Source organism: Corvus kubaryi, unplaced genomic scaffold, assembly GCF_017639235.1.
Source record: "Corvus kubaryi isolate FWS band 111438036 unplaced genomic scaffold, C.kubaryi_AGA036_p1.0 split1-37296, whole genome shotgun sequence".
Taxonomy (NCBI): Eukaryota; Metazoa; Chordata; class Aves; order Passeriformes; family Corvidae; genus Corvus; species Corvus kubaryi.
The window spans coordinates 10738851-10850365 of NW_024582075.1; the positions used below are offsets into that span (position 1 = coordinate 10738851).

The window sequence follows — 111515 nt, forward strand, 5'->3', positions numbered from 1 at the left end:
CAGGACCCCCAGGTCCTTCTCCACAGAGTTGCTTCCCAGCAGATCAGCCCCGAGCCTGTGCTGGTGCCTGGGGTTATTCCTTCCCCAGTGCAGGATCCTGCATTTGCCTTTGTTGGAGTTCAGACAGTTCTTCTCTGCCCATCTCTCTACCCTGTCGAGGCCCTTCTGAAGGGCTGCACGGCCCTCTGGGGTATTGGCCCCTGCTCCCAGCTCTGTGTCATCAATGAACTTGCTGAGGAGGCATCTGCCCCTTCGTCCAAGTCACTGATGGAGAAGTTCAACAATATTGCACCCAATATTGACTCTTGGTGGACAGTATTTAGTAGATAACTCTGTGAAATTAAAATTGCCTTACTAAAAAAGAGATGTGTAATATAACTATTCAGAAGAATTACTACCCCTGCTAAAAAGTGGACAGACTTTAAACAATGCTTAAAGAAGTTTAAGAGCCACTTATACTCGAGGAAAGGACACCAGTCTTGATTATGTTGATTACTTAATGAACTCATTGTTCTATTTTAGTATTACAAATCTTTATAATTGGTTCTGGTTTTGATCTTTCAAAACAATCTTTTTTTAAATCTTGCATCCTTGGTCTGTTAAAAAGCATTCTTTTAGACTGTATGGGAGTACTCATTATGTTCAACATTACCAGGCTGAAACCAAACCCAGTGCCATTCTACAAAACTTACGTTGTTGTGATACCTCACATTCTAAGTAATTGCTGCACTTACTGTGAGTCTCTCAAATAGCAAATACAGAGGTTTTCTTTAATTGTGCATAACGTGGTCTGCATTACTAATAACTAGTTCAGATAAAAACAACTGGATTTGTGTGAAATTAAAGAGCAAAATCTTGCAAAGTTTAATGTACACTACCTTAATATCCAAAGTTATTTAGATTCCCTTTATATGTCATGTACCTTGGTGGAGCTGTTATGATACCTAACATGATTCAAAGATATCTGTGTGCTTATTTTATATTAGCAAGGTGTAGTTTGAAATTATTATTTTAATGAAGTCAACATTATATCTTTAATGTGTTGAATGCTTGGTGAAAGACTAAAACAGAAAGAAAATAGAAATGCGTAGTAAAAGACTTTTTCTGGAACCCTGATCACTTAAAATTTCTTTTGAGATCAGCTGTGTGTGCCTTCAAGTATGTATTCCAGTATTCTTTTATCTTTCACAGAAAGCCCTGTTAAGGTGTGAGGTGTGGATAATTCTGCTCAGGCACTTTGGAAGTTGTAGGTTTTGAGCAGGTAATTCTGACATGTTCCCTGTATCAATCTGTGAAGAGCAGATCTTCAGATTTACCCTGTTTGATGTTGGAAATGAAACAGAACTGCCTCAGTGAGTTGATTGGATTTTTGGTATGCTTTTTAGCTCTGTTTCTATTAGGGAAGCTGTTTTGATTCATTCAGGAAATCTAATGAAAAGCAGCCCAGTCTCTTCAACTCATCTATTAAATGCTCATCCCACGGACAAAGCAGAAGACAGTGAGTCAATCATTGAGCATCTCTACAGAAAGCTTCCTGCCCAACATTTCTTTTAGCTTTCCACTCAGACTTGTGGCTTCTTTTTCTCACTGTGGAGACTGCAAGTCTCAGGTGTTCCCCAGCTGAAGTTGTGGCTTAGACTGAGATCAAGAGGGCAGCAGTGATTACGGCTCTCCTTACCCTCAAGCAACACGTGGGATTAGGAAGTTTGCAAACATCCCTCACCCCTTTTTGGTGTCATGGAATACAACAAGCAGCAGTTGGACTGTGAGTCAGTTAGTCCCCCACACAGCTGCAGCAGCATGCCCTTCCCTGGGGTGGGTGCAATACAAAGGAGGAGTGGGACAAAAATTGAGCTGGCAAATTACTACTTTCTTCTGGCTCAGCTGCTCTTTCCCCCCGACAAGGCAGTTCACAGGTATTCCAATACAGAAAAAGAGGAGATAGACAGAAGGAGGAAGAGGAGACATACCATTATAATTTATTAAAGTAGAGTACTGTTCAGTTTCTGATTCAGAAAATACCCTCATGGATAGAGAAAGGAGGTAGGGTACAGGAAACTGCCTGGAGCACAGAGGATTAAAGGACTTATGTTCCCAGAACTAAGCTGAAATTGGTAGAAAATTTAATACGTATTTCACCATGATAGAAAAATATTCCAAGCTTTAAAGAGTTACAGAAATTGCAATCAACCCCTGCCCCCAAATTCAGCAACAGCAGGCTATAGTTTGTCATTGAGATGAAGTCCTTAAAAATGCTTTTAGGTCAAAGACTTCTACTCTGGAAAAATGCAGTCTGTATAGAATAAGGCTCATAAACTGCAGCCCATTCTGTCTTCCCTGTTCTGAAATAATGGCAGCGCAGTGGTACTGGCAGTCTTTTGTGTAGTAAGTCTGCTTTTTAGTCGCTGGTTGTGTTCATCTGACTTTCCACAAAATTGTTTGAAGACTACCATTTATGAATTATTGCAACTTGTCTTTTATGGCAAAGCTGCTGGTACCAACTTGCTGCCTATAGCAACTTGCAGTTTTCTAAGCAGACCAGGGAATAAATTACTTCAATTTTTTTTTGTATGAAATCATGTTAATATTTCTAGCAACAAGAAATGTCATCCATGCTTGCCTTTGAAAATTACCTGTAATTTCTATGAACTATGACAGAACTATGAAAATAGTCCATGTAGAGGAACTGCTTTCTTTTGTCTTCAGAAACAATGGCAAGACTTTTAGTTCAGGTGTCCTTTTGTTGTTTCTGCTCCATGTCTAGAGATGGGACAGATCAGGATGTCCCTTGACTGTGTTTGAAGCCTCTGATTTAACTTTTAGAATAACTGAGATTTGTATGCTTTCTGATCTTCCCATACTTGGAGTCCTGAATCAAAATTCAACGTGCTTAATGTGAATTTTTTAAGCATCTGTCACTGAACAGAGCATGTATTCTGATTATATGCAGTGTTGGATATGTGCTAGGGTTCTGCTGTATCTCTTCCTACTCTTCCCTCATGGTTCCCTTTTTCCTGAAACTTTTTTTCAAGTTGCCATTTTACTTTTGTTCTTTTCTAAGGCTTTTGTGACTTCCATTGCACATCAGGACCTTTGGAGGAAGGGCCACTTAATAGCATCTTAAAAAAGCACTTAATGCACATACAGCTTCTAGAAGGATTGTGTAAATGTGTAACACAAAATGTACACAGTTTGTAATACCAGATAGAAGATACTGAAGTCTGTCTGATGCCACCAGTGTCCTTCTCCAGCTGAGGCTTTCTCAGAGCACTAGAGCACTGGTGATATCTCCCAAGATAAATTTGCCTTTTCTGTTTTTTCTCTTTCCATATTGGTACAGGGAACATTCAATTTCATTTTTTCACTGCAGTGGCAGAGAATTTTAATTGCTTGAAAGTTCTGGTGGAACACTTTAAATCTATCTGACCACACTTGTTCAAGGCAATGAAGTTTCTTTAAGAAATGAGCAGACCCCATAAGTAAGAGATCAAGTGTAGTTGGCTGCAGTAGATTCATACTTCCCCCTTTCTATAACTTGTGAAGAAAACGATAGTTTAGCTTCAGTGGAGACATTTGTGTTCAAAACTTACTACACTGTCTTCAGTACTCTCTAGGGCTCAGAAATGTGATTGTGTTTTTGATTTAGTTACCTTGTCTCAGCTGAATCATGATACTTGCCTATATGCCTGTCTATAGCCTGGGCCAATCATGACTTAACAGTGTCAATTAAGCCTTGTCAGGATTTCATGAAATTCATGCATTTTACCTTGTGTTATCAAGGGCTGATAGGAGCTTCTGTGATTCTCTAAATTACTGTAGCTCAACTGACGCTTGATTAATTCCATATGTGTCTGAGAACACAGAGAATGGTTAAAAATTATGTCATTTTAATTGACAGTGTTTATGTAGCCTTTGTTTTCAACTTAGTTAGTTTTGGTGCTAGATGTTTCTATGTGGTTATTTTCAACCCTCAGGAAGAACCTAAGAAAGTTCGGTTTGACTATGACTTATTCCTGCACCTTGAAGGCCACCCACCAGTAAATCACCTCCGCTGTGAAAAGCTCACATTCAACAACCCAACAGAGGAATTCAGAAGAAAGCTGCTGAAGGCAGGAGGGGTGAGTCTTGCACCCATGTCAAAAGCCATCACAATAAAGATGTTGCTGCTTGTTGCTGGTGCATGATTACTATATGAGAAAGATTGACCTAACTGTGAAACTACTTAAGTAAAGTGTTTTTGTGATTAACTTCATACAGGAGCTTGGTGTGTGTCTTTAAGGGGAACGGGTGAACAAATTATCATGTGCCTTCCTTAAATACATGATCCTGTGATGGAAGTAATGAGAAAATAGTCTCTTTCATTGAAAGAGAAATGGTTCTATATTAAGCAGAATAAATTCAATAGTTACAAGGTAGAACAAGTCAAAACTTTTAACTATAAACAAACCTGCCTAAATTTATGTAATATGTTACACAGTCTGAATCAGAAAAATGTACCAACTTCTTTATGTGTTGCCAGAATTAAGTGATGTGAAAAAGCCAAAGGAAGTTTTCCCATTTGGAGGGATGAGGGGGCCCAAAAGGCCAAACTTTTAGGTTTACGCTTTGTCTGTTAGTGGAAATTGTTCTGCTGTGTTTCACACAATGACAGCATCATTCATTCTGCCAGGGACTGTCAGAGGCTCAGCCATGGGGTCTGCTCAGGACTTCACCCCTCCTCACCAGGGTGTGAAACTCTCCCTGGATTTGGCTCCACTGCTGGGCCGTCTTCATGGGCCTGAGCCTCTCCTGTGTCAGGTTGGGCTGCTGCCTCTTGCCCTCCTTCCACACACCACTGTGAAGAGCCTATGCCTTCTGCATTCCCTCTGATCAGTGCCATGCTGATGGGAGGGAATGGAGGAGCTGTTGGATGCCCCTGAAGCCATCCCTCCTTTGACCTGAGCCAGCTCTAGTCCTGTAGCCACTTCTTGCAGCATGAAGTCTCCCTCCCCACAGTCTCAGTAACCTCCTCTCACCTCCCACCATTTTGTTGTTGGTGTTTGTGTTAGAGATCCAAACTGTAGGCAGTATGTAGATAGAGTCTGACAAAAACCAAGCAGAGGGTACAGTTCCGACCCTCCCCTGGCTCCCAGGGCTGTGACCACCTCACAAGAATAGCCATCGATAGCCATTGTTGCTGCCTGGGCCCTGGCTCAGCTCACAGCCCTCCCATGCCCAGGGCATGCTCCAGAGCTGTTTTCCAGCCCTAGCATGGCTGCAGGGCTCTGCCTTGCTGGGGCAGTACTTGGTATTTGGCATTTGTCCTCGTTGTATTTCATGAGGCTGCTGCTAATCCATTCATCCAGGTGTCCGGGTCCCTCATGCAAGCCCTGCTTGCTCTGAAGTGTCAAGTGCTTTGCTCCCCAGTTGATTGTTTTCTGCAGACCTCATGAGTGTGTTTTGCCTGCTTTACCAAGTCGCTGATAGAGATGCTAAGAAAGCCTTCATGCTGTGAAATTATAAGTGTTAGTGCCAGTGCCTATCTTTATTTTGAAACAGTCATCATAAAAGTGGGTAACCCTTTTTGGTATCTTTAGACAACAGTAGGTTCTGGGCTGAAGATAAGAGGGAGCTAGTGTGAGAATCTTCAGTCTGCTGAAGGGAATCTTTGAAAACAAAGCAAAACTAAGTAGCATGTATAGTCTGAAAGACCCTGTTGCCTGTCTATAGAAGAGAACTGTTAAAAAAAATCAAAATAGAAGCATCAGCAGTGTTTTGTGTTTGCATTTATTAGGAGCGAGAGGGTATCTGTGTCTCAACAATATATTGACTTTTTAGTGTGTTTGCAAATAAAACATCAAGATTGTATTCTGGAAAACTTTGTGAGCCACTGCTTTAATATTTGTTAACAAGAGACTGGATAAGATTAGTAAGCTTTAACCACAAGTGTAATAAATCTAAATAATGCCAGCAGGGACTTTGGGGTTGGGGAGTAAAGGTTTAAGAGGTTAGAATAGGAAGCTTCCTTTTTATTACTACTTTTCTGTTCCTTTTAATTTTAGTTTTCTTGAGTTTACAAAAGCAAAAATGTTGCCTAAGTGGGAACAATAAAATGTGGCATGTTTTGATCAAATTCTTTCCCTGAATATATCAGTGTGGTCATTCTTAAAATGCATTGCATCATTGCTTTTTGTCTTCTGAATGCTTCAGCCTGCACGGCTTTTACTTCTTCTCCGTTTCCCTGATTTCTGTCCAAGAAATTATTACCTTCTCCTGAAGTTATCAGTGCTTTCTGCACCCCTGTGTGGACTTTGTGACCTGGGAGTTTATCTGATCAGCTTGACAGAAATAATGTAATAGCATTCTATCTGTCTTGTCCCTAAAAGTTTCTGTGAAGGGCTTACATCTCCTGGTGCTGAGAAGCCCATTACACTTTATGAAATGCTGGAAACAGGCTTTTCTTTGACTCCTGTAGAAACCCTGAAAAGCTGACTTTCCCTTCCAAGTGTGTGAATTCAGTCTGTTGTCTGTTCTATACAGAGCATTAACTTATTTGTAACTTCTATGCTTTAGGCCAAGAAAAGCATTTACAGGATAATAAAGTATGAGATGGTGTTTGCACTTAAAAATAAGTCAAAACAATTAATACTTCTAGCTTATGGCTATCTTCAAGAAAAAATAACAGTAACAAGTTGCTGAATTTTGATAGGCAAGGAATCTGGCAAAATGAAGCTCATGTCCTTCAAAATGAATGAGATACTGTATTAATGTAAAGCACTGAGTGGTAGCATTGAGTGGTGGGCTTTAATGTGGTGGGCTTTTGCTTAGAAACTTTTAAATAATGGTCTAAATTGCATGATTTCTGTGCACCTCAAAACCCAGATCTGATTGGTTTTTCTCCACTTATCTCATGAACTGACTGGCGTGAACTACAAAACATGCTTATTTCTCATTTGCATAAGCATATGCATATTACAAATAGTATGTCCTTCTGGAGGGAGAAGTGCAGGCTCACCTGGTACCTGCATGCTGCCATATTCAGTATAGGCTTGCCACTGTGTTTGTCTTTTGCTGCAGATTCCTTGAATTATCTCTTGGATGCTCTCAATGCCCCTTTTCCCCCACACATATATGTCGTGGCAGCCCAAACATTAACTAGTTCTTCTGTCTTTCAGGATAAGAAAGTTTTGTTACCCTTCTCCGTCCTTTGTGTCCAGTAAGGGATACTGGCTATGCTGTAGCTCACTGAGAGTGTAACACTGGGACATCACAAGTAATTAGAAGGTCAGAACTCAGGTGTAGTACGCCTTTGCAGTGCCATTGTGGCCACTTCAGTTAAGGCAAACAGGACATTTAGGGTGGTACCAATCATGTAGATTAGCTCTGTGGAATATTTGTATTGTAGCATTTTATTTGATATCACCAGAATTGAAGCATAAATGTGCAGTCAGTCTTCATTATTAGGAGGTCACCAACTTGCTGATTTCTTTTCCAAGAGACTTTTACATTTTCAGCCCTTAGAAGAAGGATTTGATTTGGCTTCAGAGATTCTCTAATCAGGAAGGTAAATAGAAACTTTGGGTTCAGTCTTAAACTTTGCCAGTTGGATATAGCCTTCCACTTTCAGAAATATATTTTCTCCACTGAACTTCCCACAGCGCCTTGAAAAGGTTTAGTTATGCTCAAATCCATCTCTACCATTCACCTGTTTTCAGTTAGCCTATTCTTGTAATTAAAAAAGGAGATGTTTACAGAAGAAATAAAACATTTTCAAGAGTACACTAGACAAATTCAACCAAACCATGCATTGTTTATGTTCTATATCTTTATGTCTATATATATATACACACACATATTCTGAATGACATTCCTTTTACAAAGGTTTGCTGTGGAAATGCTGCCCCTGAGAGTTTTTTGCACCATTTACTCAGTGTAGTATCTCATCATCTGTATACCAGGTATACATGTATACTCATGTGAATTAACAATCTGTTGCTTGAAATCCCCGAGGATACCCTGGATACAGATGGTGACTTTTAGTTGATCTGTGTCTTACCAAAGCAAGTCATCAAGCTACTGGTAGTGACAGAACTGTATACATGCAGTCTCCTACACAGCTCATTGTCTAGGCACAGCACGAAATTATGCTTGAGTAAGTACAGTAGGAATGAAGTTTTGATCATGCAAACACCAGTAAGCATTGACCCTTATGTGGTCATTCCTACCTAGATTTTTCAGTTACGTTTTGTGATCAGTTTCAGCCTTAAAACATGAGAGAGACCCTGAGGAAAAAGAGACGGCACTCTGATTGCTGAATATGGATTTCAGAAGAGAGAGATGACACTGGGAAATTATAGTCATTAAGAGAAACCTTCAAATTTGAAGAAGTAGATTTTGAATGTTGATTCCCACAGAAAACACTTGCAAACAGGGTCTGATTCCATTTATGTATTTTATATTGTCAGTAGCACTGGTTCTATTGCTTTTTTGGCTTGCATGTTTTTCAATTGCAAGAAAAAATTGAAAATTACACCTACTCTGTTTAATGAGCTAGTAGAAATAAATTAATTTTGAAGATGCTGAATGACAGCTGCCTAATATCTTAGAATTAAATTTTGCCACTGGAAAAAAAGATTTGCTCAGGTGTCACTTGTTTGAATATGATATCACAAATAACCTAATTTCAATTCCTGCAGTAAAAAGTAGTGAAAATATTTTCAGTCTACATTAAGATAGCATGTTGATACTCTCATAGCTGCAAATACTTAAATAAAAATGTTTGTGTTGTTTTGGAAATTTAATTGGAAATTAAACATTTCCACCTTTTTGGCAGGAGGCTCAAAATTGGTTGTTTAATCCAGGAGTATACAGACAACATTTAATAGCTGAATTTTCTTTCCTAAAAGGAAAAACCTTTTCTCTACCTCTTAGAGAGCAGTTACCCCTGTGGGCAAAAATAGTAACATTCACTGCTTTATCACAAATGCAAATGGCTGTTAATGGCTTGAGGTTTCATGTTTAGAGGATGCAAGAAATAGGTCACTTTTGGAGTAGTAATGATTCTATTTCATGACAGATGTGTCCTTTACTATTGCTTTCTGTAAAATTCATTAGGAAATACAAGAGCACTGCTTCTGTAACAAGACAGCTCATTCCTTAAAGACAGTTAATCTGTTAATGAGTCAGAGAGACAAAGAATTATTCTGAGTGAAGTGCAATTTTAGAGAAAATTATCAAGGTAAAAATGTAGGTTTTTACCAAAACCCACTGCATTCTGCTGTTTGAGGGTTTTTTCTTATCTTTGTGGTTTTATTGCTTAATGGTTTGAGAAATGTCTTTTCAGTCAGTTGAGATGTCTGCATAGTGCCAGTTCTAAAACCTATGCTCATAATCCATGTAATGAAGGTGAAATCACGGGGATTTCCCTCTTTTCTCCATCCTCCCTCTTTCCTGGCAAATTCCTCTGTGTCAGTTGGAATAGTTGGCTTCTTCCCAGAACCAACCTTAGGTATAATGCTGCTCTAGGGAAGAGATTATCTTTAATGTTATGCTTTTCATATTTAAGTAATTGAATTTTCTTAAAGTACATATTACTTTACTTTCAAGCAAATAACTTAAAATTTTTTTATATTGGTTTAAATATAAATAATAGTTGTTCAGGATGACTGTATTTTTTAGGTAATGATTTATATTTTGGAACTTCAGCCTTAATGGAACTTGTATTACTGCTAGGTTTTTCTTAGCAGTGTGTTACCCACTGGAATTTTGAAACAAGGTCCACATACCCATGTTCAATAGCTCGCGCTGGGGTCCATGCTGATTTTTTATCATCATGGCTTAAGCTATTAGTGCTGCTGTGGTCATTTAAAATCATTACTACTTTCCCCCCATATTTCAAATGCACTCTTTAATGTTGAAAGAAGTGATGTGTAGGAACCTGTTCTTCACTGTAAAATGACACAGGGTGCAGCAGCCCTGAGCTACACAAAGAGGTCCAGTTGTCTGCTACTGGTGCACGATGAGTACCATTTGTGATGAGTGCTGCCGAAATGCCGTAGTAATGGTTCATTTTTCCCAGAATTTTAATATGTATCTTGTAGCTCTTACTGAAAGTGCTGTTGGAATTTTTCTGCAACACACTGTGGTAAAGCTCACTGCCTGTTCTGAATATGCTGTATGAGGGTGTTCTTTGATGAGCAGCTCAGTAAATGAAACTGCAACCGGTAGCTTGCTGTGGATCTGATTATTGCAGCTTATTGATGGCCTCCTTTCATTCAGGAAAATTAAAAACTGGGAGACAGGCAACAGATTTTTGATAGTGGCTCATTCACCTGTAGGAGCTCTAATTTGCATTAATAAGGCAATTGTGTTGGTCTGGACCTGTGACAGCTCACACAGTTCCTGACTGTGTAAATACGTGTGTGGGGTGGTAGATCTGTGACTCCTATGCATCAGGCTTGGCATGATCCCAGAGCAGTTTGGGTTGGAAGGAACCATTACAGGTTATCTAGTCCAACTCCCCTGCTGTGGCAGGGACATCTCCAACTAGATCATGCTGCTCAGAGCCCCACACACCTGACCTTTGGTGTTCCCAAGGGTGGGGCATCCACCACCTTTCTGCACAATGTGTTCCATGGTTCACCATTGTAAAAAAATTCATTGCTATAGATAGTCTAAATTTACCATATTGAAGTTAAAATGATTATCCCTTCTCCTATTGCAACAGTCCCTGCTAAAAAGTCATCCTCCAGTTCTCATGTAGCCCTCCATTAGGTACTGAAAGGCTACTATAAACTGTCCCCAAAGCTTCTCTTCTTCAGGCTAAACAGTCCCAACTCTTTCAGCCTGTACTTGGTAGGAAAGGTGCTCTATTCCTCTAATCATGTTGGCGGCCCTCCTCCATACTCTCTCCAATAGGTCCATGTCCTTCCTGTGCTGGGACCCCAGAGCTGGATGCAGCACTGCAGGTGGGGTCTCACCAGAGCAGAGCAGAGGGGCAGAATCCCCCTGGCCCTGCTGCCCACCCTGCTTTGGATGTGCAGCCCAGGACACGTTTGGCTTTCTGGGCTGTAAGTGCTCATTGCTGGGTTGTGTCCAACCTCTCCTCCACCAGCACTTCCAAGTCCTTCTCAGCAGGTCTGCTCTCCATCTGTTCATCCCACAGCCTAGATTGGTACCAGAGGTTGCCCTGGCCCTGGTGCAGCACCCTGCAGTTGTGTGCATTTGTAGAAACAGGCAATTAAAGAAGACCAGCTTTCATGGAACATTTTAAGATTGTTCCTCATTCTTCATGTTATAAGGACATGAAAAGCAAGATCTTGTTTTGAAAGTGAGTTGTTCTTGTTGGGTACATGGGTACTCCAAGTTGTCAAGCATATATTGGTAGATAAATGTTGTCTTCAAAATGTCCATTCTTTTTTTTTCTTTAAGGAGACTTCAGAATCAATTGTTAGTAGGTTTAGTACAAGCTACTACAATTCACAAGGTATTACAGTTTCATAATTTTCTCCAAATTGCTGGAATAGGAATAATGGAAGAGAGTTCCTTATTACATTATGGTTATTGGTAGTGCACAGTTGTTCTCTGATCCATTCAGAAGTGATGGAACTACATAAATTAAATGCATGGCAGTTTTTCTTTCCATAGCACTCACTTGTCTTGCAATTGGAATGCCCTTAGAAATACCCTGAGAGAAACTTATTACAAGGGCAGGTGTTGTTAGGATAAGGGAAAATGGCTTCAAACTGAGAGAGAGTAAGTTTAGATATCAGGAAGAAATTATTTACTGTGGTGGTGGGGAAGTGCTGGAACAAGTTGCCCAGAGAAGTTGTGGATGCCGTGTTGCTGGGAGTTTGGATGGCAGTTTGAGCAACCTGATGTAGTGAAATGCGTCCCTGCCCCACAGCTGGGGGATTGGAACAAGATGATCTTTAATGTCCCTTCCAACCCAAACCATTCTATGGTTCTAAGACGCCAGCAGCTCAAATGTTGTGGAGACTGGTCACTTCAGGTTGATTATTCCTAGCCAATAACGTGAATATCAGTGGCTCTCCTCTATGCACTGTTTTGGGGGGAAAAGTAGGTTTTCCTTTGCCCTTGCCCTGGAAGTTGTCTTTCATTTAAAGCAACTGGTAGACAAAGGTTTTAAATACAAGCTCAACAGCTGAAGATTGGTGAAATGAGTTTTTGGTGAGCTAGAGGGAAGATGCACTACCAGCAGAGCAGTTAAATTATGTGAGAGAGATCAGCAGCTCCCCCTCGAGGAAGTTGTAGGCTGCAGTGGAGTCATCCCTCAGCCTTATGTTCTGAACAAGTCAAGTGGTGTCAGCTGCCTTTCCAACACACTGGTTGCCCTCCTCTGGACACATTCTAGTAGTCTGATGATGTCCTTCTTGTACTGAGGTGCCACAGCTGCACGTAGGACTCAAGGTGAGGCTATGCCAGTGCAGAGTAGAGTGGGATAATCACCTCCCTTGACATGGTTCTCCATACAGCCTATTCTGCAGCTCCTGTATTATATGTACCCTGGTATTAAACTCTGAAACTAACTGTTCTCTTTTGGCCATCTTTCTAGTGCTTATCCAGTACCAGGTATCCTAATCCACACTTTATAAAAACACTTAAAATATTTGTGAACAAGCCCAGCTAATGCCCTACTTTTACACATTCTATTACAGTCATTGTTTGCCCCATGAAAGACAAGCTTTGCAGTTAGCTAGATCTCTGCTCTGCTAAATACAGTCAAGCAAAATCTTTGAGGGAACAGCAAAACTGTAACTAGAGCTTCATTTTTTTGCGTGTTTGTGAATTCAGAGCGTGGTTATATGGCTGTCTAAACTGACTTGTTTAAAGACTACTGTTGTCTCACCTTGCTTCATTGACACCAGTACTTAATGTCTTATTCCACTAGTCTGGCTGATCCCACTGACCTGTTGATTTCAGAAGGGACTGAGAAGAAGAATTAGTCATGTTCCAAAGGTTTTGTCACTGAAGTGATTCATTGCGGGTGCAGACAAGTACCAGCTGCAGGTGCCCCTGGCTGCCTGGCTCAAGTATGGGCTGCAGCCATGTCCCCCTTCTCTTGAGGTGTATCTCTAGGCAGCTGTAAGATAGCAGGAAACTTGCAATGCAGGAAGGAGGAAACAAGTAAAAAAAGTGCACGTAGGTTGTGCTGGAGAGTTATTGCTATGCGATCAGTGAGCTTTTTTTCTTGCTGCAGTAGTAGTGTCTTGCTGTGATATGCTCATTCCCACTTTTCCATCTTTGGTGTAGCCTTGGCTTAATAGAGGCACGTGCACAGACAGGCCCACAGTGAAGCAGCATGTGTTTCCAGTGTGGTAGAAGCAATGTGAAAGTAGGGACTTACTCTGAAAGCTGGTGGAAGTACATCTGCCAGCCTGTGATTCTGTGTTTGACTAATGGGGGAACAAAGGGCAGTTACCCACTGCAGAAATTGCTGTAATTCTGTCAGCAGACGTCTTCCCATAACCTTAAACTGGATATGTAGTTGTCACTTTCCTAAATTTAGCCGAAATGGAAATACATCTTAATTCAAAAAAGTGTTGGTAATATAGGAGCTTTTTACATAGATGATCTTGACAAAGAAAACAAACATATTGGATGTTAGTTAGTGTTAATATTAACTTCTTTCTTTGAGAGGTCAAAGTAATTTTTTTGTTATTGTTATATAGGGGACTTTGATGAGGAGCATATAATTTTTCTGTCAGAGATCTGTTTGAAAGAGAAGTGTGTGGTTTTTATCTAGGCACCAAAGAGTTAATTTTACATGAGACTTTTTGGTCTCCTGTCATCTTTTTGTCAGCTTTAAAGGTGGTATAGTCTGTAGTCTGAACTGAAGTCCATTCTTAACTGCATGCATTGTTAATCACATAAAAATTTGGAATTTACAGTAGTATTTTTTTATAGGGTGAAATTTGTAGGGTTCGTGGTTTGATATGTCCAGATTTTGTTTCCTAAAACCAGTGAAGGATTTATTTTCTCTTATGTGTAACTGGACTTACCAAATCAGACCTCACATGGTACTAACGCTGTTCATTCCATCCCTCTAAATCTTTCTGTAGACTGTGATCCTGTTTTGAAACAGTCTGTAATATGGAGACTATTAATGATCCAAATACTTGCCAGAAACTCAGATATCTTAGAAGTCCATGCACTTTAAAAAATAGTCAGCTTTCTAAGAATGCCTGTGTACAATCATGAATATGTGAATATTTCTAAACTACAATGCTTCTGAATTTTAAAAAGAAAATTTATGCAGTGGTTAAACCTCAGTGAGTTTATTTCAGTGAGTCAGACTTCTATGCTTCAGGGAGAAAATGGCAGCTTCCAACATTAGGAGAAAGAATTTTGGCAAAGTTTTTGTTTCTTTGGTTTTAATTTCAGGGTAGGGCAAACCCTGATTCTCGTGACTAAATTTGTCTTCCACATGGATATGCATCTTTTTTGTCATATGAATGTATGAACAAAACTACTTTGGGCAATAAAATTTCTGTGTAAACTCTGTAACTAATGGGTAACTTTGCTTTTTCTGAATGACTGTTTGGTATTATGCAAATGATATGTTCTTAAAAATTTGTGGCTTTAAAAAATACTGCAGAGTTTCACTTAAAGAACAATATTATTTAACACCCATTTGACGTGCTCTATGAGAGAAAATAATGATGGGGACATGCATTTTCTTTACCTGTTGTGCAGGTTTATGGTGTGCACATGTGGCTATAGATTTTCCTTCTGGGTGATTGTTCTTTGTGAGCTTGTGCCTTCTCTTTTATACAGCTGAGTTTAATGCAACCAAAGGCCTTGGTAAGTTGAGATTAAAAAGTATTTTTCCAGCAAAAGGATCACTTATTGTGATTCACAATACCTAATTGCAATCAACATTGCCATGATTACAAGAAGAACGTCGTTGCTCTTGGACAGGTGATTTTTCAGACTTTGGCTTTTGGCAGGCTCTGGTTTGGAACAGCTTAATTGTCTTCTTCTTCCGCCTTTGGAATCTAGCTACAGTGTTGAAAACAGGCTGATAAAAAGTAATTTTTGTTACCTAGATATGTCTCTTAATATTCCCCAGGTTACCATGTATCTTTTGAGCAAAGTGGTCTGCAACAAGATTCATTTGGAGTGGTGTTTAAATAATTTTTTTAGATTTTTTTTTAAAATTGAAATCCTGTTTTCAGGAAGCTGTAGGCAATAAAATATCATCCTGACTTGGAGAGGTAGCATTTGAATATACATATCTACATCCTTGATTTCCCAGTATTTTTAATGTAGTGTGCTTGAGGCATGCGATGGGTCAGCTCATTCCTGTCCCCTGAGTCGGAGGATGTTTTGGTCGTCTGAAGAGGCAAGGGTAACCACATATGGCATCCCCAAAACCAGCACCACTTTGAGCTTGTGGGAAGAGAGGGATGTTTCCTTGCAGGTGCAGAGCTCTGCATTTTCTTTCCAGCTTTGCAGGGCTTGTCAGACAGCAGGTAAAGCCGTCTTTGGCATTTAGAGCTTTGAAACAATAGATAAATGAATGGCTGTGGTAGGAATCATAAAATCCAGGCACAGCAACACTGGAGCAGAAGACAAGATGGTAGCTGGGTTTCCCACAGATGGAAGGATTAATCTTTACATGTCAGGTAACTGCTCAGTAATGGCTGATTTACGTGTGCTTTCTGGAAATGATCTGTTTGTACTTAAGTCTTTAAAATCAAGAAAGGGAGCTAGACCCTTTTAGTAGCAAACTGTCTGCTTGCTTACAAGCCACCCAGTTTATTGTACTCTAGATAACGCAGAAGCTTGAAGTTAAAAGCTGTAATTAGAGACGTACTGCTTTTACTTTAAAACCTCAGTCTGTTTTTACAGTGTATCTTTGTGGCGGGTTAACCTTGGCTAACCCTGGTAACTCACTCTGCCTCCTCAACAGGGCAGGGGGAGAGGATAGGGTGGGAAGGTTCATGGGTCAGGACACAGGCAGGGAGGTTGCTTACCGGTTAATATCATGGGCAAAACAGACTCTTGGGGAAAATTAATTAATTACCAGTGTGATTCCATTAAACTATCCCCTCTTGAGATGTGTTTGACATGGATATGTTGGACTTTTATTCTCCTACCAATGTGATTTGCTAGGCAGTTGAGACTCTGTTGTTGGTGGTAATGTTTTACTGACATGCTTTCCCTCTTATGACAGATGATGGTAATGTCAGATGGCACATCGTTTTCTTCAGGGCAGAGCCTTCATCTCCCCAGCCTTCCCAGTAACTCACTGTCTTTTTCTGAAGTGAAGAAGAAATCATCTCATGGGCCAAAGGTGAGACTTAATTTACTAGATGATAGTTGAACCAGTGGTGATTTTCCTGATAATTAAGTTAATTTAAAAAATTCTAGGTTTTTTTGCAATCTTTTAGTGTAGACCAATGATAGCAGGTCTTGATATTTCTTTGCTGTGTATGTACTGTTTGCCGTGTGAAAATACTGCAGTACAAGGATGGCTATGAGAACAAGTGCCGGTGAAGGTTCTCTGGTTTTCGTGCCTGTAAAATTGTTTTCCTCCTTTTCCAGAAGGAATTGTGATAGTCTCTTGTAGTATTAGAGGATTACAGTGATGGAAGTGTGATCCATGGAAATGTAAAGACTCTAGATAATACTATAATAATCATTTCATTTATTAAGCATTTTTAAGGATAACTGTGTAGAGTGAAACTTGAAGTTGTGTTCTTTAGGATTTTTTATTTTGTTTAAATTCCAGAAGTTAATTCTTTTCTAGATGTTTCAAAGACAGCAATGTGTCATTGGTCTCTAGGACATCAAATTGAATCCCCAACTTAAAATATGGTAAAAAGGTATAGTCCAAGGAACCTCTTGAGTAATACAGATGAATTTTCTGAAACAGCAGGTAATTTCTTGACATGAAATGAACCAATGCTATGGGAAAATAGCATTGTTGTTGTTTATTCAACAACATGTTGTTGTTTATTCAGATAAGAAGTGCAACGCAAGCCTTTTCTTTGTTCTGTTAAATTGTTTGGGTTTTTATTTTCTTTTGTAGCGTCTTGTCGATTTGAGTTATGGTACTTAATCTTGCAGTGCATGTACTGCAAGGAGCAATACCAGTTCTTATTAATAACTTTCATGTTCATTATTTATGCCAAATCTCATATCTTGCATGAATTGTCAGGTAATGAATTAAGGGTATGCCTATGAAAAGATAGTAGGGATACATAATAAACAAGGACAGGCAAAAAATGTTCTTTGACATGTTTCTGCCTGGTGTGTATTGTACATCAGTGCCTCACAATCTCTAATGCAGGTGGTCTTGCAACATTTAAAGAATATATGGAAGTGTGGTTATTTTCCTCATGAGAAGCAGAGGTATAATCTGAGGATTAAACTGAAGGTGCTTACTTTGGCATGCTAAAATGAGTGTTTAATGCCTCAGAGAAAAGCAGCTGGCTACACCAGATGCTGCAGCAAGGTGCTGCTGGTTAGACTAGGATGTACCTCCATCTACTTGGATACCAAACAAGAGTTGGTCTCACACTTTTCCATCTCTGATAGGGGTTCTTGTGATGTTGGTAGGTAGCTCTCCAGAGTTCATTTTCCAATCACTTCTAAAGAGTTGGCTGTAATGTTGTTTCACCCATGTCTTGCTTTGCATGCCAAAGGAGGTGTGCTGAGGCTTGGGTCAATAAGCAACCCAAACACCTCTAGAAGGACTTCAAAGAGGTACTGACATGATACTGAGTCCTGTACTAATGCTCTGCCTAGTAACCATACACCATGGTAAGTCCTGAATCTCTCAACGTTTTGTAAGCAAGTGTTAACCTGGGATGTTATTTTCCAAACCACATTTAGACAGTGAACTTCTGTCTGATGTGGAAAACTGGCAAGTGTGGAGTGTGATGGAGTGAAGCAGTGTGAAGCGTGTATTTGCTGCACTAGGCCATATAAACTAATGCTTGAAATCTGTCATTTCTTGCTGAAGCAACTCAAACATCTGCAGAGTTTGGCCCATAGCATGCAGTTAGGTGAGTCAAGCCTGAGGAGGTTAGACATGCATGACATCTCAGGATTCCATCCCTAGAATTTTTAATAGTGGGGAGAGATGTTTTTTCAGACACTAGTTTTGTCAGTCCAATATGTGGATATCCAATATGTGGCTATTTGATTTTTCCTGTTCAGCCTGTCCAACTTGGAACACACACTTAAGAGCAGTTGTTCTTTTATCTCATAAAGAAAGACTTGTAAATATCTGCCTTGCTGAGAATCATACGCTGTTCTTGAGAAATGGAAACACAAGATAACCTTGGGTTTAATGTAACAGTAAAGTTTGGGGGTTTTTAATAAGTTCTTGGAGCTGAAAAGCCTTGAATTTTGGTGTTTAGTATTTTTGTTCTGGTTGGAGTGTAGGAAAGTTCCAGCAACTGTACAAGTAGATTTTTGTTTTTGTCTTTTGGAGTAACCCCAGTGATGGAAAAACTTCAGTGTCCAAATTTCATTTAAATATACCTCTAGAATAAGAGTTGCAGGAAAGTCTTGATAATTCTTGGGAAAGTCTTGATAGTTCTTGGGCGTAAGTTGCTTGTACCAAAAGTGTACTCCAGATGTCTGCACTGGGGGAGTTTGGGATTTTTCTGCTGCAGCAATAACCCTTTGATGTGCTTGGCCTAGTTTTGGTTTGTTTTGTCTGTGAATACCACAGTTAACTTTGAGGTCAGTTTTAAACTTAAAGTATGGAAAAAACAGAACCTTATGCTTATCTGTTTGCCACTGCAAAGTACCACATAAACTTTATGGTTAGATAAGAATTTAAGTAACAACAGTAAAACCACTGTAACAAAGTGGTATTCTTGGTTTACCATTCACTTATGAAGAATACAATATGGTATGAAGTAAGAGACAACTGTCAGTTTCTGTCACATTCTCTTCTGAAACATATATTAAGTAGAGATGTTTGTATTTCTGAAGTGATTTTTTTCATCTAATTTAATGGGGATGGTATTAGTGAGCCCCAGTATTTTGATTCTAAACCAAGAGCTTTAATCTTGGAAGTACAGATATCCGGCAGACACGTATGAAAACTTTTACTTTATGCATTTTTTCAGAATATAAGAATAGCTGCAGGCTGACTGCAGATACTTGTGTTGATTTAAATCGGTGCTATTACTATGCCTGTTTGTATTATATAAATATTACATGCACAGAATAGAGAAGCAGCTTGGTTAGGTTTTTGGAGGGAATGATTATGGCTTTTGCAATGAATTGTAGTATCAGCTGTAATGAAATGAGATTTATTTTATAAACAAAGAAAACAAAAGCTCTTATTCCTGTGTGTGGCCAGATAAAACATAAGTTGTTTCATGCTCCCCCAGTTGGCCTTCACTGTTAAACCAGTGAGCTTTGCAATTCTCCATCTGCTTCTGATTCTTCTGATGTCTGATCATAACAGTTTGGTGGGCTGGGCTAAGTTGAAGTGTGGAAAGTTTTGTAAATTTTTGTGGGAAGCAGGTAAATTCACCTCCTACCCTACAGTATTTTTGGAGGTTCTCAAAATATTGTAGTTCACTTTCTTGGTTTTTTTGCCTCACACCCTCCCCCCCTCCCCCCAATCAGCTAATGTTGTTATTCAATAATAAACAAGTTTGTATTCAACAGAAATTTGAATTTGCTTTTACTTTTAGGAAAGGAAATACTTTTAGATATCTTTCTTCTCTTTTCCTCTTGAGAGCAATAGGCATATTTGAGACAAGTTCTAGTCCACTGGCTTAATGTGGACACATAATTTCAATAGGCATAAAATTTTAAAATTGAAAATGAAAACAATGCACTTTTTTATGATCACTAGTACTAAATTTGTAATCTGAACTCAGAGTACAGTACACTGACAAGGCCATGCCAATGTGCTCAATTTAATGACTTCATAAAATATAATGAACTGCTCCTGCCCCTCTTCTTCCTCCGCCCCTCCCAAATGCTCCATTTCTTAATTAGGTTCCTAATGCCTGTCAGCAATTGAGGTTTGCAATGGTATCCAGAAATTGCTGCTTATTCAAACTCACATTAAAACAAATTGGGAGTTACATTTTGTGGTGTGAAGTCAGAACCCAACTCTGTAACGTGTACAGTTCAGCAGCATTTTTTGCCCTGTAGTTACAGAATTGTTTTAATCTGCAAATGTGTTACCTATTGAGCAGCTATCACAGTCCATTTGTGTCTCTCAAATTTACAGGACAATGTGCTCTGTGATTTAAACTTAATTTCATGAGCCCGTTAAGAAATACGAAAACACAACAAACAGTGTTGGTTCCCTTTGCCCAGATTAGTCTATAAAGTGAATTCACCTCCCAAATCACGAAGTTTCTTAGTTTATGACATGTAACTCTTAATCCATGCACTTGGCATCCATAAAAAAATAAGGTTACCTAGCTGAGTGTGAGGGTGCTTATCCTTCCTCCTCTGTCACAATGTTGGCACACTGTTTCACAGTGGGCAATGTGAAAGCCTGAGCTTTCACTCAGTCCAGCTGGTAGTCAAAGGTGGGCTTTTCCTGATAAGCTGATGCTTTATGCCTTTCAGATTGGAGGTATGGTTTATGTAATTCCTGTAAGTTAGAACATGGTGATGAAACTGCCAAAGATGATGGCTGCAGGAGATAGCAATTTCCAGGTGAACATGGCAGCGTAATGGCCCTTTACCTTTTTTGGCCACCTGTCCTGCCTACAATATGCTCTGTGTGTTCCCAGAATCCATCTCAGGCCTTAGCATGAGCTGTGTTGGCCAAAAGCTGAGCAGGAATTGAGTACACCAGTCACAGTAGCACAGTGACTTCCTTTGCTGATAAAATCTTAGATTTTTATTGTGCTTTCTAAAATACATATTTTTAAAGATATGTTAGCCCCTTTCATATAGCAGTACTATGAATCTTGAGATACTGTATGTACATGATGTTACTTGGCTTAAGATGATATCTGCAGGTATTTTGACATGCCTGTGTTCCTGTATTATTCTTTTGCATGCTGTTTGTTATGCAACATACCAAAGGCTAACGTTGACTTGGGTTGCTTGCGTATTTGATGAATACACGAATGTAAGCTATGGTGTGCAGATATATTACCTGTCAAAACCCCATGATCCCAGTTTTTTGCATGAACTTGAGAAAAGACTGTTTTGTTTTACTTAATTTACTCTTATTTCTTGCAACACTTATTAAGGTGGGAAAGAAAGAAAGATTTCAACACACTGTCAGATTCTGATAAATAAGAAAATGGTTTGAAAGTGCATTCTGATTTTCATTAAGATCTATGCTTTACATGATATCAATATTCAGCCACTTTTCATCCCCACCAGCATCCTGTGTTCATCATTAGGTTTGATATAACTTACTGGTGAATATAATTTGACTTTTTTGTCACACAGATTTTATGTTCCTCTTGCTGTCTCCTCTGTGTTATTGTTGGCTTCTTTTTGGGTCATTGCAGAAATTAAGGAAATAAGAAAAGATACTCTTTTTACTTAGAAAATGAATGCAGATATAAAAGCAGTGGGTTGGCTGCCTTTAAGAAAGGGTGATTCTAAGAGAGCATGTAAGAGGGGTATATCTCATAAGTATGTCACTTATTTGTACTATGATTTCTATGAAAATATCAGCTTCCGTGTTGTAGGAAGAGGAAAAAAGTCTGCTTTTAAAATTGGAAAGATGACAGATCTCAAGTTTCTTTTGGTTTTAATAGTACTGTGCCCTAGAACCATTTTCACAGATCTCCTCTGTTGGAAAACCTCTAAAATGAGACTCTCCTTCTGAAATGTAAAATACATGTGCTATATGTAAAATAATGTGCCATAAGGAGAGCGGTAAGAGAGATGTTTTTTCTATCTAGTTTAATAATGACACATGTTTTATTCCTCCCCAGGGCAACACAGCTCTGGCATGATAGAACGTGATGTGACACTAGAAGCATTAATAATTAGTTCATAAGTCAACTTCTGGTGCTGGTCTTGCATCAAAGGAAATAGTCAACTTTTTTTTTTTTTCTGATCTTAAAGAAGGAAAGGTCTTATGACTCAAGTAAAACATCTCAAGGAGTGCTAAGTGCTTTTTTTTGTTGTTTTTTAATTGCTGGTGTGGGAAATGAGGAAGTGCTTTATGTTTAGACATTCAAATGTCATTATAGTATTGTTCATTGTTGATGCTTCTGGCCACTGTGAATGTTGATATATGTGTTATATAAACATATAGTTAGTTTACCAAATCTGACACAAAAATACATTTGCAGTACATATGCAAGAAGCATCTCATAAAAACATGGAATTGAATAATTTATGTAGCACTGTGTGGAAACTCAGTGTATCACTAAATAAGATAATGAGAAAGGAAGAGCATTTCTAAGTAATTTTTTTTACTTAATTATTTCTACCTATTGCTACCGAGGAGAAGGAAGATATGGCAGATTCTAGACATGTTTCACGTAGACCTTTCAGGTCCTAGAGTATTAAACACTGACTTAACACATCCTGATTGGACAAGTTATAAGTAGCTATATACGAACAAGGAAGCACATCAGTGGATGTAGTCTCAGTCTTCTTTTCTCCTCTAATTGACATGACTTCCATTAGCATGTTAATTCTGCTTCATTTTCTTGGATAGTTTTTTTTCAGAGCAGTTGTACTGTGTGCATTATTTTAAAATTAGTCAGCCCTTGTGGAGGATGAGGCGGGCTGTGTCCTGCTTTGGTCCTTTACTTTCTACTGCAGTTCTGCAGCTCTGTCTGTGTTGTGGGTAAAAGGGTGGTTAGGTAAGGTGGAAGACAAGCTGAATATGTTTTCCTCTCTACAGTTCTGTAAATCTGTGGCAGTTTTAGACAGCCAGATACACCACATCTACATACACATCCATTCTAGGTAAAGGAAAAGGGTGTATGCAATACACATTAATGTGTTTCTTTCTAAAAGTTTCTCACTTTCTGGGTAACATACAGATAGAAATGCTTATAATCAGCCTGGAAGAAAGTAAGCAGTGTAAACTTCTCGACCATAGGTTCCTGTAAATTGAAATGTCACTTTGCAGATTTGAAGTAGTATAAAAATGGACCTTGTCTTGTATAGAGTGGGACACGTATTTAGTGTTTATAACAGTGCAGTTAGTCTACTGGGTTTAGTGTTTATAACAGTGCAGTCTACTGGCTGTCTTTGAGATACTGAGAGCCCACTGCTGGCAGTTTCAGTGAAAGAGGGCAGTGCTGGAAATGTTCTTGTCTTTTAAAGATTGCCAGGTGTTAATTCTCAGAAGAAAGGATCCTGTATGACCCATTCTGGATGATTCCTTCTCGTTCTAGCTGCAGATGACCACTTTCCTTGCCACTTCAACTTTTCAAATTCAGCTGAGTGAGGAATGATACTGCTCTGCTGCTTCTGGTTTTATCTCTCTTATAGGTCCTCTGAGTCACCACATTCTGAGAAACACTTCTCACTTAAAACAGTTCTATTAAAAAAAAATACAATTAAAGGCTCAGTAGAGATTCCAGTATTTACAAAGAAGGAAGCTTTTTCAGCTTTAGGAGGTTTTCCATAAAAAGGCAGTGACTATTGTCTGTCCAATCAAATCTTCCATAACTGGGCTGGACCCAGAGTTGTTATTGTTTATGAGGAAAAAGATCTGGCAAAACCTGGAAGATCACAGTAGAGAAGTCAAACTTTGCCTGAAATGTCATTGTGTTTTCCTCTGATCCTGTAGTAATTCTGTTGACATCTTATGTTCATATCTTAATCTTTCTTTGTGTTTTTATTTTCCTCACAGGTAATGGTGATGATAAACATTTCCTAAACTGCCTTTATGTTAATCTTACAAGGTTTTTTAAAAGGACTGATATAATGCCTAGGATAAAAACTAACTTTTGTTGCAGATGTTGACAAGCAGTGATAACTGCTCATGTTCCACCAGTTTGTAACAGATATTTTGACCAAATGTAAGGGTTTCTATCTGTTCTTATATAGTTATTGCTATTCCTGGTTACTCACCTGCAGTTGCAAGTTTTTAATATGAATACTATGTCTGTATTGTGTCTACCTTTTGAGGATTTAAGGGTTCTTCCTTTTTTTTTTAAGTAAAATTTTGCATCTTCTCTTTGCAGGACCCAGCTAGGATCCTGAACATAAATAGCAGCAGCAGCAGTAACAGTTTTTCAAAGATCCAGAAGTTAACAAAGGAGCACAAAGAAAAACCTTCTAAAGACTCAAAAGAACAAAAAAGTGCCTTCAAAGAACCTTCCAGGGAACATAACAAATTTTCCAAAGAATCCTCTAAGAAACCCAAAGAAAACAAACCACTAAAAGATGAAAAAATGGTTCCTAAGATGGCCTTCAAGGAACCCAAACTGATATCCAAGGAGCCAAAATCTGAAAATACCCCCATCCTTACCATAACATGTGGGCAGCAGCAAGAAAAGAAGACTCTCACAAAAAGGCCCTCTATGCTGGACGCTGATGAATCTTCTGCAAGAAAAAGAAAAAAACCCAGCTCGGATTCATTATTTAAAAGTTTTCCTACTGCCCCACCACTGATTCTTACTTGTTCAGCTGACAAAAAACAGACAAAGGATAAATCTCAGCTCAAGGTGGGGAGAGTCAAAATTGAAAATGATGCACTGGAAAGGAAGACGCCTTCTCTGCCACCATTTGATGATATTGTAGATCCCAGTGATTCTGACATGGAGGAAAATGTGTCCTCCAAATCTGATGTAAGTGGTTGTTTGGTTTTGCTTAATACTTTACTCAGTACTTACTGAATATTCCCAGACTGCAGGACTGTGCACCAAGTTTGTGTTCATCCCTTTCTTCTTCCTGTCTACTGGCAGGTTGTCCAAACTGAGGGATGTTGATGGCCATGTTCAAACTTATGCTTGTTCTAGTTGAATTGTATTGCCTATTCAAATCTACTCAATTACTAAATGTCAACATTATGACAATGAGCATATGGGAGATATCTATAGACAATATTGCTCTTTTGATGTTCTTTATAAATTAGCATTTCTTTTGAGAGAAAAGGAAATGGACTTCAATGCTTGTATTTCACATTCTAAATCTTTGTTTTCAGGTGTTAGAGAGTTCAGTAAATCCAGGACATGGTTGCAGTTATATAAGAGAGTTACTTATTTTTTTGCTAAAAGAGGCAGTTCTGTCAATTATGCCAGTTTTGTGGAGGAGGAGGAGTTCCTAGAATCTCACTCTGATCAGGAGAATCTATCCCAAGTAGTAGGCTTACCGAGAAGAAAGGCATTCTAATGGAAATTTGCTTTCTTGAAAATATTTGTCTACTGTGCCTGCTCATATGTTTCAAGTGTGATTTGCTGTTTAGTTTTGTGATTAAGACTAGGATTTTAATCATTCGCCTAGCAAACTTTGGTTTTCAGAAGCATCTTTTATAGAGACATCTAGAGAAGGAAGGGCATGGTAGGAGAAGCCTTGTTTGGTGCCATTATTTGTGCTTATGGATAGAGCTGAAGTGTGCATGGTAGAGAGGAATTCTTCCCAGCCTTTCCTGTTAAATTCTCTCGTTTCTCTGTTTCCTGATTTGTGCCTCTGTTATTGCCATCAGATTCATAACCCTGCTTGCCCTCTCTGGAGCAGACAATAAATGCCCTGCTGCATGGGAGGTGTCAGCATTAGGTTTTTACTTTGTAGAAACTTCCCAAGAGGGAGAAGGTAATTTACTTCTGAAGTGACCTTTTAATGACTGGTCCCTCAGGGCATGCAAAGGCTGTAAAATTTAGAAGGTATACAATAGGACAGGCCCTGCTTTACAGCGTGACACTGGGGATACTCTGTGGTTGGAGTGGCATTCTCATTATAGCTTGGAACTTAACCAGTTTGTCTTTAAACCTGAAAATGTACACACTTGTCACTCTTGGTGTGAATTATTCTTCATGTTCTCAAAAAGCTCAATGTTCTATTTTAATTTGTCACTAGCCTTGAGACACGCTATTTATCCTCAGTATAGCTGGCTAGTTAAAATAGATTTTTGGATTTCCTGTTCATTCAAATAAATGCCATGTAGGGGCACATACACTTTTTTTTTCTCTATTTTTTTCAAAGACAGAGGAATTGAGACAAGAAAATCCAATGTAACTGGAATTTTACAAAAGGTTCTGCAGAGGTGTATGCTGTGTAGCAACTTGCAAATAACTGATATGTGGAAGATATCTGGACAGTGGTTGAAACTGATCCTTTTTAGTTGCTGATAGGTGTTTCCCTCTTTGTTGTCTTGCAATCTCTTGCCCACTACCAATGGTATAATGGGAGCACTTCTGTATTTTCCATAGGCTGACACAAATACACTTCCAAAAGTGCATCATCTGTCTGCCGTTGACCTGTAGGACCTAAGGAGTTCCTTAATTCTGTACTAAAGCTAAAAAGCAGATTCAGGGTTTTCTAGGTCTGTAAGCCATTGTTACTGAGAGGGCAAACTGCTGAAGTCCACGCCAAGAGAAGCAAATCCTGCTGGTTTGGGCTCTCATGTATTTTAACGTTGACATACTGGATCATGGTCTTCCGTGACCCAGGTCTTTCATAAGGGGGCCAGTGTGCTCCCCATCTGAATGAGTGAAAAGGATATCTGCCCCTTTTGGACTGTGGTCCTTAAATAAATCAGGTTGAGTATGGCTCCACTCAGTGATGGGATATTATTTAGAAAGTCAGTAATATCCTTAGTTAAAGAAAAACTATCCATGAAACATGGAATAATCCCCTGAGGTGCCTGAGTCACACACTTGGCAAGTGCTGTGGGAGAAAGAGCTGGGCAGCCTGGTTAGTGAATGTCTGCAGAATTTCACAAGGAGTTGTTCCTTCTACATTTTACCACTTTTAACCAGGGAATCTAATGAAAGGTGACCAAGCAGTGTAATAGAGATAATTTTCTGTATGTTGGAAGAAATAGTTTGGACTTTTTTGTATGTATTGGTAAGTTTCCAAGTGTTTCAGGAAACTTTACTGCTAAATCCATAAAGGGTATATCCTATAAACATAATCATATTAAAGGAAAGAAAAAGGTGAGAAGTTGCAATGTTACACAGAGAGCAATGGGAGTAAAAATACGACAATGCTTTTTCTATACAATACCAGTAATTTCAGATCTGTCAAGGCTTCATGATACTAACAAACATAGTTGCCTGAAGCTGGGAAGATGCTTCTTTAGTGTCATATCCTGGCATAATAATATGCTGTAAAATTAAGTGAAATGTTATTTCTTACTCTGATACAGTTACAATGGTGGATATCATAGCCCTGATGAACAAAGAATCTATCATTATTTGGGAGTATATTTGGTAGTATCCAGATTTATTCCTAAGAGTCTTCAAGAAAGCAAAACCACTATACCCAATTCAGCAAATTTAGGTTAGGTATAACAAATTATATTACAAATCAGTACCTAAAAGAAAATTGTTAGAATGCTGCAAAAATACTAACTTCGAGTCAGGTGCATTTTTTCTGTTCAAGTTTTATTTATGACATCGTGCAAACACAATAATACTGTATGAATGGAATGTTCATACATCGGATGTAATGAAATTGTGAATAACTTTGCTAAGAATTTTGAAGTTTCTTCACTACATGGAGTAAGAGATGGTCTCATTCTCAAACACATGTGTTTCAAAATGGTGACTGTTCTCTTTACTGGTATTGCATGTGCATATATTCATATGCATAACTTTACCTATAAAATATGATAAATTTGTAATAAGAGGTGCAATATAGAATGTAGACCTTCCTGCAGAAATAAGTTTCTTACTGTTGTTGGTCACATACAGGATGGTTTTCAGAATTAGAGGTAGTCCATTATCAGTTCTCAATTGTGAAGTTTGGATTTGGGATTTTAAAATAAGGATGACATTCTGAAAAGTCCCTGTGGTAAAGGAATCTTACAAGCATCATTAAACAGAGGTGTTGTTTCACTGGGAAGGTGCTACAGGATGGCAGTGCTGCTGCTCCCCTGACTTCTTTGGATACAGCCTGAGTTCAGTGAATTGGAGTGGAGTGTATCATATCAATCAATGGGTTTGAATTTCAGACAAAAAAGAAGAGCGTGCTCAACGCTTCACAGTACAGGCATCATACTCTACCTAGTTCTGGGCATGCAGACTTGAAACATGGCCTTTGCCTTCATGAGGTAGAGGATGTAGAGTTACAGCACCCCCTGAGAGAGGTGCATTCTTTTTCAGGTCGTTAAGTGTGTCTGCCAATGGTTGATCTTCCCTTGGAGCTGTCCCTTGAAAGTTGCCTTTCAGGCTCAAGACAGGTTAGCATGCTGTTGCCTCGAGGGTATTTCAGAAAGCCAGATACTGTCCTTTGGTGTCCTGTAGTCAGTCAGTCTTCTTTGAGCTTCAGATAGCTCTGTAAAATTCACGGGAAATACAGGGAATCACCCTTGCTTAGTGATAAACTCTCTGCCCTTGCTTAATAGTCTTTCTGTGTGTGACTTAGACCAAAACCATATATGATCATTCCTCTGTGGTCTGTTTGGCATACACTGTAGTGTGGCGCACTGCTGTATTTATTTTAATTTTGTTTTTCTGTTGACTTTGAGCTGTTTGCAAGTGAAACAAATGTCTGTGTTTCTCTTCATGTTGCTTTTTTAAGTGTCACTTTTCAAATACATCCATGAATTAAAGTTTTGGACTTCAGTGTTAGTGATCAACTAGGTATTCAAAGAGCGTGGGGTCTTTTTTGAGTTCGTTTAGAAATCACACATAAAGGCTGAAAAACTATTTTACTGGCTTTGGTATGAAACATACAAAATAAGGTACAGAGTAAAAGCATGCAGATTTATGGTTTTATTGAGGCATAGGCATGTTAACACAGTCCACTTCAAAACTCCAAAGATTTTGCTATTAAATTCAATTACAGGATGTTTTAGTTAATAAAAACTCCACCTGTTTGCTTCCTGTGTGGGACAGTGCAGCAACATGATAAAAAAAAAAGGATTTGACCTTGATTTTGCTGCCAGTCTGAAATATGATGGTGTTCTTGTAATATTTGTGTGAGCTGCAAGCTGGTGTATGAGATATATGAGAAATACAGAATTTTGGATGTGAGTGAGGCATTTTCCATGGTTGGAGCTGCCTCTTTTAAGCCGTGGAGCTATTTCAGAAGGGATGCTCAGATACTTCTTGTTTGGTTAGTGCTGGTTTTGCTTGGATGGGTAAGAAGAAAAAATGTTACCTGGTTGTTGGTGAAGTTGCTGCACCAGGAAGGCACAAAGGAGATAGGGCAGATCATACATACCTGCTCAGGTATTAAATATTCTCCATGTATCTCCAGTTGTAGAGAACTGAATAACAACTCTTTGAGTCTGCCATGCATGACAGTGGTTTGGTGGATTCTTTAGACAGTCCATGTGTCTCTGTTGGATGAATTTATTCTGGTGTGATTATTTTGCCTGTACATGTCACTGCATTAGTAATGGTAGCAGCCTTTTGCCTTGTCAAAACCTATGGAAATACAATCTGAGCAGAAATGCATGCTAGGAAAATGTGACAGCTCAGGGGTAAGTTTCAATAATTAAGAGTGGAGCACATTAGTGGATCTTTTGCCTTTAGGAAAAAATCCCATCTCCTTCTCAGGAAGGCCTTTACAGAATAATGAAAATACAGTAGAGATCACACAGACTATGCCTTTGTACTTAATTAACTGCTTGCATGTCCTAAAGCAGCCTTAGAGTATGAGTACATTTTTAAAGGAATCCATAAAATGCTGCTTTCAATCTGGCACATGGTGAAATAATTTGACTATTGCAAAAGTGGAAGAACATTTTGAAAACCCCCATGGTCTTGTAAAACCTCCAGACCCTTGTTAGCTGAAAAAGCCTACTTTCTGCCAGGGCTTAGAGCCAAAGTCAAAGCTTTTTCAGGTAGTATTTAAAGTCAGAAGGAACAGTAGTGAGATAGAGCTCCATGTGCCGTTTTCATGTAATTACCAAAGGTTAAAAAAAAAAAGGAGAAGATAGGTTTTATTTTATTTGTGAAACTGTGACTCTCAAGATGTTTAATGATGCAGAACAGGGTTAATACTGATCATGTCCTTCACTGCAGACCAGGCCCTGTGGGTTTGCAACTGTCATATCCTTACATTCTTTACTTTTTGCATGATAATTAAATGTCTTTTTTGTTTGTTTGTTTCTAGTCCAGGAATTAATGCTGCTCTTAAACCATGCCAGCCACTCATGTGGTATTGTTGGACATAGTACTCCTGTGTCGAGGAGGTAGTTCAGTTGTCACAAATAGGTAAATATTGTACAATGTGAGGTGTTGCCATCCAGACACATCCTCAGAGAGAAATAGTGGCCAGAGATAATCAGACCTCTTTAGAGATGTGGCAGTAGGCACAATTATGTTCTGTGGCCATTAGCATCTACTGTAGTATGGCCCCATTCAGTTGGTATACTTAGCCTGTGTTAATTAGGTGTTACTATGCTAAAATGCTATGAAAAATGCTTTGCCTTCACCCACAAAAGCCTAGGTGCATATTAGGCTGTTCTGTATATGGTGAGATGAACTATTGCTGAATGAGGAAGCAGCATGAGAGACAAGTAGAGATCCTCTGGGCAGCAAGCTCAAACATTAAAGCAAGATAGTTTTGTTAGCAGTGTGTTTGGAAATCACTGGCTTGCAGAAATGTTAAGAATTTAGAAATAAAGCAGTGGAGACAAACTCTTGTAGATACGATTATATGTTCAGGTTGCAAAAGTAATCTTATGAGAGCCATGACATTTTGTATTCTTGAGGCAAAGTCTGTTTGGGCTTTTTTTAGTTTTAGGCAATGTCACGTTTTGACCACAGAAGTAACATTAATCATTATTAAGCTACTAGTACAGGCTTCAGTATTTTAGTTCATTTGAAAGTGTTGACTACATCTGCTTCATTGTGACTACTCACATGAAACTCAAATTTTTGCATCAATGCAGTTTTGAATTGGGGCCATATTTTCTATGTTTTAGCACTGGAAATCCTGTTCACCTGCTATGCTGCAAAAGTAAGGGTTTTAATTGGTTATGTGCAGTGCCAATACTTTAATTGTTTGGGCGGGGGGGGGGAGGGGAAGTTTGTGGCATAAAAAGACTTTGTCTCATGTCCATTAAAGTAATGACAATTTCAAGAGGCCAAGGTGGATTGCAGTCAAAATAATAAAATATTAAAGACAGGATATTTTATTTTAATCATAATGAAGTGAGATCTTCTTGATTGGGATTTTATTGCTTCGAAGTTGCTTTATCTATCTACTTATATAAATTGTGTTGTGATCGGGAAGAATGGCTTCACATAGTTAAAATAAAATCCAACATCTGTTAGTTACCAGCTGGCATTTTACCTACAATAGCTAGATCTATTCAAGGCTTTTATGCTCTTTTATGTTTTATGTGGAACCAGTAAGTTTACAGTTCTTTTTTGGGGGGCAAAAATGGCATGGTTTACTCATGTATTTTTGAAAGTTTGCTGCCAAACTCTCCATGAAATTCATTAGATAATTTTGTTAACTCTTCCCATTCAGAGGCTTGTACTCTGGTGATGACTGACATGAAGTCTCCAGGAGACACCATAATTACACGATTTAATTTTTATATTTTAAGGACTCAATAATCTCCTGAAGTTTAAATGTTACTAACACAGGATAAAGGCTGCTTGAGCTTACTATTGCAGTGAGTGTGTACCCTGTCTCATGCCTGTGCAGAAGGAATGACAGTCTGTTGCCTACTGATGAGGGAGGGACTGCTGTTCACCTCCCTGTGCTGTGGAGCCCTGGGGTTGTGCTGGGTGTTTGGCACTGCAGAGGGATGCTGGGGGGCCCTCTTGGAATGGGCAAGGGGTGCTTCTGATAGACATCGTTTTCCTGGCCCAGACTCCGGGATGGTGTTGCCTGTGTGTCACTGTTCTTCCAGTATCGAAGTGTGCATGTGAGCCTGGTACAGGAAATAAATAAAAGCAGATGTAATCAAGCATTTTTCATTCTTGCCCTCTGTGTGGCAGCTGCCTTTCCCTCTTGACAACATTATCCACTCCTCTGCCAGGCAGCTATTGTTGTTTAAGGGAAGTGTCATACCTACAACCAGTTTTATTAATATTTTGAGTGTTCACTGAAGGCGGTTCTAGATCACCACATCGGCAATAGAAAACTTGTTTAAGAATGTTGGTGTGAATTTGTGTTAACTCACTGAGTCATTATTCATTAGTACTGTTTTGACTTAGTCAATTCCTCAGTACAGCTTACATTTTTTGTTAGAAAAAGATGACACTTTTTCCTACCAAAACCAAAAACCAACCAAACCAAACCCAAAAAACCCAAAACCCAAAAAAGCTTTGAGTGAAACATCCAGCTCTGTTAGTATTTAAACCTAACATTTTCTGTTGAAGGCTTCTAAGCAGGCTGTCATCTTCCCTTGAAAATAGAAATCTTTAGAAAATAAAAATGCGTACTTTGTGCTTCCTCTGGGATTGTGTATGTTGGTGGGGTCTCTAGTGCCCCTCTCTGAGCAGCAATATCTCGTGCCATTCATTCCCACTGGGGCTGAAAACAAGTAGATGCATGTAGCTTTGGTGATCAGATTCCTTTGTTGTAACACTGTGCAGTTGTGAAGGGACCAAGAAGTTTGGTAATTAATGTCTTTGTCATAATGAAAATGGCAGTCCTTGCACATGTGTAGCACAATAAGATAGGGCTGCCTGAGTCCAGAACATGTATGTAGGGTTTTTCAAACCTACATGTTACATGTTCTTGCTGTGGGTAACTTTCATGAAGGAATTGCTTACTGTGTACTTAATGTGTTGCAAGCCATCTGGCAAATGTAAGGAAGTGATGCTCTGAGTTGTAAGAATTAATGTTTCATGCAGCAGAGTTAGAAGATAAGGATAAATGGAGCTATTTACACTTCACAGAATCGGTTTACATATCTTCAGAACTGGTATCATCATCTCAGGGCGACATGAAAGGAGACTTTAAAGGCAACTGATAATAAGTACCCCATCAGCAGCAGAGCTGTGTTTTGTTGCTGACGTTAACAGGCAGGCAACTCCACCGGTGCCTGAGCTCCCCAAGGAAAGATGACTCGCACATCATGGGATGACAGGAACTGGGGCCAGCAGTAGCTGGATCAGTGCCTCAATACTGATTACCCCAATCAGAAAACCATTGCAAAATTTATGCTGTTTAATATCATACTTGGTGAACAGTTTTGATTAGGACAGAAGTAAACCAAGTGATTTTGCTGCTCTGGGTGAGGTCATGTTAGGTATTACCTAAATAGTGGGAGGAGATTACATACAGTAACCTGTTTGTGTTTCATTATACGAATTATCGGCTGCAAAAGTAATGTCTAAACTGTGGCAGGAAAAGAAGTAGATACAGGCTGTGACAATTTTAGTTTCTTTCAGTATATGAATGATATTTTTCCATTGCCCATGCTGCTTTAGTGGATTTTAGTTATTACAATGCAGCTTTATTCTGTTGATGAAAAGGATGCAGTTTCAAGATAGTGCTTATTGCATTGTGTCTTCTACAGGAAGAGTAAAATATCTTCAAGTAAAATGCCATGGTCTGAGTATTCTGGACAATAACAATTCAGTTGCAAAGTTACTTGGGTTCAATGCAGGAAAACGGCAGAGGAGGAAGCCATTCTTGTTGGTCTTGGTGGCTTAAATTTGCTTTGGGAGAGGACTAGTAAGAGTAAATAAAATTTTGCATGTTAAATGTTACAATTTTAGCTAAAGGAAGCAGTTGGTAGATGAGACGGTTCAACTTGATTTGTTTGTGCCATATACAATGGTTTTGATCCTTTGAACACTGTAAAACTCAAGATTGATGTGGGTTGTCCTACCTGAGATTTTATTTTAGCCAGTATTTCCAATAATGTAGTTATAGCCCAATATTTTTAGTAACTTCATTCAGTGGTTAAAGTACCTATTCAGATAACTGTCAATTACATTACAAATGCATTACACTACATTAATTATAATTTGAGATTTGAGTTAAATGTTATTTAAATATAAACAAATACCAGGTTTTCTTATTTTTGAAAGAGATTTTCTTTGTTGTGTGTTGCAATCTTATGTCTTATGAAACAGAAGCACAACTGTTAATATAAAGCTCAGATTGCACTATCAAAAACTTATTTTAAATCAGAGAAGCAGAGATAAGGAGTTTTAAATAAGAATCACTTTTTGTAGTATTCTTTTTGTAAAAGTACTTGTGTAGGCAAAGTTACAGCAAGCAGATGTGTCAGCTGTAAATGGTAGAGGACCGATAAGACAACAGAAATCTGCTCTGTGGGTTTTTTCTCAGAGAATCAGTGTTGCATGATCTGTGTGTTTATAATATGGGTGATCTTTTGTGAAAACACTAGACAAACACATGACATTATCGCAGAGTGAGTGCTTAGGAAACATCTTATCAGATGTCTCAGATCTTCTATAGAAAAAAATGTCTCTAGAGCATTTTGTTGCCAAACATGACATCTAAAAACCATTGTTCAGTTTACAGTATCACAAGATTGACTAAAAGTTACAACATTTTGAAAAATAGTTTGAGGAGTTGAGTTTTGTTTTGTTTTAGAGACTTGAGAATTTTTTAGGGGACAACATACATTTTTGTATTTTTCTCTCTACAGCTTTTCACTGGAACTGGAATGCACAATAAATAAAAGCTGAGGTTTTCAGATAATCATTTAAATCCCACAAGTTAAGTTTGATGGAAAAGTAAATACAATGAAGCTTACTGTAAAACTGACAGGGCCAGCAAAGATTTACACTTGATCTCTCTGTAGTTTATAGTTAAATTTTGAACAATTCGGTTTTCTGGGACGTGAGTTCAAGAGCCTGTGAGCCTGTGCAGCATGACTTCAGGAAAAAAAAGCTGTTCTTTTTCAAATGTTTAGGTCTGTATTTACTTGATTTTTATGACTTTGACAAGCTTTCCACATAGTAAAGTTTTAGTGTAGGGTCATGCTGGGAGTGTTCGACAGAGCTACATAAGAATAGAGGGGAATTGTGGTGAATTGGTAAAGTCTCTGAGTACCTGCTGAGAAGACCAAATTTCTAATGTGGAGAAGTGTACCATAGTACATAATTATACCCATAAAAGCAGTTTTACATGTAGATGGTTCTTCAGTTGCTCCTTTTGTTAATAGGAGTATGTGAATTCCTGACATTAAAACCTCATATCTCGGAGAATTTAGGTGAACCACCTTCCTGCTGCCCCAAAAGTGACAGCAAACTGTCTGTTTAATTTCCCAGACAGTGAACTGGGTATGCATCAGCATCTGTCCTTCTCAGTGCTGATACGTGACACAGGGCACAGTAGATAAAATAGAGCAAGGGAATCAGGAAGTCTTGGCTTCCAACACAGCAGCTGTAGGGGCTGGCCAGAACAACTACCACCTATCTTCTAACATTATTAATCCCGTTAGAGCAGAAGATGTAGATTAGTTGAATGAAACTCTCACCTTGGCTTTAATGCCTAGACTGAATTTTCTGGTTTGTATTTAGTACTAAAGTTGAAGTTAGACCTTCTTTCCAAAGCACATTTCCTTCATTGGCTTAAGATAGCTTTGTTTATAGAATATGTGGAAGTTCTCAAAGGGAAAGTTTAAAATGTTAGGTCAAACTCTCAGAAAATCGATATCAGATTATTGCTTGTCAGCTTAATTTGGCCTTTCCACAGTTAAAGAAGTACAGAGGGACAGTTGCCATCCTCTCATCACAGGGCTGTCATGCCACTGAGCTTATAAAATGAGCAATGTTCTTCAAACAAGTGATTTATTTAGCATATCTTCATCTTATATCATTTGGCCTCATTTTTTTTTTCCATATAATTCAGACTGTATGGAATACAAAACTGTTAAATTCCCCATGTTGTGCTGCTCATACTTTATCAATTCTTCACAAATATTGGTGTCTTTTTGGACATTTTTGGGAAAATGCGGTCTAAATAACACAGTGGTTAGTGCCAGTTTTCAAAAGCCTTCATATAACCCTGTCTTTGCCATCATTGCCTACATATTCAGGACAGTCTTTATCCTTCTTGGTTAGGCTTATCTGATGAGAACTTCCATCAGTTTGCCTCTCATGTTTAAGGACCGTGTTCATACTCATGTGACCATACCCATTCTTAGTTTATTTTATCCTTAGTTCACTCATTATCTTGTAGTCATGAAATCCATGGAAACTGTAGTATTCAGCTGTTCTACAAGACAAACCTTGATCTTCCCTCCTGTACTTTTTTGCTTGCTTTACTATGTGTCTGCCACTCTTTCCAGTAAGATATTTTCAGCAAAAATACCCTACAGGTTACAGAACAATCTTCACTAGTGCTTCATCTTTCAGTTTTATTGTACAGTGTTCTGCAAAAGAATTTTTTTATCTGCATTTTTTTAGCTCAGTCTCCTGTGCATGAATCTTCTCTAAGTGTTGAGTATTTGTGAGTTTTTATGTTAGCATTGTCTCAATTCTTTTTTTTTATCTATAAAGGTAAAATAAAATAGGTTCATAAAAATAGAAGGAAAAGGATTTTATTTCAAAATTAGATACATGTTTCAGTAGGACAGTCTCTAAGGAAATGCAAATCCCACTTCATCCAGTGCAGTTGTTCAGAGGAAAGAGTTGCTAATTTTCAATTAAGGTACTTTCTGGATGCTACATTTTAAGTGAAGGATATGTTTCAAATTCAAAGAATCACAGACTGGTTGATGTTGGAAGGTACCTCTGATTGTCATCTGGTCTACCTGCCCTCTTCAACCAGGGCCACTTTGAGCTGGGTGACCAGGACCCTCTCTAGATGGGTTTTTTTTTAATATCTCTTAAGGAGGGAGATGCCAAAATCACCCTGTTCCCATGAGTGGTTACCCTCACAGTGAAAAGCTGTTTTATGATGTTCAGTGGTGTCGCGGGTTCGGTTTGTAACCGGGCGGAAACACCAATTTAGTGTAGTGGTTTGGTCCAAAATACTCATTACTGTTTATCTGCTGTGAGATAAGAATTAGGAGAAATGCAAAACAGGCACCAAACTTGAAAGAATATAAAGAAGTTTATTAACAGACCTAAAAGAAGAAGGAAAAAAAAATTATACCACCTTCAGAACTCTCCTCCTCCCCCCACCTTCCTCCCTTCTCCCACTGACATTGTAAAAAAACAACCCTTAAGATGTTCAGTCTGTTTACCACTTCCATAATAACCTTGTTCAGTCCATTTAGAAAGAGAAGTCTCTTCTTGCTCATGCTATGAAAACATTATCACAACGAGACAGCCGCCCACTTCCAAATATTGTTCAGTCCATTTAGGAAGAGGAGTCTCTCTGCCTGCGTGTGAGTCCTTTCCCCCGACTTGCAGCTTTTCCCGCAACTGCTTTCGAGGGTCCACTCTTGAAGTTTTCTGGGGTACAATTTTAAGGTTGAGCCGTTCAGAAACAAAAACAGAGGCCCTTCTCCTTCCCTGGGAGCAAAGGGTTTTCATCATCTTCATCGTTAGGACTATCTCTGGGAGCATCTCTAGGAACTGAGGTTTTCTCCTTTCCCATTTGGAGCAAAAGTCCTCATCAGGTTCATCTCTAGGGACTGAGGTTTTCTCCTTTCCCATTTGGAACAAAAGTCCTCATCTGGTTCATCTCTACGGACTGAGGTTTTCTCCTTTCCCGTTTGGAGCAAAAGTCCTCATCTGGTTCATCTCTCCCTGTCCAAACTTCTCATGAAATTACAGCTGCGTCAGCATCTGCCTATCTCAGCGCAGGTGCTTTTGCTCACGAGTTGAACACTCCACCCCCCAGATCTTCATGAAATTACAACAGAATACTCTGATATATCATAGCTTCACAAGAGAATTTCAGCTTTAAGCATCTCCTCTCTCTCTTCCCTCAGGTTTTCAGCTCTTCACAGCAGTAAAAGGGTTAATCTCACCTCGGCCTTGCAGCTTTGCAGCTGGAATGTTGAATTTTTCTTATCGCAGTGGAGAGGGGGGAGAGCCGAGCCGCTCCGGCTGCTCGCGGCAAGGCAGTGGGGGGGGGGTTCCATGGCTGGAACAGGTCCATGGCTCCAGGATGGCCGTGGCCCGGCCCGGCCTGGCCCAAGCAGGGCCTGGCCGGGCCCGCTGGCCCCCACACGGGGCCCGCAGCCGCCTGTGCCAGCGCCGGAAACGAGAGAGAGCTTGGAGGGGGAGTTTGCCTATTCTTAAATGTGGATCACAGAGGTGATCACAACTTTAAGTGGCTTAGAGAATTGTCCATATTCAAACTGGCCAGCTGATAGGTTCTATCAGTTCCCAGAGGAAACTGTAAGCACCCCTTAGCAAGGACGTCCCTTCCGGGACTATGCTTGCTAACCTATGACAAGTGGGAACCTCTTGTGTGAGCTACAGATAGGTTGAATTATTCTACTAAAAGCTGAGCTCACTGATAGGGCGCTTAAGAGGCAGTAGAAGCTGTAAGTACAGGAGTCCTGTTAGGGAAGAGAAGAAGTATTGTCCTGCTGGGAGCATGTTCCTCCTCCCAGAAATTCTAAATTTGCACAAAGTGGAAGCAATGCTCAGCTATATAAGTAGTTTCAAGTGTATAGACTTCTCAGTGTGTATAGCACTGGGAAACTTACGTCTTTAGACTATCATGCATAAAAAAATAAGAAATATGTGGACTGATATGAAATGAGATATTGCTACACCACTTAATGTTTACTTCAAGAAACAATTTGTAAGCTTCCTTCAAGAATGGTTCAGGGAAAGGCAAGAAAAACCATTGTCAACAACATACATATAGATGTCTTCTATTTCTTGATGTAAGAATTAATAAGGGGCTTGAAATGATGGGGGTTATTTTTAGAGTCACAGAATCATAGAATATCCTTAGTTGGAGGAGACCCACAAGGATCATCTAAGTCCAGCTTCTGGCCCTGCACCAGACAGCCCCAAGAATTTGTACACATTGGAACAAACATGAAATATTACAGAAACAGATCTATTATATCCTTTATCATAAACAAGTGGGTTTGCCTGAAAGTTTTTTGCAGTTCAAGAGCGAGTTGTTGAATTACTTGTAAAAACAGACAAGAATTTGGAAATGGCAGAGAAGTTAAGTGATTTAGAAAAATCACTGGTAAAAAGGATACCTTTTCAGGGAAAACTTGGGCTAAAGAAAATTGCCTTCTTTTGCTGAACAGTTTCAAAGCACAGGATCCCTCAATCAAGCCTAATAAAGAAGTCACTGTCTCCTGTGCATCACTGTGAGAGCACTAAAACAAAGTAGATTGTCGAAGAATGTCAAAGATAAATCATATCGGGTCATTGCACTAATGAACAGTTTGGGCCCAAACTCTCGTTAGCGTGTCTGTAGAAAGAGAAAACTGGTAAAACAGGAAAAGGCCATAGGAGAAAAGCTCTTCCCTGATACTGTCTTAAACTTTTATTGTTGAAAGACATACTTTAGCTAATTTCAGACCCATTGAAAAATTAAGTATTTGGTGATTGGGAACCAGGGGATAAGAGTAGAAAGCCCAAGTGTGTAAAGCAATAAATAACGAAGTCCTTCGGATAAGAACCTGTAAAACTGTCAAAAAGCATTGCTTAAGTGACAAAAGACACCCTCTGTTAACTAGAGGCATGGGTGCTATTGGCACTAATCCACATTCATATATGGAAGGCATATTTTTAGTTTCTTCTGAAAAGGCAAGTCTTTTCTGTTAATAACATTCATTCTTAGCTTAAAAGCAACTGTTTCCTCTGGGTGCGCTCTCACCCAGATTTCTCAGTCAAAAAGTGAAGGTTTCATTTCCAATACTGAATAGTTTTAATATTTATGCTAATCCGTATTTCTTGAAATAAATTTTCAGATAGGGTTGTTCAAGGAAATAATGTAAATAGTTTTAAAAGTTATTAGGAACCCTTTTAAAATATGTATGGATGATGATATGTGTTTCATAAGGACTTTCTGTGGTTTAACTTCTCAAAGTGATCTTGCTAAAGCAGAGCAAAATTTTTACCAGGAAAACATATAACTTTATGTGTATTAATATTCATTTGTTCTTGTGATACTGACCAAGTTAGTTAATGCTGGGAGAAAATTTTGACATGGAGCAATTTCACTCATATTTTCAGCCCTTGTAATGAGACTAGGCCTTTTCCCCTTTTTTCATTTCAAGTAAACTGGTTAAAAAAGAAAGTAGTGAAGTTTTACTAGTGAAATAGTCTCTGCATCTATGTGATTTTTTGATTTTTAGAATGTTAGCATTTGAAAGCTGAATAGTATAGTCTTTTAGTGTTTTCTATTTTTTTAAGGGAATGGATCTTCAGTAAGTTGACATTCATGTTGAAGTTAATAAAGGAAAAATACAGTTAATGGAAATCTGCAGAAACCAGTTCTCAGCTTGTAATTTTGTTGCAAGAAGCAGAAATTGACAGATAAACCAGATGTATAAGAGTAGCCTGAAGCTAGAAGACTGAACTTAGTTTGGTTTGCTTAGTTTGCTGACGTCTTTAAAGTTTGCATTGACTCTTGTTCTTCATCACTGCGTCATCTGCTTTATATCATCCATGATTATTTTACAGCTAAAAATCTTGTAAGGTTTTACAGAAACTCAGGAAGGAAAAAAAAATTTTTTTGAAAAGTACATGATTTTTGGAGCAGTGTCAAGTGATGCTGCAGTGTGTTTCAAAAAGGTCTGATGCTGTAGACCATGTGAGAATCTCTCTCAGTACACTGAAGTGGGTTGTGTTGCTGGTTGGGTTTGGTTTTGTTGCACAGGGCTGATTCAGTTGCACATAAGTGGCATACACCCACACAGTCAGGTATGGAGTTTGTATTTTGACTCTGTGAGAACTGGAGCTGGTGTTAATTTAAGGAGAGCAGATGTTAATGGTTTTTTTCTCAAGCATTCTGTTGCCCAAATAGGCACCTCTCATCCTGAGAAAAGGCAACAAAAGGCAGTAAATCTGCCCCCTCTGTTATAAAGGGCAACAATAGATTGATTTATGGAGAAAAAGCAGCTGTTAGCCTTAGGTAGCCTGTGTGTGTGAAAACTGAGTTTTACAGACTGGATATTTCTGCTGTCATTTTTGAGAACAATTTAGTTCTGTCTGAATTATAAGGCAAGGAGAGTCAGAAAATGTTTGTTAGCCTGGATAACACATCACGGTAACGCAGTTGTATAAAATTTAAAGTGTAAGCTGGTTTTCTTTTCAATAGTAGATGTTTAGACCATTATTTCCTAATCTGATTTTCACTGTTCCTTCTGTATGGCCACTATGTTTTGTGTTCTCAGTTAGCATCCCCTCTGCCCACATACCAGATTCATACTTTGTCTCACGTACACAGATGAGTGTGCAAGTGTGTACCACTGAGTCTGGGAGTCAGCCAAAAAGTATACGGAAACATGCAACCTGGCAGCAGGAATGAAGACTCTCCAGTACTGCCCTCATAAGCCATAAACACTGAGCAAAATACACAGAATTTTTCCATGAAGTAATAGGACTTTCTCATGAATTTTAAAGATAACTTTACACATTTTAAACAAAAGTAGGGAAAAAAATGTGTAGAACTGTTTGTTAAATAATATACACTGATTTTAGTGACCCTGTTTAAAAATTTGGTTCTCTTTTTAGTTGGTAAAATCTAGATCATTTCTCTTTGTAACTAGGCATACCTTCTGGTCAATCACATTTACAATCTGCAGAGTTTTGATACATATGGAAACTGTTAGGATTAGCAGAAATTCAGTAACAGCATAAAAGTTTAATTTGAATCCCTATACTAAGACTTACTTTCTAAGGGACATGAAAGAAAACTGAGGGCATTTAGTGTGGTCTGCTCAGGTCTTTTGTTTTTCAATTCCACAATGTCATTGCTAACTTGAAAAATGTTGTGTCTGCCGTATGACAATGACAGAGATGCCTTAGGTTCATTATAAACTCATTTCAGCTCTCATGTTGTATAATCTTTCAAACAAGGCATTGGAAACTTCTTGTTAGGCTTTAGCAGTTAGACATGATGTAGTAGTGTGTATGTATGGTGAGTGCAATAGTAATTTCAACAATGTTTGCCTCACTGACACCTGAAATAAAGGTCTTTGAGTATTATTTGGCCCCACAGTTCTTTTTTCTTGACAGAACACTTTAGGCAGTAACTAACGTAAGAGGGGTTTTTTTTTGGCAAAAAAATGTTTCTTAAAATGTTATTTATTTTCTTTTTTTTTTCTTTTAAGTCTGAACAGCCCAGTCCTGCCAGTTCCAGCTCCAGTTCCAGTTCCAGTTTTACACCATCTCAAAACAACAGACAACAAGGTACCAATAAAGGAAAAGAAATTGAACGGAATGTGTGAAATGAAGGGGCCAATAGAAACAGAATCATGGCATCTCATTACCTCTTTTCTCCTGTGTTTCACTGCCTGAACTGGCCACAGTTTTGATTTAGAGACTTTTCTGCAGTTGTTTTCAGATGTGGCTGTAAGGGCAAAATAAAAGGAGAGAGAGAAACTGTGAATCTGAGAAAAGGGTGTGAATATTGGTTGTTTTGAAGGGCTAAATACTTGCCAGTCACTTAACAGATGCTAAAACCGAAAGAGCAGCTCTTTCGGAATTGTCCTTCTGCAGGGTTAGCTGGCATGGCACCTGGCTCTATCTGAAGCTCTGGAAGAGTGTGGTTTCCCATGGGCAGCCAACAGAATCCCACAGATGTGTTTATGTAGACCCTTTCAAAGGCTGTGATTGTCCCATACTACTGGGAAGTTTTAAGAGCATACAGTATTTACTTCAGATACATGGCAGGGAAGGATGATGGTTAGACTTAAAGTTTGCATTTTGGTTTTCTGGCTAATGATTTCAGTTTACTTGAAACTCAGTAAAGAATGCATTTTTTTTCCTGGGGGCTTTGCCAAGGCATGTTTTCTATAAAGAACTTGATATTCGTTCTCCATGATCTATTAAACTACTTAGTTCCTGGTTGGCTTCTTTCCCTGGTTTAGAAGATTGTACAACTGATACATTCTTAATGAGCTTTTGTTTTGTTCTTTGGATAGGGAACATTAAAAAAGCAGCCTTTGACTAAACAAATTTGTTTGTTTTAGCCATTTGTATTCTTCAGTGGTAGACTCTATTTAGGGTTATGGCAATACATTAGTACCTCAGACACACTGATTTTAAACAGATTGTCACATCATGCATATCTGTCCTTCTGCCTTTCTGCAGGTGGCTGGTACTGATTGTCTAATGTTTTCTGGCAGTGTTACTCCATGCAAAAGAAAGCAAGAGCTGAAGTGAAGTGTGGTAATGACTGGTTTCAGGCAGTTGATTTTTACCTAAGAGTAAACAGATACACTTCCTGCTGAACCCCCATTTTTGTTCTCATGAAAACCTCCTTAGTGGCGTCACCTGTCCATTATAAGCCAAGTGACTTGGATACCCACTTCTGCATCTGTTGTCTTTTGCTGGGGACAAACTTCTTGACTTAGTGGTTTCTTCTGAGCAGACGGTCCCATCCATCTCTTCAGGATCATATGTGACATATCACAGATTGTCTTTCAGTTCTTTATACGTTCTCTAGAATAGATGGGACATTTGTCCTCTGATGTGACCAGCTCTGAAGTGCAAATGGTATATATATGTCTTCTCTTTTTTGCCACAGTAAATAGTGGTTCCTGCTTCTTTCTGGGAGTTCCAGAAACCCCAATTAACTAAGCGTGTTCATTGCCCAGGCCATGAATTTGTATATCAGAGGTATAGAGCACCAGACATACCATGGCATGTTCACCCTGTATGTTGTGCTCTGGTCAGAAGCCATGCTTTTTCCCTTAACCGGAAGTTACTTGCCAGGTCTGTTGGCTCTTTTTTGGTTGCATTTAGATTCCAGTGCTTACTCAGGTGTCAAAAAACCACAGCATGAACTTCCTTCACCTCTTTTTGCATAAGCAGCGGGCTAACCTCAGGTTCCTCAAGTTCTTCTGTCCTTGGGGCTTACTTTGATATTTCTCTGTTTCCTTACAAAGAAAACTTGCTTATGGGCAACTCCTAATTTTCAGTTTCTCCTTAACTATTCTGATCTCTTAGGTGGTAGCAACTTTTCAATCCTTTAAAAAGATTGTTATGGAATTTTAAAGTAAGTGTTAGCAAGGAGCAGAAAATTGCTATCCATGCTAGAAAAAAAAAAAGACCTAAAAATTAATGCTTTGCTGATTGCTAGAAAAGTCTGCTGAAAAGTTAGCTAGCAACATGCTTTTCAGGCTCCCAGACATGCTCCTCCACTAAGGGAGAACTTGTTTGAATGACAGGTTGTTCAAGGCTTATGGGGCTGTCAGTGATGGATGTCTCTCAGGAGTCCAAGTTTCTTTTTATTACTGCTCCTATAAAAGCCCTTTCCCTCCTTCAAGGGTCAGATGATAACTTATTCAGCCAGACTACAAGTTGTCATATGCAAACAGCTGAGTTTTGTCTGCCTGAGATCCAAACAGGGACAGAAAATGGAGCACAGCTCAGCTGCTTCTACATATCAGCAGTGGGTGCATGGACAAGAAGCACTTTCGTGTTGTCACCTGTACAGATGTCTGGTAAACCAGGAATTTGCCCATCAGCACCATTTGGTTGGGTGTGAAACCAGAGAAAAGGTTCAGTGCTCTGAACCTGTCCAAACTGTGCCAATTTACAAAAGTTCTAGTGCAGCATTAGTGATAAATCAGCTTTGAAGTCACTTGCACAAAACTAGTCAAAATGCCTATGGCCTGAACATTTTTTACGTCTGGAATAGTCCGTAAAACTGTTCCTCCCATGAAGGGAACACTGTCCCTGTTATGAGTATGGCACTGACTGACAGATGTCTGCCTTCTCTGCTGGCAGTCACCAGGGAGGACACCCCTTGACTCAGTTTCCCCATTAGTAAATAGAGAGTTGAAAGTTTCATCTCAGGCTCACTTTGTTCATGTTTCTTACTTAATTCTTCGTACTTTGTTTCTTGGACTGAAGGAATTACACAACCATAATATTAATTGCTGTTCCTACAGCCATCACTGGTGCTTTCAATTACTGCTTCATGTCTCAGATGGTCTGTACTTCATAGTTAAATGTCCTGTGGCAACAGGACATTTTACTTTCTTCCCTCTTCTAATCTGCTTTTGCCCATTCTTATTTCAAGTAGCTGTAGTGTTACACTTTCCAGATCTATGAAACATACTCCTCTTGCTCTGTCTCTTAGAGCAAAAAGAGTAAAAATCAAAACCCAAACTGAGTTTAATGCAGTTTTGTGAGCAAGTCAAGCTTTGTAAATGCAGAAAAAGTGATAATACAGTGTTGGGTGGGATTGATTGTACTTAATCAACATTGGCAAAGTGCTTACTCAACTTGAAATTGACCCTGAAATAATGGGAACAGCTGAAGTTAAATATATAAAAACCAAGAAGACAAAATGACTGCCTTGTACAGTATAATTTAGTCAGAATGATTTGTTAGAACCAACTTCTCAATACATGGCTTAACCTAACAAATGTACTAGTACTGATCAACATGTCCCTGTAGATCTTTACTCACATATAATGCCCTTTGAGAAAGCAAAAAATACTAAACCCGAGCAATGCAAAAGAAGCATGCTTCTAGCAAGCATACATTTCATGTCAATTTCTCCTGTCATGGCAGTATTTTACTTACTTCAGCTATGATCTAGGTTGCAAATTGTTCTAACACTTGAACATGTGAGTCACTTCATTGTCATGAGTAAGTCTGTTGAAGCTGACTGAGTTGCTCCTGTGAGTAAAGATTCACAAATAAGTGGACAGGTCGCTGCAGTATAAGCCCCCAGTGCATCACTTAATTTGTTTAAGACTTTCCTCTCTCCACACTGTGTGGGGAAGGTAGTTTTCAAAGCTGGGTGAATTGCCCAAAACACGGGGAAGTAAACTTCATTGTACTTTATTGTCTCTGTTGTTTCAGGTCCATTGAGGACTATAATGAAAGATCTGCATTCAGATGATAATGAAGATGAATCAGATGAAGCAGATGAGAAGGACAATGATTCTGAGTTGGAGCAACCTGTAAATACACGAGGAGGAAGCAGGAGTCGCAGGTGAGTGTCTTGTGATTGCAAGTAGCCTGCTGACCAAGACGTGTAGTGCTTGTTAGTAACAAGGTGAGGTCTGATGTTCTCAGAGTGCTGCATAGCAAATGGGCAGAAAATTCACTCTTTCTAGAGGAAAAGAGCCCCTTTTAAAAACTAACAGAACTAGCCATTCCTGATACAAACTCTTCCTGTACTAATCAATACGGTTACGATGATCCTCATTTGTTTGACTTCACTTGATTTCATGCCTTTGTGACTTGAGAGGAGTTATAATTGCTCTCTGGCCCGAATTAGAGGAAATTGTCCTTCAGCTGTTGAATGAGCTATTTTATACATAGTCACAAGACCGCTCTGCTTACCTGTTTTAGATTAAGCTGTTAAATTGAATCTAAATCAATGAAATTTGAATTTCAAGTAAATTTTGTGCTGCATGCAGTAAATAATGAGTAAAAGTGCATCAGAAGGTAAAGCAAGCATCTGTCACAGGAATTTTTTTAATTTTTGATTTTTAAAAAAAGCTTCTGCATCCTTGCTGCAACCTTCAGAGGGCATTCCAAAATTCATCTGCTGTTCAGGCAGCTTGAAGCTCCATCTAAATGGTGTTCAAAGTTATGGAAAACCTGAAACTGTCTCTCTCAAACACATTTCATATTAGATTCTTTATGTAATTCAGAGGGTTTTACGTTAGTGCACAGCACCTGAGTGCCAGTGCCAGCTACTGCTTGAATGGGAAGGTAATAGGAGAACTTTAATGAATGTCAGCCTCTTCCCTGATGTACTTTAGCAGCTGGAATCAAGGAGAAAAAGACCAAGATGACTAGCAGTTTGAGAACTTGTTGGTGTCAGTGATTGTGTAAAGGATTGTTCCAAGCTCAACTTGTCTCCAAGTGTGGAGATTTTGTTTCAGTTTTTTAATAGAACTGTAAGGCTGTTATTTCTCTGTGTCTTTTTATCCCAAAAAACTAATGGGGTTTTTCCCAACAAAAAATATTCCCTGTTGTTTGTAAGTAAATGAAGGGTGAAACTAGTTAGGAACTGGGCTTTTTCATGTGACCTCTCCTGAGGTGCTAAGTTTTTGAATTTTAATCAGGAGAAAGTGTGTTACAATAAACAAGGAACTTTTCAGTAAAACACTTGTTCAGGTGGGAAGTACAGCTGTTTGGAAAGCTTTTAGAAGAGCAGAAAAGTATCCCTAAGGACCACTTTCTTTCTTTGACATAGATGTGAACCGAGATAGGGAGCAGCAGTTCAGTTTTGTAGGTGTTTACCATTTCTGTAACATTAGCTGCTGTTAGCTGGACGCTTCATCCCAGCCAAGTGCAGGCAGGCAGCCTCCTTCTTTGTGCTATGAAGAGTTTTTTCTGGAGTGCAGCCCTGCTCAGATGCCTCTCTTCCATGTGACCTTGATTAACAGTAGCTTGCTTAGCAAGGGATTGGTCATTGTAAGTCTCCACCTCAAAGTCCGAGGCTGGCTCACCAGCTTTGACAGCCCTTTGTCTGTAGGTGTAATGCTGTGGCTCTTTTTTTCTGCAGGGTTAGTCTGAGTGATGGCAGCGATAGTGACAGCAGCTCAGCTTCCTCACCGCTGCATCATGAGCCAGCACCACCTGTACTGAAAACCAGCAACAGCCAGGTAAAAAAAAATGCAGTTTGGCTTTGTATTAGCAGTAGATACAGTTAGCATCAAACTCAAGAGTTTATTGATTCATCTCTTCCCCTCCCCCCACCAATGTTTATCTAGAAAGTTACAGTATTTTTTTACTGCAGTAGAAGACACAATAGTTTTTACTTTGCATCAGAGTACTTGTCCCACATTTGTAAGAGCTAACATGGCTGTTATTTCTGAGGTAGCAACATAGAGGAGTTTGGCTTTTCAAAGAAAAGAAAGTAAATTACTTGGAGTTGCCAAATACTCCAGGGATAAATGAGAGTTAGCTTTTGGGAGGTACCTCACCCCCAGTTAGTAAGAGTCTCTAAATATAAAATTAAGTATAAGAACTTACATTCTTTACAAAATAAAATACCCCATTTGTCAGTTATTTTATGGAGTCATGATTCATTCCCAGTGTCAATTGTCATACACAAAGCTGTCAGGACACTTACTGGCAATAAATGGCTACTTACACTTATGATATAGTTAGAATAGTGTCTACGTGTACTAACACAAGTGCATGGTTTAGAGGGTGAGTTTCATGGGTGGGTGTTTTCTATCTCTCTTCTCTATAATTGCTTCAATTATCTGGCAGATATTATATACTTGCTCTTGTTTTTCTATTAACATTTCCAATGCAAGCTATAGTACAAACCTCAAATATTATTATACATGTTAGCTAAGTTCAAGTACACTGGGGGAAAAAAGCCTCACTAACTTTGGAAGTTACTTTGTGCACAGAGAGAAGGTGATTCCATGTCCAGAAAATACTCTTATTTTCTGCTGCTGTAGGCTCTTCTAAGTTGTCCATACAAAAGTTACAAGTTTTTAAGATATAGTCTTGAGGTATAAAAGCTGGCTAATAAGGATAAAGAATATTGCATTTACTAGACACATAAGCACAAGAAAAATAAAAAATCTGTCTATGGCTTGTTTAATGAGGATTCTAAAGAGCCCAAGTAATTCTTAAGTAATCATAAGTCTCAATATCAGCAGCCCACTCAGATACACCTTTTGTGTTCCTTTGCCTGTTGGTGATGTAGTAGAAGGTCTGCCTCCACATTTAGACACTCCAAACAATAGCTGTGTGCCAGCTAAAATTGAATGTCACAAACCTTCTTCTTTTTCTTTAATTGAGCTAAATTTTGTAATCGAGCTGCAAATTGGAGATTTCGGGAAGCATTGAGAGAATTCAAATTGTGTGAACTACAGCCACATTTGAAATCTCTTCTTGGTAGCGTAGTGCTGCTTTGCAGGATGATATCTTTTACTGATTGAAATCAGGTTTGTGTTGACTAAGTTCCTTTATAGAACTGAAGAGCTAAGACAGAGTTAGTATTTGTATAAGCTTCCTCAGATGTGATTAGTGCTGTATCTCATCTAAACAAGAGTGCTTAAGATCTTAAATTTTAACTACACATCAAGAGCACTGTAAGGAAGCAGCTTTTTCAAATAATACTGTGTTCTTGGTAAGGTTCTATTTGAAATCAAGAATTTTCTTCCTGTGAAAACAATAAAAGCATCTAAGAGGTTCTGAATCCATGACTAAAGGTCTGTTTTTTTGTAGGGTTGGGTGGGGGTTTTTTTCAACACAAAACTTTCCTTCTCCTGGCCTACACAGCAGTAACCCCAGAAGGTGTTGAACAAAAGGACTAGAATAATTCCTCAAAAATGTATGTTTTGATTCTGAACATGCACCACTCTTGGCTAAGTAAATCAAGTAAGGTTAACTCATATCTGCAGTCATTCTCTCTAGATAGGGAAATAGCTGTCTGCCAGGTGTATTCTTAAGATGCTGGTCAGCCTGGGGAGCATATATGCAGTTTAGTCATTTAAACCAAGGGAAGTAGAAATGAGAGAGGACTTGGGGAAAAATGTCAGCAAGGCTTCTAGAAGACTTGTTCTTACAGGCTTTATTTCCTTGTTTTAATTGCTGAGTTTTATCCTGTGTTGTGGCTGTTCAGTATGGTTTTGGAGTTAATCATGCTAGTGATGTTAGTCTCACTTACAGTGAAGGGTGAAACGTAATCTCCCATTATCTATGATTACTTAGTTTTCTTTGATGTTTTTCAGAAGAACTGGTTATATTCTAGGTTGGGAATGATATGGTGTTTTTCTTTTAACTTCAAAAAAGTGTTCTCTGTGGAAAAAACTGAAAGAACAATCAACAGTTCTTTTTCCCCCAAATATTTCTGCCTTCAGTCCTAAAAGTTTCAAATCAAGCATGGTGTCCTGTTGCTTGCTAATGTGCTCTTCTTGGATCTGTTTCAGTATCAGATGAAGCCATCTTGGTTTGTATGTGTGATAGTAAATAGATGTGAGTGGCCTTGAAGGAAGGGTACCATATAAGTGCAAAAGAAATTACTTTCAATCGCTTTGTTTTTCAGTTACAACTCATGCAGTCATTTCAAGGACTGTTTCAAAACCTCTGTTGTCAAAGAAAAGAGATAGCATTGGGGGGAAAAAAAGAACAGGAAAAGTACAGTGATAATGTGACATTTCAAAGGCACTGGAGAGACACTCAGCATCATCTTGTATCTGCCGAATCACTTCCTGTCCAACCAGCACGCGAAAGATAGGGGAAAAAAAGTGGTGGGAAGGCTTTAAATGACATGAAATTTCTTCTTTAAGGATTAATTATATCACTATCACCTCATTCCTGTACCTCAGCATTTTCTGCTGTAAGTTACTTTTTGTTCTAAAAAATATGAGTAGGTTACACAGATTAAAGAATGAAAAGCTCAGTTTTGAGTTTGTGTTATTAACAGCAGAATTTTCCATATATAATTGTATCCAGTGACACATTTAATTTTTACAGTATTTTCTTTCTTTTCCAGATATTAGAAGTGAAAAGTCCAATAAAGCAAAACAAAGCAGATAAACAAATGAAGAATGGGGATTGTGATAAGGTAAATAATGATGAGGTAGCAATAAAATACTCCAGAATACGATACTAATGTGCTTACCAAATGCCAATCTTTGTTACAGAATGAAAATCTTAGTACATCTTTGATTTGGATTCATTTAGGTGCAGATCTTTCTCTGTTTTCTTTCTGTGGTTCTTTTAACTTCTCTCCTATTTTGAATTTTTTTTCCGTCTTTTCAATCAGGTGATTTGGCAAATTTCACCAGCTGGGAATCTGCCATCTGTTTATTTTATCTGCTCTCCACCACGAGTTTGTATTGTGCTTCACAGAGGAATGAGATGTAGATGAGAATTCACAGATGCATTCCTAGCCAGGAAATCAATCAGTTAGGGAAACAAAAACCACATTTATTTTCCAGAATCCTTTCTGAAGGCTGTGCTTCGGGAAGTGGCAGTGTGGTTTAGCGTGTTAACTAAAATGACATGAAGCAACTGTTACCATTTAACACTGGGATAGCTTCATTTGTCTACTGGTTGTGGGCAAGAGCTCTCAATCCTTCCGTGAGTGAACATAGCACAATTGCCCACTATGGGCAAATTTCTCTGTAGGCTCTTGCTGGTATTAGTGTAGATTTTGTGATAACATGAGGCAAGAGATGCAAGTTGCAGTATCTAGATTTTTATCTGCGTACTCTGATCTTTTGGTTTGCTTTTTGGTTGCTTAGGCTGAGTGCCATATCTCTCTCTGCTTACAAGCCAAAAAAAAAAGGGTTTTGATGGCTCAGGCTGAAGGAGAAAGTTGATAACAGGGCGGAGAGGTGGGACATGTTTGTCGTCCCAGGGAAGAAGCACTGGAATTTACCTTTGGATTAATTTTGCTTAGTCTTTCTCTCTTTATATCTCTCTGTTGACACAAAAGAAATAACTACATACCTCTAGAGAAAAAGTTTGATTCGATTGTGAGACTTTGGGTTTGGTTCTTATGTGGAAAGGTGGGATATGTTTTCTAAAGATGGTGTTTTGGCATCCCCAGTCTTTTGATGCTTTTTGGCACAGTTGAGATACAGAGATTATCTTCGACAGCAAATGACCACCTAAGAAGATTTTTGTCAGCGTCAAGTATCTTAAAAAGCCACAAAAATTTATATTTGGGTTGTATTGAGCTAGGGAATGCCGACTATTAATAAAAAAATACACCTCAAAGAAGAGTTTGGTCTTACCTCGAGTCCTGTGTGCAGTTTTGGGTGACATACTCTTAAGAAGGATTTAAAACTATTAGAGAGCATCCAAAGAAGGGCTGCAAAGATGGGGGAAGGATCTAGAGAGGAGGTTTACAAAGAACAGCTGAGCTCACTTGGTCTGTTCAGCCTGGAGAAGAGAGACTGTGCGGGGAGACCTCATTGACTGAGAGGAGGAGGAGGGGTGGGCACTGGTCTCTTCTCCATGGTGACCAGTGACAGGACCCGAGGAAATGGCATGAAGCTGAGTCAGGGGAGGTTGGATATTATAAGAAGGTTTTTCACATAGAGAGTGGTCAAGCCCTGGAATGGGCTACCCAGGGAAGTGGTCACAGCACCAGCCTGATAGAGTTCAAGAAACTCAGACAATGGACAATGGTCTCGGACACGTGCTGTCACCCTTGGTGCCCTGTGCAGAGTCAGGAGTTGGACTCAATGATCCCTCTGTGTCTCTTCCAACTCAGGATATTATATGATTCCAAGATTTAAAATAAGATTTCTATTTGTACTGGTTTTGAAGTCATCTGAAGTTTATGAATTACATTGCTATGACTTAATTAACAAGTTGTTTGGGGGGGGGGGATTTGTTTCTAGGCATATCTTGATGAACTAGTAGAGCTCCACAGAAGATTAATGACATTGAGAGAGAGACATGTACTGCAGCAGGTGAGGAGCACTCTTATGTGCTTATTGAAATTGTGAAGTCACATCTCTTTTTTTGCCTTTATTTAAAACTCTGTAATCAGGTTTAATAAGCCTGTATAGTCCACAGAAGTCAATTACTTCTTACACTGCAGCTTGGGGAATTTTTTGCACTTACTTTAAACTGTGTTGTCTCTCTAAATGACAGATTTTAAAAAAAAATTAAAATTTAAATTTAAGTTTGTTGTTACGTTTCTTAACATACTATATCAATAATTATGAAAACAGGATGAGACAATGGATATAGCTGTGCACTGTCACTTGATAAAAAATCTTGTTGCCTCTTTCCTGAAAATGACCAGCCTTGTCTCAGAATCAATCAAAGTGGTTTTTTTTCTATGGCAAGCAGAAAACATGGAATTCAAAGCAAAGTCCACTTTGAAGAAAAATATAATATATTCGTTGAGTCTTCTGAAGTCGTAGAACGAGCAAAATATGGACGTGTACAACCAAAAAGGCTTCAAATTTATTGAAATGTTAAGCAACAGTAAGAGCAAAGAAAGTATTCTTGGTTTTCAGTGGGATTGGGATGCAAATTGTGAAGATTAAACAATAAGCACTGTCAGCAAAGCGGGTGCAATTGTAGCACAGATGGTTTTATCATGTTTAGCACAATTATGTCCCAGTTTCAGAGATGTTGTAAAGAGGAAAATTTTTACCACTTCTAAATGATTGCAATCACTTGTCAAATTTCTCGACTAAGTGTATTAACAATATTTTGCAAGCTCCAGCATTAACCACTTTGTTAGTTCAGGCTCAATATTGTGAGTAAAGATGTGGAAACTATTGAGAGGTCACTGAAAAGAAAAATCTTGGCTAAGGATATTCTTAATTAAAGATGAATTCTGATAGCTTTGTCAGATTTCATCTTATAACACACAATGATGCATATTGGTTACCCTTCATATTTAATGTATTTTTGCCTTCCAAGTTTCCTTTTACTACAAAGGCTTTAGTTCAAAGCATGCTTTCGGAGTGGTGGCAAAGCCAAATTTTTATCTACATTGGGAAATTATTTTGCAGGAAGCTAAAAGACAGGAATTGCAACGCCTTGTCCACTTCACATTACTCATTAATTCTCAAAGAGTTCACATGAAAATTGAATCCGGAAAAGCCTCTGTGTTGTAAATTCACACCCTATCTTTGCTTCCTGAGCACTTACTTCCCCAGTTATCCAAGGCATAGCTTCCAAATGGTATCGCTTCTGATACACATCTGTGGCCAGTACTGCTGTTATCAGCTGTCAGTGCTGAACTGAGCCACTGACCCAGCCTGGGCAGTCAGGCCATGAAACCAGCTTTCACTGGGGCTGTATAGACAGCCTCCAGACCAGACCGTAGGGCTTAGGTGGCTTCATGTGGAATTTTGAAAAAGAAAATCAACTTCAAAACATTTTATGCAAAGCAGATATAGCAACAAGCAAGAAACCTTCTTTTTTTCCCATTATGGTGGTCTAGAGCTTTTGAAATCCTGACAGGATAAGCCTGGAGTAGCCAGATCTGACTCCACAACTGAGCCTGCTCTGAGCAGGGGCTGGGACTAGCAAAATCCTTTCCAATTGGAATTATTCAGCCATCCTAAGAAATATTTTCGAAGTAAGTAAAGTGCTTCGAGTTGAACCCCTCATTCTCTTTCTCACTAGCAGCATTTATTTGGTGATGAAGAAGTATTTGTCTTTGTTAGAAAAATAATGGGTTTGTCTTCTAAATTGTCTTCATTCTAATATTGGAGCACTGTTATAGTAAGCTTTGTGGGATGTTACTAATACAAGGAAAAATCATATTAAAAGAAACATAACTGAGCTGGAAAGTTAGAGTATCCTATTCTGAGTAAATGAAAAAGAAGAGTATATTCTTATGCATTTTAAGCTAGATGGTTTTTTTTCCTCTGGAGACTACTTATTAAACCAGAGAAAGCATTCATTCACGAACTTTGCCTCACAACTTGCATTCACAGTGAGGTATTTTAATGCTGTAATCCATGATTACTTATACATTATTACTTGTATTATGAAGGTTTGGTTGATGTAGAACTGGTGTTGCCTTCCTGGGGGAAATTGTTCGTGCAGATTGTTTCCCGTGGTTCAGAGAATTTGCAGGCTGTTGGTACAGCCCCAGTGAAAGCTGGATTTATGGCCAGACTCTGCAGGCTGGGACATTGCTTCAGTTCTGCTGGTAACAGCATAATACGGGCTACAGAGGTCTACCAGGAGTCAGTGGAAGAGCTAAGTTACTTACCAGTAGTCTGTTAGCATGTCTTCACTAGTGAATGGTCTACGCTGCTATAAAACGAAACACAGCTTAGTTCTAAAACCTTTAATCCCTTAATATTCTGCAATTCATTAATTCATATGATTTTAACCATTTATAGAAATACCTTCCCAATACTGAATGGATAACTTGCAGAGAATCAGTGCTTCTCTATGTTAAAAATAATCTGCTGCTCCATCTTAATGTCCTTATTGCTTTGCAGCTATGTAGTTAATGTAAAATACTTCCAGTATGCACAGAAATTGAAAAGATACAGAGCTGAGAAAGTTTCTAGGAATTACTATGAAACTTCTAGACTAAGAAATACAAGGATATAGAGATTGTTGGAAGTACAGAGGTGAGAACAGCAAGGTGCAAAACTGCATAACAGGATTATGGTTACTGCATGAGAAGAGGGATCAAATGCAAAAATATGCAACAGAAAATTGTAGACAGCTGCAAGCATTTTAGAGGTAGTGTTGGTGTGAAGTGGGATGGTGATGGAGTCGTGTGTTCCTGGATGGCAGTTGTCATCTTGTTAGTTTATGTTAGGGCAGGTAAGTCTCTTGCACACAGACTTTGAAAGAATTTTCAGAGAAGGGACTTGCAAAAGAATGGTGAAGGCGTTGATATGATGTAAAAGCACCAGCTTCTCAAACTTACACTGAGGGACATGAAAAGGATTTTTTTTTTTTTTTTCCCAATCCCAGTTGTTACCAAGTCCATAGGCATGACAGGAAACAGGAATGCAGCCAAATTGGAAATGAGAAAAATGTATCTGTTTGTGAATGTAGCTCTTTACCAAGAGAGGCATTTCTCTTTGAGACACTTTGTTAAAGGAAGCTGAGAAAGGGAGAAGACAGGAGAGATGTGATACTGCACTGCAAGTGCCTAGATACATAGTGAAGTAATTTTGATGTTAAACGCTACTTACAGACATACAAGAATTTCCTGAGAGGGAGAAGAACATTTGACCAAGAAATTAGTCCTTTGAGAATCACCTGAGCAGTTCTTATATGAATATTGGACCTTGTCAAGACAGAAACTGGTCTGAAATTACATTTACAAATGAATTTCTCTACCACATCTTCCAGTGTAAAGAAAAAGGTTGGAATTTACAGTGCTGAGGCTTTTTTTTTTTTTTTTTAACTGAGTCTGCAATCAGATGTTAATGCTGCATGTCCAATATATTCAAATTTGGCTAGCTAAAGCAGTGTTTCTAACTCTGCATTTTCAGTGCAGAAAATGTTAGCATGACCCCACAAAAGGCAGCAACATTTCTGGTAAGACTTTGTATCTTATTTTGAGGCATCAGAAGTCATATCTTCAGCGGGTAAAAAATCTGAAAGCCAGTGCACTAGGCAGCACAGGCATAAGGAAAAAATGAGTATGCAGCATGGCGGAAAATTACATTGCTCATGTCCACAAGGTGCTTAACTTTGGTTTGCAACTATCTTCTTAGAATTTTCTGCCAGGGGCAGCTTGGAGGTCTGGAAACTATCACATGGCCTAAAACCCTCCATAAATTGAAAAATGACTGTCATTAGTTGCACTTTGGCTTCCTTATACAAACACACTCATTTGCTTGTTTAAAGGCTGATAAATAGTTATACTATGATGGATAATGATGAAACTGAGCTGGAGAGACATTATGTAAACAGAGACGTAATTTACAGCAGAAAAGCAAAGCTTATACAGCAGGAACAAATGGGGTATTTTTGTTCTTAGCAGGCTGAGCTCTCAGAATAAAACATTTTAATGCTGTATTTATAATGTTAGAACTGTCAGACATCCTAGCAACTAATCTTAACCTTTTATTCTGTTTGAAGAATTTCTGAATAGCACAAGGATGCATATGCTAATACGAGTAGTAAGTCATGAACTCCTCATTGACTGGCACACAGGCAGGTGTTTTTCATTGAGCTGTCTGGGTTTATCTTGATACATTTTTGTACATCCATTAAAGCCTTTGGGGTTCATTTCAGTCATTTGCCAGGTGCCCAGACATAGCGACTGTCTCTCTCTTGGGGGCTGGATGAGGGATATGTTTAAAATGTTTATGTTTCCCTTGACCTAGAGCTTAAAAGCCCAAAGTGGAACTTGATCAATAGAAGTCCTTATCCATTTCTTAAAATATGCAGTGCTGTTTAAAAATACATGTGTTAACGCTTTTGTATAATCTTTGTTTCTAAAATCAAGTATATTGCAGTGGGGGTTACTCGGGGGTGGTAGTCTTCCACAGTAACACAAGCAAGCATTAGACAGAGCTGTTCAACATAGCTACATTTTCTTGGCCTCTGCTTCTGTAAACTTCTTGTGCAGCCATTTATTTGTCTCACTGTGGATATTCAAAGAGCATTCCGAAGATTAGATTCCGAACTTTTACAAAAGGAGGCTGGATTGACTGCTTACCTTTGCTTCTTTCTTAGATGAGGCTCAAGAGAGTGCCAAAAATGAGAATAACAATACATATCAAAGTTTGCTTCTGGTATCAATCAGTTTTTCCCACTGGATTTCTTTTTCTCATGTCAATTGCAGAACAGTAGGGGATGGAAAAGTGTTACAAGAATCTGTGAATCAACAAGTGAACAAATTAAGTTAGTCATTTTAGATTAAAAATTCCCATACGGAAAAGAAATTGAAACCAAGAGGTACAGATTTAAATGACGTGTTAATAAAAGCAGGATTTTTTTCCAGTACTTTAAGAATTTTGGACAGCTGCAAACCAAATTAAATGGATTTTATTTTTATTTTTTCCCACCTTTGAAAATAAAAGGTGATTGAAAAGGGAGATTTTCATTGTAACAAGCATTTTCCTTTTATTATTTCATCTTGTTTCCAGTCTGTTTAATCTGTCCTGGGCTGTGTCATTCCATGCCTGACAATACACATTTCATATTTCATTTATCATCAACATAGTCTTTACTTCTGTGGTCTGAGAATAAAAAATATCTGTTTATATAATGACATGGAGAGCAGAAAACTACAAAATGTTTAGTTTAAATTCATTGTTCTTTGTGAAGCTGGTTATTCCTACCATATTTGTCTTTTTAAGGTACATTCTATAACCCATGTGTGCATACATCTGTATTTGCTCCAGCTGTGGAAAAGGAATTGCAGTCAGAGTAATAAAGCTCAAAACAATCAAAGAATATCTTGCAGTAGTGTTTCAGTGGAGGTGCCTGTGGAAGCCCCAAAACTAAATGGATTTCAAATTGGACGTTGCAGACAGGACTTGGAGTGCAGCCTGAGTGCTGCACAAGGGGTGGCTGGAAGGACTGAGAAGAGCAGTGTTGCTCTGTCGGTCCATGAGCTACCCAGAGGCTGCTTCAGGGTGGGGTACCTTTCTGTGTGCTCTTGGCATGTCTGTCTCAAAACAGCACGTAAGAGATTTATATCAACAGTGTGTTGGCGCTGTGTTAGCCCTCCATAACAAATAATGCTTTGGCTTTTCAAGATGCTCAGTGTTTTTTCCAAGGTAGGTGTGCATCCTGGAACTTAACATATCTGGAATTATTTTTACAGCAATTCCGTGTTGAGTATGAGCACTCTTTAAAATTATAGGCTACAGTTCAGAGACTAAAAATGTCACAACTGCATAAAGGCACAAGTTAGGTATCTGCTGTTGATTTCACAGAATTGGAGGATGTTTGAGGTTGGAAGGAATCTCTGAAGGTCACAGGGTCATGTGGAGCCAGTTGCCTGGGACTATGCCACGTGACTTTGGAATATCTCTGAGGATGAAGACCCCACAACCTAAGTGATGTTATGACCTTGCTAGGAGTCCTTCCATGGTTGATATAGCTAAAAAAAAAAGTAGATTTAACTCTGTCACTCAAAAAGTGACTGCTAGTGTGTGAACTAACAGTTCATGTAAGAGCTCTTGAATGTATTTTTTGTTTGATTATGGACTAGACTCTCTAAGGATTTATTTCTTTCTCTTGCTTGCAGAAAGGCTTATGCCAATTATTTCCTACTGTAACCTGCTTAGCAGCTATGCACATAATAAATATTTCAGAGATCTACCTGGGATTTTTAAAATTACTTGTTTGAGCTTAAGGGTATAATGTTGCCCCCCCACCCCCCTTGTTTTTTTAAACTGAATTAGAAAATAAGCAGATTTTCTTTGAACATTTGAAAAATACGTTGTCAATGCTAATGTTTGCTGGAACAGCAGATAGGTATCCTGACATTATGGTTGATGATGATCTAAAAAGAAAACCCAAGGTACTGTAGTCTGGACCTGACATAATGCATGTCAGAAAGGAAGCAAATGATAAGGATAATGGTTAAACTTGCAAATATTGGGGCAGTTTGACTCATTTTAGGCCTTTCGCATGGTACTTATTAATAATTTCACTGGGCATGTAAAACTACTGGAATTTCCAACTGCATCTTTTCTTTTCTTTCAGATAGTAAATCTTATAGAAGAAACTGGACACTTTCATATCACAAATACAACCTTTGACTTTGATCTTTGTTCACTGGACAAAACCACAGTCCGTAAACTACAGAGTTATCTGGAAACATCTGGAACCTCCTGAGGATTCAGCTTATGGCTGCATCAAAAACTGTTCTTTAAATGACATTTGCAGAATGATGCGACCAAAATGGAGGGGGAAAAAAACAAAAACCTCTTCAGCTTTTATTTTTCCTTAAAGCCAGTCTCTTGATAAGGGAGAGAAAAAGTGACGAGACTCAGAGGACCACTCTTCTCAAGAAGAAAATGCTCTGGAAGAGTTTGCCTGGATAGCCTTGAAAAACAAACACAGGAAAACAAACAAAAAATACTTGTTCCTAATGAATGTGTATGATATCATGTATCTCTCTCTGTGGTGTTCAAGTCCACAAGATGAATGCATGTTCAACACACTGCCTTACTACATAACTGATCTATTTATTATTGCATACATGTATCCTAAAGTCAGTGAGTCACTGAGTGACACTACCAGATATTGCAAGTAGTGGGGTCCCTTGTGTGCTCTTTTGATGCAGTACTTTCACAAGCCTAGTAACATTATTCATATTAAAATGCCACTTCTTGCTGTCTTTCTTTAGTCAATTAAAACACTACAGTCTTGATTCCACCTCTGCAGTTCCAGGAAACAAGATAAAAACTTGGTGACCAAGCAGTGGTCCTATATTTCGTTTCCTGTCTACCACAGTGGGTTGGACCACAGCAAGCTGGACTACAGGTCCTTGATTTTATCTGCCTACTGATATTGACCATGGTTAAAAAGTGCACCAAATAGGTTCATATGACTTGCTGTCTAGCCTCAGTGAATAAACCAGTAAGACTTTTAACAAAAAATGTTATGTATACTGTCCTGAATATGGCAACTCTTGCAGTCTACATTCTTGTGTCCATTTAAATGTTGCAAAATAAAATATATATTAGAGTGAAGGTGTTCTGCAGGAGCTCATCATAGAAGAAAAAGTACTGGTCCTGTCTTTAAAGAAAATGTTGTAGAAAATTCTAAATTTGGAGCTATTTATTACTTTGAGTTTCAACACTCTTCTGCTGCCAGTGTGTGATTCACTTCTACCATAAAACTTTTTGCATAACATTTTTGTTTGTTCATATAGTATATGATCTGCTTAGTTTGTTTTGGGGATTTTTTTCTTATTTCATTTGTTTTTTTACAACTGCTAAATTAAAACCTTTTATTTGAAATGAAAAAAATGTGTTTTATACAGTTAAATGTTGGAATAAATACATGTATGATATCATCTAGATGTGTGTGTTTATATATATATGTGTACCACACCTGTGTGTGTATATATATATATATACACACACACACATGCATATATGCTTTTTAAACTTTCCAGATTTTGGTATCTGTTCAATAACCTGATTATGTTTCCAGAAGAATTTCTTGTCTATAAAAATGAGTATTCTTTCACACCATCCATCGTTTCTTAAAATCAGGATCCTCATTTATGCATCAAATGAGAGTATGTGTACTCAGTTTCACATCAATGCTTCATGCTCTCACATTGCTGATGGTTTCTTGATGAAATCATCATCCTTATATTAAAAATCCAAATTCCTAAATGAAAAGAGAAAATAATAATTTTTAAAATACTTCTGGATGCAAAGGTTTATTCAGGTTTACCAGACTAAAAGATGTATCTTGTTACTAGACAGGCCAGTATGTCATGTGTATGCTTATATGCCACATGTAGTCTCTATGTGTAGAGCTGAACAGTAGTATCTTTATGACTTACTGTTTCATGTGCACAGTTTGTGCAGCACTGAAAAACTATTGGGGTTATTTCTTATTCAGATGGTGAATCTCAATACTGTTTCTTTAAGTCCAAAGAAAATTTTACACTTTACTCTTTTTGAAAGGGCACGATACGTATTGGGTTTGGGGGCTTTTTTCTTATTTAAAATGTTGTTTGATCATACTCCACAGGAAGTCCTCCTTAGGCTTCCGAAGAATAAGTGTACTTTTTCAGTAATGTTATGACTCTTATTGATGATTGGCATGAAGCATACTTGAAGCGTTATGTTGTTCTTTTAAGTCCATGTCTTAATGTGCAATTGGGGAGGGGATGGAGGAGAGGGAGTGTAATGTTAACTTTACTATTGACAGAAGGCAGGTGACGATGGGGAAGGGAAAAGGGGTGCATGTAAAGGGGATAAACTTCAATTTTTATTGATTGTTTTATATAAAAATGTTTGGTAATCTAAAAGCAACCTTAAAAACCTTTGGTCTACAAATGTGTGTTCAACTTTCCTGTCTTTTAGTTATACCAGATGTATATGGAACTTTGTCCATTTACACTTTTCTAACTAAGTCTTGTGGTAAAGACTCATTGAGTTTCAGAAGGGGATACTTCTAGTACGACTATTGCACTGTTTTTTTAGAAATGGTGAAATGAATCATTTTACCCTTAAAATACCAGATAAGCTTTATTATACACTGAGAACAGGGGGAGAGGAAAAGAGAAACTAGGTGAATAAGCATAAAAGGGAGATGACAGCAAGTATCAAATCAGTGCTGAATTTCATGCAAGCTGTGGATCGTCCTTAAACTCTTAAATTTTCTAATTCAATGAGAGAGAGAAGAAAATAGACTGTTGTTGTCAATGTGTGTGTTGACTTTTTCACGACACTCTGATAGAAATAGAGTGACTAAGTTTTGATCTAAATTTTAAAGTTAGCTATTTTCATCTAATTTTGTATATGGAGACAAAGTAAATATGTTCACCTAATTTCAGACATTCATATTTCTCTTAAAGGAAAAACAAGAAGATACCCTTTAGAAGGGGTAGACCCATTAAGAAGTCTGTAACATCTATGAGCATTGATTTTTGGGATGGGTTAGAGTGTTTTGGCAACAAATGTTTTGGAGTTTACTTAACATAAAGCTGTTTAAAACAGTTATATGAGAGAATTTGGACCAGACAGGCAGAGATTAGAAGTAAATTCCAATATATAACGTAATCCTCAGTGTGAGTCACTGTTACTAGAGCAGTAGTTGTATCCAGTAACAAAGACAGTTTTCTCACTAGTAACTTTCCTCCTCAGAAAGTGGATGTCCAATTGGGTAGACAAGTTTTGGTTTTTTGGTTTTTTTTTTTACAAAATCTGATCAGCTGAGAGGCTTTACAAAAATTTCAGTATCATCTAAATTTGAAGGCCATCTTAGTCCATGCTAAAGAAAAAGAGCTAGAAATGAGGAAGGGGCCTCCTTTCCTCCTCTCGTACACTGAAGTGAAGAGAGTCTTCCAAGGTAAAACTAAACCCGTGCTCAGTCTTCAGCTTTGGACTGTAAGAAATGGTTGATCATTTCTCTCTCTCTTCATTGGTTTGGTATTTTTAGGAAAAGTCTGTGCTTTCAAATTCAGAAACAAAATGCACACAGTACAGTGCATTTGGAGAGCCCAGTGTATTTCTATTAAAGTTACTTTTAGTCTCTGGGAAGGAAATTACAAGTTCGTGGGTTTTGCCTGACCCATTGTTCTTCTTTCCCATTCTCACAGTGAAATAAAGTACTTTCACAATCTAGTTTGAGTCCTTGGTTCTTACTTGGTACAATCTTCCTTTCCTAGAAGCTATACCAGTGTTTTGGGGTGTCTTGAATGACCCATTGATTTCAAGACCTGTTACTTAATTTGCAAAATTGATGGGAAAGCTGTAGAACTGTCTGAAGTGAAAGCTGCCTCGTTCATTTGGGGCTTTTGTATGCATTATCTTACTCTGATGATAGGATGTTTGATTTGTTCATATACACCATATCCCTTATTTTACCACTTGCAGTTTAATGACAAACTATCTTTTAGTAAACTCTTATTTCAGTCTACAGAGTCTGTTTTGTGTTTGCTCATTGGTCCGTGGTTTGCAGAAACTAAGCATCACGATGAAAATTTTGTTGGGTTTTCAGCCACAGCAGGAGCTAGCAGGAACTACAAAAATAAGCAGTGAAATAAGACATGTTCCAAAGTTCAGCAAGTGTGAAGCATGTGTTTTAATGAGTCTTGATGGTTTTCTTAATTGTCAAGCAGTGCACAGCAGAATGTAGTGTACACCAGGAAGCTGTTCTGTACACTGTACGAAGTTTTACTGCTGCGCATAAAAGCCTTACTAACAGATAACAGCGACTAAAACACATATATCCTAAAACATGTATATCTGCAGTGTTTTAGCGCATGCTTGGGAGTTAATCAGTGCACTAATGCTGGTAAACCAATGACATTTACAAGGCTGGCTCTGTGTCTGGACAGATAAATTAACATCAAAGCATACTCACTGTAAGGGCCTTGCATTTGATTGAGCAGCAAGAAATGCCACTGTGACTAGACAGGAAAGAGAAGTATTACCACAGTGAGAACAAGGCCCTGGGGTGTGGGGTGGAGTGGGGGGAAAGAAAAAAAGGTGTAAAGAAGAGATGCAGTAATACAACTGCCTTGGTTTGCTACTGTAAAATATGCTGCAGTTGTTGGTGAGTAGAGCAGAGGGAGATTGAGATTGCAGCAACATAAAAACATTTAGGCTGTTTTATTGTTTGGGATGCTAATGTCTGTTTCACATTTGTTTCACTATTGCATCTGACTTACAGTCTTATGTTTTACCTCAGCCAGACTGATTGTACTGCAAAGTGATAATCTTGCATTTTTCATTTACTTTTAATTTTTCCAGTCTGGAAATTTGAGTGAAGTCAAATGTAGGCCTGTGAATGCAGCAGATGCATTTTTATTATCATTCAGTATAATTCTGACTGGAAGTAACCATTTCCTGAATCTTCCCATCAAATGGGTTATGCATTTTTCTATGTTCCTTCAGAGAACAGATGCTATAAAGCTGGGATTTCTGTTAGTAAGCTTCACCCTTCTCATCACAGCAAGGAATAAATTATTACCTTTCATCATTGCTCACAGAGAGACAGAATGCAAGGTCTGAGTCCTGGTTAGGAAAGAGTGGGTTTGTGAAGATGTCAGATACAGCTTTTTAGTAAGACCTAGAAATAAAGCCTATCTCTTTTGGGGAGGAAAAGGACAGGAAATATTTGCTAAAAATATTTCCACTGTGATAATTCTGGGGTTTTCCTACAGTTACATTCCTCTTTCAAATCGTTAAGCATCTAATAGCCAGCAACTACATACAAATCATTAAAGAATCAAAGGAATTGAAAATACAAGCAAGTTTGTATTAAAAGCTCTGGCTGTGTGAGGAATAAGGTCATAATGCTGATACTGCTTTCAGTGCAGGGCAGACATTCCTAGCACATGTGGTTTGTGTATCCTCATCTGAGTGGGTGGTCTAGAAAATGGTGCAAAATGCCGCAGGAGGGCTTAGTTTTTGAGTGGTGCAGAGGAAACATTCATGATATGCTTAGCCAGTACCACCCAGGCTATCCAAGATGAAGCAGTTTTCTTTCAACTTTTATGAGCAGCTACGTTTTCACTTTGCCTATTCAGCTAAACATTTAATTATTTTTTTTGCAACTCTGTTAGTCCCCGACTGTAAGTTCCACGCTTGCTAGGCACCTGGTTAGGGTTGGGGTGGGGTTGTTCTGATGTGGCTGTTTCTTTGGGAAGGGCATAAAACAAAAGTGAAACGTGGTAGTGACTCGCTTTACTATTTGGTTTTTGTCCTACTTCTGTCCAACAAGTATGAGCCTCTGAAATGTTTTCTCTTAAAAATTGTCTTGCGCATAAGAAGTTAAAACTGTTTTCATCAGTGTCAGGTTTTGTTAGCACAGTGTATAGTAATTAACTGGATGAATTAAGAATAAGCTTCTGTTAAAGTGGACATGTCTAAGATCGAGATGTGACTTGATGGTCTCTTGGACCACTGCAAGCAGGGCAGCCTAGAAATGTTATTTTTATTGTTATTGTAGAAATGCATGAATCTCAGCCTGTGTATGAAGTGAAGTAAGTGATTAAGGTACTCAATTAGTTTTGGCTATCTCTTGCTTAAGCTCCCTTGGACATCTGCTCACCACCTATGTAAAAACTTAAGTGTCGGCTTTTTCTGTGCTAAACACCCCTTTCTCTTTGCATTGTCACAGGTATGAGGATAGGTTGCTGCAATAGGCACTTGCTACTGTCTTGCAACTATGGAATAGAACTCTGCAGTGCCTTGGTTTAAGTTGAATTATGTTTACAATTAACCATGGTGCTCGTTGCTCAGATGAATTTTCTTATTCTTTACTCTTTTGTGGTTACAGATTTATATTTGCAGGGGGGCAGGTGGGGGGAGGAAGGGGCAAGAGAGACTTGTTCTCCCTCCATCAATGCAATGTCTTCTTTAATTCCTGATTTACATTCTAAAGATAGTGACACTAACAATAAAACATCAAGGCTCAAGCTCTTCCCATGACAATGTGATGCATTAAACATCTGCCGAACCTCTGGTGGCCTAAATCAATGCTGGATTTACAGTTTCTTCTTCAAATGGAATTAAAGCAAGGAAAGCAAGATTGACTCTGCTTCACAAAATTTTTGAGGTTAGGAGGGACCTTGAGAGAACGTCTGGTCCAACTCCATGGTTTCTCCTTGGAAATCCCATTGGGCTTTTGTCAGATTCTTTGGGAAGCTCTTTGTGTTGGCCCTTTCTCAGGAACTGAGTGTTCAAGTAAACTAAATGTACCTTTTTGCATCCAGGCACACTCTTACAAGCCTTATGTAACTGTTCTTTTAAGAACAGGCTTTTCTTCTTCCTGGATAAGTAGTTTCTAGCCAAGGACCAAAGCTGGGTCAGATCTCCCTCTATTCACAGGAAATGGAAGTCATTTTAAAGGAGCCTTTTCAACAATTTTGGTATACTGCCTTATAGTCCAAATGCACTTGGTTGGCTCTGGTTTTTATACTAACGATAATTTTTCTTATTATATGTTTAATAATGCACTTACTATATCATAGAATTATAGACTGGTTTCTGTTGGAAGAGACTACTAGATATTACCTAGTTCCAACTTCCCTGCCATGACCAGGAACACCTTCCACTACACCAGGTTTCTCAGAGCTCCATCCAACCTGGCCTTGAATGTTTCCAGGAATGGGGCATCCACATTTTCTCTAGGCAACCTCTTCCACTGCCTCACACCCTTACAGTCAAGAATTTCTTCCTAAAATCTAATCCTACCCTTTTTCAGTTCAAAATCATTGCCCCTTGTCCTGTCATTATAGGTCCTGGTAAGGTATCTTTGTCTTTCAAATAAGCCCCCTTTAGTTACAGGAAAGCTGCAATGAGGTCTTCCCAAGCCTTCTCTTCTCCAGACTGAACAACCTCAACTCTCTCAGCCTGTCTTCATAGATGTGCTTCAAACCATTTTCATGGCCCTCTCTGGACCTGTCATATGCTGGAGACCCCAGAGCTGGATGCAGCACTGCAGGTGGGGTCTCACCAGAGCAGAGCAGAGGGGCAGAGTCCCCTCCCTGGCCCTACTGCCCACCCTGCTTTGGATGCAGCCCAGGATGTGGATGGGTTTCTGGCTGCAACCGCACATTGCCAGGTCACATCCAGCTCTTTGTCTTTCAGTATCTCCAAGCCTTTCTCCTCAGGGCTCCTCTCACTCCATTCTCTGCCCAGCCTGTACTTAATACTTGGCGTTGCCCTGACCCGGCTGCATAACCTTGTACTTGGCCTTGTTGAACTTCATGAGGTTTGCCCAGGCCTACCTCTCAAGCCTCTCACAGTCCCTCTGTATGTCCCCAATGCATCTACTGCACTGTTCATATTGCTGTCACCTGGAAACTGCTGAGGGTGCACTACTTGATGGAGATATACTATTTTTCATGGTCCAGACCCTTGAGGTTTATGGTAGTAGCAATTTGTTACTGGCACATTGAGGACTATAACTCTTTAGATGTGGCCCTCCAGCCAATTCTTTGGCCACTAGCAGTCCATTCATCAAACCCACATCTTCTCAAATTAGTAGAAAGAATGCTATGGAGGGCTTCTTCTCAAAGGCCTTGCAGTAGTGTAAGTAAATGGCATCCTTAGCTCTTCCCTTCTCCACTGTAGGAGGCCATTAACTTACTCATGATCTGCCCTTCCTAAAATCCTGTTGGCTGTCTCTAATCACCTCCTGACCTTCCATATGTATTGATGTGTCTTCTTCACAAGATCATCCTTGGGTGTTCACTTCTCTAGGCTGAACAGTCCCATCTTAGCAGCATGCTTCACTGGATTCATGTGCCTCTGTCATTGTGGTATGGTGATTGATTTTGAAATATCTATTAAAAGAGTTGATCATGCTATGTTTTCTCCCAGACTTGTGACAACAAATACATGTGGTTTACAGTCTTCTTTGTAAGACTTACCTGGCTGTCAGAGAGGTGTTTGCAGGATCAAGATCTTAATGGTGGAATCACAAGGTGGCCTTCAGACTTCCTACTGAACTTATAGTGTGTGTAGAATAGGAAAACCCATAATGCTGCTGTGTCACCATCGCTGACTGGGCAGTGAGTCTCTCCAACACCATGGTAAACTTCCAATTGTTTCTTCTTGGAGAGCAGATATAAAACCTGACTATCCAACCACAATGGTTACTGTGATGTCTTGAACTAGTAATGGTTTTGATATTTGTGTTATGGTAGCTTTGGTTAAAGAATGAATCTGTGATTGCTGTGAGGGAAATTCAGGAAATAGAATGAACTGGTTGCACGTTCTAGAATTTAGTAAGAACCTATTTTAGTTAATAGGATTGAAGTAGTGATAAAGATTTCCTAACTTTCTTGGAAAGCTCCTGAATGCTTTTTGTTTTGCCACAGCCTGATGGTTTTCTAATCCAAGGCTCTTGTGGAGAAAAAGAGGGTAGGTGCATGAGGTAGAGTGTGTAGGTTAGCAGAAAAGCAAAATAATATAATATTTTAAACAGGAAGGGATGTGGAAAGCTCTCCAGTTCCAGTTTCTGCCCAGAGCAAGCTCAGCTGGAGGGTCTGGACCAGGAGGCAACCCAGCCTCCCTGTGCCTTGGCTCCACTGCAGGGCTGTCCTCATAGGAAAAAGCTTCACCTCATCTTCAGCGTCAGCCTCTCATGCGTCACCTTGGGCTGCTGCCTCTTACCCTCCCATCATGCACTGCTGAAGACCTGACTGTGTCTCTTCCATCCCCTCCTGTCAGTGCCCGCAAAGTCATCCCTCCCCTCAGCTGAACCAGCCCTGGTCCTGCAAGCTCTCTTTGCAGAGAGAACTCCAGCCCCACCATCTTGGCGGCCTTCCCTCTACTCTCACCAGTCTGACAATGTTTTTCCTGTATTTAAAGTATTATTTCTTATGTGGTCTGAGCAGAGAGGAGAGGGGATGATCCATGGCTCTCACATACTACGCAGCGGGCACCTGTTCAGGTTCCTACCTGGCTGTTCCTTCAGAGCTGCTCCCCAGACCCAGTCTGCAGTGCTGCAGCACTCTGCCTTCCATAGCAGAGCTCAACATTTGCCCTTGTTAAATTTCACAGGGTCATTATCATCCCCTTCCTCCCACTTGTCTAGGTCATGCAGCCCTGCCATCAAGTGCTTGACTACAGGCACCCCAGCTTGGTGTCACATACAAAGCTGAGGCAGGTGCATGACATCTTCTCCCTCCAGACACTGATAAAGGTGTCAAACGAGAGATCCCAACAGACTCTTGGAGAATGCTACCCCTAACCAGTTTCCAGGTTGAGCACAAACCACTAATCACCAGCCTTTACACCTAAGCAGTCAACCACTTTTTTTACCCATGCAGCTGTCTCCCCTCCCAGACGTCCGCACCTGAACCTGAATATGGAAATACCACGGCAGAATTGGTTGGTTACTAAGGTTGTGGTAAATGACATCCACTGCTGTCACCTTTTACTCTTGGTAAATGCATGATGTTGCTACTTGCCACAACCACCACCTTCGTATGCCTGGAAGAAATTTCCAAGGGGATTGCCTACATGAATTTCCCAGAAGCTGAGATGATAACTGGCTTGTAGTTCACTAGATCACCCTTCTTTTCTGTTTGTAAGGCATAGGTACTACGTTTGCCTTCCTGTAGTCATGACCTGTCAAGCTGCTAGGGTATAGCTGTGCTGGGATGTCAGCCAGCTTGCTTAGCACCTGTTGATGTGTTCTTTCAGGTCCTATGCACATATGGGGGACAGGATTGCTCCAGAGCTGTTAGAACTCCTCGTTGACACCTAGTACCTCCTTTCTTCCTTGAGCCTTGTCCCTAGACATGAAGGCTTGGTAGACCCTTTCAGCAAAATCCAAGGTTAAGAAGACACTGGGCATCCCACAAGCTTATCCATGGTCACTAAATAAAATCTGGATAATTATGACTTGGACAGTTATCAGACCATAAAGTTCGATCATATGTAGTCTCAACCATGGCTGCTGTGCAGTTTAGAGTAGGAAAAGCAATTGTCATCCAGTCTGGGGCATTTATTCTCATGAATGGGGTGCCAGGTAACCAGTTACAAGGGTTTTCCGTCTCTTCCTATTGTCAGAGCAGCACGAAGGGTCTGGAGGAGAACTGGGGATGCATTCTTTTTCTGAAGATATATAAACAGAGAAATAATTTGCTGAGTTTTAGTGGGGTTTTTTCCCCCCATTCTCTCTCAAGACAGATGCCAGAAAACTAGGCAACAAATATCCTTTTTTTAGTGAAACAACACCTAGTTACACATTGATATGCAAACTTAAACTGATGAATCAAATGTAAGGTTTGTTTAGCAACAAATTCTGTGTAACATAAAGGATTAAGAGGACTGTGGTCTTCTTTGAACTTTCCCTGAAAGGTCAAGGACTTATGACACATAAAAACTTCTGGACAATATTTTTTTTATGCTAGAAGTTTTCCCAACAGAGAGAATTTTTGCTTTAGTGACTTCTTTTACCATAAAAGGTGAAATGTAAAATGGGAGTGAAGCTATAGAAAGACTTGAAGAAATCCAGGCTGATTATATGATAAGTAGGATTCGTAAAACCCAACAGAAATATCTGTTTGGCTCCAGGAGATCTGGTGAATGAGTTTTCATGTCCAACATGTCATTAGCGATCATTTATATCAAGCATCTCCATAACACATGCTGAATTTCTCCGTGTGGTTGCTCCCAACTGTGTGTTGCTGAGCTACAACTCATGTCTGAATGACATTTGGTTTTAATCTGAGAATGCTACGTGACAGAAAATTGTCCCTGGTTCCCTGTCCCTAAAATCAGTGATCTTCCCTTCATTCTAAGTGTCCAGTTTGCGTTATTTAAGGTATATACTTTTGGTTACTTTCATACCAAACTGAATCACACCCCCCTTTTCTTTCAGTACCTGCAGGGCATGGTTTTCTTTTTCTTTTAACTGCAACTTAAGTTTCTAATTTAACTGTATTCTCTGCTTAATACAGAAGCATAAAGTACAAAGTATGGATATGCTCTCTTCTTTTTTCCCAATGTGGCATTTGTTCCTCCTACCAAAGTACTTTGTGATGAATCACAGAATATATCTTGAGTTGGAAGAGACCCATAAGGACCCATCAAGTGCAACTCCCTGCTCCTCGCAGGATCACCTAACACTGAACTAGATGATTAAGTTGTTTTCCAGATGCTCCTTGAACTCTGTCAGGCTGCTGCTACAACCACTTCCACAGGGAACTAGTTTCCAGTGCCCAACCACCCTCTGGGTGAAGAAGTGTTTTCCATCGTTCAGTCTGGACTTCCTCTGATGCAGCTTCAAGTCTATTTCCATGTATACTATAGGTGGTCTTAGAAGAAGATGGTCAGTGTGATCCAGAAGGACCACAGAATGTCTTAAAAACTTGTCCAAATTTGTCCTCTAAAATTCAGTGGAAGCCAGAAAAAATAGAAACCATTTAGAAGGCATGAAGTTGCCACTGTATCTCAAAACAGGCCAAGGACTGTTTGATACTGAAATCTCAAGTGAAATACGTTCTAAATTAAGGAGTTATAATTGTCTAATTTCCTCCAAGTTGGAAGGAGAATTTAAGAAAAGGGAGCATTAGAAAACTGGTGAAACATTTGACTCATGCTGTTCAAATATGAGGCTGATCAGAGAGAATAGATAAATAGTAAGGTACCCATTTGCAGTGTTGGTGCACTGTAAAGGGTACATACAAGAAAAAGAGGTGGAAGACTCTTTCTTTGAAGGTAGGAACAGTTATAGCACCAAAGTTGAAAGACAATTAATAATGCAGTCTTGAAGTTACTGGCTTTGTCTCCTGGAGGGAAAGGAGGCACATGGAGTGCCCTTGCCAAGGACCTGTGACAAGAACGGAGAACACTTGTCTTCACAACTGTCCTGCCTGCAGGCAAACAGGCCAAGAGGAAAGGTACTGTGTCTGCTAACAGGAAGGAGGGAATGAGCTTTGGTGCTGCTAATTGCTTTCAATGGGAATACCATAAGAAATTTTCAGGGGTGGAGACTGGGCTAGAGAGAGGCAGGAATGCAGGGTGTTGACATATATACAACTTGAGGTGAGAGAGCATGAGACATTAACAATAGTGTTAGAATTTACTTAGGAAAAAAATTTCAAAGGACTGATGTGGATGAAGGTATGTTAATTTGCTAGAGGGAAGGAGTAAGAGCAATGCAAACCAATACAATAATGTCTTGTGGGGCTAATCTTCAGAGAGTATTTCTTAAGTGGAGGAATATCAGACATGGTTTTATGGAGTCTTTCAAAATCCCGGTACAGTGGCTCTGAATGTGAAACTGCCAAAAGTTTTTCTGGTGCTCAAAAGCTGAAACACAAAAGCAGCCTGTACCATAGGAAATTGAGTCAATATAGAAAAATGACAGGTTTTCCTCACTTGGAGAATGAAGGCTGTATGGAATACATTTCTGAGAAAAGTTAAACAATCATTTAATGAGATCAGGATATCTTGATTTGTTTCGGGGGAGGTGAAGACGCAGGGTGAAAAAGTTCAAAAGTGAGCTTTTGATATTTTCAGAAGGTTTAATATCTTTTCCTGTCCCCAAATTTTAGTATGCTCTTGCCTCTGATTAACCTTTCACCCCTGTTTTGTGGCAGAACAATGATGCCTTTGTTAAACTCTCAGCAGAGCTACTGATTCATTATGTCCTACTTAATGTCTATTGGTAATCCTCCAGTTTATCTCTGGTAGTTTAGTTTTTTTTTCTTTTTGTCTTTACCTTATCAAGGCAACAGAAACAAAAAATAGCACTCAGACTGTTCTGCCTTGTATTACAACCTCAAATGCTGAAACATGATAGAGAAGCCATTTCTTTTAAACTGGTTTAACATACCTTGCATTGAGTATTGGCTTTAAAAGTATCAAAAGCATTTAAAAGTCTGAGCTTGCACTCTCTGTTCTGAGATGAAAGAATAACGCTATGGATTTTATGCCTCACAGTTCTGTCATTTCTGGAAGAGAACAGGAATGACAACCATTTGAAAATTTTTGCCAAAACAACATGGTAAAGTTTTCCACAGTATATGTGACATTAACATTACTCTTCAAAAGGGTCCCTCAGTCACTGCGGCTTTTACCCCATTTTGTTCTCCACCTGCCTAAGTATTTTATATATGTGTCATGTTGTCATGAATATCAATTGCCCAAATCACGTACCGTAGTATTGGGACTATAGAAAAACATACAAGTGCCTCCTACTGGGTGTAAATTGCCTGAGTCGGTAACAATATTGGATCACAATATCTGACCTCAAGAAATTAAGATACAGCAGTAGGTCTCTATGCTTTCAATATATAACTCCACAGCAGTCCCCAGAGAGTTTTGATAAACCTTTAAAATCAAGAGTAAAGAATTCAGCCAGAGTATGTCAATATTTATTCTTTCTGTATCACAGGAGGAGTATACAGAGAACTCATTCAATTTGCTACACTTTCTGTACAGCCTGCATCTGAGATTTGCAAAACTAGTCTGAAAGGTAATGCACCTGAAAATACTTAGTGTTTTGTCTGCTGGTTTTGCATAAAGGTTTGGGGTGTTTGGCTTTTTTATAAACTTTTCTTTCACTATCCTTTGTTAGTGAACATTTGAGGTTTTGGAGTTTTATTTTCTTACTATTGCCGAAAACATTAAAAGTTGATTTCATATAAGTAAATATTTTAATAAAAAAGTAATGGTTATTAATGCTTAAATGAATTGTTAATAATGTGGTCTCTTTACAGCATCTGAAACTCTGAGGTGAATTTGCTGTCTCCAAATTTAGGTAACTAAAACCATGAATTTTTACAGATCTGCAGAGAGCCACAGTAGCTGAAACAGGTTTTGCAGGCAAGAGGTTTACTATGTACCCTACAGCCTTAACTGAAACACTTATTGAATCACTTATTGTCACTCACTGTAAATCACTTTTACAATACTTTGGAGATTGAATTATTACTTACACAGCACTGTGAGTAGACACAGCACTCCATCGGTCTCTGAACATCATGGAGAAATTTACCATCTAAATAATATATATATACAAAACCAAAACAAAATAAGAAAAATTGAGATGCCCAGGAGCAATTGCACTGAATTTTTTTAAGCTATGCACCAATTTCAAAAGGACTATTGTACCAGGGAAAGTTAGCAACACCAACCTATTCAATCTGTGTGCTGTGCTTTTGAAAACAAATAGATCAAATGATTGAAACAGAATCAAACACGCTTTCAATGAGTCTCCATTAGCCCATTGTTCATTGGCTAGACAGCCCAGGTCTGATTCCAGACAGTGCCATACTATCACAGGCCTTGGGCTAGAAGTGTGAATGCAAAAGTGCATTGATTGAACCGGTCTGCAAGGTAAACGTTTTCATGTCTGAGATTGAAAGCTGAGGGTAGTTAGCCATCTTATCATGGAGAAAATCAGTTCATCTTTCCTGACATCTTCTCTTGTTACCCATCTGGGAAGGCATATCTCACATGTGATCAAAATAATCCCCTTTCTTTGTACACGGGCCATAGACTGTTCTCATACCTCATAGCAAGTCCTCATCAAAGTAGGAGATCTGACTGGATTTCAAAGTGTGCAGGGTCCATGCTCAGTGATCTCATCTTCCAGTTACTACAAACAGGGTGCTCAAGCCTGTGCTACAGCAAGAAGCAGCTGTCATGGGAAGGTTAGTGGATTTTTTGACCCTGTCCATCATGGTGCCATATGGAACCTAAGTCATGGACCATTTATGTAGTCAATTTAGGTTACATTTTTTTAATGTAACCTAGGACTGCAACTACTCTATCCTTGTTAACTGCTGTGCACCAAGTTACCAGTTCTGCTAAGCTGACGATACATCCTCAGCTACTACAAGTTTTGATGGAGACACAGATTTATGCACAGCAGCATCGTGAGGGAATGATTATTGGAACCTAATCCTGCTTCTACAGTCAGCTTCCCTCTGACCGTCATCAGACTCTTGGTTTTTCAGTTCTAGATTTAGTATGGTAACACAAGAGTGTTCCTTTATCTCACAGGGGACTTCTGAAGCTCTTTTTATTATTAATAAATTTAAATAAGAAAAAAAATATTTACAGTCAGTTTTTTTCTTTCATTGCTTCTCAGTTAAATACAGTTCAGAGGTATTAGGTGTGCTCAAAAGAGCTGTATAACTTCTCCATTTTGCCACCAGCTCTGCAACAGCTGTTGGGCTAGTTGTTTCAACCATGATACCCAGTCATTTACTGCAATACACAAGTCTTTAGAGAATTTGCAACGGTCTACCGTGACTGTTGCATAGGATGCAGAGTTCAAACTTTTAAGGAGAAATATAGGAATTTAAAAGACATGTGATGCTTAAAATGTTGGGTAACTTTAAAGACTACATGGTGTCAATCCCAAAAAGAAATTCCTACCGATCTTCCTATGATATGGAAAGGGGAGGACTAAAGAAAGAAAGGATCGAAAAAGTAGAGAACTTTTTCAAAAGTAGAGTAGAAAAGTTAGAACCTGTGTGTAAGCCTAAGCATTTGTCTCTTTGTGGCACAGTTGAAATGTAAATATAAATAATCTGCTAATTGCTTGAGGGGTTATTTTGTGATCCTCTCTTCTGCCCTCCCTTCTTCAGAGGCATGCACAGCATGTTTTCTGAATTGTTTTGTGACTGAAAATGGGAAGTAATAAATTTTTTTGAGTCTGTATTTTTCAGTCTGGAAGGTATTTTGTGGACCCACATTGTGACAGGATGTGTACATCCCATTCCTCTTCTGTGAAAATCAAGAGTAGCAGGATACATAGACATAATCCTTAAAGCAAACAAAGCTTTGCAAACAGAGTTTTAAAACTAGTAAATGTTAGGGGTTTTTTTTCCGTCTGTGTATTATCCAAAAGCACACAGTACCTCTGGTGCCAATTAATCTAATTGGTTTGCTTATTTGGTCAATGTTTTCAAGTGCCACTAAACACTCTCAGGCTTTGGCATGCAATTAAAGAAGATGATTTCAGTAGTTAAAAAGAAAAAGGAGAAAGAAAGGGACAATTAAACCATATTTAAATGTCTTTGTGAGAGCTCATGACTAAATGTGTATACTGTTTGTTCAGATGCATGTGAAAATATGAGCCTGTAACTGATTTGGAACATTAATTAGCTTCAAGGTTTTTGTCTTCCACTAAAAATTCTTTATTAAAATTTCTAATTTTAATTTTTTATTAAAATTTCTAATTTACTAATATTTCTTTCACTAAAAATTCTGTTTTGTTCTGAAACAATAATTTACTGGCTTTTAAAAAAAGATAGTTCTTTTTTCTAGCATTCTTTTGTTACAGTGGGGATTACTGTAACATGCATATATCAAACCAGGAGTCCCGTAGAAATGAAGTATATATGGACAGATTCGTGGTAGATGTTTCAGAGGTCTTTATTTCTCCAGCCGCATGGCCGGGGCTCTGCTCAGGAACTCCGCAGTCACGGGACCCGAGGGTCCTTGGCCACACCAGGGAACACAAACCAACCAATGGGGAATGAGACAGGGACAGGGAAACCCCGTGTCTCCCCCCCAGGGCCCATCTCCCAGGGCTCCATGGCAGGGGGGGAGACCCCAACATTCTTTGTTTTCCAGTTTTGCTTCCATTCTCTTCCCTTTTCCTTTGTTTCTTGTCTTTACTATTATGTCTTGCTCGTGGTTCAAACACCATGAGGGAGGCTGACAAGGAGCAGAGTAATAGTGAGGTGGAACAGGATGTGTGACTCTCTAGGTCATCCTGGCATTTGTGGTGTTCCTTCAGCAGCAATGGGCTGTGGACATAAAATGAATAAGGCTTTTTAACGCAACCGGGGGCTTGTAATCACAAGCCCTGGCGTGCCCTCGGGCAGAGGGGACGCAGCGTTGGCCTCCACAGCGTCCTCGCTGGACGGCTCAGTGGAATCGGCGTGGGATGGGTGCGTGCGCTGGCTCCTCCTCAGAGGAAGCTCGTCGGGCAGCCGATGGTCAGGCTGGTGTTAGCCCGGAGGCAAAGAAGGCGGGAGGGGCTTCTGGTGTGAGTTCCAACAGGTTTATTTGCAGGAGGATCCAGGGACCAGCAAAGCCCCGAGGAGACGCGGGCTAGCCCCTTTATGGGGGGGTGGAGTAAGGCAGGGAAAGAGAAAACAACCAATGGGGTACAAGCAGAGGGGAGGATACAATTTTTCAGAACAAATGGGGAAAACAGGGAGGCAGGAGTCACAACAGGGAACCAATTAATAACTATAAAAGGGAGAACTTTCTGGAACAGGGGGAGGTAATTTAGGATTGGGAGCCACCCAGGGGGAGGTAACCTAGACCGCAGTGATCTCTTCTGGTGACTGACATTTGATGGTTTCAGCCCGAGAGCAGGCTGAGCCACCCCAAGAGCTTTTATTTTCAACACACTGTTTCTTCAAAACACTGTTTAAGGAAGTGCTTGCCTACAGAAAACTGAAAATACTGTGTTGCAGTGTCCCAGAGAGTGAGCTTGTGTGAAAAAAATGCCACCACCCTCTCTTGACACTGCTAATGGTACTTGAGTGTGTTGTCCTGAACGCAGGCTTGTTATCTGGTGCATAACACCAATTCACACACTGAGGAGAGGTATTTCAATTTTTATTCTAGTTTGTACAAAGTAGGGAGCTAGATGGTAGCCCATAAAAAGACTGGCTCACCAATCATCAGAACTTCACACTTTTTATATACATTTTCTTAAACAAAGGCATCAGCATTCATTGATTGCAAATTACATAACTTTTGTATTAGTTACTATTCAAACCCCTATTTGCTAGTTATATTTCTCAGTTCTCATGCTAATTAGTCCACGTGCAATTTGTGTCTCTGTTTGAGCTTGGGGTTCATTTTGAGTAGGTGGTCAATCAGTCAATGGTCGTAATCACCCACTGTCAGAATTACCTTAACCTCAGCTACTGATCAGTTCTGCTGATTTCACTCCTGGTGGCTCTTGCCCAGACAGCCCATTCATCTTGGGATTGTCTTCACTTTTCCCTAAATCAGAAGATTGTCCAAGCACACAATGTTCACAATGCAATTGCTAATCATAACTCTATAGCTGTAGCTACAGATTAGAACAACAACAACAAAAAAATTGTGAAGTTTGATTAAAATCTTGAGGGGTTCAAATCTTAAGGGGCTCAGTTTCGAGTGCAGAGCTGTCTGTATTTTCAGACTTTGAAGGCTCTGTCGTTGAATATTGAGACCTCCAGCTTGCTCTCTTGTCTGTGCAGAGGTGCTTTGCCAGAGAAACCCCAGCTGTCCACAACCATCCCCTGGCAGCAGACATCTAAAGAGCTGTTTGGAGAACAAGTGTCACCTTCCTATCCCATGCCCTGGTGTTCTCAGGTCTGTAGCTCCAGACACCCATGAGCTTGCTTTGCTGTGTCTGACTTTGCAATCTGAGGAGCGCTCCCATGCTTCTCCCAGTCTCCCACCCTCACTCCTTGCTGGCTCTGTGTTTTCTCCATGCCATACCATACATATAAACGAAGCTAAAGCCTGGGTAAAATATGAAGAAAGATACAGACACCAGGTTTTAAACTGGATGAGATGCAATAACTTCATAGCAGAAGAAAAGTCTCTCCTACTCTGTCAATGGCTTTGTTGAGGATGTAGAAATTTACTAATGGCTGATAATTAACTCCCCACCCTTTCAAAGAGAAATAAAATATAATTGCAGTAGAAAACTGCAATGGTGGGTGGTGGGTTGACTGAAATTTCATTTTAAGCAAATGATGCATAAATATGCAGAGCAGAAGAGAAAGTTATCTCAGCTGATTACTTATCTTTTTTTACTCTAGTTTTCTTTTACTGAGCAATCTTTTCATGAATATTGCACTAATACTGTAAGATAGATACGGAGAATCAGCATATTTGAAGTTAATAGCACTAAATGCAGTAATCTATAAACAAGCTATAGGTAGTTTGAATAATGTGAGTAATTCTATGCCAGCAAGTGTCTTATGTCTCTGTGTTAGTCCCTTTAGAGCAAATGAGACTTCACCGTCTTAGGTTTCCTAAAATGGAATCATATATCTAGAAGCCTGCAGTTTGTTTAGGTTTCTCTCCAAACCAATGGCACATTGTGGTTGTATTTAATTAAGCCTTTTTTCCAGCCTTTTCAATCTTCAAAACATTTTCATGGGTTTTGATCTTCACATAGTTGCATTTATGCTAATTAGATTCAGCCCTGCACTGAGATTCTGGTGTATAAATGCTAAAATAAGAAAAACAACTACTTGAATGTTGCCTCCCCAGCAATATTAAAGGCAAGATAGCACCACAGGGTTTTTTTGTGTGTATATATATAAACATATATATATATATACACATATATATATGTTTAAAAATCCACTGTATTTTGCTTGGTTACTAGTTTTCACTGCAACCTCTTAAAAATAAAGTGAGGTGAAAGGGTCTCCCTTTTCTTGCTTAAGGGGAACTAGGAAGTTATAGTATGTGAGATCTTGGGGAGTCCATAATTGTTATACTACTACCCATTTTAACTGTATTCGATACAGAAATCCTTGTCAGACCTAGGTGTTTATAGTCCAAGGCCTTGTTTCTCACAGGAGCCACTGAAAATCCTGGAGAGGAAGGTAAAGAGAACAGATGACAAACAAGAATTAACTAGTTCTTACCAAAAAAAATGTTGTCTTATGAACTTCAGACTTCAGGACACAGCTTAATTTAGACAAGATAGTTGTTCTCCTCAACCACTAACTACACACAGGAATGTCTTGTTGGCAAATTTGGGGACAGGGAATAAGACTAAAAGGAGGAAATGAAGAGAAAATGAGTATATTTATTTTCCTGTTGTATTTAGTGAACAAGATGGACTGAGTAAAATGAACAGGAAAAACTTCCCATCTGCTTTTCTGCTTTTCTTTGTTGAAAATACTCTGTAAAGAGCAATGAAATACACAAAGCATGCTAATGCAAAGTGTCTGCCACAGGCTAGTGTCATGTCTGAGAGCCAGTGGACCCCCATCTCTGATGAAGGGATCACCATCATGATCAGTTTGCACGGGTTAGGCACTCACTCCTCTAAAACCAAATGTCAAAGTTCTAAAGATCTTGGCAATATTCCCCATTAGATGCACCTGCACTGGGTTTTAGTTGTCTTCATCATCTAGCTTCACATCTTACTTTTTTTCTGCTTTTAAAGGCAAAGGAATCTCTTTTACTATGGATCATAATGAAAAAAATTGGATGAAATAGACATCTGTAAAGTTAAAAAGAGAACTCAGATCTTAAATTCCCCTTGACTCATTCTCAGCCACCTCATATTTTATGAAAATGGAGAAGATTGGAGACATCTGCACAGTTTGGTTTTGTTTTTTTCCCAAAGGAATGTACATTTGATTTGCCTTTTCAGATGTCACTTTTTTTTGGTACTAAAACAGTCAAGGAATCATTGAGACAAATATATGTGAATTGTGTGTCTTAAATTTTAAATCCCACATATTCAGAAGCAGTTCTTGTTTCAGAGTCGAAAACAAATGTTTCTAGTGTTAATGGCTGTGATCTAAATCTGTTATGCCTTGTAAAGTCAGTGCACACTGAGAAGCATGCAAGATAGTTAGACAATTGCTGGGCAATTACCACCCCCAGCCCACAAAAAAAAAATCAAAACCCTGTGAAAAACCCACCTAGAATCACCATAGAAAATGATCACCAAAGCAGCATAGAATTATGTGATGAATAAAGCCCCCGTGAATATTTTTGGTAATTCTGTTATAAATAATGGGCTCAAAGCATTTGGCCATAAGCTCAGTAAAACTAGTTACAGCATTTTCATGGCCTTCCATCAGTTTTGGGTGGGGTACAAAGTACTGTCCCACTCAAAGGTTAGGTTTCATTACCTCAGTTTTAAATAGGTAGAAGCCACTATATAAGGTGTAATACAGTGTTACAGCAATATCTTTCAATATTATTCATTAATTTAGATAACACTTGAGTTTTGTTGATGTAGTAAATTTTCAGCCTTTCTGAAAATCAAGCTTTACATAGCCAATGGATCTGTAAAAATAGCACACTGAAGATTATGTAGACAGGTAGCATTGACAATAAGGAGAAAAGTCATGGACTTGGGCCTTGTGGAGTATCTCCAACAGATCAGAATGTGAAGACTATATGCTATAAGCAGTTCCTTCAAAACTGGGTTCATGAACTAACCACGTTCTGATAGATCCATTCCCTGACAGACTTCTATTTGCAAATAAGGAAACCCATAAATGTTAATTGAAATGTGGGAACAGTCTGAATGGTTTATAATTTCATTCTAGGGAATAGAATGCCATAAATCAAGGTTAGTATTCCATAGCCTGTTACTGTAAATGCTTTAAAAATAGTCTTGAAAGAATGTTTACCTTTTCACTTAGGGCAGTTATTCACTGAGGTGCTACCTTGTGGTAAGCCTGAAGTAAGGATTCAGCAGGCCAAGCAGATGTTATAATCAAGCAGTAATCAAAATGTACATCAAAGTTTGGAATGGAGAAGAAGTATTCTTTCAGCCATTTTTTTTGGGATTTTTTTTCCCTGCTATCATAAGACCCATTTTTTAAAGTTTCATTGCTTTTCTAAAGGAACAAATAGAAACTAAAACTGTTTCTGTTGTGATGTTATCCTAAGTACCTTGCAGGCATTGTACCCAAACTCTGGTTTAAAAAAATGTATCTGAAACCACATTCTTTCAGTCTTTGATCTGCAATGCAAAGATGATAATGATACCCTGGCCTTAAAGCATCTAAAAGCCTGTTTAACAAATAATTTTCTTTTATTCAAGGGTAAGAATTACAGGTCTTTGGATGGAACCTTTTCATCATTATTAAAGATTTCCATTTTTTTATGTTCTCTATTTAGTAAGCTACTTTGCACGTGGCTTTCTAAATAATTATTTGTGGCTGTAATACAGATAGACACATTGCACAAGTTTAAAGTAATTCTTATTTTAGATTTATTTAGGACAAGAGGATACAGTCTTAAGTTGCAGTAGGCCAAGTTTAGGTTGGATATTAGGAAAAATTTCTTCACAGAAAGAGTGATTGGGTGTTGGAATGGGCTGCCCAGGGAGGTGGTGGAATCACCATCCCTGGAGGTTTAAGGAAAGACTGGATGTGGCATTTAGTGCCATGGTCTGGTTGACAAGGTGGTGTTGGGTTGTAGGTTGGACTTGATGATCTCAGAGGTTTTTTCAAGATAATTGGTTCCGTGATTCTGTGTAATTCTCTTATTTCTTCAATATGGCAACAACATGTGATATTTAGGAATTACTCTCTGTGTTTTAGTTAGTGCCCTATCTTCAGCAGATGTCTTGGATGCTAGCTTAATGGTTTGTCAACCATTTTGTAGAACCAGGAGGAGCTATTAAAACAGAGGTCTGATCCCTTGGTGAATGGAGATGAAAATTTTATCCTTTTAATCCTGAACTGAATCTAACAGAGAACTCCAAACTTTGTCTGCCTGGCAAAGCACTGACCTATCTTCCTACTTCTTGTTTTGTGTCGATCTGTTTTAGAAGATGAAAATCAGAAGCAATAGTATGCAATAAGCTTTACAAATTACAGATATGGCACGGTGTAATGATATGACCTTATGAATGCTTTCCTGGCTTATAAAAATATAACCAGTTTTAAACACTAGCACAAGCTTATTGATTAAACAAAGAGAAGTGCTAAACTCAGTGATTTTCAGAAATGCCTTTGATTATTTCTAAATCCTTGTGAATTTAGTTCTTGGAGGTTTTTTCTGAAACCTTACCTTTTTTGAAAGTAACTTGTGAACTTACGTCATTGACACTTGTGCCCTGCTAAGGTGCAGGGTCTGTTGGCTGAAAATATACAGACATATTAACACATGAATGAGTGCACTCCATGTTATTTTCTTAAATGCCCATGCAGTACTTTCTTTAGCACAGTTACAAGACAGCAGTAACCTGCAAAATACACTGTACTGTGCGAATTTCTGTCCATACACCTTTAGTAGGACTGGTAGTACATGGTGCTGCTGCCATGGAAAGAATGTGTCAGATACCATCCTACAACATGTTGAAATGGACCGGCTAGATGAGAAACCATACCTTCAGTTATCTCTGAACGTATTTTCCTACAAAAATCATCTGAAACCTATGCTTTACCACATGGCAATTCAGAATTATTATCTCTAGACATATTCTAAAGGCGTCTGTTTAAGTCCAGCATGCACTGCCTCTACTCTGCAACATTTTTGACCCTTACTGATGTCGGATAACATCTCTTCCTGGCAGGAGGTTCTGCAATCTTCCCTTGGTCATGTTCTGCTGCCCACCTAGCCCTCACGCATCCTCCAAATCAAAACCTTTACCTCTAACACCTTGACAGTACAACCCAGCAGTATATTTGACATCCTCCCTTGCATCTGGAAAGCATAATTATCATGCAGCAATAATCCTTAGAATGGACTATACCAAATACCTTAGTTCAGCTACAGACCAAAATTAAATGCCACTTTATTTACTTCTTGGTTTCTCATCATACACAGTCTGTGTAACCATACTTTGGCCATTAATAAGATATGCAGTGAATCCTAGTTGTGGACATCTGTCGTAACTGAAGGCTGCATTTGGATCTCTCTGTCAAGCACCACTTTCAGATAATCTATGTTCTGCCTATACAGTTTCCCGTCATACTTTAAAGGGAAATGATATGCTGTGCTTTTCTGTGGAGCTATGCACAGCTCAGCTGCTGAAATCCGGTATCCCAGACTTTGTGGCATTCAAATGCTGCATATAATGACCTCAGAGTCAAAGCCCACTAATGTGGCAGACAATGGCAAAAGAGTGCAACTCTTACTGGCATTTATTCAGACATCTCCTGTGCCGTGGGAAAGGGGAGACTTTGGTAAGGCATTTTGAAACTATCAGACCAGACCAGTTAAAATGCCTTACAACTGGTGATAGTACACATCCAGGGAAGACATGGGTAGGATTAGTACAACTTGCTCATGAGCTGCATCCTTACTCTGTCTGTAAGCTGCCAGAGTTCTGGTTTGGGATATCTCCTTCTCATACTGGATATGCCAGTTATGATTTTTCTACAGCTTCCACGGGACAACTTCTGGGATTTCAATGGAACTTCAGTGAAGAAAATATTACGTTATTACCGACAACTATGTTGGTGTACGGTGTTCAAATTGGGATTTAATAAGTAGCAAATGTTTTGTAATATCTTTTGATATAATTGCTGTTTTTAGAAGCTCGTATTTTTCATGAAAAATTTCAGCCTAGGGGTAGTCTGTTAAAAGTAAGGATGTTACAGTTCAAAAGATATCAATATTATTCTTATTTAAAAAAAAAAAAGAAGTATGACTTCTGTTTTCTTTGTTGCTTTATGAAAAGCTAATGACCATTTCAAGAAGAAAAATCAAAGAGGTCAGACTTAAACTCATGATGCCTGAAACACTCCTTAGGACTCATGTTGAAGGTCCAGACAGTTTATTTACATTTGATATGCTTTTTCCTATACTACAAGTCTTCCTTGAAAAGTAGGCATATGGTTAAAGATAACATTATTTTTCCATTATTTACCTCCTGTAATTACTGTGCTAACAGTAGATGCAGAAATTCAGCAGTTTATTAAAGACATCACATTAACTTCAGCTACCTAGCTATAAACATTACACTCAGTAACGCTCAGTAACACTCACAACCTTATGCATAATAAGCATGATGAACTGAATGACAATTTTGAAGAGCAGACACTGAAAACACTGGGGACACTGGGAACACTATTTGCTTTACGGAAACAAAATTATACAAATGTAATAATTTCTGACTTCGGCAACAGTTTTGCTCTCCATGCTGTGCCCTGATTGTATTTCAAGTGGATGAAGCATACTAGCCAGTCAGCTCTCTGGGTCCATAAAAGTGAGAGGGGCTGTAAACTTAGCTCAGCTGTACAAGCAAACCTGCTGTCTGGCATCAATTCCACTTGGTGTAAGTAGGAAATTTGAAACAACTGCAGCCCTCATGGTAGAATATTCATGTGGAGCGGACAGTGAAATGCCCGGATTCCTTATTTAAATACTAAACATTTTGATACTTTTAGCCAGCAGTGTTCCACTTTTGAAAAAGGAATCCTGATAACATGCTCATCTTCACATTGTAGGCTAATAAATGTAAAGGACTTTATACATCACATCTGTTAATTTAGCTGATGAATTTTCTTTTGTTTTGTTGCCAGTGTTTTTGCAGTCCAACTTCCTCATGTAGGGAGAAGATGTCTTGGCCTTTATATTATGTACTATCTCCTTAACTGATGGAAAAGCCATGGTAAATCTCAGTAGAAAATGTTATGACAGCCTTGGGAACCTGGGTTTTCATTTTGTTTTGGGAATTGTAAGTTGCTCTTTCTTGTTCTCTCCTCTGGAGCAGTGTTGAAGCATATGCAAATATGTGCAACCTGTTGTAAAAATTCAGGTGCCTTTTGGGTTAAACCTTTGCTGTGATCAGAGTAAACTGAAGCATAAAATATATTCTAAGCCCTCTCTTCAAAATAACTGACAAGAATCATTACTTAAAAGAAACAGCCTTGTGCCTCAGCAGCAGATGGATATGCTTGGATGTTACATAGATGAAATTGCATCTATTGTGCTTGTTTTAAAAGTGGAACCATCAAAGGGTTGATACCAGTTTTAAGTGCTTAAATTTTGCATGTTAGGGATTAGTCTTATCCTGTGTCACTGTCAAAAGTGCCAAAGAAAGAAATTTATCTCTGCCTTTTATTTCTGTATGGAAATTTGTAGCTCAGGAGCTACCCTAAGCTACAAATGCAACAGGTCTGGAAAGCCTAAGTTGGTTGTCGTGGCCAGGTTTCTGGTCTATGAGATGATGAAAGAGAATGCATTATATTATCTTTTTCTTCACTGCATAAAGCAGGGAAAAATAGACATATGTTCCTTGAAAAGATGGCAATTGTAATGTGGAATGTGTTATTTTTTGTGGTTATGCCAAACACAATACCATGTATGTAATACCAATAAAAAAATCCATGTAGAAACAGGGTACCATTTCCTCTCTCAGGGTGAATTTAGAGCTTCTCACACAGGCACGATTCAAATACTTTCATTAACTATAGCTCAGCACAGCATTGCTATCTCTAAATTTTGACTGATTAAGCCAGAGAACAGAAAGGAAGAAAGAAAGAAAGAAAGAAAGAACTATCTCAACTCACGACAACTTCTTAATCTCTTCTATGACATCCTATTGACATAGTGTAGTTCAAGAAGAAAGTCACAGCTGGAAATCCTTTGCTTCACTATCTGTATTTCTAGGTATCTTTCCAACTGGAAAAGGAAGACGACTGTTTGTAATCCATATGGGATACTTCTCTTCAGCCGTAACCTGTTAGGAATGGGCATGCTGAGACAGATTTGTCTTGAGGAGCCATTAAACAAGCTACTGTTTTTTGAAATCATGCTGAAAGGTATACTGGAAGAGATTACAGTGCTGCTGGTATACCTGAACCCATAGTAACAATCCTTTCAGCATAATCTTTCTTAGTTGTCTCAAAAGCAGAGTTATATTGTGCAAGGTCTATGTAGCAGAGAAAACACACAGACATTTTCCTGACCAAGCGGAAGAATCATCCTATGTCCCTGGAGGCTGAAGGTGGCAGGGCCATGGTCAGGCAGATGAGTCAGGCTCAGGAAGCAACAGCTGGTGAACAGAGACCCAGGCATGATATGACCAGATCTGTGATAGAAAGAATGTAATTGAATTGAAGTGTAGCAATTTGTTTTTGTTACATCATTGATGAAAAAGCTTTTTTGTCCGTTTTAAATCACCTGGCAAAAAATGCCCACACCACAGACCAGAGTAGCTATTCCAACAAAAACAACATCAAAGATTTTTACTTCTGTAAGTTTTCTGTTAGAAATTTTGCAAAATATTATTGTCAACTAACCACCGGCAGATATCTCTGCCACTAGCTTGCAAGGCTAATATCAACACATGCAGAATCACAGAACAGCTGAAGATGGAAGGGGTCTCTGAAGATCATCTAGACCATCACACATTGCTCAGAGTAGGCTTAACCACAGCAGATTAGTTGGGTCATAGTCCAGTCAAGACTTGAGAATTTCCAAGGGTGGACTTCACAAAGTCACTGGGCAGCCTGGTCCAGTGCATGACCATCACAACAAAGGGTTTTCTGGTGTTTGGGTGGTATTTCCTGAAATTCAGTTTGCATCCCTTGTCTGGTGGTCTTTAACTGGGCATCACCAAGGAGTCTGGCTCTGTCTTCTTTACACCTTTCTTTCAGATATTTACACACATGCCTCTCAGCTTGGCCTTCCCCAGACTTTATAACCACAGCTCTCTCTCAGCTTCTTCTTGTACAATAGATGCTCTGGTTCCTTAACCATTTTCCTGGCCTTTACTGTGTTTTCTCCATTATCTCCACGTGACCCTTTTAATGTGGAGAGCAGAACTTGTCCAGCACAAAGGTGTGTCTCAGCAGTGCTGAGCAGAGGGTAAGGATCACTTCCCTCCACCTCCTGGCACCTTCCTAATGGAGCACAGGGGGCTGTTGGCCTTCTTTGTTGTCAGAACACATTGCTGCGTCAGTCAGATGCTGTCCACAATGACTCTTCAGGACCTTCTGAAAAGCTGCTTTCCAGACAGTCAACATCTGGGCATGTGCTGGTGCATGGGTTAACTTCTCTCCAGGTTCAGGACTTGGCACGTCCTTATGTCAGTCTTCATGAGATTTCAGTCAGCCCATTTCTCCAGTTTGTCCAGATACCTCTGGATGGCTGATACCCATCCAGAGCTGGTACCCAGCTGCTCTAGCAACCACCCCTCCCAGTTTTGTGTCACCTGCAAACTCTGTCTAGTCTTTCTGGACATTCATGAAGGAATGAAATAGTACTGGCCCTAGGATCCACCCGTGGGGCACACTGCTTCTGACTGACCTGCAGCTGGACTTTATGCTACTGAACACAACTCTTTAAGCCTGGCAGTTAAGCCAGTTGTAATAACGTCTCACAGTCCATTTGTCTGACTTCAGTAGTTACAAGAGACTGTGTCAAAAGTGTTGCTAAAGTCAACAGAAAACAAGATGTACTGATGCCCCTCATCCACTGAGATAGCCACCTCATAGAAGGCTAAGTGTGACTTCATAATGCTGGTCTTTACTGCATTACAGAGGAACATCTTCAAACCTTTGGAGAACTCCCTAAAGTTAGTTATTATCTGTGAAAATAGACTGGCAACCAGCTATCTAGGGTCCAGAAAAAAGCAGATTTAGAATAATTTGCTTCAGGTCATGTGAAAGGTCAGTGGCAGAAAAGGAACCAGAACACAGATTTCATGAACAAGACTTTTTCAGTGCCACCTTTACTACTTCCCAAAACCAAAGAAATGAAGGAGAGTCACCATATAAAAGAAAAAACAATAAAAAACATAAGGCATAACAAAAATCCCAAACCTACAGACCCTGGAAACACTGACCTCAAGTGTTTTGTGTTTAAAATAGTTACAGAGGCTTGTTATTTCCCTCTTTCATTGCCTTGAACAGAGAAACTCATTGTTCCGGCAAACATTCCTTTTCTCTGTCTCTGTCTTTTTATGTATCACAAAGTATCATCCTGAAGTATCAATTTTGTATTCGGCCGCTGAATGCTTGAAAGATTATGATTTTGAATTTTTGACAATATATGGGCTCATTTCTGTTCATCTGCAGCCACAAGGGTTCTACCTCACAGCTGACTTGCTGCAGTTGCATGTGGCAAAGGCAGAACACCCACATTGTGCCAGTCTCACACACAGTACAGACACGAGGAATTAGTTAAATGTAACCTGTATATTAAAGAATAAAATGGAAACATATTGTGAAGCATGTTGGAATAATGCTTTAAAAAGGCAGTTTCTAAGATTTGTCAAACAGCATGTCTGAGATATTGTTGCTGGGAAATCAGAGCCATGTTTTAGATAAAAACAAACAAACAAAAAACCCCTCAAACAACAAACCAACCCCCCTAAAAAAACCCTCCCAAACAACAAAAAAAAACAAATTAAAAAATGGAAAAAAAATAATAGACTCAACATTTCAATTGTAGATGATTGGGATATTACCAGCTGGGATGGGTTTACCCCAGATGTACAGACAGACTGGGGAACAAGATGCTGTCAAGCTGTGCCATGGAAAGGGACCTGGGGGTCCTGACAAGCTGAGCATGAGTCAGCAGTGCCCTGGCAGCCAGGAGGGCCAGCTGTGTCTTGGGGGGCATCAGGCACAGCATCGCCAGCCTGGCAAGGGAGGGGATTGTCCCACTCTGCTCTGCACTGGGGCAGCCTCACCTCGAGTGCTGGGGGCAGTTTTGCGTGCCACGATATAAAAAAGGTATTAAACCATTGGACAGTGTCCAAAGGAGAGCCATGAGGACAGTGAAGAACTGTGAGAGGAAGGCATGAGGATTGGCTTATGTCACTTGGTCTGTTCAGCCTGGAGGAGACTGAGGGAAGACCTCATTGCAGTTACAGCTTCCTCATGAGGCAAAGCAGAGGGGCAGGCACTGATCGCTTCTCTGTGGTGCACAGTGACAGAACCTGAGGGAATGGCCTGAAGTTATGTCAGGGGAGGTTTAGGTTGGATATTAGGAAAAGTTTCCTCACCTGGAGGGTGGTTGGGCACTGGAACAGGCTCCTCAGGGCAGTGGTCACAGCACCAGCCCGACAGAGTTCCAGAAGTGTTTGAACAATGCTCTCAGGTGCATGGTCTGACTCTTGGGGATGTTCTTTGAAGGACCAGGAGCTGGGCTTTGATGATACTAGCGAGTCCTGTCCAACTCAGCATATTCTATTCTTCTATGATTTTATGAACTAAGAAAGGGAACAGTAATGTTAACAATAGAAGAGGATGTTTATAGAAGAAAGATGTTACAATCACTGTGAACTGCTGAATATTTGAGTGCTTGCATATTTTTCACTGCTTTTTATCTAGAAAATAAAAGATAATTTGATTGTGACTTCTCTACACCTTTAGCAGACCAATACTCTGCATTGGATCTTCAGTGATATTAAATATTCAAAGCAGCATTTGTGTTTCCAACACTGTTTTACAGCACAGCACAGTGACTGCTTGGTGGAAGATATGCTGTGGTTGCCTACGGAACAGGTAGCCAGGAGTTCTGCTCCATCACTGGAAAATGTTAGGAGCTCTGAGTATGAAACAAAAAGAAAAAAGAAAGCTAACATGACAACCACCCCACATGAGCAGGCCTTGTCACCCTCAGTGTCCAGTTATCTTTGATTCTAGGGAGCCTGGGGGAAGAATAGCTGCTTCAGACACTGTGGACTCTCTGCTCTCTGGTGGGGGAACAGTAAGTGAGAATGTAAAATTGATTGTTCCAACCTTTGGAAAACCACACAGAGGAGCAGTCCTTCCACCCTGTGATGTGAGAGTACTTCTTTCAACACAGCTCTTTGCGAAGATGTCTTTGCAAGCTGAATGTTGCCTATCTGATCTTTCTGATCCTGAAAGAAAAAAGATAACACTTCACATTTTGTTTTCACTTTTTCCCTTCCTCTCATCACACACACAGAATGTGTGTTGCCTATAAAGTCTACTACAAAGCCATGAAAAACTAGCAGTGGCATGCAGGCTGTGCTGGCTGCAATGTGTTATTGCTGCAGCTGTCTGACATTATCAAGAAGTGGGGGCAGGGACCAGTAGGCCAGGACACTGTGACAGGACCTGAGATGGGAACCAATCCCCACTACTTTAACTGTACGCAAGTTCTGCAGCATCTGCAGAATCAGCCATAATTCTAAAACTGAGCTTGGAGCTCTGAATGCTTACTGTAGTTTGGTTCTGCCGTCTCAGTGGAGCATGGGCTTAAAAAAAGTATGGGCTAGCTGAAAAAGGAGCTTGTCAGAGGCTTTCTCAAATTCAAGAGAGAAAGGAGTCCCAAGAGTTGGGGAGATCTTTACAAATTACTTTCCGGCATGGCTGGGTTTCATCAGAGATTAAATCAGAGATCAGTAATAATGTCTTCTGTAGGTTTGTAAATCTTGCTCTAGACAGCAAAAATGTACATTAAGTTATCTTCAAGCATACACAAATATATATATACAATTTATGGTAAAAAATTCTGACATGTCAGAATCACAGTGACTTAAAAAAAAGTAAGACTGTATCATAACATAACTAAACAATCTGCTTTTGAGCCCAATTAGTCCCACAAAATTTTCTTTAGTAACTTAAAGTGCACAGTAATTTTTATTCCCTTTTTAGTAGCCAGAACAGTCTTCTGTGTACCTATAGATCATAATTTGTTCTGGTGTGTATAATCACAAAATAACACCAAAGAAATTCTGTTATACAGTAGAGTTCTCTGTTGTTAGCTGTTGGGATCTAGGAATCGAAATAATTCTTTAACCAAAGTTGATCATAAGGAAAGGAATAATCTGTGCTGCATTCATTCAGTGTGAATTGTCAGTGTGCCCTCACTCAGGTACTTTGTGCATGCAGTTTCACACAGCCATTAAAATTCATGCTCATATAAGCATCTGTGCTCATATGATCATATGTGTTACTCTTGAACTGGAAAAGTAGTCTCTAAAGAAGGGAAGGGGTGATAATGACCTTTTGCAATGCTGGTAGGACTACTAGTGGTTAAAATGGTGCAGCCTCAGATGGATATAGGGAACAATGCTGAACAGGGGCCTATGGACATACAAGTTTCCTTTTCAGCTCTGAGTGTAGCCACAGCTCTGTGGAGTGGTTATCACCATATTTATATGGCTATAAAAGCAAGAAATGTCTATCTGTTATATTGTTTGATTTCTGGAAATAAATAGCAGATGTATTGCATGGCAATGAAGGTGAAAGATGCTTGCAATGCTCGGCTGTGTGTCTGTCTCTTGGGAAATTTTGACAACTTTCATTCTTCCTTCCTCAGGAGTGGTTTCATGCTCAGCAAGCAAAATGTGAGCATATGCTTGTGCATACATCATATTTCACCCTGACTGTGAAATGAAAGTGGCTGTCTTCTGTGCTGCCTCAAATCCTCATTACTTCCCAAGTGGAAAAGGTAATATATGTATGTTTCCAAGTTATTTACTTGACTACAGCCATTACATCTAATGGGTCGAGTGCTCTTTTTAAAATAAAAATAAATATGAAAAGCATAACTGATGGTGTGTGGAAATAAAACAGCAAAGAAACCAGAAGAAAGATGGAAGCTGCCTCATTCTGGGCTCTTCCCAGAATTTAGGTAGGTCCTGAAGCATCTGCCTGGCAGGTACACATTCTCCTTGCCCAGCAATAAGGAAATCTCAGAGTGATTCAAACATGTAGATCTTCATATTGATGGTGTTTTGCTTTTCTTTTCTTCACTAAGGTGTTCAGTGTGAGACACTTACCACAAGGTGTGATGATATTTAGCTGTCTTGGGAGCTGGCCTGGATTACAGACTGGACTGAGGGCAATTTACACTGTAATACAGGCACTGCCTCTTGGGTCACATCTCACATAATTTGTACTGACAATGCTGCTTTCCTCTCTCCATTCCAGTTTTACAAGGTCTCCATGACAACTACAGTATCTCTAGATTTGGTAAAACATTATTCCTGTTAAACTATTAAAGTGTTTCCAGTCATGTTAAGTGCTGAAGCAGGAAAATGCAGGACAGTTAGTATCACAAGGATAGAGAAGTGTCTTCAAACTGCAGTGAGTCCATTCTGTGGATGGGAGAAACTCATGACTGATAGAAGCCTCATTTTCTGTGAATTCACTGTTCCTGCCCAGGCACCTAGCTGTGGCTGTGAAATATAGCTGTGAAATACAGCTGTTCCCTGTCAACATGGGAAACACCTAATCTTACGTTGCCTGCAAGCAGCACCCAAGGTTTCAAGCAAGAAATTAAGATCTGCATACTGTGTTTTGCAACATGCTTCAGAATTAGCCAAAGCCTGTCTACCCATTCAGCCTCTCTGGGCTGACGAACCTTTTCCTTTATTCTAATTTTCCGTTTTTAAGCTATTAAGGATGTAAGGGTAGAGGGGTCATTTTTACCTGTCTTTTTTATGTATTTTTTTTTCTTCTGGTAATTCCACATTCATCCATGTTGTTGCATTTTGTATCCACGAAGTGTGGACATAAACTGTGCATTCAATTTTCTTTTCCCTGTAGCAACCTGTTTGAAATCCATTGGGCTATGTAGGAAACCAAATATCACTCTTGTGGTACATATCCAGAATAGTTCAGGGCAGGGCACCATCTGCTACTTTGGGTCTGAGGAAGACTGTTCCTCAACACCAGTTTTGCTGTGGACCCAGTGAGACTAATTTTGTGCAAGTGGTTGAAGTTCTGTCATTCGATTGGGGAATGGCTGGGAAACCACGAAGGCTGAATCTTCTAAATTTTGTCAGCTTTTAGTACCCATACAAAAATGTAGCTCAGTGAACAGAAGTGACCTGTAAAATATGACACTATGTTTACAAACCATTTCTGATGACAACAGTAAAGAAACTCCTTTCGTAATGAGAGATGGCATATTTTACCTAAACCAGCCAAAAATGGCTGTAGTGTGAATTACATTTTTTACACCAGCAGGATATACAGAAAAAGCTTTACTTATTTATTAGAGAAAGCCTTCTGTAAAGATGTGTAAGAGCTTAACAATGTTGTATTTAGAATATTTTCTAATGCACTGCTCTGTTCTTTGCTTTCTTTAATAAAAAACATGGACAATACAAATATACTCAGTAAATATTGTTCACGCATAACAACCATACAATTTTTTGAGATTTTATTGTTAAAAAACAATAGATGCTGAACAAAATTCTGATGAACTTACTACTTTCTGATTTTTAACCTGCTGACATGTCATGTGCGATACAAGGCATTAGAAAACTAAAAGCCTGAATTTGAGAACTCTTTGACTAATATCTGTTTGTGTGTGATTTTGCATACCTGCACAATCACTTATTTCCTTGAAGCATCTTGTATAATTGTCTGGAAGACTGAATCACAGTTAATTTGGAAAGCTCTGTCTGTGGATAATAGGTATATTCAGATACATGTTTTAACATGATACTTTCTAGTTGGCTTATTATCCTGAGGAACAGCCTCCCTAGAGCTGTCTGTTAAGGCGGCATCCCTCTGAGGTTTTTGTGTCTTAAAGGAAAAAAGCTAAAGAAGAAATCTGCAGCATAGTCTCACTGGATTAACTTAAGCCATCTTGCATCACTGGTACAGCCGGTGAAATGGAGACTTTCACAGCCTGGGACACCAGCGGGACATCCTGTTTCAGTTTAGAAATCACCCCTGTGGCCCCCCACCTCCTCACTAATAAAACAAAGGGACCCAAGGAATAATCTCTGGCCGACGAGGCTGCTTAGACATTGATTGTCACCCTGGCACCCAGCCAAGCCCAGTGTGCCACAGAAATGGGCCCAGGAGGGGAGCGGCTGGAAAGCAGTCAAAGAGCACCGAAAAGGGAAGTCATTAAACTACCACCATCAACAAAACTCTCACTTGTTCAGTCTTCCTTTCTTCTTGTCCGCCCCCCCTCTTTTTCTTTTTCTTTTCCTTTTCGGGTTTTTTTCGGTTTTGCTTTTTTTAAAGAATGAATTCAATACAAAACTTTCCTCCAGGCTGTAATGAAAGTCCAAATCCGCTTATTTCTATTGCCCCAGTGATGTTGCTGTTGCTCTTTTGTTTTGGTGATTTTTTATGAACTTTTGCATAACTTTTCTTTCTTAAAAAATAATAATAATAAATAATGACTAGACTATGAGGGTTTTGCAGAATGAAAGGAAAGGTTTTGTAATCATGAGTCTTATAAGTGTCTTTGTGATGATACTCTTACAGTTGCAGAATGATTTATTTGTTCTTTTTCAAAATATAATAGGGAAAGGGAAGAGTGACATTTTTTACCATTTGAATGCTGGATTCCTGCTGGTGGAGTTGATGTCAATACACAGAAGAGAGTGGAGCTAGGTTCATTTATTCCATTAGAGAGTCTGTTCTTTAACAATGTTTTTTTTAATTCAGAAGAATATAAATACTATGGAGATAGTGATGTTGAGCTGTAAATAATTAGAAAGTGTGTACACTGAGAAATTGAAAGGTAAGCTATAGTAATTAAGATTTCACCTCACATGATTAAGAAAGGTTTAGAAGATGTTAAAACCTGAATTAAACAGAGCTTTGTCTTCATAGACAATAAAGAAAAATTGTCCAAAACACAGTGGCTTGTGTGATATGTGACTCAAGAACCAACCAAGCAATCAACCAAACAAAACCAATCCAGTCTGCTTAGCAAAAGAAGTGACTTGCATATGTATATTGTAACCATAATTAGACCATGCCATAGTAATAGTTCAACAGTGAGGGCCAAACAAGCAAAATTAATGAAGAAAGTAATGAATGTTTTGGCAGATAAAAGAGAGAAAGGTTAGATAGTGCTTACTTTTCCTAAATACTGCTTTTAGTTAGCACCAGGGTGTTTCCTCTGTAGCCATTTGGAGTGCAGCTTTGGAACTGCTCCTTTGATACAACACAGCACTTAGGGTGACAATTCACCTGTCATCACTTTGACATTGTGGAGGAAAGATGCAACTTGAGACATCTCCTAACATATGGCCCAAAAGGAAAAGCTTTTTGGGAGGGGAGGAAACTGAGGGTGTGACTGATCAAAAGTATTGTATTGGATCTAAAAATACCCTCTGAGAGTAGTCTTCATCTGGCTGGCACAATCCCATTGTTTATGACAATCTGGCAGGTCTTCTGAACAGATGAGGATCATCCATTTGGTGCAGCAAAACCTTGGGCTTTTTGAGAGTGGCTGTATTTCATACACAGAGCCTGTAGTGCTGGGAGAGAGTGGAGGGTGTGTGTGTTTGTGTGTGTGTAGCGTTAGGGGAGGACTTTCTCTGTGATGGGAAAACTATAGGTGCAGACTGTAGGTGTGTACCTAAAGCACCTCCTGTGCTCATGGGGTTTTATGATGCACAATTCACTGAAGCTGAGGTTTTATGCAAAGTTCCACTTTTCAACCTAAATCTGCCTCTGCAGAGAATCCTTGTTTTTAGTGCATTTGCTTAATGGGTCACAAAAACTTTAGCTTAAGTTAAAGGGCAATGCCAAATTGAGCCATTTGAACGACAGAAGTATATCTCAATGCAGTGCCTTTTTACTTACTGCATTACTATCTTTGCACATACAGAGAAATTTCTCAAATCTGCTTCAGATCAGCTCTTTGGTTTCAGGTTCCCTACTTCCCATTTACAGTCCTTCATGTAGTAATTTAGTAGTAAATGCTTTCCTAATTAAATCTCTCAAAATACAGCTTACGTAAATTCATTAGCTGAATGTGTATCATGTGAATGAAAATGTATTTGAGTAAGTGTACTCTGGACACACAACTTACCATTCACACCATTTTCCCCTCTCCCTATCCACTCACATTTACCCACCTGTTGGTGTGCTATACACCTATGACTTTTGGACAGCAAGCAGAGTCAACTGCAGCTTCTGGTGGCTGCAGCTGGGGCTCAGAAGAGCTCCTTTTGTACCTTCACTGCAAACTTTCAAACGGATCTCCTGCTGCTTGTAGCCATTTTGTGTATTTTGTAATCGATCCTGCAGTTTTGGTATTTTTAATTATTTCTGCATGTTGTAAGGTACTTAGTCATAAAAATAAGGGAGAAACATGGCTACTGCATTTTAAAAGAGCATGTATGCAAGTTCATGTGAGAAAGCAGAGTTGTGGTGTTTCTTGCAGACAGGTGTTCTTACAGAACACATGCTTTCCAAAATATTACTGTCCTACTGAACCTATTGACTTGAGCTACAGCTGGAGGGCAATGCAGCTGAAACTTTGGTCCACAACAGGCTTTTAAAGAGATTTAAATCTCCCAGAAGAGATACAAGCACAGAGCTCGCAACTGGGCGCCCAAACCCCACCTTTAAGTAAAGATTTGTAGTTGAGTGCAGCATTCCTTAACACAGTATCCACTAAACCCTCTCTATCATTCCCCTCCCTAGCTGGACAGGGGAGATAAAATACAGGGAAAGGTTCATGAGTTGAGATAAGGACAGAGAGAGATCACTCACCAAGTACTGTCATGGGCAAAACAGACTCAATTTTGGGATATTAACTGCATTTTTTCCTAAAAAAATCAGAGCAGGAAAATACTCTGAAGTAAAAACAGATCTTGAAAACACCTTCTCCTCACCCCTTCCTCCTTCCCAGCTCAACCTTCTCCCCCCAGCAGTGTGTGGAGACAGGGAATGGGGGCTATGGTCCGTTCATCACATGTTGTTTCTCCCACTGCTCAGGAAGGGGAGTCCTTCCCCTTCTCCAATGTGGGGTCCCTCCCATGGGAGACAGTTCTCCATGAACATCTCCAATGTGAGCCCATCCCATGGGCATCAGTCCTCCCCAGACTGCTCCAACGTGGGTCACTCTTCCATGAGGTGCAGTCCTTCAAGGACAGGCTGCTCCAGTGTAGGTTCCCCATGGGGTCGCAAGTCCTTCCAGGAAACCTGCTCCAGCATGGGCTCCTCTCTCCACAGGTCTGCAGGTCCCTGCCAGGAGCCTGCTGCAGCACAGACCTCCCATGGGGTCACAGCCTCCTCTCAGGCATCCACCTGCTCCAGTGTGGGGCTCCTCTGTGGGCTGCAGGTGGATCTTTACATTCATGGATCCTCCATCCATGGGCTGCAGGGGCACAGCTGTTTCACCATGGGCTGCACCATGGGCTGCAGGGGAATCTCAGCTCTTGACCATCTCCTCTCCTTCTGTACTGACCTTGGTGTCTGCAGAGTTGTTCCTCTCTCATATTCTCATTCAGCTCTTCATTGGCCACAAATACATCTCTCCAGCCACTTTTTTTTTCCTTCTTAAATATGTTGTCACAGAGCCAGTGACATGTCACTTGGCCAGTGACATGTTCTTCTGGAAGCCGTGTGGGATTGGCTCTGCTGGACACGGGGGAAGCTTCAGACAGCTTGTCACAGAAGCCACCTCTGTAGCCCCTCCTGCTACGAAAAACACTACCCATGCAAACCCAATACAATCTCCAAGAGGATTTGCAGGCCTATATTTTAGATACTCGTAAGTAAATTTCTGTTTATAAATTTATTGCATTTACATGGATCACCTAGTAACACACACCACCAGAAATGGTGTCCACTCACTCAGTGCTGGCATTTAGCTTTGTCTCTCAAATGGAATCCTTTTATCAATTTCAGTTTTCATAACCCTCTGGCAGAAAGCTCAGCCAGATTATGTTCAGCTGTTGCACAAAAAAAGTGGTTATTTTTGGAAAAAAATGGAGTTTGGTAGGCAAGAGTTAACCTGTGGCTGGGAGAGGTGAAGGTTACAGCACTTGGAGTCTATAAGTGATGGCATAGCTGCACACATCATTGTGCTCACATATTATTTAATATTTAAAGATCATGTCATCTCAAAATACAGTTCAGTTCCTCAGCAGATCTGTCCCTCTGAGGATCAACAGCAAAGAGAGCTGACTTCAGGCATTTGTTTCCATGTACAATGACATGTTTCCTACTGCAATTTTCAAAGCTTTAGTGCTGTGAGCATGGAAAGACATAGCATGGAGTGTCTCCCAAATAGGCCATATAGTATGTGTGCTTAAAACTACAAAGAAACTGATGCTGCCTGATTACAAAAACCATTGACTCCTGTATGTGCTGCTTATGGTGTCTCAATGCAGCCCTCCTTCCAAAATCTCCACGGTTTCCATCAAAATCAGTTGACAGCAAGTGCTGGTGGCCACTGTTTTCTATTGCAACTTTCATTGTCTTCACAGCTTTGGGACAAGGTTAAGTGCAGGGTCACCAGAGACTGGTGTAGCTTCAGCTAACAGCAAGCAAGCACATGGGACTGTGGGCAGTCAGGTAAACATAAGGAGGCAATCTGCAATCTGCTCTGGAATCAGACTTTAGTCTTCTTGTAGAGCAACAGGGGAGAATGGACTGGAGACTAAGGAATTAGCCATGTTTTCCTCCCAGCTATCTTTAGTCTAAGCTAGTGGACTTCTAATGCCTGCACTTTCTTCTGATCAGACCAGTAGTCCCTGTAAGTGGCCTCTTTCTCTTCCTCACAGGAGTGAATTATGACATGCCTATCTGTTGGGCAACTCACATGTGCAGATGAGAATTTGTAAGTGTCCTTGGTGATGAAATAGATCAAGGGCTATTAAGGGAAGTGCAAATCCCTTTCTTCAGAAATGTCAACCAGACTCATAATGAAACTTTTCTGGAAAAAAAATGAAAGAGAGAAGACTAAGAGGCTAAGGTCATATTTGCAGTATATAGATGTGCTCAGTGTGCCTACCACAGACAGGGCTTTATAAAATCACACTCCTTAAAGTTATTCCTCAAGCTTCTGCTCGAAAATTTGCCTTGGATTGAGAAAGTCTTCAACAGGCAAGTTTTTAAAAACCACAGCATGGCCAAAAAGTATTTCCATTTCTGAAGCTTAATATTTTTCCATGTGAAACAGTCTTGTTTGGTTTGTTCTGTTGTGTTGTACTTTTCAGGATCAATTTCTGTTAGCCCTTAACCATCAAAAGGAACTGAAAACATTGCAATTCTAACATCAGCAGCCCAAATTCTCTTGTGAGGAAGTATAAAAAGACGGAACCAGGAGATTAAATATGGATTGAAGAGACATGAAATAAGTGAAAGGGGCAGGGGTAGAGACAGGTGAAGGAGGGTGAAATAGCTGCCCAGCCTTTCTGTTTGGTAGAAAACAGAAGACTACTGAGTGCATGCTTACTCCTCCCCTTGCTGCAGCTGCTTCTTTCTTGGCTTGTCATGTTTCCTCACTCCCTAACCTTGCTCAAACTGCTTTACTGTGAGTCAGAGGAATTTGTTTTCCATCTCCACTGCAATCCAGGGCCATCTGTTGACTCTTTTTCAGGTTCTTTTTATTCTGCTCTTCTCCTGCCCCCTTGAGCCAGCACTAAAGAACCAATGAGAGGAAGGGTTTCCAAACAGGAGATAGGGAAGAAAGACAGTTTGCCTTGGTTGTGGCATCTCTGTTGGCTCTTCAGAAAATGGAGGTAAGATAAGGCAATATGAATAAGTAAAATACACATGAGACCCTACCATTTTGCCTTTAAAAAATCCCTTTTAGTGCACATACTTAAGGTTCTGTGATTTTTTTAAAGGTGTTTTTCAGTGTGGTTGTGTATGGATGGGATAAGGAAGGCTAAACTGAGGCTTCTACAAGTACATTAACCAGAAAGACAAAGAAGGTGTAAACAATGATAAACAATGCTGAAAACCTGGTAACAATGAATGAGAAAAAGACTGAAGTAATCAAAATGCTTTTGCCTCAGTCCTCAATGGCAACCTCTCTTCTCACACCTCTCAAGTAGATGGACAGCAGGATGAGGACTGAGGGAGCAAAGTCTCTCCCACTGTAAGTAAAGATCCCGTCCATAACCATCTGAGGAACCTGAATGTATGTAAGTCCATGGAACCTGATGAGATACATTCCAGAGTCCTGAGCAATTTCACTGATGGAGTTGCCAAACCACTCTCCATGATACTTGAAGAGTCATGGCAGTCAGGTGAAGTCCCAGGGGACTGGAAAAAGGACAACATGGTACAACGATCTTTACAAAGTTTAGAAAGGAGGACCTTGAGAACTACTGACCTGTCAGCCTCCCCTCTGTGCCTGGGAAGATCCTGGAACAGATCCTCCTAGAAGCTGTGCTAAAGCACATGGAGGACAGGGAAGTGATTCAAGATAACCAGCACAGCTGCAGCAAGGGCAGGTCCTGCCTGATCAGTTTAGTGGCCTTTGTTGGAGAAACTACATCACTGGACAAGGGAAGGGCTACAGGTGCCATTTATCTAGACTTATGTAAAGTCCTTGATACAGACCCCCCCAGCATCCTTCTTTCTAAATTGGAGAGAGATGGATTTGATGGGTGAACTCTTAGGTGGATGAGGAATTGATTGGATAGTGACAGCCAGAGGGTAGTGATTAATAGCTCAGGGTCCTGATGGATGTCACTAATGAATGATGTCCCTCAGAGGTCCATAGTGGGACCAATGTTGTTCAATGTCTTCATTGATGACATAGACAAAAGGATCAAGAGCATCCTCAGCAAGTTTGCAGATAACACCAAGATGAATTGTGCAGCTGACACACCTGAAGGACAGGATGCCATGCTGAGGAACTTGGACAAGATCAAGAAGTGGGTCCATGGGAATCTTGTGGGGGACAATCCCTGGTGCCAACACAGGCTGGGGGATGAACAGATGGAGAGCACACCTGCCCAGAAGGACTTGGGGTTGCTGGTGGAGGAGAGGTAGGACATGACCCAGCAATGTGCCCTGGCAGTCCAGAAAGCCAAATGTGTCCTGGGCAGCATGGGCAGAAGAGCAAGGCAGGGGATTCTGCTCCTCTTCTCTGCTCTGGTGAGACCCCACCTGCAGTGCTGCATCCAGCTCTGGGGTCCCCAGCACAGGAAAGACAAGGACCTGTTGGAGAGAGTACGGAGGAGGTCCAACAAGATGATTAGAGGGATGGAGCAGGGATAATTTGGATAATGGAACTAGATAATTTTTAATAAAGGTCCATTTCAACCCAGACCATTCTATGATTCTTTCATCATATCTGTATTCAAAATAAAATGTTACAGGAAAAAGTTCAGCCCAGGCTTCTGAAGCTAAACAGCTCCAGTTTACAGGTTGCCCAGAACAATTCAGGACACAGTTTGTATATCCCAGTAAATTGTTTTCTGAATGAGTGACTACAAGAACACTTCATGGGCAATATCTCTACTTGCACTATGAAAGAGCAAGGCTTGTGTTTTCTTTATGCATCTCAGCAGTGCTAAGTCTTGTTCATGAAAGATCAACTGCTGCTATTCTGCCTGTGCAGTGAGGGGTGCCAATAACAGCCACCGTAAAGCAAAAGGTCTCATTTCTCTCACTATGAGTTAGATCTGTTTCTGTTTTTCTTTTTCCTTTTTTTTTCCCAATGTCCTTCTGGAGAGAAAATGTATGCTTTCTCGGCTCTTTTTGCTCTGTTTGCTGGAAGTTCCCACTTAGTACTAAATTCCTATTGATTCTGTTTGTTCTTCAAAGAAAACAACTTCTAGCATCATTATTTGTTGCAGATGCTTTTGGCTGTCAGCCTTTTATACTCAAAGAATTCTCTTATTCTTCAAAGCTGACAAAGCAATACAGTATTGTGAAAACCTGCTTCAAACGAAATACTTGGAAATAGCACCTTTCTAGTTTTGTGCAGCACTTTTGGTCTGCAGCTACCACTAGAGGAGACTTGGCACAGACAAGTAAAAATGTTCTCTTCAGGACCTCCTGCCAGGCTGATCTAAGAACCTCTAAAGTCAGGGCATGAGTAAAGTGCAACTGGATCTAATTCTAAAACTCATTACATTTCATGAAACAGTGACCTTCTCCAAGAGATATCTGAGAAGGTCAGAACAGCACACTACTGTATATATGACTTAAATAATTACTATGTGCTCGACTAGGGTGCCTAAGTACATCTTTCCCTATTGTCCAAGTGAATAACTTCTTCATATAGGTTGCCTAGATGTTTCCAAAAGTCTTGCAAGGTCATGCCTCTGTGTTTAAACATCTGGTCCCCATTAATGGTTGTCATGCCGGTCTATGACTGCCTTACGTAGGGGGCTGCTACCTTGTCTTGTAACTAGTCATCTTTAAGGGATACAACCACAAAATTATTGATGGCTAAATTCTTCTTAGTGATCTCACCTTATTGACAAAGCTTTTATTCAGATATATTTTACCTGCACAATGTAATTACTTTGACTCGTAATTATCTTTCTGTTATCACGAATTATTGTTAGTTATCAAGAGGACAAATGCCAATTCTTACTAGAAGGAGCCATGACTAATCTGGTGGTCTGACACACCCATAATCATCTATAACTTCACTTCTTTGTAACATCAGATGGACCATCTGTGTACAAAGCATTTCCCTTTCTAAGAGAATGAATTATTAAATTTATAATGCAACATCTAATTCAGGTATTTTTATTAAAAAGGCAAAGCATTTCACTGAGCAGTCTCATGCAGGTAATCTGTGATAGACAGCCTTTGGCATCAGGCTAGGTCACCAGATGACCATGCATTTTTGGGGCATGCATGAAGCTGGCATGCTGGGGCTGTAATGCTGTGGCCAGCTGGAAGGAAGAACACTGAGGAAAGGGTGATTGCTAGGGTGAAAGACACAGAAACACTGCATTGTCAGTGCCTCTGGAAAGAGGGGGAAACAGTGGCATTTCCAAGCATATGGTCTGACACCAGCTCAAGTTAATGGGCATCAAGATGCATGGTGGGCTGCAGTAATGAATCCAAACTTCAGGGGAGGGCAGGCTGAGGTGGCCAAAAGTGGTTGTAAGGAGTGCTTGGGAACCATGCTGGTGGTGAAAAAAGCAGGCTGTCTTTGAATTACTTCTTCTGAGATCTTAACTTCTGCAGAGAGACCACCAAGGGGGAAGCCTGTGAAAGTTTTATTGCATAATCCCCTCACAACTGCTGATAAACAGTTCTGATGTGTGTTGGAATCTAACAAATGGATCATTTATGTCCTTCTTGTGCCACCTGAAGTTTGGAGGAACTCTCTCTTTCCAGCAATTCTTTGTTCCTCTCCCTTCTCCCTGAGTGCTGGCTAATGAGGTCGCCATTAGGAGTTACACTCTTTCTTTTCTTGTAGTTTCTTAAAATACTTTGCCTAAAGAAGCAGGTATTACCGTTCTACATGGCTTCATGTACCCACCTGGCCCCTCTGGCCCAAATGTCTCTCCTCCACATCTGCTGGATTGAGCTTTTCTCACAGGGAAATTTATCCATGTTCCCTTTTGGCCTCAGGCATTTGGCAGTAAAAAGGAGCTTTCTTCTCAGTAGTTTCTGACTCTGGAAAATATTTGGCACTGTTCAGAATAGTTCTCGGCTCTCCTCCATAATAAACTCATTGGCTTCTAGAAAGGAATAGGAATATTGGATCGTTTGTCTGGTTCTAGTGTACACTGGCTTTGGGCTAATAAATCCCTTCCAAATTTCTTGAACAATTTGTCAGATAATCCATCAGCTACTGCTGTGAGCTACCTCTAGCTTTAGCCTGGGTATAGAGGAATAAAATATGAAGGAGATTAAATAATGTTCCTGACAATCTTTCACAACTTTATTGTCATCAAATGCTTGATAGTAGCAGTGGTCTATGAAAGAGTACATCAGGTATGCATTTGGAAGGTCTATATAAACAAGCTGAATTGATTCCAAGACACAATTTCTTCCAGCTTTGACCTTTCATAGTTTTCTGCCCAGCCATCTGTAAGCAGCAAAGTTCTCCAAATACTATGGCTGTGTTCAGGACCTGCCCAAACACCGGGTACCCTCCACATTACTGGACATCTGCAGGCTTCCCAGTGCAAGAGCACAACTGTTTGATCACAGAAAGGGGTGATATCAACATAAATATTTCCTCCCTCCTTTTAGTGACTGCCCCTTTAAGTTCTACCAGTGCAACGAGGCACCTGCACTGGATTTGAAATCAAGAAATATTTTGGTTAAGGCTGTATTGCAAACCGTACCTTCCCTAACCTAGTTTACTGAAATGGGATTTACCTGCAAATGTATCTCTGTGACAATGCTGCTAGGGCAGGAGGAAGCACAAAGGACAGCTTTGACAATGAGCACAACTGCATCGTTGCTGCTAAGCCAGTGCTACAGTAGTGGGTCTGTGGTATATCCCAGGCTGCACTGTTCAGCATGGGCTTGCAAATGCTAGGAGCCAATGTGCGAATCAGTTGAGTGATGCTACATCTCTGCTGATGAACCAGGTGAAGAAGCTGCAGACAAATTCAGGAGTATCCTTTCAGTCTTCCACCTGAACTCATCTTGTCAGGTGCTGCTGCAGGACCACCCTTTCAGGTCTGGTGCATGTAGCAAGTGGCTGGACTCACCACCAAGACAGTCCATTTTGCTGAATTGCCATGTAACACACTTTCTGTGTGTGGTATCAAGAGCTGTTTTGTTTGCGCTGTAATGTACGTTGTATGGTCAAATGGTCTGCAGGTCCAGTCTCAAAAACGTGTTTAAATATATGAAGCAAAACTCTTGCAAATAGGCTGCAATTTAAAGCTCTGTATAAATAAGGGTAACTTCATGAAACAGCTTCACATACCAAATACAATGGGGAAACTGTTGTGTTATACATAAAAGTTCAAAACAGGGAGAGACTGAATGAATATTGTTATGCTTTAGTCACTTCATTTTATTGCAGATACCTGTAGTGGCCAGAAATAGAAGAGGTGGAGGCATAGCACACACAGAGGCAGTATCTTGAAATAACTCTCAAAATAACACTTGAGCCTTGATCCTGCCAACATGAGGAAACTCCAGCTGATTTCCTAAAATACTGGACAGTGCATGATCTTGTTTATGTAAGCCATTGTAGCGCGTTCGGTTTGTAACTGGGCAGAAACACCAATTTAGTGTAGTGGTTTGGTCCAAAATACTCATTACTGTTTACCTTCTGTGAGATAAGAATTAGGAGAAATGCAAAGCAGGCACCAAACTTGAAAGAATATAAAGAAGTTTATTAACAGACCTAAAAGAAGAAAAAAACCAATCATACCACACCTTCAGAACACTTCTCCTCCCCCCACCTTTCTCCCTTCTCCCACTGACAATGTAAAAAGACAACCCTTGAGATGTTCAGTCTGTTTACCACTTCCATAATAACCTTGTTCAGTCCATTTAGGAAGAGGAGTCTCTCTTGCTCATGCTATGGAGAAACTATCACAACGAGACAGCCGCCCGGGTTGCTTCTCTGCTCACATCACGTGAGAGTCCCTTCCCACGACTTGCAGCTTTTCCCATAATTGTTTTCAAGGGTCCAATCTTGAGCTACTGGGGTGCAATTTTAAGGTTGAGCTGTTCAGAAACAAAAGTTCTCTTCACCCATCTCTGGGAGCATTTCATTGCTAAGAACAGAGGCCCTTCTCCTTCCCTGGGAGCAAAGGGTCCTCCTCATCTTCATCTCTAGAACTATCTCTGGGAGCATCTCTAGAAACTGAGATTTTCTCCTTTTCCATTTGGAGCAAAAGTCCTCATCACTTCCATCTCTCCCTGTTCAAATTTCTCATTAAATTACAGCTGCATCAGCATCTGCCTATCTCAGCACAGGTGCTTTTGCTCACAAGTACAAGTTGAGCGCTCCACCCCCCCTGCCTTCATGAAATTACAACGGGTACTCTGATACATCATAGCTTTACAACAGAATTTCAGCTTTAAGCATCTCCTCTTTCTTCTCCCTCAGGTTTTCAGCTCTTCATAGCACTAAAAGAGTTAATCTCACCTCGGCCTTGCAGCTGGAATTTTGCTTATTGCTGTTGGTCACATGATCTCTGCCGGACAGCGGTGCAGCTTCAGCTGAATCTTGGCAGCACTGGAGAGGGGGAGCCGAGCCGCTCCGGCTGCCCACAGCAGGCCTGGCGGGGGGGGGGGGGGGGGGGTTTTCATGTGGGGAACAGGAATCAGTGGAATTCGGGCTGCCATGGCCCAGCCCGGCCTGGCCTGGCCCGCTGGCCCCTGCATGGGGCCTGCAGCCACCTGTGCCAGCACTGGAAACGAGAGAGAGCTGGGGGGGGTGGGTGGGATGGTTTGTCTATTCTTAACTGTGTATCACAGAGGCGGTCACAATTTTAAGCGGCTTAAAGATTTGTCCATATTCAAACTGGTCAGCTGATAGGTTCTGTAGGTCATAGAGGAAGCTGTAAGCACCCCTTTGCAAGAACATCACTTCCAGGACTATGCTTGCTAACCCATGTAACACTTTTAATAAATACCTTTAATAAATACTGTGGGCAACAAAGGTAATTTTATCATGGTTTACAGATTCTTCATGACTTTTGTTGAAGAAAATGGGGATGACTCGTAGAGATATTTCCACATGCCCTGTCCATCAGCTTCATGTATCAGTGTATCAGCAACCTTTTTGAAGCCTTACGTAAGGGTAGAAAGACCACCTGAAGTGCAATCAAACACTTCCCTGCCCTCTCCTGCTGCACTGAGTCAGCGCACAGCATTTTGTTTGCATATTTGGGGGTGTCATGGTTTAACCCTAGATAGCAACTACAGGCACAGGCACTTGCTCACTCCTCCCTGGTAGAACGGGGAAAAGAACCAGAAGAGCAGAAGTTAAAAAACATCATGAGTTCTGTACAATTTCATAGGTAAAGCAAAAGTCACTCATGCAAGCAAAGCAAAACAAGGAATTCAATCATCACTTTCAATGGGCAGGCAGGTGTCCAACAATTCCCAGCAAAGCAGGGCTCCATCATGTGTAACAGTGACTGGGGAAGACAAACACCATCACTTCAAATGTCCCCCCTGCTTCCTTCTTCTTCCCTTCTCTATAAAATGAGCACACCACCATGTGATCTGGGATCCCAACTGCTGGTGTACCCTCAGCCCACTCTGATGGAGTGGTATGAGAAGTTAAAAAGGCCCTGACACTTGCTCAGAAATAATGAAAACATTTGTGAGTTATCAACACTCTCTCCAGCACAAATCTAGAACATTAACGCCATCCCAGTCAAAACCAGCACAGGAGGAAAACCTGACCTGAGCACAAAGCACTGATCTTAGAGAGTTTTGTCCTGTCAATGTAGATCAGGCCCTGTTTTGAGGTCCTGACAGTGGCTAAATGTCATATATGAAATGGAGTGTTGGCCTTTGCGTATTAAGTGTTTCAAATTTTAATTGTTAATTGTTTAATAATTGCTTATTCAAATTACCCATCAACCCAGTTGAGAATTATTAAGTTCCAAAGTTATTCCCCTGATTAGTTGATTAAAGAGTGTTTCACATAATTCCTCGTTAAAAATCCCTTGTTAATAAAGTTCCACAAGTTTGTTCCCCTCTTTAGTCCCTAAAAAGTGTAAAAACCCACAATGTCTTAATTCCTGTATGCGTCCAAGTTAATTACCCTGTTTTTAAGAGTTCTCTGAAATACTTATAACCCAGTTTTAGACCTTTTACCAAGTGTTCTTAATCTTTTTAAGTTTTAAGTGAGTTTTGAGCTTTGCCAAAAAGCAGACCTTCTAACTGACAGAGAGCTGCATTTAGAACCTGGCTGTTGTCCTGCAACTCAGCACCATGGCAACCTGGAATTTTAATGAGGACTTTTCCCACCTTTGGAGGCGATGAAATTTTTCCCCTAGACAACAGTGAGCCATTGGCAGACTGAGATTACCTCACCTCAAGACACCACCAGTCATCCAGGACCATGGAGGCTGGACAGCGGGCGGTCACGGGTGGGACCCAGACTCTATAAAACTGCTGGACACCAGATCAGAGGTGCCATTCACCTCACATGAGCTGCTGCTGAAGCATGATTCTGGGAGCACAGGCCTCTATCTCTTTCAAAAGGCAATTTAATCATTCTGACTTTGGGCTAGCTGAAGTCACCCCAGCGTTCTAAGGCCTCTGCCTTGGGACTTTTGAGCCGGTTTGGCCAACAAGGTCTCTAATCACTGCAGACCCAGGTTTTTTTTTGGCTTTATAATTATTTTGTACTTGGAATTTTTTTTTTACTGATTGTTCTTTTAGTAAGTTTTTCTTAATTATTTTAATTAAGAACCAAGAGTTGTCTCATTCTTCACAGTAAATCTTAAGCATTCCTACTTTGCAGTATCTTTTGTAGAGTGCCACAAATATTCTCAAAAATGCCACTTTTCAGAAATTTGTGTAGATAGAGCGGGCCCATGAATTCTGGAGAAGTATGCTAGCTAGTATGCTAACAGAGATGCAGGATATAATGAGAGATTTTGAGCATGCAACACAGCCCAAAGTGCCTACTGACCCTGACAACAAATTCTGTTTTAAAAGAATTCTTTCTCTCACTCAGAGCTGAAAAGCACTGTCAACAGTAGCACCATTGGGAGCTTGTTAGGCTAGCTAGTTTCATTCTTTCAATATCTAACAAATAAAAGGGTTTAACAAGAAATTTTTTTATGTGTATCTTGTGATTCCTGGAATTGAAAGAAATGAAGATGGATGCAGAAAAAAAAATGTTCTCAGTGGAGCCCTTAATGCTTTGAATGATACTTGAATAAGGAAAAACAGTTTTAAAAAATTGTAGATCTGAGTAAAGAAAATTTGTTCATTAGCAGAAATACTTGTTACTCAATTGCTGAATGAGAAGTTCTGAAACACTATCAGGGTTTCAGGGCTCAAGTGACACTTGTGACAATCCCAGTTTAACCAAACTAAAAGTTAAATCTCTTGAGTTAGCGAAGTCCGGCTTGTAAAGCAAATCACTACTTCTAGATAAAGTGTGAAATGAGAAAAATCAGATCTTTAATGGAAAAAAAAAAAGTGGTTTATAGTTACTCTTGCCTGGTTTGAGACTGATTACGCAGAAGACTTCATTTTAACCAATGAGGCTGATGTTTATATACTAGCCTGCATAACAGTAGCAAGTCAGTTAGATGTGAAGCATGTAGAAACTGTAATTAAGCAAACCTTCTCTTTCATGAGTGATAAACAGGTTGTTCCGTCCAGTAATAGCATTAAAATTCACTGTGTGAATCTAGAAGGAAGCACCAAATTCACAGCAAAGCATGGCACCTGGCACTCATGACTTCATGGTTTAGTGAAATTGTTTAGTAAAAGGAAAATGGAGAAGACTTCTGGCCTCTGAGCAGCTGGACAGGCTTGGCAGTGCTTCATTAGCAGTTATACCTAATCATCTTGAAGGTCTTTTCAAATCTAAATGATGCTATGATTCTGTAATACTCTGCATCATCTGTTTAAAAGGTAAACATAACCATTGAATACACCATCTTCATCTGCCATTTTTATGACGACTTGAAGGAAGTCTCTCTGCCACTACTGCTTTTCTTCAGAGCACAAGGAAATGAGCCAAAACTGAGCCTGAAGCCAAACCTTAAACAGACAACACTGAGGCCAAGCAGAAGGAGGACCACCACCTCCTGCTTGAGTCTATGTATTAGAAGGGCATGGCTAACCCCTTAGCCAACACACCAGAAGAGGAAAGAAACTGACCCTCTCAGACAACACACTTCATCCTGAAATCCAAGACATTAGCTCCAAGCAGCTCTCCAATTTGTGGGTGAACTTCTGGGGAGAGATGCCCACCAGGAGACCATGTCCTTGGAGAGTACTGCTTCTACAGTCAGGGTCTGGTTTTGGGTGGGAAATGGCTAGTCAAGGCTCAATGGCTATTCAAGATGCAGTGAAGCTGCTTCACAGTTTGTAGTCTCTTTTTCAGCCTTACTTTCCAGATATGAGCAGCAGGTGCCATGGGCTGATTCTGAGAGCTCAGTGACATGTATGGAAGGCTCAGTAAGGCTGGACCTGAGCTGTGGCTGCATGTGGAGCGCAGCCACCATGGGTGATGCAGGCTGAGGAGAGCCAGATGGTCAGCTGGGCTGTTCACAGGCAGGTCTCTGAGTGTTGAGCTTGAGTTTCTGGGGGAAGGTGAGAGCTGTGGGGAAGGTCTCTGCATAGTCACATTACAGAGTAGAAACCTTACCACCATTTGAACCCTTGGGAGATTCTTCACCCACTTACAGGGAAATGCAGCAACCAACTCTGAAACAGTGTAACACCTCTGCTGGCAGGGATGAACTGCCAAGTCCAACAACAAGGGGTGGGGTGTTCTTGAGGGCAGTCGCAGGAAACATGCTTCTTACTCAGAGGAGCTGTGAGAAGGCCATGTGAATACTGAGCATCGGGCTAGCTGAGGGCAGAAGCTTTCATGGCACTGTCACGTGAGAAATGATGAGCTTTGCAGAGTGTTGAGCTTTCCCATCAGCATCAGTTCAATCTCATGATGATTCAGCTTAGTCAGGGCTCTCTGTATTTGGGAACAGTGCAATGCCAGAAACAGTGCTGCTGCTAAACAAAATAAGCCTAATAAAACACAGGCGTTGTCTGAATAGATCAGACTTCAGGTCCGTCTATTCCAGACTCCTCTGTCTCAGATCGATGAGACCATTCAAAGACAGTGGTGGAAAATAACAGCAAGCAGATGTGGATTAAGCTGCCCTGTTCCTTCCCTGCCACTGTATTAAGTCTCATTTTGGCCCATGATAAATAATTGGCTTGAGCCCTAAAGTATGAGTTTTAATAGCCCTTCCAAAATATTTTCCACTGATTGTAACTCTGGCTGTTGTTAGTATTTCTTTATAAAAGTTCTTCTTTTTAAGGCTAAATGTGATTCTTTCAGATGATTTCAAAACAAAATTCACTGTGTTCAGCCTAGAAGTAATTTGGTTTAATTTTTTTGCAACATTTTGGCACAATCCCATAAGCGGCCTTGACACAGGAGCAGTAGCTAGTATACACAAAAATTTTTCTACTGTCCTCACTAAATTAGTTTTGAATGCAAATTTTCAATGGTAGATAATAGAAAAAAGTGACAGCAAAGCAGAGGGAACACAAGTCTCGCTAACCGTGTAATGCAGACAGGATTCTAGATCACTTTTTTTTCTACTCTCTAGACATAGCCTATAATTTTGCTGTTCTGCTTTTCTGAGTCTCTGAGTATTTCAGGGTTTTGCAGAATATTTTAGTTCTCAGTTGCTGGATACCACAGCATGAGAAGTACAGAATAGTTTGAAAAATGCAGGACATTTAAAGAAAGCATGATTTTTAGTTGTTCTTTGCAGCTTTATCCCTCCCTCTGCTCTGCCATCATATTAGAGGTATGCTATTGTCAGGCTTTCTCCAAATATTTTCAGCTTCCCATATTTATTACTTGTGCTTGCAATAACTTACTTTCTTTCTTTCTTTCTTTCTTTCTTTCTTTCTTTTTCTTTCTTTCTTTCTTTCTTTCTTTCTTTCTTTCTTTCTTTCTTTCT

The 111515-nt window shown here is 39.7% G+C and overlaps 1 protein-coding gene across 1 annotated transcript; it reads left to right on the forward strand.

The window, feature by feature from the left end:
* The first annotated feature begins 3851 nt into the window (after window positions 1-3851).
* On the forward strand, window positions 3852-62758 carry MLLT3 (MLLT3 super elongation complex subunit). The gene is made up of 9 exons (XM_042012949.1): window positions 3852-4118; window positions 16178-16297; window positions 24114-24719; window positions 42197-42275; window positions 45906-46038; window positions 47566-47665; window positions 50521-50592; window positions 52382-52453; window positions 59151-62758. Exons 1-9 carry the CDS (start codon window positions 3867-3869, stop codon window positions 59280-59282), a joined length of 1566 nt encoding a protein of 521 aa, XP_041868883.1. The 5' UTR covers window positions 3852-3866; the 3' UTR covers window positions 59283-62758.
* The last annotated feature ends 48757 nt before the right edge of the window (window positions 62759-111515 follow it).

What these genes read in the sequence shown, in the direction of transcription:
- MLLT3 (XM_042012949.1), top strand. Translation starts at nt 3,867, where the DNA reads ATGGTTAAAAATTATGTCATTTTAATTGACAGTGTTTATGTAGCCTTT. An exon ending in AGAATGGGGATTGTGATAAG is followed by an intron (nt 50,593 to 52,381) that starts GTAAATAATGAT and finishes ATTTGTTTCTAG; the next exon opens with GCATATCTTGATGAACTAGT. An exon ending in AGAGACATGTACTGCAGCAG is followed by an intron (nt 52,454 to 59,150) that starts GTGAGGAGCACT and finishes CTTTTCTTTCAG; the next exon opens with ATAGTAAATCTTATAGAAGA.